The following is a 144,179-nucleotide window of genomic DNA, read 5'->3' as shown; positions in this document are numbered from 1 at the left end:
AATTTTATTTTTACAATATTTACTTCTGGATACTATCTTATGATCATAAACAAGCTTCTGTCCAAGTTTGGTAGAAATCCAGGATAGTTTAAGAAAGTTATTAAAATTTCAAAAACTTTAACCACAGAGTGAATATTTGTGGACGCCGCCGACGACAACGACGACGACGACGCCGACGGAATGTAGGATCGCTATGTCTCGCTTTTTCGACTAAAGTCGAAGGCTCGACAAAAATGTCAAATCAATGATCAGCTATAATGATGACATACAATCCCACATAAACCAAATATATAAGCTTTCAAACAGTCGCAAAGAAGTAACCTTTACAAAGTGTTATTCACGCTACAATAGGCCAAAAAAATTGTCAAAATCCAATACGTTCAGGAAATTTTGTATTAAATTTTTTTTAAAAAGGAAAAGAAATTATCATTCATCAATAAATGAACAATGAGAAAAGCTATTCTGTTAGCGATATTCAATGTTTCTTGTTAAAAAGATATATAAATTAACAAATTTTAGCGACTTAAATCAATAAATTAAAATAATGCATTTGCATTGAAGAATATACATTTAACTAAGGGGGTCTGAGCAAATGTCTGTTAATGCATGTGGAATACATATTTTTTACTTTTGGGATCATTATTTTTATGTCAGCTGTGCAATTTGTTGGTCTGTAGTTATTATTTTAAGAATAAAGATTTTGTTCATAGTTGGTCCACATCCCATCTGTGATTTGTATAAAAACTTCAATGGCAGACGAGTCCATAGAAAAAATTACAAAAACAAACAATGTTTGACAAGAGATTTGGAATGGAATAAAACATTTTTAAAACAATAAATGGATGAAACATTAACAAAAGACAATTTTTATCATGTTCTAATGTAGTAACAAATCATTTTGCCGAAAATTAGAATGTGTTGATGTACATTCTCGAGTAGCCAGAAATGAAAGAAAATATTTCATAAAAAGTTGTTTCTTTGAAATCAAATACAACCAATCTACAAGTCAATGCTTTCACCATATTTTCTATAGAAATAAATAAACTGTTATCACAGAGATATGTCTCGCCTTATTGTAATTTTGATAATGCAAATGTTGAAATAAAAATAGCAATACTTTAACATGTAAGTTATGCAAATATTCAAATCAATGAACCATGACTGAAGGTACATGGCTAAACAATCTCCATGGAATGAGATGTAACAATGCTAATACAACTGCATACCAAATACCATTGACTTATTATAAGTCGTTCCCTTTAAACACACCTAAACACAAACATTAACTTGTAAACTATGTAAAAGTTTCAAAGTCAATGAACCATGATCAGGGGTGGGGCTATATAATCTCCATGGAAATGATACTTGCAAATGCCAATAAATTTGCATACCAAATATCATTGACTTAACATTAGCAGTTCATCTTAAACTGATCTAATCACAAACTAATACATGTAAACTAAGCAAAATGTTCAAAGTAAATAGACCATGACTGAGGGGGCTGGGCCAAATAATCTCCATGGAAATGAGATGTGCTAATGCTTATACAACTGAACACCAATTAACATTGGCCTACCACTAATGGTTCTCCTTGAACTGACCTAATCACAAACTAATACATGTGAACTTAGCAAAATTTTCAAAGTCTAAAGACCATGACTAAGGGGGCGGAGCCAAATAATCTCCATGGAATGAGATATGCCAATGCTTATACAACTGCATACCAAATATCATTGACCTTCCACTAGTGGTTCCCAATAAATTGACCTAATCACAAACTAATACATGTAAACTATGAAAAGTTTCAAAGCCAATAGACCTTGACTGAGAGGGCGGAGCCAAATAATCTCCATGGTAATGAGATGTGCCAATGCTAATACAACTGCATACCAAATATCATTGACCCACCACTAGTGGTTCACCATGAACTAGACCTAATCACAAACTATTACATTGTTGCCGCCGCCGCCCACGCCAGAAACAGCACACCTATGTCTCGTTTTTTGACTCAGTCAAGGCGAGACAAAAATTGTCTTTGAATTCCTTTACTACTATTGTGAACACCTGCATGGGTCACTAAATAAAATTTTTGACAGTCAGGAAAAGCAGCAATGGATGGGAAACTGACTTCTTTGCCCCTAGTAGCACAGTAGCATGTCAGTCCTGAACATATAGGAACCTGATGTTCAGTGGTTGTCGTTTGTTGATGTAGTTTATTAGTGTTTCTCTTTTCTCATTTTTTATATAGATTAGACCGTTGGTTTTCCTGTTTGAATGGTTTTACACGTCATTTTTGGGCCCTTTATAGCTTTCTGTTCGGTGTGAGCCAAGGCTCGGTGTTAAAGACGTACTTTGACCTATAATGGTTTACTTTTACAAATTGTGACTTTGAGAGTTGTCTCATTGGCACTCATACCACATCTTCTTATATCTATATAAAGACAAAACATGTTGAAAATGAGAGACATCACATATTTATATGACTTTACAATTATGATTTGTCAATGAAAATATCAACTGAATTAAAGACCCCATAAGGCAACAAAGTCTTAATCAAAGGCATAAAAAAATCTGAAATCCACTTTTAAAAGAACTAAGGATTTTTTAAATTGAAAGTAAACAAGGAATATGGAATTTATTTGAATCAGAAATTATCCAATACACTTTGGCTTTCCTAAATTTGCTGTGCAAAACACACAGTATTGTATTATGGTAATGAACAAATATTGAGCAAAAACTACCAGTTTTAGGAACCTGTTATCCTTTGTACATTTAATGTTTTATTTATAATAATCTGTGCATGCTCAAAATCAATCCTAAGAAAGCATTATTAAAAACATCAATGATACTATTAAGGAAAAAATTACTGGAAAGTAAATACTGAACTGGAAGTAATTATTGAAAGTTATAAAATAATCATTAGTAATATAGGAAGAGAAGTGGGTTCACACCTTATCTTTCAATTGTTGTAAATGTCACTTATTGTTATTCTTACTTACCATATACGGTCTATTGTAAGAAGGCACTACTATAAATTCTATAAACGTAATATATTTAACTTTGGACTTTATATGAGAAATGTATACATACTAGTTTAAAAATAAACATCATGGAAAATTTTCAACCATTAAAAATTGTAAATGATGCTTATTGTCTCAATATGTTGAAATCTGAATCAGATATATTAATTTCTTGTCCAACTATAAATGGAAAATGTACACAAATCTCGTTGATGTTGAAGAGATGTAACTCCCAAGTAGCTGTAATGTGTCAAATGTGTGAAATATCACAAAAACTAAAATGGCGTTGCATGGATTGTGATTTGACAATTTGTGAAAGATGCAAAGAAATTCATTCCAATATTTCATCAATCTCTGGACATACAATAGTCAATTTTACAGACATTCCTGTACCTAGAATGGAACAAAGAGTAGAAGCAGAAATTATGAGAAACCGGTGCACCAGACATAACAAAAAACTTACAATTTCTTCTGTCGGACATGCAACTTTTTGGTATGTTCTGACTGTATAACTGAAGTCCATTCAAATCATAATCTTGCTGAGCTTTCACAATTCAAAAAGGAAAAATGTTTGAATAAAGCAGACACTTCAGCAGATATGGAGAGACAAGACAAAGCTTCAAGAGATTCATTGTGTTTGTTAATGACAGAATTTGAACTTGTTCATACTGTTAGAACTAAGTTACCGTGCATAAATAACATGACAATATTAAATGATGATGAAGCTTTTATTTGGAGTCTTGACAAAAATAGTATTGTCCATCTAAAACTTAACACTACAGGAATGAGTAGCAGGATGCTCAAACTATCAGATTCAAAAGAAATTGATGAAACTGTAGGATTTCAATTTCAGCCAATTGATATTACTATCAACTTAAAAGGAGATCTTCTTTTCATATCAAGGAATGATAACTTTCTTAGATCAGCAATTAAAAATGCTCAAGGGCAAACAGAAATTTCTGATATTAGGGATTTTAATCCCCTGGAGCCAAACTGTGTTCATTATGACAAAGAAAGGGACATAATATTGGTAGGACTTACTGTAGTCCGAGATTACTCTGACGTCCAACGGCTGTTTTGCCAGACAAGCTGGGGCCGTGGGACGTCAGAGCTCGTCCCATATCAAAAAGTGGATATTTGCCCGTCCAAAATAGATGCGCTGCTTCGTCGCTTCTGGTGCCAACGGACGGCCTTGGAATTATATAAATCGGGTATCAATTTGTTCATTTTTCATTTATCTCTTCATTTATGTAAGTTTCATCTACCTGCCACCCTTTATTTTCTCATATTTAGACAGTTTTCACAGTGACCCACCGATTCTGGCATTTTGACTTTCATTTTTAAAGATTGTCATGTGATCACGAGAAAAAAGTAAGGCACAATGGTTTATGGGAAATGATGTATGCATATGACCCTAGGTCAATATGAATATATAATCTAACACCTCGCTCATTTACGATGCAAGCAATGTAAATATCCGAGAGCTTCCGAATGTTATCGTGGTCGGCACTAAATGCTAAATGCTTAATACCGATCTCCTGTAAAGGAGGTGAAAAAATCGTGGATGGCTACTAAATGTTAAATATCGATCTCCTATTGAGGAGGTGAAAAAAGTATAAATATTTGCATATTTGAGTCTCGAGGTCGCAAAATCTCTCGTAACTTGACGTCCATTTGAAAATAAAAGTAAAAATGTCTGAATCGATGGGTCACTGTGAAAACTGTCTAAATATGAGAAAATAAAGGGTGGCAGGTAGGTGAAACTTACATAAATGATGAGATAAATGAAAAATGAACAAATTGATACCCGATTTATATAATTCCAAGGCCGTCCGTTGGCACCAGAGGCGACAAAGCAGCGCATCTATTTTGGACGGGCAAATATCAACTTTTTGATATGGGACATCAGAGTAATCTCAGACTAGACTTACTGAAGATGACTCTGAATTCGAACTTTCAGAAAGTAGTCTTCGTCAAGTTGTTGCAATAAATCAAAGAAGAAAACTGTGTAAAAGGTTTGAATATACAACAGAAAATAAAAGGCTATTTACCTTACCAGTAAGAATTTTCAGCATTAAAGATGAAGGAATATGTGTGATTGATCGAGTCAGCCAAACTACTGGAAGAGTTCTCTCCCTTAATTGGGAAGGAAACTTGATGTGGACATACCGAGATCCTCCTCCAAGTTTATGCCCCAATCAATTCTATCCAACAGATTTGACAACCACAAACACTCAGAAAATTATTGTGGTAGACAGTAATAACAGAGCATTTCACATTCTCAACACTAAGGGATCTTTAATCTTACATCAGTCTTCAATTCATTTAGGAATTGAGAGGCCTTTTTGTTTGGACACTGACAATTCAGGGTATTTATGGGTAGGGTGTCTACGTGGCACTACTTCAAGAGAGACTGGTGCAAATTTGTATAAAATTAAAATCAAAGGATTATAATCATTATATTACAGGAATTTGTTTTCCTCAATCACATGTTACACATTATTCAAAAGAAAATTCAGAATTTATTGTGTGCCTTGGTTTATCTACAAAGTTTGACAGGAGATTAAGTAATATAATTTTTGTACTTAATGTAATACAATGTAATGAACAAGAATCTAAGTCAGAGTTTATTTATTGTGATGTTCATATTTTACCCCCTGTACGATAAAACTAAAAAATTCAAACAAACATATTGCTTGCATGATTTATTTCTTGAATAACTTCTAGAAAAAATGTGTTTAATTCTTATAATTTTCAACTCATACATTTGCAACTTTTAATTTACAAGTTTAAAAAAAATGCAACTATCTAACATGAAATAACCAGTTGACATGTCAGGGTACTTTATAACAGCCAGAAATATGTACATATGTGAGTCTACAAATTCTATCACTCTGTTGTTTACAAAGCAAAAGCAGCATGACATATTAGAATCTTTTATATGGTATACTTCTGCAAAAATTCCATTTATCAACAGTAATGTCAAAATGTTCTGCTTCATGGTAAAAAATGTCAAAGTCCATTTATGAGGGTCTGGATGGGGTTTATATAATAGAAAATTATGGCCCAAAATATTAATAAGTAGAGAAAAATGAGCAAATAAAATAAAGAATAGAGAATATTGGGGTGCAAAAATTTAAAGTATAACTGCAGAAAACTAGATATCATTGAGATGGGAGCCATCTCTGTGGGCCCCGCTGTGAATAATGTGTGGTAAAAAATTTGTATCTTTATCATTGGACATGGGGTTGTCAACTGAAACCAAAGTTTTTGACCTTGACCTTTGACCTAGGAAGTTGTACATAAATTATGACACACCCTCTGGTGTTGGTTTATATATATATCAAGCATAAACTTTGAAATCATAAAGTTCTCAAGATATAGAGTGGACACGATCTTTACCATAGGACTTTGGGTTGTCAACTAAAACCAAAGTTTTTGACCTTGACCTTTGACCTAGGAAGTTGTACATACATTATGACACACCCTCTGGTGTTGTTTAATATACATATCAAGTATAAACTTTGAAATCATAACGGTTCTCAAGATATAGAGCGGACACGATCTTTACCATAGGACATGGGGTTGTCAACTAAAACCAAAGTTTTTGACCTTGACCTTTGACCTAGAAAGTTGTACATACATTATGACACACCCTCTCGTGTTGGTTAATATACATGTCAAGTATAAACTTTGAAATCATAACGGTTCTCTAGATATAGAGCTGACACAATTGATTACAGACGGACGGACAGACAGACAGACAGACGGACAGATTGATCACAATATGGGCGTCCGCCATTCGGCGGGGCCCTAATAAAAGAATTAGGTAATACATTACAGATTACAGAAATGAACGATGTAAAGTGAGAATAAAAAAATCATTTAATTACAGATAAATTTAATGTAAAATATCTTTTTGAGAATTTCACAGAATGAGCGTTATTTTTAAAGATACAGAAAAATGCCTTTAAACATTAAATAATACAGAAATGAAATTTTAAGTTATTTCATAGAGGCCTTAACACTATCATGACTAAAAAATAATAATGCCTAATTTCTAATTTTCTAATCAATCAAGGATTATAACTCCTGAATGGCAAAAATGAAAATCTTCAATATCCAACTTGCCAACCATTTTGTCATTGGTGACTGCATATTAAAATTCTAAGAGAAATAGCTGAACGGTTCTTAAGAAAGTGCACATAAACTTCATGAAGAGCTAATTTCAATCTATAAAGGACCACAACTCCCAACCAGCAAAAATGAAAATTGTCAAAATAAAATTTGACCTCCATTTTGTAATCAGTAACATCATATAAAAATTCTAAGAGCATTGGTTGAACGGTTCATAATAATAGCATCGAAATAACAAAGTGCCATTTTCCAATCTATCAAGAACCATAACTCATGGACAGCAAAAATTAAAATCGTCAATATCCAACTTGACCTCCATTTTGTCATCAGTAACAACCTATTAAAATCTTAAAAGCAATTTGTGATTTTACTTTTGGTTGAGTGGTTCATAAGTGATTTCATTGAAACAACATAAAATGCCATTTTCCAAAAGATCAAGGACCATAACTCCTGAACGGTAAAAGTGAAAATGGTCAATATTGAAAGTGATCTCCATTTTGTCATCAGTATCAACATATTAGAATTTGAAAAGCATTGGTTGAACAGTTTATAAGTTATTGCACACAAACTGTTGGCAGCTGCCCTCCATACTTCACCAAATTGAAAACCAGATTTTTCCTTTGGAAAACCAAGTTAAAAATAGAAATTTGAGTACCAAGTGTGTACTAATAGAAATATAAAACAAGAAATGAGCTGTAAATATTTACAGCAACGCGTTCTCTGTATTTTGGAGGTACCATTATAGAAAGTGCCAGAAATGAAAGAAAATACTTCATAAAAAGTTTTTTCTTTGAAATAAAGCACAACTGATCTACAAGTCAATGCTTTCACCACTTTTCCTAAGAAATAAAAAGTTATATTCTTTGAATTCCTTTACTCATAAATGAAAAAACTGCTGTTTCATCAACTTAGTAAAAATGGAAAATTGCCAATGACGAAAGCTATTATTGTGAACACCTGGGCAAATAAATAGAACTTTAGATAGTCAGGAAAAGCAGTGGCCGAAGGGAAACTCACTTCTTTGCCCCAGTGGCCCAGTAGTTTGAGCCCTGAACATATAAAGACAAAATATGCTGAAAATAAGATTTAACATAAGGCATAAAAAAAAAACTGAAATCCACTTTTCAATTTACTAAGTAGTTTTTAAATTGAATGCACAGAGAACACGGAATTGATTTGAATCAGAACTTATCCTACAAGCTTTGGCTTTCCTAAATTTGCTGTGTGAAACACACTGAATTGTAATGCAGTAATGAAGAAATAATGAGCTTAAACTGCCAGTTTGAGTGACTTGTTAACCTTTGTACAAAATAAGTTTTATAAATCTATGCATGCTCAAAATCAATCCTAAGAAAGCATTATGAAAAATACCAATGATACTATCAAGGACAAATTTACTGGAAAGTAAATACTGTACTGGAAATAATTATTGAAACTTACAAAATTGTCATTAGTAATATAAGAAGATACATGGGTTCATACCTTATCTTTTAATTGTTGTAAATGTCACTCATTGTTATTCTTACTTCACACATGATATTGTCTATTGTTAGAAGGCACTACAGTAATTCATCAAACATGTATTATATTTAACTTTGGACATTACATGAGAAATGCAAACTAGTATAAATATAAACATTGTGAAAAATTTTCAACCTTAAGAAATTGTTAATTGTAAAAGACGCTTTTAGTCTCATTATGTCGAAATCTGAAACAAACATGTTGAATTCTTGTCCCCCTATAAATGGAAAATGTACACAATTCTCCTTGATGTTGACTAGATGTAACTCCCAAGTAGCTGCTATTACATGTCAAATTTGTAAAGAATCACGAAATGTAAAATGGCGCTGCATGGACTGTGATTTTAAAACAATTTGTGAAAGATGCAAGGAAAATCATTCCAAGGATCCATCAATCTCTGAACATACAATAGTCAACTTTACAGACATTCCTGTAACTCCTGTATCTAAAGATAGAATGGAACAAAGACTAGAGGCAGAAATTAGGAGAAATCAGTGCACCAGACATAACAAAAAAACATACAATTTCTTTTGTAGAACTTGCAACTTTTTGGTATGCTCAGACTGCATTACTGAAGTCCATTCAAATCACAATTGTGCTGAGATTTCTCATTTGGTAAAGGAAAAAAAATTGAATGAAGCAGACACTTCAGCAAATAAGAGTCAGTTTTAAGAGATTCATTTTGTTTGTTAATGACAGAATTTGAACTTGTTCATACTGTTAGAACTAATTTACCGTGCATAAATGACATGACATTGTTAAATGATGATGAAGCTTATATTTGGAGTCTTGACAGAAATATTATTATCCATCTTAAACTTAACACCATAGGATTTTTTAACAAAATGCACAAACTATCAGATTCAAAAGAAGTTGGTGAAATTGTAGGATTTCAATTTCAGCCAATTAATATTACTATCAACTTAAAAGGTGATCTTCTTTTCATATCAGATTACTGTCTTAAATCAGTGACAAAAAATGTTCAAGGGCAAACTGAAATTTTGGATATTTTTGATTTTTATCTGCTGATTCCAAAATGTGTTCATTATGACAAAGAAAGGGACATAACCTTGGTAGGACTTACAGAAGATGACTCCAACTTTCAACTTACAAAAAGAAGCGTTCGTAAAGTTGTTGCTGTAAATCAAAGAACACCGTATAAAGAGTTCCAATATGCAGAAGAAAATAAAAGGCTATTCACCTTACCAGTAAGAATTATCAGCATTAAAGATGGAGGAATCTGTGTGATTGATCAAGTCAGTCAAACTACTGGAAGAGTTCTGTCCCTTAATTAGGATGGAAACTTGATGTGGATATACAAAGATCCAAGTGTATGCTCACATCCATTCTATCCAACAGATATGACAATCACAAACACTCAGATCACCATTGTAGTAGACAGTTGTAACAGAGCATTTCACATTCTCAATACCAAGGGTACTCTAATATTACATCAGCAATCAATTGATTTAGGAACTGAGAGGCCATTTTGTTTGGACACTGACAAATCAGGGTATTTATGGGTAGGGTGTCTACGTGGTACTACTTCAAGAGAGACTGGTGCAAAAATGTATAATCTTAAAATCAAAGGATCATAAAATGCATATTACTGGAATTTGTTTTTCTCGAACACTTATAACATACATTTGTATTATTCAAAAGAATGTTCAAAATTATTTGTGTGATTTGGTTCAATTGCACATTTTTGACTGCAGATTAAGAAAAGTAATTTCTATACTGAATGTAAAATGTAATGCACAAATAACTAAATCTGAATTTATTTACTGTGATGTTTATTTTGTGGCATTCTTTGCATTCATAAAATTGACAATAAAAAAAACCTCAGTCCATTTAAAACTACTGTCATAATATTAGGTTTACCTAACCAAACATTTTCAGAGCATAATTTTATTCTTTCATATTGCAAAAACTGCATTTAATTCCATCCAACTACCAACAGTTAATAACACAATAAAAATAATTTCCTTGAGGTAACCAGAATGTTCTTCGTCTTTTTATAATAGAAAAACAAAGGATATGGGGTGTCCATCCATGACACATAATCAGTACATGCACAGCAAAATATATAGTTTATTTTATTAGTTGTGTCAAAAAGCCCTGCTTCATGGTAAACAAGATCAACACAAGGTATGGACCTGCATCGCTGCATACAGTTGATTCAGATAATATGTATGCTGGAGAAGAACTTTTCATTCCCTTTCACTGAAACCAAAAAACTTTGACACTAAATTTTCCTTGTACAAATTAATGAGTGTTGTAAATTTTCAAATTATCTACAAACAGGAAGTGGTGCACAGCAGATATAGAAATTGCTACATCTGTACAACACAACATTATAAAGCAGCAGACCAAAAATCATTCCCTTCAATACTAGCCAAAAGAAATTTAATGAAGATATTCCTTTCAATGAGTGTTGTATTTCGAACAATTGTGTCTAAATTTTGCTGAAAAATGACTAAGTTTCACTGTCTTGAAAAATGAGAAAAAAATCCTTAAAACAGTTCCATAATAGCAGGTGCACAACTTCAAAATTTGTGCAATCTCCCTGTGAAGTTTCAGGATCGAAAACTGTAGGAGGAATTGATTATATAAAACTTGTACCTTCTTTCATAAATGTTGCTGAAAATTGACCAAGTTCCCAAGTCCGGAAAAATGGGAAAAAAATTTCTCAAATAATTTCATAATAGCAGTTCCACAACTTCAAAATATTTGCAATCTTCCTGTGAAGTTTCAGGGATCTGGATTGAAATCTGTAGGAATTTATTAAGCAAAACTTGTACCCTCTTTCATAAATTTTGATTAACAAGCATTCCGAGAGTATATTGCATGGCAATACATAGTACCCTACCGGTTAAGAATTCATTGTACTGGAACAAAATGCTAACGTGATCTATCACTTTGCATGGTGTAAACTATAAAACAAATATCAAGTCAATATCTTCAAGTATGACCAAACTAGAGGCTTTCCAGAGCCTGTGTCGCTCACCTGTATTTACTGATGCTTTGGAAATCATGTAAAATAAGGTTAAAATCATAATTAATAGTATTAGATATTAGATATTATAATGATATCTAAGATAATAACAAAAAACTGTAAAATTTCTGTAAAATTACTAACTCAGGGGCAGCAACCCAACAACGGGTTGTTGGATTCGTCTGAAAATTTCAGGGCAGATAAATCTAAATACGATGAACATTTTTGCCACTTGTCAGATTTGCTCTAAATGCTTTAGTTTCAGAGATATAAACCAAAAACTGCATTTCACCCCTATGTTCTATTTTTAACCAAGTCGGCCATGATGGTTGGAAGGCGGGGTCATTAGAAATTTTTTAAACTAGATACCCTAATAATGATTATGGCCAAGTATGGTTAAATTTGTCTCAGTAGTTTCAGAGAAGAAGATTTTTGTAAAAGATTACAAAAATTTACATAAAATTGACTATAAAGGGCAATAACTCCTAAAGGGGTCGACTGACAATTTTGGTCATGGCGACTAGTTTGTAGATCTTACTTTGCTGAACATTATTGCTGTTTACAGTTTATCTCTATCTATAATAATATTCAAGATAATAACCAAAAATTGCAAAATTTCCTTAAAATTACCAATTCAGGGGCAGCAACCCAACAACAGGTTGTCAGATTTGTCTGAAAATTTCAGGGCAGATAGATCTTGACCTGAAAATCAGTTTTACCCTATATCAGATTTACTCTAAATGCTTTGGTTTCAGAGATATAAGCCAAAATCTACATTTTACCCCTATGTTCTATTTTTAGCCATGGCGGCCATCTTGGTTGGTTGGCGGGGTCATTGGACACATTTTTGAAACTAGATACCCTAATGATGATTGTGGCCAAGTTTGGTTAAATTTGGCCCAGTGGTTTCAGAGGAGAAGATTTTTGTAAAAAGCTAACGACGACGGACGACGATGACGACGGACGACAGACGCTAAGTGATGAGAAAAGCTCACTTGGCTGTTGGGCCAGGTGAGCTAAAAAAATGAGTTGAAAACTGATTATTTGAGTGAATTTTCTAAGTCCAAGGACCAATACTCCGCACAAAATCATCGAACCTGAACAAAATTCAAACTTGATCTGTAACTTGTCATGATAAAACTATATACCAATTATTAAAACAATATCTTCAATCATGACAAAAAAAGTGCGGAAAACTGATTATTTGAGTGAATTTTCGAAGTCCAAGGACCATAACTCTGCACAAAATTATCAGACTGGAACATAATTTGAACTTGATCTGTAACCATGGCTTCCAAAACGGTCATATATTCCGGACTTGACCGAAATTTATATAAAAAGTCCGGCTGCTCTCAGCCTCAAACGGTCAAATATCATAGGTTTGCCACTTTTTGTTATTCAAGGCATTTTCATAAAACGGTCATTTCACTTTTTTTTTACCAACTATCGATCGGTAAAAATGTCCGTTTGGGCATTATAGTTTATAATTGTGGCAATCTATTTCACAAAGATATTTCGGTCATATTTGGGTTTAATTAAACAGATGCAGCATATTTCATACTTTGAAGTGTCTCAGTTAGTCTAATCCTCTGGGTACACAAATGCACGGCTTGGTACATCAATAAAAAGTAGAAGAAAATTTGATCTTTTATTTAAAAAACAACAAGCTGTCAAACAATTATCCCTTCAATAAGTAATATTGAAGCCATAAATCATTCACTGATTACAGGTCATTATCTTTGATGAGAGACCTTAGCTTGTCTTAATCAATAGAATTGATGATGCATAACAATGAACATAAAGGTGATCAGGTAAACCAGGTCAAACATGTAAGCGTGTATGGAACAACATCCTATTTAATTACGCTGTGTAGATATTATTGTAAATGACCATTCAGTTTTAAAAAAAAATCCTTAGATTTTAAAATAATTCTTCAAATAAGAATATTTATAAATGAATTCGAATATGTATGATATTCATTATTATATTATTATATTTAAAAACACTGCACATCGTGTTAAATACTGGGGTACGCTAAAGGGTATTCAAAGTTATTTTCTTACATTTCAGCGGGTTACATCTAATTAATTTAGTCTAAAAGATTGAAATTATAAGAAATACGTTAATAAATATGATTTGATGAAAAATTTGAAAAGGTTTTAAACGAATAATCGTCAGAACCACGTTGTTTGAACTAGTACACGTATGCGCATGTGTCTATTGTCCGCTGGTGGGAAATTTAATTATGCATCCTAATTCTTCAATAATGCTAAAATTATCATTGATTCCTTTATCTAACGTTCATTTCGAGTATTTTCTTGAAGAAATAACTTGAAAGGCTACTTAACCCAATCGTAAACTTACACGGATATTACGTATCCGTCTCTGATCCGTGATTTACCATTGTCAAGTCAACATCCGGCATTAGGAAAATGTGATTTTAAAAACAAAAGTAAAGCTTTTGACAGCGTTATTTTTGCACAAATAAAGAGTCTAAAGCGGAATTAGTACGCTGATATTGCACACTTCGAATGCTGCACTTTCAATTTAACACTTTACGTCAGAACATCGAATTTATATCAAAGTAAAGTTTAACATCGTTTTAGTGTCAATCATTGGTTATATCATATATGATGGCCAACTGATTATCATAGTTGCCTAATTTACTAAGTCTAAAGGAATTTAAAATCGGGATAAGATATGAAATGTCCGGCTGGCTCAACAAAATTTTGGAAGCCCTGTCTGTAACTTGTCATGATAAAAGTATATACCAAATTTCAAATCAATATCTTCAAGCACGAAGAAAAAAAGTGTGGAAAACTGATTTGCCGGACTGACAGATGGACAGACAGACAGACAGACGGACAGAGTGCAAACCTAAAGTCCCCTTCGACTTTGTCGGTAGGGGACTAAAACTGACTAAGTTTTCAAGTCTGGAAAAATTGGGGGAAAAAAATCCTCAAATAATTCTATAATAGCAGGTACACAACATCAAAATATGTGCAATCTGCCTGTGAAGATTCGGGGATCAGCTGCTCTTTTCACAAAAAGTCTTAAGAGTAAAAATACTCGTAAGTCATACACATTTCAGTATAACTTACGATAAATTGTAATCGTAAGAGTTTTTGTGAAAAGAGTCGCTGGGTTGAAACTGTAGGAGGAGTTTATTGCACAAATTAGGTACCCACTTTTTCCTGCTTCCAAGTTAGATCATCCGAACAATCAACATCACTATACTATAAGCTTGTTTTGGACTTTGTCCAACGTAGCCAAAAACCCAAAGTTCTGTTATTTATCACTTTATCAAGGGGCATAATTCTGGAAAGAAAACATGGAAATCAGTCAAAATTCAAACTGGATTTGGGTTTAGAGGTATCTAATAACATTTAAAAATTTTAAATGATTAAATGGAGGTAAATGTTTAGTCAAGTTAGCATCCAGACCCCAATTTAAGGATGTATGTATTTACATACGTACTAAAGGTTGACTACAAGAGTAAAACTAGAGGCTCTCAAGAGCCTGTGTCGCTCACCTGTATTTACTGATGCTTTGGAAATTATGTAAAATAAGGTTAAAATCATAATTAATAGTATTAGATATTAGATATTATAATGATATCTAAGATAATAACAAAAAACTGTAAAATTTCTGTAAAATTACTAACTCAGGGGCAGCAACCCAACAACCGGTTGTCAGATTTGTCTGAAAATATCAGAGCAGATAAATCTAAATCTGATGAACATTTTTGCCACTTGTCAGATTTGCTCTAAATGCTTTAGTTTCAGAGAAATAAACCAAAAACTGCATTTTACCCCTATGTTCTATTTTTAACCAAGTCGGCCATGATGGTTGGAAGGCGGGGTCATCGGACAAATTTTTTAAACTAGATACCCTAATAATGATTATGGCCAAGTATGGTTAAATTTGTCTCAGTAGTTTCAGAGAAGAAGATTTTTGTAAAAGATTACAAAAATTTACAAAAAATTGTTAAAAATTGACTATAAAGGGCAATAACTCCTAAAGGGGTCGACTGACAATTTTGGTCATGACGACTTATTTGTAGATCTTACTTTGCTGAACATTATTGCTGTTTACAGTTTATCTCTATCTATAATAATATTCAAGATAATAACCAAAAACTGCAAAATTTCCTTAAAATTACCAATTCAGGGGCAGCAACCCAACAGCAGGTTGTCAGATTTGTCTGAAAATTTCAGGGCAGATAGATCTTGACCTGATAATCAGTTTTATCCCATGTCAGATTTACTCTAAATGCTTTAGTTTCAGAGATATAAGCCAAAATCTACATTTTACCCCTATGTTCTATTTTTAGACATGGTCGCCATCTTGGTTGGTTGGCGGGGTGATCGGACACATTTTTAAACTAGATACCCTAATGATGATTGTGGCCAAATTTGGTTAAATTTGGCCAAGTGGTTTCAGAGGAGAAGATTTTTGTAAAAAGCTAACGACGACGGACAACGGACGACGGACGCCAAGTGATGAGAAAAGCTAACTTGGCCCTTTGGGCCAGGTGAGCTAACTATATGCCCCTTATTGCCTCTCAGCTTGGACATACAAATGACAATTCATGTCAAGGTTTCAGAAAGGTCATAGTGTCTGAAAAAAATCCATTTTTTTCTTTATATTTGTCTAGGAAGATTAACGTTGAATCTAACCTGCAGAATATTTCATATGATCAACAAAAACTTCCAGGTTTAAGTGAATTTTTTGGCTGGACACTTATTCCTTACTCAAGCACACTTTCCTGTCATAAAAGTGACAGGAAGAGTAATTTGTATAAAAACTAGAAAACAAGGGTCAATTGGTTGTAAAACAGCTGCTATTTACCTGACAATTATACAAGTAGCATGGATTTTTTCTAAAGATGTTTGTCTGATTTGCAACTATATATTTTTGCAGGAAAATAGAACTGTTAGTGAACTCACAAATAAATACCCTTCCTCCACATAACTATATCCATATAACATTAAGGAGATTTGGTATGATAGCAAATGAGACCAGAGTTCAAATGATGTGGATGTAAGCAATTATAGATCACCGTACAGCTTTCAACAAGTACAACATTGAAGTAAATAAGTTCAATAGACGTATTTACACTTGTATGCAAATTTGTCCGCCATTATGTAAAATCACACAGGTTCCCGTAAACTTTGACATCATAATTCAAAATATTTGACGTCACAATTAAAAAGTGATTGTTGCCTGACGTCAAAAGGTGATTCGGAGTAGATCTAAGGTCATTCGGAGGCAAAATATAGCTAAATACCAAAAGTGTAAATACGTTTATTATCTCCTTTATAGCATTTAGGACCAAAATAATAATCCTTTATGCACATCCCCAGGTAGTGCTCTGCACCTGTGTACAATTTCTGTGTAAAAGTAAGTCCTGTACAAGTTTCCAGGCCTCTATATGCGTTTACAAGGCACATGACCGACAGGAAAAGGCATGATCCCCTGATGGTTACATTGATTGGCTATGTCTTTAGTTACAAAAGCAAAAATTAAAATGGGATGAATATAAATATTCAGCTGACTCAAACTTTTGTTGTTGAAAACCCTGATTCAAGAATTACTCATAAAATTGTATAACAATTCTGCAAAGTTTAATTGACCTAGGGAGATTTTTATTTTTGGCAGAGAAATCATATTATATTCTTGATTCTCTAATTATATTAATAGCAGATGGTAATAAATTCCTTTGTACCTACACTGAAATTTTTCAAATTGAAAATAAGCAATAATCAATAATGTAATTCTTACCAAAACATAGTCATACTGGCAATCATAATGATGTTCTAAATCCATGGCAGCAAAAGTCAAGGTTATCTGGTCACCTTCATGAACTGAAATGACCCACACACAGCTGGCGTCATGGTTATACGGACTTGGATAGTTAGGCGACATTACTGAACCACTGGCATCTGTTAGGGTTCCTCCACACTGAGGTCCAGCTAAAATTATCACAAATTAAAGTATTTATGTTTTAAATTGCCTCCAAAACAAAAGTTACACCAAGATAACATAAATAACAAAACAATGTTCAGTAAAAGATTCTCACATAAGTCTGTATCAATCACCCACCTGGTTTCAAGACCTGATTTTGATCATTTTTTTCTGTTCCATCAAAATGATATTGAAATACAGATTCAGTATCCAAGCTTTGCTGAAAAGGATGTGAAAACACTCCATTCTTCTATCTGTACTGGTATTCATTACACCAGCCAACAACATTTCAGCCTTCAAATTTTTTACCTTTTAACACTTTCCTATAAGGGACATTATTAACCAAAATGTGTATGATATCTGACTAATGACTGAAAAGTAATGTATAGGAACCTATCTATTGATGCTCGCAGGGATACAAGTCATCACCTTATTCAAAATTTTCAGTAAGTATTAAATCAACGAAAAAATGAAACTGACTGGTCTCTTACATAACCATTCATGGAAAAATACAGAACAAGGCAATATTTAACTCATACACATATTAACCTGAAACTCCTGCATAAGTAAGCTGGAATCCCCTTCTTGTAAAACTGTGATCAGTATGGAATAATACATAGCCATGAGGACTAGTAGTGGTCAGAGGTGCTGGTAAAATGCTGCTATTACAGTAGGTACCCATCAACCTGGAATCATCAGTGGAGCCATCCCTTATCTGAAATTATATACAGTACATTACATAAATTTCAACTTCAGAAAACTTAACTTAAACATAGAATTTTGATAGGAAATTAAAAACTGCAGTAGAAGTGTAAGATATGTCAATCACAATGTCTAACCATTGAATTATTTCAGCATGAGGTCACCTTCAGTTTTAAAAACTTACAATTTTTTTTAAATTGAATTAATAAATCCACATTTGTTTAAGGGAAACCAATTTAAAATGAAGCTGGTCCTTTTGGCCAAAAGAAAATTTATTCAAGGAAAATTAGAATGACTGACAGACAGTTACAAGTACTTATTAGATTGAAAATACTGCAATACCTGTAAGTAGTCATGACTACAATTGACATGGCTTTCCAAATTTAGAGAAGCAAAGGCAAATACTATATTATTTCCTGGATCAACAGAAATTCTCCACACACAGTTCCTGTTGTTAGGGTAGTTGCCAGGGTAACCAGGACTACTAATCATACCATGGTTGTTTCCAGTAACTTCACCTCCACATACTAACAAAATATAAAAGAACATTTAGAACTTTCCATTAATGGAGTCAAATTTTCAAAGTTTACAATAAAACAAATTTCACATTGATGTTTGAACTTTATCTTTTTAAAAGTTTTGCAATTAAATTAATAATGCAAAAACATCTAAACATCAAACTTGTAACATTATCAAATTTTGCTTTTGACACAAAACACATGTTTCCCACTTTTATTCTTGTTTCAGTAAGTTCTAAATAGTTGCATGGAACAAAGTTAAATCTTAAATAACGACTAACCTCCTTGCCCAATATTTAATTTCTTCTCATTCAAATCACTGATGACGGTTAGAATCACCTAATTTTAGTGTGAAACTTCTAACAAAACATAATGTATCAAGAGACAAAAGAAATTTTGAATGATTTGTAGATATTGAAAATTGGACTTATATACATAACATACCTAAAAAAAATTTAGTTTCAGTTTAAGCACAAAATGTTAATAAATGACATGTGTTTCATTAATTTCTAATTGCTATGGACTTATAATACTGTGTATTCTTTTATTTTTGTGAGTACCAATTTTCAACGTTCCAGGAAGAATTATATTTTTGTGGGCATTTGACTTCATGCTATGCAAGTCTGCATACAAGCATATAGAAAACGCTTCCTTCAACATCTGAATTTGTGGTTCATCTGTACCCACTAAATCCCCCAAAAATTAGTGTACCAAGGATAATAATGGATCAGTAAGCACTTAATCAAAATCCCTACAAAAAAACCATGACAATAAGGACACTCTGACAGCGACAATAAACATTTTTTTAGTTCAAATATAGTATAAAATAAATTTCACTGCAATAAAAAAAAAAATAAATAACCTGGTATAACAGATCTCCAGGTGACTGTGAAGCCATTGCGTGCAACACTTTCATCGCTATGGAACCACAGGTATACTTCATGTGTTGTCGTATTTACTGTTCCACCATTAGGTAGTGTTGTCCCACAGTATTTTCCGATTCTGTGCTGGGAGGCTGTAGGTCCATCATGTATTTGTAGGTAATCAAAATTACAGTTGGAATGCTGCTCTATGTTGAACTGTGTAAAGGTTAACATCAATATCTGCCAAAGAATTCAAGCAGGATATTTATTTTGAGAAAAACTTCAATTTTAGCGCAAAAAAGAGTCTAAGGCAGATATTAGTAAGCTGATGTTGCACACTTCCAATGGTGCACTGTCAATTTAACAGTTTACGTCAGAACATCGAAATTTATATTAAAAAATCAAGTCAAATACCGTTTTTGTTTCAATCATAATTCATATGATGCCGAACTGATTACTATGGTTTCCTTTTGTTACTAAGTCTCAAGGGATAAAAATCGGGATGAGACAAAAAAAAAAATGTCCAGCTGGCTTGAATATTTTTTGGAAGCCCTGCTTCAGACACATGAAATTTATAACGTGTTGTTTTCATTTTTTTTTAATCCATGAATGCCAATATCAAATGAATTCTACTAGATCAAATCTATCTCCTTAAATCAACACATTTTTAGATAAACTACACTAACGTTAATTATTTTTAAACTGTTGTGAGCTATTACACAAAGCGATTGGACAAATATATAGGCAGAAAGCAATATTTGTCAAATTGGGAAGAAAAATAGAAATAAACATATATTGGAAAATTATAGCTTGCATTTTAAATTTTACAACAAAATTTAATTGTTTCAAAACAGACAAATTACGTTCCCTTAGGTTTCTTTTAAACATAAAATAAAGGGCATCTATTATTTTCTGATTGGTAATAACACTAAAACGGCAGTAAAATTCTTGTGTCTGTGCATTCTTTAACTAGAGGCTCTAAAGAGCCTGTGTCGCTCACCTTGGTATATGTGCATATTAAACAAAGGACAAGATGGATTCATGACAAAATTGTGTTTTGGTGATGGTGATGTGTTTGTAGATCTTACTTTACTGAACTTTCTTGCTGCTTACAATTATCTCTATCTATAATGAACTTGGCCCAGTAGTTACAGTGGAAAATATTTTGTAAAAAATTTACAAAAATTTACAAAATTTATGAAAAAATTGTAAAAAATTGACTATAAAGGGCAATAACTCCTTAAGGGGTCAATTGACAATTTTGGTCATGTTGACTTATTTGTAGATCTTACTTTGCTGAACATTATTGCTGTTTACAGTTTATCTCTATCTATAATAATATTCAAGATAATAACCAAAAACGGCAAAATTTCCTTAAAATTACCAATTCAGGGGCAGCAACCCAACAACAGGTTGTCCAATTCTTCTGAAAATTTCAGGGCAGATAGATCTTGACCTGATAAACAATTTTACCCTCTGTCAGATTTGCTCTAAATGCTTTGGTTTCAGAGATATGAGCCAAAAACTGCATTTTACCCTATGTACTATTTTTTAGCCATGTCGGCCATCTTGGTTCGCGGGCGGGGTCATCGGACACATTTTAAACTAGATACCCTAATGATGATTGTGGACAAGTTTGGTTAAATTTGTCTTAGTAGTTTCAGGAGAAGATTTTTGTAAAAGATTACAAAAATTTACGAAAAATGGTTAAAAATTGACTATAAAGGGCAATAACTCCTTAAGGGGTCAACTGACCATTTTGGTCAAGTCGACTTAATTGTAGATCTTACTTTGCTGAACATTATTGCTGTATACAGTTTATCTCTATCTATAATAATATTCAAGATAATAACCAAAAACGGCAAAATTTCCTTAAAATTACCAATTCAGGGGCAGCAACCCAACAACGGGTTGTCAGATTCATCTGAAAATTTCAGGGCAGATAGATCTTGACCTGATAAACAATTTTACCCTGTGTCAGATTTGCTCTAAATGCTTTGGTTTCAGAGATATAAGCCAAAATCTACATTTTACCCCTATGTTCTATTTTTAGCCATGGCGGCCATCTTGGTTGGTTCGCCGGGTCACCGGACACATTTTTTAAACTAGATACTTGAATGATGATTGTGTTTAAGTTTGGGTGCATTTGGCCCAGTAGTTTCAGAGGAGAAGATTTTTGTAAAAGTTTACGGACGATGGACGACGGACGACAGACGCAGGACGACGGACGACGGACGCAAAGTGATGAGAAAAGCTCACTTGACCTTTCAGGTCAGGTGAGCTAAAAAAACCAATTGTTGTTACTTTGAGAAATGGAGATGCTCACCTTCCCTACTGTCCCTCTGATCTCCCATGCACAATCTACACCATGTGGATATGATGTACCAGGTGTTGCAGGATATGTGAGGGTACCAGATTCTTCAGTCAGTGTTCCTCCACATGCTGTATACAAATGATATATTTTAGGTACAAACTGTTGTCAATTTATTTGATGAAGAATTCAATTAATGAGCTTCATAGGTCATAAATAGAAGAAAAAATTGTCTCATTGCTTCAATTTATTTTCTTTGATGCAATGCAGCACTCACACAGAATAGTTTCATGTCAGTATTGATCAAAATGAGCCAGATAGCTGAAATAATTTTCTTATGTACTTTATTCTTTAACTTTTTAAGATTTAAAAATTTACAATTATATACAAAATATAAGAAAAAAGTCCCTGGCTGAAATCTGAATAGAAAAATAATATTTTCATGAAATTTTATTAGTCCTATGACCATCAAAAAAACTTATTTGTGATCTGTGAACATATACATATCATTTAACAGTAATAAATCCAAAAGGAGCTCAATATCTGAGCAGATGGCTGAAACTATTAAGAAAAAAGCTGGCCTTGTTAACAAAATTTTTGTAAGTCTAAGAATAGTCATAAGGTCAAAAATATGTCAACTAGAACCAAATTTATTAGTTGTCTGTGAACATGTATCTATAAATTCTACCACTGCATCTAGTGTGATACAATATTTATTCACTCGAAACGGTTGAATTTTCAAATTCAAATATCTAAATCTTAACTGTCAAGAGTGGATAAATATCATATTGCACAAGATTTGGTGGTGGAATCTGTTTCTCTAATGATTTTAGACGATATGCAGACAATCTTAATCCTTCTTTTCTAATGATCTGCAAAAAGATGTCTTCTTTCTATATGATGTCTCCAGGCATAGTCGCCTTTTTTCATGACGTCACAATAAGAAATTTAGAGGGAAGCAAGAAAATTTGACGTCATAATCGAATTTTGACCAATGAAGAACTGAGATCAAAAGAACCACACATTGATTAAATAAAAATAATCAACAGGTCAGGAAAAGGATAAATCAGGTAAGAATTATAGAATACCATTATACAATTGTAAACATAACATCAGCTGAATATATGCAAAAAATGGTGAAAACAGAGAAGAAGACTGCTTTTTCAAAGAAATTTACAATATCAACAATGTCATATATGATCTGTAGTCAATTATAGACTTAAAATCTGTTTGATCTTGGTAAGACTGCTGAAAACTGTTAGCCATAATCAGGTAAATAAACTGTTGACAGAGATATGTCTCGCCTGTCGGCAGAAAATTAAAAAAAAGACAATCAGATGGACAGCAACATGGCTTATTAATTCAAGGTCACTGAACCATGACCTAGGGGGAAGGGCCTCGAAATGGTCGTCAAACTGATATATACTTATAGTAATGCAACTTTATATATAATATCATTGATCTATCACAAACAGTTACTATTAATTATAAACTGACTTAAGCAGAAAACTTAACAATTGTTGAAGCTGTCGCTGTCATCACCAGAAAAGCAACACATGTCATAGGCGAGACATAAATGAGTCAACCAAAAAAAAGTATAATTTGTGATCTGTGACTATACAATAAAAAAAAATTAAATATCAGCTCCATATCTGTAATGATGGCTAAAAACTGCTATTCTAAGAAGGGTCATAATTCTGTATAAACAAGTGAATCTGTGAGCTACTGCTCACTAATGATACCCCCGCCCTGCTAAAAGTATAAGGTAAACAGGAAGTTGTTGAGTGATGAATCTGAAAACGCATCACAGGGTATAGCTGACTCATATAAACCCTGAAACCAAATTTCAGAAATCCTTGTAATGTAGTTCGGATCCTGAGAAAGATGGGACGAAATATATTCATGGGACGGACTGACGGATGGACAGATGGACTGACAGATGGATGGACGGACAGACAGAGGTAAAACAGTCTACCCCCACTTTTTTAATGCAAAATGGCCTTGTTACTGAAAATAAAAGATTTGAGGAAGACACAAAAAGGGAAAATGGTAAATCTCTTTGTAAATAGTTATCTTATTTTGAGTTGAGTTGTTTATTAATAAGCAGTATACCCCAACCTTTTCAAAGCAGGGGTATAAATATGCCAGGTGGAAAAGTATTCACATTTTTTTTTGTAACTAATTAATAAACAACTCACCTCAAAATAAGATAATTATTTACAAAGAGAACTACCATTTTTCCTTTTTATGTCTTCCTCAAATCTTTTATTTTCAGTAACAAGGCCATTTTGGTAAATTGGCCGAAATATTGGGAATCATTTGATAATTTGAAACTAGACATCCTAAGGATGACAGTGGTCAAGTTTGGATCAACTAGCCCAATGATTTGAAAGACGATTTTTTAAACGGTTTACAGACAGACCACTATTACAGACAACAAATCACAGACACAATGAGATGACCTTAACTTACACTGGAATATAGGGCCAGGTGACTCGAATAGGGATTTATGACTTCACATTTTCTAGTCAAATTATATAGCACGAAAAAACAAAAGCTAGAATAAGGTACATACTATCATTTGTTAATCCAAAATTTGCAAGATGTTGACCCTTCTAGAATTTCAACAGTGAACTAATAAGCTATAAAACTACATATAAGCAAGTATTGGTTATATTCATTATCAAGTTGGTGTCTCTTTCATTTATCCAATATCTACTCTTTAAAATACAGAATTGATCATTATTACTTTTGAGTTGCTCTCTCATGTGCATAAACTTGTAAACATATGTCTGCAGTTTAAATAGCAAATAAAGTAAGTAAGACGAGAAGTGAATTGATATATACAAAACTAAGTACTTAATTATTATTTATTAAAGAATATAAAAAATGCAAATTAATTTCCAACGTGGCAACTGGGGACTTATACAACTGCATAGTAAAAACCAATGATGTATAATGTTCTATCTCCATATGCAAAGGGAGATAACTCTAGCTAAATCTTGAAACTTGGAATGGAGATGAATTTTTGTGGAGATAAACTAAACATTTTGTATTGAAATAGCCAAATACAGATGCTTGCAGCTGTAGTCCCAAGTTGAAGTTATATTTTATTCCTAGCTTTTTAATGGTGAATAAACAACTTAGGTTTTTAATATACTATTACTGTTTCTGACAGCCAGACCCTGATAACGTTATGACACGTCAGACATCAATACCTGAGAATATTCTAGTGCACCATTGACTTTAGGGAATTTACACTTCTGTTACTCTTGACTGTTAGAATCAGAGAATGACCAAATACAATGACATTTCTGTACATTCTATATAGGTTTAAAAAAAAACACATCATCATATATTGACAGCTGACAAATGTGCTTTAACATTCTCTTCTACACTGACAGTTGGAATGTGTTCTTGGTCATTCTCTGCTACATTGACAGTAGGAACCTGAAACTGTTCCAATACATTAACTGTTAAACATTAAAAAAATTAATGGGGAATGTGATGCCCCCTCTTGCATATAACGTTATAAAGTGACACAACTAGAGAACTGCAAAAGTGACGCCACCCAAATTCAAACTTGATTTGTGTTTTATGGTAATAAGCATTATGTACAAGTTTCATAACATTTGTTTGAGACAAACTAAAGTTTTGGGACGTACATACTTACTTGCCCCCTTCGCCTAGCAGTATTGATTATTAGTACCTGAGAATTTAAGCACACTGAGAATTGAGAATTTATTTGTAATCTTTCAATACTTACACTGTTGTTGTTCCTGACAGTTGGTACCAGAGAAGGTACCAGTACATTGACAGTTATAACCATTGACACCATCGACACATGTGCCACCATTTTGACATGGATTACTGGCACACTCATTAACATTTGTATCACATCTCACACCAGCAAATCCTGGATTACAAACACAACTGAATGATGATCCAGAATTCTGCAAAAGATAAAAACTTTTATTCATTAATGGCTTGTATGCTGGAGATTTTATATCATGGAAACAAATTTTCATTCAGGAAAAATCTCAATATTGCGGAAACTTGATTTAAGTGGTTTTGCAAAATTCTGCATTTCTGATGCATCCCTTATGAAAATATAAACTTCACTATACACTTAAATAATTGGTTCACTCATTCCAATGAAATCCAGGAATAGTGGTACTGCACAAAAATTAATGAATCCATAGTATAGCAAAATGTATAAAAACTCTACGGTCATATCTGCTTTCCCAGGTAAGTTGTTCTGTTTCTGTTGCATGTTATCAGTTCTCTCCCTTCATTCTAAATTTCTTCATGTGATACAGTGTCAATGTTGGGCTTTCATGAGGTGGTGGGAATTGGGAGTGAGGGGCGGCAAATGGGGAAGAGGGGGATTAAAAATTGGAATTTTTTTTTTGGACCAATTTTTGTCTGGGAGTAAGGGCGAGGGAAGTGGGAGTTAAGGGGAGGGAAATGGGAATCAGGGACACCCCCTGTCCACCCCTCTTTTAAATGTTGGTCCAACACTAAATCAAATATCCCAAAAAGGGATGAACATAATGGTTTAAATTAACCTGGCAAAGGCCTCCATTTCTACATGGGTTACTAGCACATGCTCCGGTAGTGGGTCCCTGCTGTACACATCCACTAGCTCCAATACCATTCCCAACATAGCCTTGATGACAAGTACACAATCTTCCACCAAACCCTATAAATATATGTTGAACAAATGTATGATGTTTCTAGGAGGATAAAAACATTATTTTATGTTAACCTCTAAATGTCTTTTGGTTATTCATGTCATTGGGTTGTGGTCTAATTTTTTACAACTTGTATTCCAAGGTTTTCTACAGCCAAAATCAGAAGAAAATGTTTATTTCTCAATTTGCCTAGAAGAAATTGAAATAAAGTAATACCATAAAGTTCTCATAGAAAAATATATCTGATTGAAATATATATATAGAAAATAAGACAGATATTTTACAAAAGATTTTTTCTGCAGTAACTAAAAGCTAGACATTTCTAAATATTTGAATTATTTAGTAACTTTTTTGTTCCAGTATATAGACATTTTATAAAAAAATCAATTTATCCACTCCAAATAATTTAAATGTTATAAAACATGTTTTCCAATTTTTCTGATAATTAACGATACCTGGATTTTCAGAACAAACAGCCATGGGATGACATCCTCCATTATTTGTCCCACACAGACCAACCCATGAACAGCTGACACCATTTCCTTGGTAACCTATATTGGAAACAGCACTTCTGTCATAATTGCTTTGACTCACTTAATTTTTGAGAATTTGTACTTTTAATCATTGCAAGAATTTGAATCTTGTTTTCTTAAATAAAAATATAAGTTTTTAATTATTTACTGTTAGAATTTGTTGTAATCATTCACATGTAACGACATAGTTATCAGAATTATGCGCTTCTAATAGTTTTGATATCTTAAAGGTGACTGTTGTGTAGAAATATGGTCACCTGAACCGGATCTACCCTTACCTTGAAGTACTACTAGATAAGGAAAGGACTGTCATCTATTACTTGTGATAGAAGTAATAAGCTACATCCTGTTTTAATAGGAACTTGGTACTTTTCTATTATTTATATTTAGCTTTGTGTCTATTTGATGATTCAAGCCATTTTCCGTTGATTTTTACAGTTTGTTCTTATGTTGTACTGTTACACCATTGTCCCAGGTTAGAGGAGGGTTGGTTATGAGCTTACAAACATGTTTAACAACCTACATTCTGTATGTGCCTGTCCCCAAGTAAGGAGACTGTAATTCAGTGATGGTCGTTGGTTACAGTGTGTTTTATTCATTTTTCCTTTATTGTTTTGTCAAAATCAGACCATTTTTTTTTTTTATTTGAATTGTTTCACTTTTGGTCAGGGCCTTTTATAGCTGACTATAAATGGAATAGGTTTTGCTTATTGTGAAAGCTGTACAGTGACCTATATTTGCTGTAGGACAAGTGTCACATTCCTTGCAAATCTAAGAATCTTTGCAAAAACTTTCAGCATGAAGAGCAAGTTCTGATTAGCTTCTATCACTGAAATCATGCTAGTACTATATCATGTTAAAGCTTGAAACCCAAAGAAATTATCACATACCTGAAGGGCAAGGTCCACAAGATCTTGATCCACGAGTGTTGATACAATCTACACGGGGAACCAAAGAACATCCGCCATTGTTAATGGCACATTCATTGATATCAGCACAAGAGAAGCCATTACCGACATAGCCTGCTGGACACTGACCACATTGAAAAGTTCCGGGAAGATTTATGCAAGGAACTTGCGGGTCAACAGAACATGCATTGGATCTCTCTGTGCATTCATTCACATCCACAGTACATGAAGGATCAGATCCAGACTTAGTCCACCCATCATCACAAATACAGTTATACTTAGGCTAAAATAAACATGTCATTCTTAATTAAATGTAATAACTTCAATCATTAAGCTCAAATACACCATGCCTGATCATTAAAGAAAGATAGACACCCCAAAACCAAATAGGTCATCTTATTTGTAATTATTCTAATTATCAAACTCATCCAAAGCATCCTTTCAAATCTTAAATTTAGTCAAGATTCATGCATTATCAATTAAAAAGAACTAATCATTTGATAAAAGTTCAACATTTAAAGCTATCAGATGATTTATCGATTTAAAGGATTTGTATCAAGAAACTAACCGACTCAAAGTCTAGGTGACATAAGAAACTAACAGACTCAAAGTCTAGGTGACATGAGAAACTAACAGACTCAAAGTATAGGTGACATATGAAACTAACAGACTCAAAGTCTAGGTGACATGAGAAACTAACAGACTCAAAGTCTAGGTGACATAAGAAACTAACAGACTCAAAGTCTAGGTGACATGAGAAACTAACAGACTCAAAGTATAGGTGACATATGAAACTAACAGACTCAAAGTCTAGGTGACATGAGAAACTAACAGACTCAAAGTCTAGGTGACATGAGAAACTAACAGACTGAAAGTCTAGGTGACATGAGAAACTAACAGACTCAAAGTCTAGGTGATATGAGGAAACTAACAGACTCAAAGTATAGGTGACATAAGAAACTAACAGACTGAAAGTCTAGGTGACATGAGAAACTAACAGACTCAAAGTCTAGGTGATATGAGGAAACTAACAGACTCAAAGTATAGGTGACATAAGAAACAAACAGACTCAAAGTATAGGTGACATGAGAAACTAACAGACTCAAAGTCTAGGTGACATGAGAAACTAACAGACTCAAAGTATAGGTGACATAAGAAACTAACAGACTCAAAGTCTAGGTGACATGAGAAACTAACAGACTCAAAGAATAGGTGATATGAGAAACTAACAGACTCAAAGTCTAGGTGACATGAGACACTAACAGACTCAAAGGTCAAAATAATTGCAGCTTGGGTAAAACTATTATATATTGTAGATCTAAATCCTATCAAACAAGATTTGACAACAATTTTAAGGTTGTCAATCTAATTAATTCCACAAGTTGCCTCACTGACTTACACTTAAAGTACACTATACATTTGTTAGAATTTTAAAAAATACTTGCCATATTTGGTTGTATACGCTGTACATTAACACATGTACCATGTCCACACATCTGTTCATTTGAAGCTCCAGTACAATCATCATGTCTTTCTGTACATAGGACACCATGGTAATCAGCTGTACATCGACATCTGCAAAATAAATGTTCAAATAGAACTTTTTTCAATCAAAAACTGAATATAATCCTCATAATATAAATTTAGGTAAAATGCTGGGACATCCATCAGTTGGTTTCTAAATTCCTTTTGATCTAAATATTTTAGTGAATTAACTTTAGAGATATTTCTTCTTAAAGGGACATAATCCCCAACATGCAACATTAACAAAACTGATTGCATCATCAGAAAGTCCGAAATTTTGAAATTAAATTTTTCTCAAATTAACCTCTTTAAAGCAAAATAAATGACAATAAAACAAGACAAGAACTTTCTCGGAAAATGATGCAAAAAAGGGCACTTATAATCCCCAGTCCTTCACAAAGACATACTTTTCCACTAAATTTTCTTAAAGAATAATAATAGTATATTACGTAAATCCTCCTTGAGAATTGACACATGTGGCACCATTCTGACAGCCTAAATCTGTACCTGCATAAATACCACACTCATTGACATCCAGCTCACAAGTTACTCCCTGAAAAAATAACATTAAATGCATTAGGATCAGCATACTCATCTTTTATACTTGGTATATAATATTAATGGAGTTACAAAAAGTGTTGAAGGTCAACTTGAATCTCAATTAAAGGGTAAACACTTAAAAGGGTTTCAAACTACTTTAAACTGCACATTTTGGAAGTGTTTCTTTAAGACATTTTCCTCATTTCAACTTTTACAATTTTCCTGTTTTCTTAATAAATAATAAGTGTTATTTATCAAATTTTGCAAAGAATACTTAATCTTAAAATACATATTTATTATCCAATTCTAATGTAATGATTTTTTGTTATATTGTAAGTCAGCAAGCAGACCCCCCTCTTCATTTTCTTGTAAGAATGTAAATAGATACACCACGTAACAGTTTAACAAGCTTTCTTCATGTTATTGCTCATAGAATAAAACTTCATTCAAAATCAACAACAAATTCAACATCATTTTGACCGTGTCATGCATAGCCAATCAAGTTTGTACAAAGGTAAACTAAGTTTCCTTTACATTTATAAACAACTGTTATCAAGGTGTATATAGTTTACTATCAAAAACTTTTTTTCATTTCAATCTTTAATTATACCAATCTACTTTCTATTGTGGTGTACTTACTTGTTCCAATAACACAAGAATATCTAAGTATAAATGTTTCATTCTATAAAGACAATTTCATCAACTGAATAAATATTTAACGACAGAAGAGTTGTGTTATAATATAAGAAATTCAGAACCCCCTACCACAGAAAATAAATTGCTTCGCCGAGCACAGCTGGATACAACCACAGAGGTCCAATCCTGAACAGTAGGGGCAAAAATGGACACAATATTCGCCCTTGATACAGGTCTGAATTTGGATTGTAATTCAATATTTGACACATAATAGGTTTCTGACACAGAATAATGTACTGTAGTCAAAGAACTTAGAATTGGTTATATTGTTATGATATTGTAACTATCATTTTTATTTAGTTGGCCTAATTTGTTTTGTGTGGCCTATTATATATTTTTACATTGTGTACAAAATAATACACATTGTGTTACAACTATGCAGTTTAGAAATCACTGGAACAATCATTGATACTCATGGAATGATTAGAACTTTCTATTTCACTTACATAACGTTTCCAGAATGATCATAACAAAAGATGCGTAATTTAAACATCTACCGTTATCTAGAAGTTCCGTTATAAGTATATATATAAGTATGCAGACCCTAAAGTTAGATAGACATAGACATCGATAGACATCAACATTCTCAAATGTTGGATTGACACTTTTTATTTACAAACTACATCATACTAGATTGTGACCTATTGGACGTAATATTCTCTGTGGATTCTGAGAAGATTTCCGGATAAAGAAAAGATAAAAGATTGGACTCATATATTTTGACAGTTAAGTTGACATTACTATTTGTGTAATACTTCTTGTAAACTTGTGTATAATAAATCTTGTTAAATTTTATTATTGATTTGTGTCTTTTGTTGGCTACAATAAAAGTCGATTTTTCTGGTCGTAACAATTTGATTTGAATTTATATTCAATTTTTTGCTTTTGTGCAATACACTATGCTGTTTCGAATTGACCGCCCCCCCCAAAAAAAAATTTTACCCCCCCCCCCCCCACCCTTTTTCAAAAAAAAAAAAAAAAAAAATCAACACCTCCCCCCCCCCCCCCCCCCCACCCCTTTTTTTTCAAAAAAAAAAAATATTTGAAAAAATTTTCTTTTTGATTTCTGAAATCATGAGGAGAAAAAATTGTCACCCCACCCCCTATCTTTTTTAACCTCCTCCTTTTCCAAAAAAAAATTCTTTCCCTCAAGATATGGTCATAATCTCAATTCAAATTTCCCAATGGAGTTTGCAACCATAATAACCCATTTATATTCATCATAAAAGTCTTAAAATAGAAAATGACATATATAATCTTGGCAAAAATTAGTATACCTTAATCAGCATTTTTAAAATTATAAAAATAGTAACTTCTAAAAATAAATTGACAGCTAATCACCTCAAGACAATACAACATTTCTTTATACATAAATTAAAAGCCGTGTAAGGTAGGTAATTCAAACACAACATTGTACTTAAGTAATTGTCCATTAACCAGGACACCCTTGTTTTTTCTCACTTTTTTTACCCTAATTCCTAAATGGTTTGAGCCATAACACCCCAAAGCCAATCCTAACCATCCCTTTGTGGTATGGAAACTTGTGGTACGTATAATTTCAGAGAGATCCATGCACTGTTCCACAAATTATTGTCTGGAAACTAGAAAAATGCTTATTTGGGCCCTTTTTTGGCCCCTAATTCCTAAACTTTGGGACCATAATCCCCAAAATCAATCCCAACCTTCCTTTTGTGGTTACAAACCTTGTGTTTGAATTTCATATATTTCTATTTACTAATACTAAAGTTATTGTCCGGAAACCAAATGTCTTAGGAAAATGCAGACAACGACGACGACGACCTGATACCAATATACAACCACAAACCTTAATTTCCAAAAAAAATTAAATTCTTCAATCCATTCAAAATTGTGTTAGTTCTAATAAAAATTCATAAGGACGCGGAACCCTGTGTCTCGCCTGCGATTGCTGCTGTCAGTGTAGAAGTGTAATGTTGACTTAAAAAGTGAGTCCATATCAGTAAAATACAGAATTTAAAAACAAATTCAAACTTTTTCGTTAGATGCTATAAATGTTAACTGTAAAAAATGAAGTCCATCCATCTATCAGAAAAATACTAAAAATGAAAAAAATATATCTTCAAAGATATTTCAGACATTATCTCTTAATCCTTAAAAAGCTTATGCCAAAGTTTCGTAAAACTCTATGAAGGTTTGACAAATTGATTGATGAGTAACAAGCTTTAACCCCAGATTGTATCTACTTGTTAACTGTAAAAAAAAAATTAAGTCCATTTATCAGTAAAATATAGAAAAATGAAAATAAATATTTTCAAAATTTTGCTCTGGATACTGTTTTTTGGTCATAAACAAGCTTCTGACAAAATTTCACAAAATTCCATGAAGGTTTGACAAAGTTATTGATGACTGAAAAACTTTTAACCTTAGACTACATCTGAATGTTAACTAAGTCCATTTATTAGAAAAAATACGGAAAAATGAAAATAATTTTTTTCAAAATTTGATCTGGATACTGTATTTTGGTCATTAACAAGCTTCTGTCCAAATTTCATAAAATTCCATGTAGGTTTGACAAAGTTATTGATGTCTAAAAAAAACTTTAACCATAGACTGAACCTAAATATTGACACCGACAACACCAATGCCGCCGACAGAATCTAGGATCGCTATGTCTCGCTTTCGCAAAATGAATTTTGCAGGTTCGACAATAAATGAATTATTAATAATATGTATACCCTAGAACAGAAATGTCAGTTGTCCCTATGCCATTAACATTCTGAAATTGGCATATTTGACCTATAATGGTAGTTTTTGGCAAAATTAGAAATGAACCAAGGTCTTAATTTCATTAATATCTCTGTGAACAAAATATTGTAACAGATGAAGGGCCTTATATATATATATATGTCTTAAGATTTGCACAACAATACCAATATAAGATTGTTATATATGAAGAGGATGTTATTAAATCGTGTTGAAGGGTAACACTTAATGCCTCCTCCGATAACGGACGTACAGACAGATGGATGGACAATCAGACAAGGGTAACACTTATTGTCCCCTCCAGTAATGGCGAGAGCATAAAAATGTTTTAAAATTAGCTTGATATATGGTAAAAAATTTGTAAGGGTTCCACTGAACCCAGTGTCTCGCCTACTTTTGCTGTTAATCGCAGGCTCAACAAAAATGAGGAAAAAAATTAATAAAAATATTCCTCTCTATACTATCTTTTGATTGTAAGTAGCTTCTGTCCAAGTTTGGTAAACATTCAGGATAGTTTATGAATCTAATAAATGTTTTAAAAACTTAAACTGCAGACTGTATGTAATGTTAACTGTAAGAAAAACAAAGTCCATTTATAAGTAAACTATGGAAAAAATGGAACACAATTTTAACCAAATTTCATTCTAGATACTAGCTTTTAATCATAAACAAGCTTCTGTCCAAGTTTGGTACAAATCCAGGATAGTTTAAGAAAGTTATTAAAATTTGAAAAACTTTAACCACAGAGTGAATGTAATGTTAACTGGCAGAAAAACTAAGTCCATTTATAAGTAAAATACAGAAAAAATGGAATTTTTTTTTTACAAAATTTACTTTTGAATATTATCTTATGAGCATAAACAAGCTTCTGTCCAAGTTTGGTAGAAATCCAGGATAGTTTAAGAAAGTAATTAAAATTTCAAAAACTTTAACCACAGAGTGAATATTTGTGGACGCTGCCAAAACTACCAAAACTACCCAAATATTTCACCTACTGACAAAGATACAGCTATGTGTAGGAACTATTTTGTTTAAAATATGTACTACTTTCTTGTATGTTCTTTCTGACCGGGCCTGAATTAGTGGTTCTATACCATTTTGAAACACTACCACTTCTCATTTGCATACCTGCCATGCATTCGGACATTTGCACATAAATCCATTATATCTATCCATACAAATTCCACCATTCCTACATGGATTACTGCTGCACTCATCTGCTGTCAGTAACTGAAATAAACATCATAAAAATAGCATTCAGTCTGCAGTTATTGTTGTTCTACAATACTAAAAGAAAGTACCGGTAGAAAGTTAAAGGAGCTTTTACTGGTCACATGGTACCAATGATTTTATAGATTCAATAAACAATATTGTCATAATTGTTATTTGATTTTGTATTCAGAAACCACTTATTTGCACAAATTAAGCTCTACGTTTAGTAGCTATGACCTTGATAGTTTGCAAAATTGTTGACCTCAAAACCAATTTGGATATTTTTTATTTCTGTGACCATATATCAAATTTTGAATGCAATCCCACATGTCATATTTGATTTAAGCATTAGGAAACTACTTATCTGTTCAAATTTAGGTCTATTTTTAGTAACTTTGACGTCGACAGTTGGCAAAATTGTTGGCTAAAACTTTCATTTGAGACACCAGTAGAATGAAATTGTACAATTTTAATTAAAAGCAGCATGGGGTTTCAAGAAAATTAGAATATCTAACCTCAATTTAAAAAGACTACAAAAGGACCAAAGCACAAACATCTGGTAGCAATAGTTTCTGTATTGCATAAAGGTAAATATCTATGTCTTGTATTGCATACAGGTAAATATCTATGTTTAATCGTTATTTCATTATATCACAGCTACTTACATTTCTAAGCTGATTTACTCGTCTTTCCAGTCTTCTGATCTGAAATTAAAACAATCATAAAGATGTAATTTGTGGTACATATGTTAATTTGTTTACAGTGAATTATGCATTACTGGGGATTCATTATTATTTGTGGGAGACCAGTTTTCATGGATTTCTTGGGTAAAAGTGAACAACTAATTTAAATGTTCAAGGAAGTATAAATGTTCTATAGGTTTGTGTGAAGACATATATGCAAAACCACAAATTAAATCAAATGTCCAATTTTTTTTCTCAATCCACAAAATTTGGTACCAACAAAAATAAACGAATCCACAGTAAAATCCACCACCTTTGACATATAATTTTGTTGCACTGGTACTAAATTTCAAAAACAAATCAGAATTTTTGGGTCATTTTACATAAACAATTGAAATCATGTCATTAATAGTATCGAACAAAATCAGATTTTTCCATAACTTAAACTTATTCTCATCAGTAAGTTTTGGAACATGAGAAATAAATTCCAGAAAGACAGTCTTAATTATGGTATGCCCTTTTACATACAAGTAAAATATATCTCTCTCTATATATACACTTTAACCTCAATAAGTTGAATTCAAAGGGACCTAACAAAACTATTCGACTTATCTGAGGTTGGAGTCATTGGAGGTTGACAGTTACATCCTATTTCAAGATTGTACCTTGTATGGTCAGCTTAGTATGTTTTAAAAGGTGAAAGACTTATTTTATATTTTATTTTATATTCCAATAAATCTCTATCAATAGTACATATAGCATGTAAGGTAGTATTAAGAAATAACTGTTTCACAAAAAATGACATAGAACATTAACTTCATATCTGATATTTACAAAGATAAGAAAATTCCTTCATCTCCCGTTTTAAAATCGATCGTTTCCCCTTTGTGTAACACTGATAGTTATTATTCTCAACCTTTGACATCAGCTTGACCTTTAATCTTTAACCTTTGGAAGCAGATCATATTGGAATTAATGGTGTACAGTTTGATGATGACCATATATCAAACATGTATATTGACAGAACTTACTGATCTTAAAAAGTACATAGAGAATATCATATGGCTTTTTCAATATCACATCTGTATCAACCCGAGACACCAATATAATCCCAAGAGCTCTGCTCGAGGGATTATATTGGTTGAGGGTTGATACGGTGTGTGATATTGAAAAAGCCATATCATATACACTTTATTATATACATATACCTCACGTATACTTAGATGTTTTTTATGTGACATGATGTCATACACGCAAGGAGGTTTGAAATGACGTCATACAGATTATAGGTTTGACATGACGTCATACAGATTAGGGGTTTGATAAAGCCTTTGAAACAGTGACTGCAATCGATGACGTGACATCATACAGATTAAAGGTGTGATAAAGCCTTTGCAACCGTGCTGATATCGATATCATCACGGGTGGCTGATACAGCACGCTTGCCAATGATTGTATTACACATTCAATTTATCTGTATTTACTACTAAGTATATAATAAAAAATGATATACCAATGAAACTGAAGATAACATAATAATTACCCTTCTACTGATGCCTCTTGTATTATTTCGTCCTCTATGGTATCTTCTTACCTATCATAACCAATCATAAAATAGTTAACAGAAAACAATGAAATCATTGTTGTGTGACCATGCATGACATGCATTCAATTATAGTTAGCAAACACATGTCTTTTGTAAAGAAAAGCAATGAGTGGCTTTTTTAAACATGATAAAAGACATATACATATGCATTCATTCAGGTCTTCCAGTGAAAACACACATTTCTAATGTCCATCCCACAAAACTGGTTTTAACTTACTGATTCATTCTGACTGGTATCCTGCGTTACAATGCCACCAACCTGTGTCAATATAAATTAACATGCACAATATAAATCAACATGCAGGTTATATTGCAGTGCAGTATATTGAGTGACTATATATTTTTTTATATTTCTTAACTCATTCATAATGTCGTATCAATTTTCAAGTTTTCTATTGGTATAATAGCTGTGTTATGTTAAAGCATCTTCATAACACAGAATAAAAGTTTTAAAGTAGACAAAATGCCATATTTAAACCATTGAATATTTTTTTGTGTGAATGTAGTGGGCTTAATAGAATTATTTAAATTAAAATGGCGATCTCGAATGAAAATGAGGAACACTAAATGATGAGAATATTGCTTAACCAACAAACTGCTGGATACCCCTGAATTCCCCTGTGGTAAAAAATCTAAGTCAGAGTATATTTCAAATTCATGTCTGGCAATTGCAATGACCAATATTTAGTCTATTAAAAGTGGTAATTTGCAGGTGCAGATCCAGTCATTTTTAAAAGGGGGGGTTCCAACCATATGTCCCAGACACTGGTAAAAGTCTGGTAAGTTTGATGTTGGACCAGTAATTTTTCCAGTTGGACCAATTGCCTCTAGTGAAATTTGATTTGACCAACATATCAGTTGCAACCACTAACTTTTTTTAATCAAAATAATAGATAGAATAGATCATAAACTGTTAACACTAAGATATGTCTCGCATTTTTGTAATTTTGATAATGCAAATGTTGAAATTAAAATAGCAATACTTTAACATGTAAGTTATGCAAATATTCAAAGTCAATGAACCATGACTTAAGGTACAGGGCTAAACAATCTCCATGGAAATGAGATGTGCCAATGCTAATACAACTGCATACCAAATACCATTGACTTATCATAAGTTGTTCCCTTTAAACACACCTAAACAACACAAACATTAACTTGTAAACTATGTAAATATTCAAAGTCAATGAACCATGATGAGGGGGTGGGGCTATAAAATCTCAATGGAAACGAGATTTGCAAATGCCAATAAATTTGCATACCAAATATCATTGACTTAACATTAGCGGTTCATCTGAAACTGATTTAATCACAAACTAATACATGTAAACTAAGCATAAGTTTCAAGTCAATAGACCATGACTGAAGGGGATGGGGCCAAATATTCTCCATGGAAATGAGATGTGCTAATGCTTATACAACTGCATACCAATTAACATTGGCCTACCACTAATGGTTCCCCTTGAACTGACCTAATCACAAACTAATACATGTAAACTATGCAAAAGTTTCAAGGTCAATAGACCATGACTGAGGGGGCCGAGCCAAATAATCACCATGGAAATGGGATATGCCAATGCTTATGCAACTGCATACCCAATATCATTGACCTACCACTAGTGGTTTCCTATAGCTATAAACTGACCTAATCACAAACTAATACATGAAAACTAAGATAAAGTTTCAAAGTCAATAGACCATGACTGAGGGGGTGGGGCCAAATAATATCCATGGAAATGAGTTCAAATTTTGTGGATATAAGCAGTTAGAGGTCACTGTACAGCCTTCATCAATGAGAAAAACCCATACAGTATAGTCCGTTTAAAATGTTCACAGATTGATTGCAAATGGCTAACTGTCAGAAGTAAGCTGGAAAGTACAATACAGGAACTGGATTTGAAGAAGACACAAAATCATCTGGTTAACCAGTTTTTAAAATTGATCATTTTTGCAATTCAAAGTTTCTCCCTATTTATTATAGCTACAGTTTTCAAGATAATAGGCAAATATGAAAAAAATGGCAAAATTTGTCATTTAAGGGCAATAACTCCTACAAGAAGTCATCTTGACAGTTTTGACATATGTGAACAATTGGTAGAGCTCAACATTCTGATCATTTTTGCCCTTGTCAGATTTTCTCTATAACGGTTTTCAAAATAATAGACAAAACTTGCATTTTACCCCTATGTTCTATTTCTAGCCATGTAGGCCATCTTGGTTGGCAGATGGGGGTCATCGGACACATTTTTTAAACTAAATACCCTAATGATGATTGTGGCCAAGTTTGGATAAATTTGGCCCAGTAGTTTCCGAGGCGAATATTTTTGTAAAAGTTAACAATGAAGGATAATGAATGCCAAGTGATGAGAAAAGCTCACTTGGCCCTTCGGGCCAGGTCAGCTAAAATTACATTACGGATAGGAAAATCCCTAAACTATAATTATAAATTTCCTGTTCATTTGCTGTAGAGGGGCTAATTACAATTTACTAAGGAATTCATGACCATTTTGTTTGAGAAACTATTTTCACAGCCTCTGGCAACAAAATACTGATGTGAGGCTATTTATCTCAGGTTTAAAAATGTTGAAACTTTTTTGGTACAGTAAAATTCATTCTGTCAGGTAAACACTCCAAATGTCCAGCGAAACTCAGAAATCTTTAAGTATCATTGTTTAAGTTGTTTGTATCATCTAACATGCTTAGTAAATACAAAATATCTTATCTAAATATAACTTTTAACTTTTACATTCACATCAAGACTTCCAAAACCGTCATATTTGCCGGACAAATATAAATTTATCGGACATTGTTCGACTGGGCCAAGCATGAAACAGACGTCCTACGTGGGTTTGCCATTTCAACGTTCATGTGATTCAGAAAAGTTAACAATTTTGACTTGACCTTGTGCCTTAAACAGCCATACTTTTCCGGTCATAAAAGAGACAGTACTCTATAAACAAGCCCTACTTTAATCCCCTCTCATTAGAATCAAGGTTAATTGTCTTAACAGGTGAGATTTACCTGTGATCACCTGTGTCAGGTAAACTATTTGTACCGGACATCAATCGATCTTTTTGGAAGTTATTTTTTTATTTAAAGCAAAAACATTCCTGGATTAAATCTAACTACTTTTCAGCAAAACAGATATAGACTATCAGAAAAACGTATTTAAAACAATAAGATTATAATTTACAAGCAACAGGTAAACTATATTGCACCGGACATTGATCATTCTATTTATTTAAAAGTTTCAGAGGTTTGCATCTAATCAATTTAGTCAAAAAGGTTTAGATTATCAGAAATACATATATGAAGATAATTTGATGAAAAATTTAAAAAGGCAGTAATAAAGGTTGTAAGTGAAAAATCGTCAGAACCACGTTGTTTCAACTAGTACAATTGTACGTAGGTATGTGGTTTAATTAAGCATCTGAATTTTTCAAAAATGCTAAAATTATCATTGATACCTTTTTCTAAGTTCATTTCGAGTATTTTCTTGAAAACTCGATCGTGCTTTGAAAACGTACACAGATTTAACGTATCTGTCTCTGGTCCATGATTTACCATTGTCAAGTCAACATCCGGTATTAGAAAAATATGTTTTTTAAAATCAAAAGGAAAGTTGTTGACAGCGTAATTTTCCATAAATTAAGAGTCTAAGGCTGATATTAGTACGCTGATGTTGCACACTTCGAATGATGCACCATCAATTGAAGAGTTTACTCAAAACATTGAATTTATATCAAAAGTCAAAATTAAAATCGTTTTTGTGTCAATCATTGTTTATATGATGGCCAACTGATTAAAATCTTCCCTTTTGTTACTAAATCTTAAGGGATTGAAATCGGGATAAGACAGAAAATGTCTGGCTGTCTCAAATATTTTTTTGAAGCCCTTATTCACATATGTATGCATGCATTGCAGACCTTGTACATTCATTATGAAAATGCTTTTTATATTTTACATTACATGCAATATTTTTTTGAGCTATAACAATAAAGATGAATAAAAATTTGAGGGATATTTAAGTGCTGTAGTGCATGTCATATTACAAAAGACTTTCTTTACAATACTGTTGTGTAAATCATTAACTTGTTTGTTGAGTTTATATAGTGAAAGTGCATGGAAGTTTAAAATAAAATGTAGACCTAGCAATCAATACAGGATTAGGCAAAAAAAATATGTGCGTTTACAATCACCTTCTCAAAAAAATAGGGTCTGTATGTCAGCAAAACTTTTATTTTCTTTTTATCAGCAAATCCAGAAATAAGCCTTATCTGGTTTCGATCCGGCACTGCATTTATCAATATTTCTGTTTAGAAGCCATTTGTCCAAATGTTTTTACTCTGATTAAACAATACTTGTTGATTTTCTGCATTAAGCTAGCTAAGTTAAGCAAAAAGAACATTGCTATCAAGAACAATACCATTGAAAAAATAATTTGCCCAATTATCATGAGAAAAAGTTATGGTCAGCTCTCAAAAATTAGGGTCAGTCGGTGTACAATAAACACACACATTTTTGTTTGCCTTACCAAGATAGTAGCAATTCCTATGTTGGGGTTGAAAAGAGGCATGACAGGATTTTTGTCTGGGTAATTGCTTGTCTTTTGCACAGATAAATAAAGCAAACCAATTGATTATTACAGATTTCAACTTTAAACATTTGATCATGTTCAAGTTTTTAAATTGAAAATTTAACTGGAGCCCAGTAAACTGATTGTAATTTCACATTTCATAGCTTAGGATTGATTCTCCAATAATTGACCAATAAAAGATCATTGTAAATTTTTTATTGATTTCTCACTACATAATTGTCATAACATACCGTATTACGTAAGCTAGTAAACCTTGAATTAAGCCTCGATATACTTGTCTGTATCTGTCCAGAACTACCCAAACTCTGTTCTACTTGGTTTAATCTGATGTTCAAAGCTTGTTGCTGTAAAAAATAAAAAAAACTTGCATGTTGATTATCTAATATTAGAACTGACTATTTTTCATCACATAATGTAATAATTGGATTGTTAATTCATCTTTTTCTAATGACATTGAACTTGGTAGCCTAATGCAAGTTAAGTGCATCTGTGTCTCCACAAAAACTCAATGAAAGGGGTTTGACTTGATTTATTAGAAAATGACCAATAGCAGCAAACTCCAGAGGAGTTCACATCTCAGTGAAACAATTATCAAGTTTAAATTTTCCAGTAGTAAAACAAGTTTATTTCATGGTTAAATTCGTTTTTTTTCTGAAAAAATCTAACAATCACTCGTTGAGTCAAGGCAACACAAATCATTACCATACATTATCTTTTTGTCAGTTTGTGATTCAGGTAGGTCTAGGTCATTGCTCCTGATGTAAGTATCCATTCTTGCATTATTAAAGAGATCTGGTTCATCAGATGACAAACAACATAGGGTTTTGATTTTAAATATGTGCATTACCGCCCTGAAAATGACACAAAATATAACTTTCATTGATATCTATAAATTTACTGCATGTTTTCACCTCAAACATGACTTTAGTAGATACTGCCTCTTTAACATAAATTTCTTATGTATATCAGGTGTAAAATAATGAATTTAACCCATAACAACTCACCACAGATTCTATATTGGTGATCCTGTTGGTTAAATCAGTCAATTGAGATAAAACTTGTCCAGTAGGTTGTAGGCTGTTCAGTCTTTGCTCTACCTCAGCTAATCTTGAGGCCAAATTAGAAGGTGTCTAGTAAGTAAATATAATGTTACAATTATTTTGTAAAAAATTAAATAAGATTTAATATAAATACAATAGTCTTAAAATTTCCTGTTCAATAATTTTTGTCTAGCTGATTTTCCGATCAACAGATCACTAGTTGAAATGAAGATGATCGTAAATTAAATACGAAAGGCATGCATAGTATCTCAAATAGTCAAGTGGTAAGTTCATCAGTATACAAAATATTTTGACTTAATTATCAGAAACATGTACATGAATAGCATGAATTAATTTTACAATTACTGTTTTTATTCTAGTCTCTATAATAAATGCATCATCTATTATCAATGATTGTACGTTGACCTTAAGATCTTTTAACTTCTGATTAGGGTAACCTTGGGTTGCTGTCTCATTGATGTATACCAATGATTTCAATTTCTTTATTTAAACACATAAAATTCTTTAATTCGATCCTCATACCTTTTCTTTGTTGGTTTAATATAAACAAACAAAAAATTTCAAATTTTACAATACGTCTATCATTGATTAATAAAATGGTATTTTGGAATTTTAATCCAAACTAATGGAACCTTAACAATATTTACAATGGACAGAGACAAAATAAATATACTTACTGCAGTAGTCGTTACTGTCCTTAACTGTTCAATTCTTTGTCTATTATCTTTAACCTGAAATACAGAAAAACAGTTATTTTGTACATAAATCAGGCCATTGGTTTTCTCATTTAAATTGGTTTATTTTTTGTTAAGTTAGGGTCTTTTATAGCTTGCTATGAGGTATGGGTTTTGCTCATTGTTTAAAGCCATATTGTGACCTATAGTTGCTAGCATCTATCTCGTTTGGTCTCTGGTGGATTGATGTTTCATTAGCATGATTAGTAATCATCCCACATCTACTTATTTTTCATCATTATTATTTTCTGATAAAGAAATCTTATTTCTGCATGACTGATACTGTATAAAAACATAACAATGCTCTTAACAAGACAAGGCTGTGGTAACCAATATAAACCATAGAAATTCAATCAGAGGTACTCATCATTCACCCCAGATGGCACATGCACACATCCAGTAAAAGAACCAGCGTCTTTCAGTGTCATATGGAGTACACAGTGTTATCGTCTGAACTATATTGCTTTAGGTCTGTTCTGTCTGCTGATGGTGATGGATGCATGGCTGCTTAACGTCCAGCGGTAAATTAATATGCATATTCTGGACGAGAACGTGTTTAATGTAATATGAACATTAACCCTGCTTAAATTTGTACCAGACCGACATGCTGTGCTGGAGAAGCAGCAAATAACAATTTTAAAGTCTTTGATTTGAACTGGCCGGGGTTCGAACCCTTGACTTCCCGCACTCGAGGCGAACACGCTATCACTAGGCCACTGAGGAGGTTCCTCTGTCTGCTGACATCAGAGACATATAATACAATATATAATTTGTATGTTTCTGCTGACATATACTGTGCATGGCACTTAACACTGAGGGCACATACAACTTCATATAAAATGTTATTTCAAAGGGATGTAATTTAGGTTGCTGTCTATTCCTATCACTATTCATTAAAATAATACAAAGAATTTTATTTGGAGGTCCGTTCAAACTTCAGGCACTTTTCTCCTTTATACCTTAAGGGAGCTACCATTTGATTTTTATGGGGGGGGGGGGGGGGAGGGGGGGCTAGGATGAAAAATTTTGTCCTGCATTTTTTTTTTAGTTGTAATATCTGTCCTGCCTTTTTATTTCTTAGTTTATCCTGACTTTTTTTACATAATTTGTCATCCTGCCTTTTTTTTTGCCAAGTTGCTCGTTGCTCATCCTGTTTATTATTTTATTTGGGTACCCTCACGTTAGTTAAAAGTCTCTTTACCCCAACCCCTTAGCTCCATCTCACTGTCTCGTTCTCGATCGATGAGTATTGCAAGGTTTTATCTTTTTGTTGCTTAAAATTTGGCGGGAACTTTTTACTGGTACCTTTGAAAGCAGTTTTTGCAAGTTTAACATATAACCGTCGTAAACCGATTCAAACTTTAAAAAAAGAGCTTCACCACGAACTCGAAAAGAAATAATTTATGATATTGTGGCATGAATTGATACACAAAAATATTCCTTGTTTCCAACATCGGCAAAAAAATCCTTTTTCGTTAAATAAACATCATATCTTGGTGTTATATGTGTATTCTGAGATTACTATAATTAGTACAATCAGCTATAACACTGAAGCTTATGACCACACTTTTTATTGCGGCAGTTTGCCAGTCATTATAAAAATCACCACAAAATATACTAATGGTTGTCTTTTATTGAAAACATCTGTATAATTTTTATTTTTTGATATGTATCCTTTTTTGTTCATGGACATTAGTAGTTGTTTACTTTAATTGTCCGGCAATACACTCCGCATGATTTGTAGTCTTCCGGCTTTTCGACGTGTGAATACCACTGTCACTCTAATTTAATTTAATTATTGTCAGTTTATTGTTTTAATTGTTCTACACTGTATGCTATAACCATTTAATGTAAATGTGTTTGTGCAAATAAATATTGTCTATTGTCTATTCTTTGTCCATCAACACAAAAACAGGTAGAAAGCATAGGTTCCTTTATTAAAAAGTCATTGGCACTAAGGATAGGGGACTCATAATTGAATTTTGAACTATTTTCATTAGTTTGTTTAATATGATTATACATGCTTTTTTCTTGTCATTAAGTTAATGTTGTTTTTGTCACAAATCGTATAAGTTGGTTTATATGGCAATAAAAGTTTGATTTGATTTGATTATAATAATAGTAATCTCAGGTGATAGTGCAAAGAGACGAAATTTAGAAAATAGCAGGCTACCATTTCAGGGCCTTTTGAATACAGCTTGCTATACGGTTTGAGTTTTTGTTTTCTATAGCGTCATTTGGTCTGTGGTTGAGAGTTGTCTCAGTGGCAATCATAGTACCACATCTTCTGTTTTTTATATATCAAACAAGACCAGAGAAAAACTTAAAAACTTTGATTTGAGAAAGATAAAATTTATTAGTGAAAACTGTGACAAGATACGGATTTGATTAGCTACATTTGAATCAGAAAGATATAAAATTAAATAACCCATAATGGAATTTAATTTCACCAATTAAAGCCCAGATATCACGGTTGACTCACAAATGTCGGCGTTACAGGTAACCCAGACTGTAAAGCACTGGAAACAAGCCAGGTAACATTTATATTTAAAATCACAAAATGTAAAAAGCTTCGAACTATGTATATAATATTCCATTGGAAATATACCCCCAAAAAGTCCCACTCTGACAAGAAATTGCAATGAATAGAGGCGGCATCTCACCGAAGTTAGAAAATGCCGGTCAATTTCACACCAGTAGTGTGCAAACACAAATTAAAGGATCCGGCAGTATGGTACGCATTAGAAAATATGAAAAGAAGTATTTTTCGAACAGACCATGAAGCTTTATATCTGGAAGATTCACATCACTGAAATTACTTGATGTATATACAGATGGGAAGGTAATTTGGTCTCTTGTCAACATTAGTATTTTTAAACTCGGTGTATAAGTAGGAACATGAACGCAAACGTAGACGATGAGATTATACTAGAGTCAGTCTAGTGCATGGGCCGTCTACGCTTAAATTTCAAAAGTATCAAATTTAGAAATCATCGATCTAACTCGGTCATTACAGAAGGATAGTATTAAAATATTGAACTAAATTAAAATTGTTTCAGTTATGGCTGTTCAAAACCTTTTTACTAAGATGAACAAATATGGAAAAATTATAGTGTACACACGAGGAAAGCTTTACAATTATACCTGCACAGTCTCAAGAATTCGATTTAGCCCACGAAAAACTATGTTTAACTATACTATCCTGTAGAATCCTTTGAATAAACTTATCCTTACTGGTTATCTATTTAGTAATATATCTAAATATTGTTTTAATCGGTGCTAACACTGATTTTGTTTTCGATAAATTGAAACATAACTAAATACATATTGCTACATATGCACAGTTATGAGTACTCATGATCCTACATCCTGCTGATACTGTTTACTTATATTTTAGCATTGCACTAGGTCGTGCGTTTCTCCGACTGTTTATGACGTCTTTACACTAAATCAGTAGGATGTGTACTAATTGATACTTTAGTCTGGGACAACATGATTCGTTTATTAGGTGTAATTAGCCTTGGACTAGCTTTCAGTAACTGCGAGTACTCTTATATCTGTGCTTTGCGTCTATTGTTTTTATTTTAGTCGTTTTGTGCTTCGTACCGATCTGCTGAGTTATTGCAACTGATTTTTACAGTTTGTTTTTATATCCTGTGCTGTACAAGACAGTGTCCTGACTTGGGACAGGTACATAAAGAATGTGGCGGGGTTAAAATTGAGAATGAGAACGGGGAATGTGTCAAAGAAAGAGACAACAACCCGACCAAAGAGCAGAAAACAGCCCAAGGCCACCAATGGGTCTTCAACACAGCGAGAAAATCCAGCAACCGGAAGCGGGCTTCAGCTGGCCCCTCAACAAAATGTGTACTAGTTCAGCGAAAATGGACATCACACTTAACTCCGAAACATATAGATGAACCAAAATTTAAAAAAAAAAACAAAAACAAAAACAAACAAGTCTTACAAAGGCCAGACCCTCCAGACTTAGGACAGGCACAAAAATGCGGCGGGGATAAACATGTTTGGTGAGATCTCAACCCCCCTCTTTTCCCCCATACATCTAGCCAATGTAGAATAAACAAGCACACAGCAATACGCACATTGAAACTCAGTTTAAAAGAAGTCCGAGTCCGATGTCAGAATAGGTAACAGAAGAAACTAAGCAAAATGACAATGATACATAAATTAACAAAGGACTATTAGCAGTTACTGACATGCCAGCTCCAAAACTCAATTAAACTGATTGAAAGATTATGTCTCCATCATATGAAAATCAAGCACAATCCCTCCCGTTTGGGATTTAGTATCATACCATCATAAAATATACGAGAAAAACATAACTCGCGTCATACCAACAACAGGTTATAGAATAAATGTGGTTATTTCCGATGCAATATTAATTCCGAAATGCCATCTTTAATGACCTGACAACAATTTCGTAATATATCCTTTCTGAATAAGTCTGTTAAACATGTTTGTGAGCGATCAACACTTTCCATATCATGGGACAGTGGTGTACAGCACAGCATACCGATGTGGCGATGTTAAACATGTTTGTCAGCGCGCAACCAACCCTCCCTCCAATCTTGGACAGTGGTGTAATTTTTCACAAACAAAATCAATATTAGTACCAATTAAAACAATACTTAAAGATTTAACTACTTTGTTGAATTGATAACCTTTAAGAATATAAGTTTATTTAGATGATCAATGAGTGTGCATGAATAGTATCTTAATTTACGGGATCTGTAAACAACATGACCGTTAACATTAGGATGTGATATCCCGTTTTTAATACGAATTCTACTAATACAGCCAAACTCTTTAACCAAATCTTTGTATTTTATCTATGTCATATTTGTTTTTCGTAAATTGTATTATTATGAATGAGGCGGTTAATTTTCTTGTTTGAATTGTTTCACATTTTTGACGTCGCCTCGGGTCTTTTATAGCTGACTATACGGTATAGGTTTTGATAGATTGTTGTCCGATTGGCAATCATACCTAATCTCTTATTTTGATATAGATATAATTCTAAATTGATAACAGCTAGTATGTAAAAGACACAAGCCCTCTCTTAGGATTTGGATTTCATACATTGTGTTTAATACAAGAACCAACAGTTATACAGTGTTACATAAGTAATGTACAAAACCGTGGTTAGAAAACACTTATAATACCGGTATATCTCTGCTATGTGATTTACCTTCCACGAAGAAAATAGGCCTATAGAAGATAGAAGTGTACAAAAGCGGTAGATCATTTATCCCAGGATATCAAAGAAACTAGGACGAATAAAAGTTAATGTGGGTAACGTGAAGGTACCCAAATTGCACCTGTTTTGACAATTTTTTCACCTGCGTTTCTTTAAGATCAGACAAAAGTTTCAATCAGTCTGTGTTTATTTTGAGACGTATCCGTATTGACAATAAAGTTTCATAAAGTTAAACTTTGAATTCATATTGAATCATAGAAAATGTTTTTGAATCGATCTCTAAACGACACAAGATTCTGTAATGAAGAGTACCTAAATTGCATCCATGCTTAAATTCACAACCATTAAAATAGAATAATTCATGTTTTGTTTTATTTCTCCACATTTTTAAAACAATTTGACAATAGTCCATGCTTACTATTCATTTTGTAAGAAATTAATTTAGAAATTTACTTTTTGTGGACGTCGCATGGTTTTCGGAGATTTTATTTTTTAACTGAATACTTCATCTGTTGATATATAATGTGACCGTTTTGTGCGTATCTAAAGATATTAAGCTATGTTAAAAGACGTGCATAATTGCAAATTGTAAAATATTCAAAGATTTCCGCTGCTTTTTTTGGCAAAATGGGTGCAAACTGGGTATTCGGTGCAATTTGGGTACTGTGACGTTATAGTCAACAAAATAACAACCCAACGAAGCCACACGCAAGAAAAAAATACTTGATAGATTATCTATGCATCATGTTGAAGAACAACAGTTTAATAGCACTTCCACATTGAAAATCAAATCAGATGTAAACATAGTGAGAAAGAACCAACGGAACACCATCAAGGAAAGACAAGTTAATAATAGGTAATAGGCTCCTTTTGCCAGAAATTCTAGTATAAAATTTTAGATGCGTGTTTCATTCATATTAATTCAATGACGTTATCGATACCATTTCACATTTTTCTAAGAACTTGTTCTTTTAAAACACATAGTATTATATAAATGTAAAATTGGTTTTATACATTATGATAAAAACAACGGACAAGTCTAAAATAGATCGTGATCACGAATGAAATGTTCAATACAAACCATTTTACCGGTAGAATAATTTGATAATAAATGAATTATTTATGTAACCCGCAAACATTGAAACAAGCTTCTGTGTTGTCGGTTAATGATTTACCGGTATCTCATTTGAAGGTATTTTTTTTTTTTCATCATGAGTTTTGTCGTTGATAATTTTGACGAAAACATTAGATACAACTAAAGACAACCACTGATGAGGTCCCCGACAAGGGACAAGCATATGAACTGGGTTTTTTTTTTTTTTTTTGGGGGGGGGAGTCCTTTTCCCTTCCTTTAAATCTCAAATAGTCATATCTAATTTACTCTTTATATCTGTACCCGAACATTTCATCGTAAAAATAACTAAGTAGGATCTTCAGCCATCTCTACCGATCTGTTCCCACACCTAGGCCTTTGATCATTGTTGATATATTTACCCAAACATATGGGGTAGCACTACATTTTCAGATTTCCAGAGCCTGTTCGATTCGATGGCATTATAATTTGTTATGATTAATACTTACTGACTGAACTATCACACTTAGATCTTCATTGCCAACATTAATAAATCCTCCCGAAACTGCTTGGAACGATATGTTATGGTTGACTCCCGATTTGAATACTAGGTGACCATTCTGTGTCATGATGCGTGGGCTGAAGAAAATTGAATCAAAGATAAAATGCACGAAGAATGCACCTAAGCTTATAGTGGAAGCGAAATATACTGACGGACTTTAAAAACGCAACACTAGATTATTCTTTTTAAGTCCCATTTTCAAATATGCGATTTTTGTCGAATAAACATATAAACATAATTTTCATTCATTACTTCATCGTCTTAAAAAAGTTTGCAGTTCGAAAGATGAATTGAATACGTCATTTTTAATGTTTAAATCATGTGGTATGCACTGACACCCTGGTTTCCCCCTTATCAATGGATGTATCATCGTCGAAGACAATGAATGCCTGTATATATCCAACGAAAAATGATTGTCAGAAAGGTCAACCAATTCTGTTGGGCATATTTTGAGTTCTGTTTGTGCCATCTTTGTTGTAAGGACAGCAAGACGAATTTCTGACGTGAAATTGTCTGGCAACAGCACGTTCACGTATTCCTACCTGCAATATTCTTATGGCTTGATTTTCATTGCTCAGTCTCGGCAATATGGAGATGCAACATTTTTTTACTGAATTATGTGAGGGTATGGATTGAAAAAGCTATTTCACGAAGAAAACAACCTTTAACAAATCAGTAATAGGTTTATAATTTCGTTTTAAGAAATTCGTGACTCTTCAATAATCCGGTATGTTCAATAACATCAGGTAAGTCAGGTATTGAATTTTTCTAATCAGAAAGAAGTATGGTTAGCATGACTAGTAGTTATATGAGGAACAATCATGATTTGGTAAAAAAAAATCACCAAAATGCATGTTGCGTTTTTAAAGTCCGTCTGTATATTATATTTTAAAGCTTACTAGTATTCCAGTGTTAGTTTTCATAAAAATAAAGCCGTTTTAGTCATTAGGGAGCGAAATAGGTAGAAGTTTGACTTAGATAATCTCAACCGTTTGTACATTCTCGAAGATGCTGATTCTATATTTGCCAATTATGTTTCATTTTCAATCTCACAGGTTTAATGATGTAAGGACATTTCGCCTTTCATATTCTATAGGGCGTAAACGCGAAAGCGCGAAATGGTTTCAAATCTCAATTCTGCGTTTTCGACTTCGCTATTTTGCGATTTCGCATTTTCGCGTTTTCGCGATTTCGCGTTTTCGTGTTTGTCAATTACTGCCTACTTCTGTCAATCATTTTGTATCTTTTATCTGATTGGATAATGAATAATAATTTGAAGATAACCTGACTGGATTATATCATTTTCAAGTACTATTAATTTTTAAAACGAGTACTTATGTATGTAATAATAATAATAATATCGTTATCTAAATAAAGTTACTCGTTTTGAATAAACCAATTTTCAGTAGGCTCTCTAAATACAATATTAGTTACATGAATAAAACATAATTAATCTACCAATATGCAAAGATAAACAATATGTATTCATATACCAGAAAAATAAAACTATGGTATATATATATATATATATATACATTGTTCTCAAACTTACAAAATAACACTTTGTTGAAAATATGATGACTTGTAAGAGTTTTAAGATGCAGATACAGTTTTTGATTTTTTAATTTTGATAGTAAATTTCACACTTTTGGACCACTAAAAAAAGTTTTCTCTTAGTAACGGGAATAATTTCATATTCCTTAAATAGTTTAATAGATCATGGAAGTATTATATTGAATATAATTCTTCCATGAATAAATGAATAAAATTCTTGTATCATGATTATATAAGTTTTATATTACAATGCTTATATTCTTTCACATTTGGATTACTATTGTTTTATTATGGAGAAATTATTATTATTAATATTACATACATAAGTACTCAATGTAACAAATAATAATACTTGAAAATAATACTGTCCAGGTAATCTTCAAAATGTTAATCATTATCCATGCAATCAGATCAAAGATACGAGATGATCGACAGAAGTGGGCAGTTGTCGTTTGTTGGTGTGGTTCATAAGTGTTTCTCGTTTCTCGTTTTTTATATAGATTAGACCGTTGGTTTTCCCGTTTGAATGGTTTTACACTAGTAATTTTTGGGGCCCTTTATAGCTTGCTGTGCGGTGTGAGCCAAGGCTCCGTGTTGAAGACCCTACATTGACCTATAATGGTTTACTTTTATAAATTGTGACTTGGATGGAGAGTTGTCTCATTGGCACTCATACCACATTTTCTTATATCTAGTAATTGACAAACGCGAAATCGGGAAAAAAGAGAAAACGCGAAATCGCGTTTGTCAATTATTACTGGCCATGTCTGTCAATCAAATTTTAGTAAACTGTCAATTAAAAACTTGTTACAGTTTCCCCATACTGAACAAGAGTAATCCAAATGTGGAAGAATGTAAGAATTATAAAATAAAGTGTGAATCATAATCCACGAAATTTATTCATGGAAAAATTATATTCAATTTACTACTTCCGTGATCTATTGAACTTTTTAATGAATCTAAAATTATTCCCGTATCTAAGAAAAAAGTGCTAAATTTACTATCCAGTAAAATTGAAAAATCAAAAACTGTATCTGCATTTAAATGCTCTTACAAGTCATTATATTTTAACAAAGTGTTGAATTGTAAGTTTAACAACAATGTGTATACCATAGTTGCTTTATCATTCTGTATACAGTCATATTGTTTATCTTTGCACATTGGTAGATTAATTATGTTTTATTCATGTAACTAATATTGTATGTAGAGAGCATGACTGAATATTGGTTTATTCCAAACGAGTAACTCTCTTTAAATAAAGATATTATATTGACAGAAGTGGGCAGTAATTGAAAAACACGAAAACGCGAAGTCGAAAATGCGAAATCGAGAAGTGAAACCATCATACCTCTTTCTGATGTGTTTGGGATTATTTCATTCGTTAATAGGTTAAAGGTCACAGATATTGCAAAGTTAGGTAAAAATGGGAAGTTTTTGGTAAAGTTGCATAGTCAATTATAGCGCAATCTCTGACCATTCCATTTCTGTAACAGTATGTAGCTTCTACCGAAATACACATTCTCTTGGAACATCTTGACTCTTTTTCGATTTAAATTAAATAATACTAATGGTCAGTGCGAGCTTTTCCCATCACTTAGCGTCCGTCGTCTTTAGTCGTCCGTTGATTTTTACAAATATCTTCTACTCTGAAGCTTATCGGCCAATTAAAACCAAACTTGACCATAATGATAATTAGGGTATCTGGTTTTAAAATGTGTCCCGTTTGCCAACCAACATGGCTGACATGACTAAAAATAGAACATAGAGGTAAATTGCATTTTTAGTCTATTATGTTGAAAACCGCTAAAGATAGAAAAAATCTGACAGCGGTAGAACCGTTCAGAATGTTGAGATCTACCCAATAGATATAAGAGGATGTGGTATGAGTGCCAATGAGACAACTCTCCATCCAATGTCTATTTACTACATACTACATCAAAACTATCAGACGACTTCTTATTGGAGCTATCGCCCTTAAATGATGAATTTTACCATTTGTTTAACCTATTTTCTTGAAAACTACAACAGATAGAGAAAAGCTTTGTAAGCAAAAATGACCAAGAAGACAAAATCTATAAATAATTTTACATGGTCGAAACCATCAGTCAGCTCCTTATAGGTGCTCTTGTCCTTAATTGAAAGTTTCTCCCATTTTTTTTTTTTATGTTTTATCCATTAATGGCATTATCTTGAAAACTATAATAGATAGACAGAAATTTAAATAGCAAAAATTATCAACAAGATAAGATATAGAAATGTAACAACAGTCAACATTTCTAAAATTGTTAGTAAACTCCTTATAGAAGTTATTGCCGTTTAATGACGATTTTCATCTTTTTTGTTTTGAGCGTTTTTTTGCCTATTTTTTGAAAACCGTTATAGAAATATAATATCATTAAAAAGGCAAAAATGATCAGCAAGACAAGATCTACAGATGAAATTGTCAGTTGTCTTCTAATAACAGTTATTGTCCTTATATGACGATTTGTACCCGTGTTTTTAGGGCAAAAACTATAGAAGATAAAATCAACTGTACTCAGAAAAGCATGATCAGCAATACAAAGTCAACAAAAAATATATATAAGTCATGAATTATATTCTAGTCTACAGAGTTGAGAGTGTCCGTTGTTGAAGAAGCACATAGACCTTGTAAGCGACATAGGCTCTTTAGAGCTTCTAGTTTGCTGATCAAAGAGATTTGAAGGTAACATAATTCGTACGTAACGTATAATGTAAATGGGTTTTGTTTTGGAAAGACCATTTATTATGCTTGCAAAATGATATTTATATCTTAATGATATATGTATAAAAATAGATTTGAATATTGTGGGTTTTTTTTTTAAATCAGTAAACGCAGTTTTTAAAATAATGAAATCATAGATTTTTTAATGGGTAACTGGATAATATGAAATATACTTACAGATCGGGTGAAATATTTCTTTTATGTCTGGTATTTTGTTCTGTCAGCTTTAAAATTTGGAGAAATATCCCCAATAATAAAAGGGGTGTAAAATTACGAAACATATTCACTTCACACTAAACTATGCATAACAGTGTCCAGAGGATTGTGACTTTGAAACTTAACACCGTTTTGTATAATGTACATGTATGTGTATATATATAACAAAATGTATGCTAATGAAGTGAGATCTTTGCTTTATCTTGAAACATATTAATTTATCTATTGTTGTTTATCGCCTTAATTATGGAAAAATTATAGATAAATTTTACGTAAAGTATCACTCTGGGTTTGTTTGTAACAAGCAGTGTTTATCTCATTAATTTGAATAACTTTATGAAATTTAGACAATTTTGCATTTATGTGACGCTGTTAAAACAGTGCACTGTAATGTAACGGGTACCTAGCCAAAAATTTGTATCCACCTTTTACCAAATTACTGAATGTGACAAGCAACAAAAAAAAAACGCAACAAATGTATTATAGTCTAATATTCTAGAAATTAGTCAGTGTCCTCTTTCATTTCAATTGTTTTTATTTGTCTAAGAGTGGGGTTGCAAAACTTTTTTATTATTGATTAGTAGAATTTTGGTATAATGTGCATGCTTACTTTTCCCCGACCAATTTTTGTACATTGTAAGGTTATTTTCCTTGAGGGACTGTTGAAAACACGTGAAAGATATAAGAAAAACGAATAAACAGAATCGTTTTCGTTAAAACCGAGTAGTTTATAATTAATCTGTTACGGTCGATAAACGTTAGATTGACCAATTTTGAATATTACTTTCATTTCATGTCTTTTAAATTTATTGAACAAAAGTATACAAAAATAGAACATGTACAAATATTATTATGATTTGATCTCCGTTCAGACTTGTTCTAAACCATTTGTTGTTAAATGGACGTTATTGATCGAAAACAGTGTATATATGTATGTAGTATGATGTTTTACTTCAACATATACGTCAGATAAAACAAGTTTCGTTTGTAGTAAGGTAGGTTATTTCTGGAGTTGTCAGTTGCATAAACAATAAGAAATCACAATGGTATACACATGTCCGTGTTCGTTATATCTTTGTTAAGTGACGAGAGGTTTATAGTGATGATTGTGTGTCTTTTTGTTTATTCGATATTTTCACTCTGCATTCACAACGACTCCCAAACAAACTATTGACTTCAGTATAACTTTCATCGAATTCAAAGTGACTTTGTCGCCTCTTTATATATGCAAGTGATTTATCTATACAGGTGAGGAGTTCGCATTATAATTCACAAATGTGATGATGAAACCTCAACCGACTTGATTTCAATGAAACCTTCAGAGAATCTGTAGAACCTAACAGCGTTTTGTATCTCTATTTTTATTTTGGACTCCAATGATTTTGGGAGTTTTTACATAGGAAACATGGACTTTGTAATATAGACACCGTTGGTTTTCCTGTTTGAATTGTTTTACACTAGTCATTTTGGGGCCCTTTATAACTTCTTGTTCGGTGTGAGCCTAGGCTCCGTGTTGAAGGCCGTACTTTGACCTATAATTGTTTACTTTTAATACATTGTGACTTGGATGGAGAGATATCTCATTGGCACTCATACCACATCTTATTTATACATACATTACAGTCGCCTTATATATACATGTATGTAGAAAAAAACTTAGTACTTTAACATTTACAGCATATATACAGTAACTTTTTATCGCATTTCTTTCAGATGACAGTTATACCAGTATGCAACGGTGAAGCATTGTAGAAATAGCTGGACACAGAAACATGTGGACCGAGATACTTCACAGATATTAACAACAAAAGTGATACTTAGGGTTTTTTTAAATCTTACTAACGCATGCATATCATTAATCTATTATATACAGTTAATCTGTATGCTGACAATTTTTGTCTATTTGATATCAAAACTGCAAGTAAAAAGAACATTTTTTGTATATTTTACAAAAATATGAAATATAGATATAATTTGGTAAGATGATGGAAGATAGAGTTTTCTGTAAACATCACCCTGGAAAACATGTAGAATATTTCTGCAATATACACGAAAAACCTTTATGTCATGAGTGTAAGAAGGATGGACACAATTCGTGCAAAGAAATATCAAATATTCCTGCAGTCATATCTGATGTGAAAAATAGGAATATCTACGAAGATACCTCACATCTACTACAAAATCATCTAAATCAGGTGAACTTTTTACCAGCAAGGATTGCCAGCAACCTCTTAAAACTCGAAAGAGAGAAAGTCGTTTTCAAGAATACATTAACACACTATAGAAGGAAGGTCGATAAACATCTAGATGATTTGGAGACCAGTATACTAAAAGAATATCAGAACATTTATGACGAGCAATGCTCAAACCTGAAGAAACTACAGACTTTTTATTTAGAACAAATAAAACAGCTTGAACATTATTTATGGGAGCTTGAAAATGTATCTGGACTATCAGAAATTGAATCTTTCTTGACAATTAAACGTATTTCTGGTGACAGTGAAGCGGTGTTGAATCAAGACGACGTTAGTGAAATTTCTATTGACTTTACTATGACGAAGGAAATGTTAACATTTCAAAATATCTCTGCACTTGGGACTATACATATACACAAAAAACTACCGATAGAGATAAAAGGACCACCACTTTTAGCTGAAGACACCATAGTTTCTCTTGAAATAAAACCACGTTTTGAATTTTTGAAGAAACTAGATATACAAACAGAAAAAGACGAATTAGAAGTAATTGATATCAAAGAGTTAGATGAAGGCGTTTTAATCTTATCAAATCGATTGTCTGAAAATATTCTTGTACATGATATGAACAAAAACACTACTAGAGAACTGTCAATAGGAGAATATCCCGATAGCATCGCTGTTATCGACAAAATGGTGATAGCAGTAACACAGGGACGAAGAAATGTGATGATTGTCGGTGTTGTAACAGGCAGAGTTCTCAACCGTTTTGACATGGACGATGACGTAGAAGGTTTGACAACTGTTCAAGCTAAACTAATCGTCAATTGCAAAACCAAAGGACTTCAGATACTTAATATAGATGGAAATTTTATCGGTTCTATTCCGCATATAACTGGGCGACTATATTTGTGTGCTGTTAGTTCAGGTGAGATCGTGTGTGCAGACCAAGTCAACAACAGATTAACTTGTGTGAGGTTAGACGGAGAGATTGTTTTTTCTTTATCAGACCGAAATCTTATAGCCCCATATGGCATAACTGTTGACAAACATGGCGATATATTTGTGGTAGGAATAGATTCCAGTAATATATACAGAGTGAGTTCTGATGGAAAAGAAACATGTAAAATAATGACGTCAAATAACAGATTACAACGTCCATTTGTTTTACTCATTTTGAAGGATGGTAGATTGCTTGTTTCTAACAAAAGTGGTCGAGATGTTGAACTATATCAACAGAGAAATGTACACGTGCAATAATCTTGCTGAAATCAAAACGTTCATTTAGCAAGGACTATAGCAAGACTGGAATACACCACAGAGGAGTCTCATTTTACCCTTACAAGTTACAAACGTTTGCAGGCACTACTTCGTTACACAGTTTAATGTATGTATATTTTGTGTACGGGATACATGGACACAGATTATTCGAGAAAGAGATATGCAAGTTACAAGTAGACGTAGTGTTATTTCGAGACAATAAATAAGTAGACAATGACTGATAGTGTCTTGAATAAATTCAAAAGAATCAAGAAAAGTTAACACACATGGATGCAATGTTATTCCTATACATAAACGAAAACACATTGAAACTACTCCTTTCTCTCTATATTTATGGGAAAGAATTGATATGGTGTAGCAATTATCGACACAAATTAAGTCCTTACATGCAACTGTCAAAACCTGATAAGAAAAGGAACATGTTCATCTCTTCACCTTAACGTCACATATACTGAGTGAGACCTTTAACAAAGAGTATCAGCTCGCAACTCACTGCAAAGTCAATTTATTCTATACAAAAAGAACAAGAGCTAATATAGTCTCAATTCTATTTTAAGTATCTTTGAAAATTTTTTTTTTGTACAAACTATATTATATAGGATAAAAGCACTACAAATGAACAAAAGAAGACATAATGCTAATATTGCTATATTTTTAAGGATGTACTTAGGTCAGGTTTAGGAATTTTTGTCAGATGTTCGGACTCCTTGGTTTTTTTCCAACGATACAGGGTAAAACATTTTGCCCCTTAACACCCATTTTTCTTTTGAAATAAGACTTTAATAGCTCATAAAAGGTCATTTACCAAATTTAAGCAGATCCTAGATTTCTTTTCTTTCGATTTGAGACCGAAATAATACCAAAGCAAATATAAGGGAAAAGTCCGAGTCAGCCTTCTAACGCCATTTTTTAAATACAAAAATATCTCGAAAAGGAGCTCCATAACCTATCAATATTTTTAGCATATTTTGTTCCTTTAATAACTAATGCTCTTCTGACTTATATTATTAATTTTAAATTCTTTTTAATTTACACATAAGTACATCCTTAAAAAAGGATTAAAGAAACTTCAGTAACCAAACAGACACAAGTGGAAACAATCATTTTGTTGTTGCTTTTAACGATTTACAGAAAATTGAGGATAAAAACATATTTTTTTAAAAGAGAAAATATTTTTTTTTACAAAATTTCGAAAAACATAAGCATTATATTTCATTTAGATAAACCGCATCGGTGATCTTGTGGGAGCGTTCTCGCATTTAGCAAGGTTTATATTCATACCACATTTACATGTCCTGGTCCTTATAAGTTTGTTTTTGTGTTGATGACTTATATATATGTCTAACCAGTATCTCCTAATTGCATCGATCGATGATCTAGTAGTCACACAACTGCATTGAACGGTGGGATAAAAACAAAGCTGTAATAATACTAGTAGGATACTAATTTTGATGATCGTTAGTATATAAGGTTTACAGATGAGTTAACATTACTGAAATTGTCAATCAACTCCTTAAAAGTATAATCGCACAAACTACGGACTCATATGAGATGAATTATTGACTTGCAAGCCAATAATACATTTGCGATATTTTTGAGATTTAATATTTTAACAAATTTGAACCAAGCTGAAAGCTAATACCGAAATTTTTGTGGTTTTTTTTTAGTTTGTTGTGTTTCTGTCTTTGTTTATTTATTCCAATTTTTTTAGTAGGGGCAATTTAAAAACTTGACAGTGTTGCGAAGTCAATTAAGTTAACTAATACTTGTCAATTAGAATTTATTGCTTAATTTACAAGTATTCAAAGAGCGATTAAAAGTTCAAATAAATGTTTTTTCACTGAGACACTGGCCGAGATCTGACGAATTCTGGTGTGATCGAATTGTGTCTTGAAGTCCAAAATGAGAGATCTTATATAGTCTAGTGGTCCATACAAACGGTCCATAGCTGTAGGCCGGTTACGTAGTAGTCTGGTTGTGGAGTAATACTAGTCTGTGGTTAATTGTCAAACTATGCAATTAACCCCTGACGGATACATGTTATTTCACAGTAGACATGGTCATTTAGTGGCTGCAGGGTATATGTCAATAATATTCGTACAGATTGTTATTAAGTGTCTAAAGGTTACATGTAATCGTCTCGGTTTTGCTGTATGTAGTTACTTCCTGATGATTATCGTATGGAACACAATTGTGTTACATAATGCCTTCCCTCCAAAATAGAACGAAAGTTCAATAAAATACGGTATTTTTCTTCCTGTAGGTTATTCTAATAGTTTATTGTAAGGTTTCCGGTAACCATCACCACATATCTAAAGTTTATAAAGTTCTACGAGTCCAATATCATGATATAATAAGTTCATCACATTCATCAAGTCTAATAGCTGGATATATTTACACATAGTTCATTCGAATCATAAGTTCCATATTTCGGTATACATAGTTCATGTTTTATTTCCATCACCATCATAGTAAGTTGTTCCTCAATACTGGGTAGGAACGCAAATGTTTATACAATTCTATTTACACAGTTCATAGGGTCACTTTAAAATTATTTACACGGTTCGTCTTCTGCTAGTGGATTCGGTCGTCTACGTTGTATGGTTTACAATCCAGTCCTTTTACGAAGTAGTCGACGTATCTAGCTCTGGGTACATCTTTCTCAAGAGACTGGTAGCATCGGTCTTCGGTCTTGCATCGTCTTTGAGTAATGGTGCAGAGGGAATCTTCTCTCTGGAATCAGGTACTTCTGTCCCAACCATTTGCGTTGTCACCATTTGGTACCCATCGTTCGTGGCATTAGAACCCGAACTCACACCTTTCTTTTTGGCTAACCAAGATTTGTTTCTAAAAAACTTACAGTACAAAAATATAGCTATTCCAATGAATATCGCACCCAAACCCAGGGATAAACCTACTCCCCAATTTGGAAATTCAAAATCGTTTTCAATTCCCCTTAAATTTCTAAGTTTTTCAATCAAAGCGTTCATAGGAATTTGTTTAATCGCCTTTAGTTCTCTTGGTAGTTCAAGCTTTGTAAAATTTGGCAAAGCAGCATGAAAGGGTTCCCATAAACTTGTATTCAGTACTTGAAAGGTATTTAAGAATCTTTCGAACGTTTTTTCTGTTAAAAATGTACTTTCCATTTGATAAGTAGGTAATAAGGTCAAATGATCACTCGTAGCGGTACAAGTTCGCTTTAAATTAATTATAGTGGTAGGAGGATTAATTATCTGATCCGTCAACATGTTTGTATTGTCATCACATCTAATAGTGATTCTAAATTCATTAATGGTTGTAACTGCCCACATACTATCGGTCAAATAAGTTGCCATAGGCAAAATTGTGTTTGGTCGTACTTTCACTGTACATCTTGTTTTCCAATTTTCTTTATTGGCAAATAAGGCTATGATACATAATTTACTTAAATTAACTGGATAAACTGGACTTTTAATTTCACAAAAATTAACTAAAGGATTGGAACACTTGTCAATTTCATTGGTATTTAGCAGCATATATTTAGTTTTTTCTTGGTTTGCAGCAATAACTTCTGCTTCTAATTCATACTGAGCAACCATATTGCTCGAGTCAGATTGTTTATCAGTTATCGTAGTAGGAACAGGCAAGTTGTGAATCTTATAAATTTCATAAGTGTCTCTTATATCTAGTAATGGTAACGTAATGATAATGATTATTTTGTTTTCGTCCAAAACTGTACTACAGGTCAAAAATTTATAAAAATTCCAAATATCTTTAACTTCGTCACCAGGTATCTTTAATGTCGCCGGTAGTCGTCGTTTTATGTCAGTCAATAATACTCGTAAATTACCGGGTGATATAAGACTGGGTGACATGTGTCCTAAGGACAACATGTTTAGTTGTAATTGCAAATGGTTTAAATAATCCCCGGCTATATTCATAAGGTCCTTTATTTCACCTATTATCATGTCCATATGCAAATAAGCTTGTAAATAACTTCCCATAACTTCAATTTGTTTTTCTAAATCCGTAGCAAAAGTTTGAAGTCTATTTCCAAGATCTTGAACACTTTCAATCAACTCATTAACCTTGTGTCTATTTTCAGAAACATGTGTTTGTGTAGTGTTTAAGATAGTTAACCCATCTTGAACAATATGACGAATTGCATCTTGATTTTGTGCCAAAGTTTTGATATTTCTTCGAATTTTTGACAGGTCGCTGTCTGATACAGTACCAAATAAAAAACTTAATGCCTTGCCTATAATAGGAAATAAGCTACGTTTAGTTTTAAACTTTGCCGTTTCGTCGTAATATAAAGATTGGTAATCATTGAATTGTGATTGTAAATAATCTTTAGTCCGATTTAATCCTTCAACCTCCCTTTGTAGACTTAAGATAGTAGCCAAAATGTGTTTTTTTTCTGGGGTGTAAAACATAGAAATTGTGTGAACTTTTTGTGTAGCGAGAAAAGCCTTGCCCAAGTCTTGTTCTATTTTATTAAGAAATAATTCAAAAGGATCCAAGTCTACGACAAAAGTAATGAGCCAATTTGACCTTGTGGTTGATATTTCCTTAATTTTTTGAAACATGACATTTTCCTTGACAATGAATTGGCTGGTTAAGCCAAAAAGAACAAGTGAGAACCACCACCACTTCATCACTGGTTCTCCCTAAAAATAATGATACATATATAAATTATCATAATATATTTTATTTATCTGGCCTTTATCAATTTTGGAATTCATATGATAGTCCTGAATAAAATGTTTGGTTGTTTTCCTTCACAGTCTCAAATTTAATTATCAGATCGAAAATGCGTATCCGGTGCATTTTCCTTGCCTTGTTTAGAATCACTTCTTGGTGGTAAACCCCAAAGCGATTGGATCGTTTTAACCATCCAATGGCTTTGAAGTTCTCCACCGTCCACTTCCTAAGATGCTCCTGATAGGATAAGTTATGTATTTCGGCAAATTGTTTCCGGCGTCCAATTATTTCTGCGAATTTTGTGGGTAAACCACAATAATTGTCAATTATAATTGGATCCGACAGGTTAATAAGCTTCTGTATAGCGTGGAATTCCTTAAATAGAGGTTCCCTTCTCTTTCTATCTAGTATTTCCCGGAAATAATTGATCTTAAATTGTACATATATGTCCCACCATAAATTATCAGGTAATAGTTTCCACAAATAGAGGGATTCTAGCTGGGCAAAGCTTTCTTCATTGTCTGCCATTCTGTAAAATGAGAATAAATACTAGTTTTATTACATAGTTTATAAGTTTTAGAAATTTTTAAATGATTTGCATCCTTCTTACGACCTATAAAGCCAATTGATACCTACATAATACCTATTAAAGCCCTTACTAAATTTTGTACATGTTCCTTGGTTACCAATTTTGTTTCGTTAGCCCCATTATCAGTTGGTTTCCGATTATTTTTTATTTTAACCCGGTTTACAGACATGTTATCTTCCATGTCGGAAATTTCAGATTCAACAGGCGAAGCGTGACTGCTGGACATTTTATCATCAATGTCAGAAACTTCAGAATTAGTAGACGAATTTTCTACTTCTTCTTTTATGATTTGATCATCACTTTCTATTTCACTATTATTGACATTATTTTGTTCTGAGAAAATTTTCTTCCCCCTTAATTTTTTAGATAACTCCATTAATGGTATATCATCTTCTTCATCAGAATTTTCCCTTTCTTTTTTATATCTTTTTGCAATTTGATTTAACGGAGTGTCTGAATCTATGCTTTCATCATCAGAGGAGTCTTCTGATTGTGACTCAATGGGAACTACATATGCAGCTTTACGTAATGTCCTACCTTGATTGTTGTTAGGAATTTCCCAATCTAACTTAGCCAAACGAATTTGTTCAGCATGAGCCTTTGTGGTTGTCCCATCTAACTGATTTTTTAAAATAAAACTAACAGGTGAAGTTTGTTCTATAATCCTATAGTACGGAGTCCATTTTTTTGAAAGTTTGCTTGCCCTTCTATGATTTTTATAAAAAACTGGGTTTCCTACCCCAAACCTTATATCTTTGCTATGTTTGTTTGCGTACTTAGCTTGTTTCTGCTTAGATTTTTTCATGGTTTTATGAACCAACATAAATGATTTATGTTGTTGTTGCAAGGCAATTTTATGATATTCTTCCCCATTGTATTTTCTCCTAGGCTGTAAAATGTTATCTAAAGGTAAAACTGGATCCCTGTTATATAATGCATAAAAAGGTGAAAGTTGGGTGGACTCATTGATATTGAATCTAATTGCTGCTAAAGCTTGGTTCAAGTATAAATCCCAAGTTGTGGAATGATCTTCTATTAATTTTGACAAAACATCATGTAATGTTCTATGAAATCTTTCTATTTTAGCATTACCCTGAGGGTGATAGAATGAAGTTTTAATATGCTTTATATTAAGTTCCTTACAAACTTCCTCCATAGCCTTAGAACAGTTTTCCCCTCCGTTATCACTTGTTAGAATTTGAATCCCAGAATGCCTTGAAGTAATTTCTTCAATCAAAAGATGTGCAACATTGTCAGTGCTTTTTGTTGCGACACTAAAAGCTTCTGGCCACCCTGAGTATAAATCGATAAATCCTATAATGTACCTGTTACCTGACATGGTAGTTGGATACGGTCCACTCAAATCTACCCCTACATGACAAAAAGGATAAGGCGGAATTTTTGTTTCCTGAATTGGCGCTCTAACCTTTTGTAAATTGCGTGATTGACAAGGTACACAAGTAGTGACATAATTATACAATTCCTTAAACATGTTTGGCCAAAAATATTTTTGACGAATGGAATCAAATGTTTTGTCAATGCCCATGTGCCCATTCTTATCATGATATTGTTCTACAACTGCTTGTTTTATATGAGAAGGTATGTACAACCTTATAATAGGATCATTATCTACATTTGAAATGTAATAAAGTATGTCATCTATTATGATGTACTTGTTTTGCACTGCCTCGGGTACCTTATCGCTTACAAGTTGTTCCTTTAACTCACGTAATGTTTTGTCTTTCATTTGTTCGATTGACATATCAAATTCTTCAAACTGAAAATTTTCTTTTTCTGGAATATCTTCAACTAATTTATCATTATTTGCATAATCAGAAAAATGAAATCTATTTGAATTAATCACATTAATTTCGTAAGTATTGTCACTAATATCCGGATACGGATCTGGATTTTCGTTTCGTTTTTCATCTGAAGGTAATCTAGACATAAAATCTGCACACACGTTTTGGGGCCCTGGAATATACTGAATAGTACAGTTATAACCCGTTATGTTCAATGCCCACAGTTGAATTTTCTTATTTTGCATTGGTGATTCCAGAATGTATTTCAAAGGTTTGTGATCTGTTTTTATCACAAATTCAGCATTATACAAATAATGGTTCAATTTTTGTAAGGCATAATGAATCGCAAAGGCTTCTTTTTCAATGGTTGACCAACGTGTTTGCGTATCACTCAATTTATGAGATAGGAAGTAAATTGGTCTTTCAACTTCATTTTCACCCTCTATTGGGCTGGCTTGTAATTGCGTTAAACAAGCGCCTACACAATTATCACTAGCGTCCGTGTAAAGCACATATGGTTTATTCAAATCTGGATATGCCAATAAGGGAACTTTCACTAATTCACCCCTTAATTTTTCAAAAGCAACTTGACAAGTGTTGGTCCAATCAAAAACCTTGTTTTTCCTAGTTAAGGCAACTATAGGCTCCGCAATTTTTGAAAATGAAGGTACAAATCTGCGATAATAACTCAAACAACCTATTAATCCTCTAACTTCCCTGACATTCGAGGGAGCTTTCATGCCTTGAATGGCCTTAACCTTTTCAGGATCTGGTTTTAGTCCATCTTTACTTATTATAAAGCCTAAGTAATTAGTTTCATCTTGCAAAAAATTACATTTTTTCAATTTTAATTTTAGTTTGTGTTGTCTTAATCTATCAAAAACTTGTTGTATGTGGCCTAAATGTTCTTCCACTGTTTCGGAAAATATCAAAATGTCATCTATGTAAGCAGTTGAAAAATGTTCTAACCCTTGTAGTACCTCTGTAACTAATTCACTAAATAAACTGGGCCCTGAGGCGAGACCAAATGGCAATACATTGAACTCAAATAATCCCTTGTGACATACAAAAGCAGTCTTTTCCTTATCCGACTCTTTGACCTTTACCTGATAATATCCTGACTTTAAATCAAGCGATGTCATTACTTTGGCTTTACCTACTGAAGCAAGCAAGTCATCAATCAGGGGCAACGGAAAGGAATAAATTTTACTGGCTGCGTTCAGGCTGCGATAGTCCACGCACATCCTTGATGTTTTATCCTTTTTAGAAACGATAATAATAGGCGCAGCCCAAGCCGACCTAGATTTCCTAATAATATTAGCCTCTAATAATTCCTCAATAGCCTTATCTATTATTTTTCTCTGATTGAGAGGGGCCCTATAGGGTTTTAATCTGATAGGTGGATGATCCCCGGTATCAATAGTCATTTGCACTGTATCAGTGCACCCCAAATCTTTGTCTGAAGTTGCAAAAATATCTTCATTATCCCTTAACATTCTAAGTATATCCTTTTTAAATTCTTGTGGTACACTTATTTCAGACTCATCTAACTTTTTGAGTTCCGAAGTTCCTTGTGATTGATTAACATTGACTAAATTTATTTCTTCTAAATGAGAAGCCTTACCTACTACACAACCTCTTCTTAACCTAATTGATTTGTTTGTGTTATTTACAATCATCAAAGGAAACTTCCTATTTTTATTAAAATTAACCACCGTATTACTTATCATTAAGCCTGGTTCTGTACTAACATACCCTGAAGCTACAGGTGAGATTTCTAACAATTTAGTACTTCCAAAACTTGGATTGTTCTTAAGGCCTACGGGACAAACATTAATTGTTTGTGGTTTTAATACGGCATTTACGGTTAATCTTACAATTGAAGCCACATTAATATCTTCTTCTAATGGAACATAATTTTTTTGAATTCTTAAACATCCTAAATCAAAATATAACCTAACTCCATTTTGTACTAACCAATCTTTTCCTAAAATAACATTTCTGTTCATGTCTCTAACAACATAAAATAATTGAGTAACTTTTGTACTACCTATTTTAAATGTAAGGTTTGCACAACCTTCTACATGTAAAGACCCCCCATTTACGGACTGTAAGTTAGCCGTTTTCTTTAGTAATTTTGGTTTATCCCTCAAAGTTTCAAAAATTCTTTTGTGTATCAAAGAAACACTAGCGCCTGAATCTACGAGAGCTCTATATCTTTGATTTTGAATTTTGATTAAAGTTGAATTTGGAGCTCCTGCAACATTTATAGAATAAGTAGGTAATTTCTTTTCAATTTTACTCTCATCACCGGCTTCAACGTGACAAGAGCGCTTTAGTTTTCCTGATATACACCCCAGTTTTCTACCATGTTAACAGTCCTAGGTTTTCTATTTGGGCAATTTGGCCTAATATGTCCCCGTTGATTACACTGATAACAAATTATCTCATTATTTCTTCCCGAATTCCCTTGATATTGTTGCGTTTCAACTGCATTTACTTGTCTATATGTTCCCCTAGAACGACAATCTCGTGCTATATGTCCTACCTTACCACAAGAATAACAATTAATTTCCCTGTTTCTACCCGAATTTCCGTGATATGTTTGCATTTCTACGGCATTAATTTGTCTCAAATTTCCCCCAGAACGACAATCACGTGATACATGACCTACTTTACCACAAGAATAACAACGTTTTGCATCACGATAATGATCAATTTCCATTGGTTCATGAGAGTTCAAAGGTTCAGTCCGTCGTGGTCTAGTTAATGTCATTGGTCTTATTGTTTTATACCTTGGTTCGTCTACCCTTTCCGTTCTTAAAGTAAATCTTTTTCTCAAATTTTGTTCAGTCATTGCACTTTTAACTGCCAAAGAAAAAGTAGCTGGGTTTTCTCTCATTAATTTCATTTTTAAATAAGAATGAGCCAAACCATCTATAAAAATGCCTACGAGTTCCCTTTCTATAGCTTCATTATTTCCATCTAAATCTGAATATGCCTCATTTGCCAAATTCAATAAATTTTCTGCATAAATTTGAACAGACTCGTCCCCTTTTTGTTTTAATTGTCTCAAAAGAGTTGACGCATGTTGAGGGTCCGTAATTTCTCCAAACCTTGAAGTTAATTCTTTTTTTAATTGTTCCCAAGTGGTATCCCGATGGTCTCTTAAATACCTTTGTATGTAATCTGAACAAGCCCCTTTACATGTTTGAAAAGCTATTTCCTTAATTCGATCCCTATCATTAAAAAGTAAAGCATATTTTTCAATTGACTTAATCCAGGCTTTAAAATCTTTCGTATTACCTTCAAAAGGCGTTATTCCTTGAACTACGTTTTGAGAACAAATGGCTGATTTTAACCCTTTTAGTTCGGCGGCTACATCGCCTTGAATAGTAACTACTTCCCTTAACCCATGAAGTTCGTTCGCGACACCATTGAAAGCTAATTCTACTTTTTGTGCTGACATAGAAGTATCTTGGTTATCCATTAAAAAAGAATGAAAGCTATGGTAATTGCAACTTACGTGGTTCCTTTCTATCGTATAGTGGTTAGAAGTCCTGGTTGATCCTTGGTCTGAACGGCACCAATTTGACTTATGTTGCGAAGTCAATTAAGTTAACTAATACTTGTCAATTAGAATTTATTGCTTAATTTACAAGTATTCAAAGAGCGATTAAAAGTTCAAATAAATGTTTTTTCACTGAGACACTGGCCGAGATCTGACGAATTCTGGTGTGATCGAATTGTGTCTTGAAGTCCAAAATGAGAGATCTTATATAGTCTAGTGGTCCATACAAACGGTCCATAGCTGTAGGCCGGTTACGTAGTAGTCTGGTTGTGGAGTAATACTAGTCTGTGGTTAATTGTCAAACTATGCAATTAACCCCTGACGGATACATGTTATTTCACAGTAGACATGGTCATTTAGTGGCTGCAGGGTATATGTCAATAATATTCGTACAGATTGTTATTAAGTGTCTAAAGGTTACATGTAATCGTCTCGGTTTTGCTGTATGTAGTTACTTCCTGATGATTATCGTATGGAACACAATTGTGTTACAACAGATTGTATAGGTACCTATTCATTGCTGAAGACTGTATGTTGAACTTAAGATGCGTTTTTTTTTGTATTGCTCTCGTTACTAAATACCCCACATCTACTTTCATTTAGATAAATGTCTACTCACAGATATTATAGTGGCATGTTGTTCTGACAACATAACTATGTTATTGGAACGAGAAAAACACAGTTATAAAAATAAGGAGATGTGATATGATTGCCAATAAGACAACTATCCACCAAAGTTCAAATGAAGTGGGTGTAAGCAATTATAGGCAAGCGTACGGCCTTCAACAATAAGAAAACCCATACCGTATAGTCGGCCATAAAAGGACCATACATGAAAAATATGAAACATTTCACTTGAGAAAACTAACGGCCTAATTTATAACAAAATAATTTACGAAAAACAAATATGACAGACATGAATCAACGACAACCACTGGACTACAGAATCCTACTTTGGGACAGGCACATAAAGAATGTGGCGGGGTTAAACATGTTTGTGAGCGCTCAACCCTCCCCTAACCTGGGACAGTGTTGTTACAGTTCAACATAAGAACAAACTATAAATATCAGTTGAAAAAGGCTTAGCTCATCAGATCGATACAAAGCAGAAAAAACTAACAAAAAGACAGACAGGACGTGGCAGGGTATTTATACATCCCTCACAATAGAAAATACACAAAATACAGATCTGAGAGTACTCTCTGTTACGTTATATTTATAGCATAGTATTCCGAGTTAGACAAATAAACTTTCGAACGCAAAGCGTAAGAAGTTTATTTTGGCTAACGAGGAAGGCGTTGCTATAAATGATTTGTGACGTGAATGCCCCATTAAGTTATAGATTGAAAAGACGACAGTCCGTGCAGAAAAAAAAATCATCGTTTAGCGGGAAAATATAATAAACCGCAGTGTCTACATATTTAAGGAAGCACGGCAGACGTATTACCCTTTCCTGATTGGCGAGACATCGAAGGCGATGATTTAGTTCTCTCTCAGGTGTGTATTTTTTTTATAAACTTAGATTGATTTGCGATTATCGTCTTTTTTTGTTTGTTTTGCTTATAATCGGAAATCCGTAAATATTTACTGAGATATTTTATTTTAGTACACATTTCAATTTTGTCGATCATCTGATTTATATGCCCTTTATGGGCCCTGTAGTTTTGGAAATAAACATATTTTATTCTATTCATATGTCGAGGAAGAGCGTGTTGGCCATTCCAGTGATAAAACGTCAAAGGACCAGACCGTTACAAATACTAAAGGGGTAGTTCAATTTTCAAATTACAGCTTCAACTTAATTCACTTTTATATTAGCTCTGCATGTGAGAAACATTTCATTTTGGTATATTATGTCGGTTTTTTTGGCAAAAATGTTCTGTTTCAGAAGTGACAGAAGTTATATTTATTTTTTTCGGCCACTTCTTGAAATTTAGGAGTGGGCATTATAGTTTTTGTTCTCTTGTCTAACGGAAAAAACCTGCAGAGATTTCCTTTAATTTGTATTTTTTATTTGAAATCTATTAAAATGACATTTATACGTGTGCTTTCTTGTAGGCGTAATCTTTTCCTGAGGAGGCGGAGCTTACCCATGCAATATTGGTTTTAGTGTTGTTGGTTATTGCATGGCTGTTTTCTTATTGAGTCATATAGCCCCATGTGACTTTTCGTGCAATATTATTTGGTTGCTTCATTTTAAAGCATACATTATGGTATATGCTTGTCGTTTCTATTTTATTCCATAAAAAGATCAAAGGAAAAAAGAAGATTCATGTTAGAATGATTTTTCTTGCATGTTCTCATTCGGCCCCGTCGTTACCAGATTGCAATCTGTCGATATATTTTGATTTAAATTATTCAGCGTTTAATTTCTTTCAAAGAAGTGACTGTCAAATATGGAAAAAGAATCTTCAGCCTCATTTTGGTCAATTTTTACGTTTTATAAAAAAAATCCCAAAGAGAGGGGCATCCCCTTCATCCTTAATGCCTTTCCCCATCTCTATATTTGAATATTTGTTAACTCAGTTTACAAACTATTTATTAATGAACATTATTATCGAGCATGTCAATTTTATTCACTTGATTTGGACAAGAAAAAATTTCTGATTCCTTTAACTAATCATCAATTGTGAATGGCGGAGGCGGTGGAACAGGAGGAGCATTCGGAGCAGGCGGTATATATATCCCCTGGTCGAACTTTGATGAAAGTCGTCTGATTAAAGATGATCCATATTTCCTGTCAATACCGGAATCTCTCGGAATTTGCAGTGGAGGTGGTGGAGGTGGTGGAGGTGGTGGAATTGGCATAAATTGGCGGTTAGAAGATGATGAACTTCTTCTGTTTGGAGATTGCCTCCTGCTAAGACGTCGATATTCGCTTTCCATTTGTTCTAAACTTTGGCCAAACTGTTGTGGTCTATATTCGCTTGCTACATTTCCTAAATATTGGTTATTTTGCGATGGAATTTCGTGTCTACTGTGCGAAATCCTGTCGTACAAATCTGCTATTTCATCATGTGTGGCGCTTGAGGTTTCGTGAGGTGAATGGTGACGCAGTGATTTCCGCCTTGATCGAATCACATCTGAATCGAAATCATAACCCCATGGTCTTTCAATAGACGACCTTTTTTTAAAGGACCTGTTTGACCTTGGTGACATTTCAGACTGTAAATTTCTTAACCTTGGTGACATTTGAGACTGTATTTGCGGTAATACACGGGATGATTGTCTGCTCAAGAGACTCTCTTGTGATTGCACATGTTCAATGTTGACAATTTCATCTGGTTGTTCGTAATTTAGGGGGTGCAACGAGTATTGTTGTTCTATTTGGCTCATATGCATTGGAAGTGAAGAATAACTTTTTGGTCTTGTTGAACTATATTGCTTTGGAAAAACTAATGACTGCGGTCTGTCTCTCGTTGATCGGTATTTAGGTTTCTGCTCTTCAAATGAACCTCTCCATACACTGTCCAGAGATTTTTTCATGCTAGGTAAATTCTGTCTATTCATCAATGGTTCCTCTTCCATTTTACTGGAAGCTAAAACGTAAATATTGCTAAATTATAAAAATGTCACGTTCAAGACATTATTTAGTTCAAAGTTAATCAGTAATGAAAAATGAAATTCAGTGATATATATTTATTTAGGAGTCGAGCGTACCTGAAATATGTATTTCGTAGGTAAATAAATATGTGCCAAAATCATTTCATTCAATTTTAACAACGATCCGAAGCTATCACAAAAAGTATCTAGTCTTCATTATCTATGTGGTTTTATGCTAAGAAAAAAATATAAAATAACATGTAGGTATGTATACGGCAATGAACAACCTAGAATCATGTGCAAAACAGTGTAGCCGAGACCATTGATTGGCGCGCTAAAATATCCCATTGACTGGGTCAGATTAGGTGAACGTTCGTCTGTAACGCCCACAACTCACGACGTATTTATTATAGACATTTAAACTGTGTGGTCACCAAAGGGTCTCAACGCCTAAATAAAATAATTCGAAAACTAATCAGGAGTAACCTTTGTGTTTTGATTTATATTGAATACTTAAACGTTCTTTACTTGTGTTTTTGTTATGTTTTGATAATGAATTTTTATGATATCGGACGTTCTTTCAGCAAAAAAGGATTTAACTGGCTTTAAAAGTTACAATGGATGTATTATTTTTTTTTCGGACGTCAAAGCGATTTAACAATTGCGGTTGTCCAATTATGTCATCTTTTAACTTTTATCTGGTCAAAATTTTATTTTAGAACGAATGCATGATCAACTTTAAAAAGTGTGCAAACACAAAACATATAGCAGAATACAATGTATAGTTTGATGATCTTTTCTGCTAACTACTATACTTGTGAAAAACCCTTGGCACCAGAAACATATTCAGCTTTTTTTTTAATCGACCCAATTTACATAGTAATGGACGACTTCGTACATTTTATGATCGCAAATAAAATATGTATATAATATACTGTGCACTGTAGTTCGTATATATACTGAGACCCTTTGGCAACCCCACAGTTTAAATGTTTATAATGAATACGTCGTGAGTTGTGGGCGTTACAGACGAACGTTCACCTAATCTGACACAGTCAATGGGATATTTTAGCGCGCCAATCAATGGTCTCGGCTACACTGTTTTGCACATGATTCTAAGTTTTCTGTCTATTGGTACTAAAGGATTTTCCTGTCATACTAAACCTAATTTTAATTCTGGTAATATGAAGCATTATCAGAGTAAACGTCATTAATTCGTCAAATAAATTTTCGTAGAAAAGCTACAAGATACACGAAGCAAGGAATTAGCACCTATAGTACTTTGGTTCGAAATGTAGAAGGATATGTCGTGCTAACTAAAGAAAATTTCTAACTGAAGGAAATTGCTGACTAAAGAAAATTGCTAACTAAAGAAAATTCACCATATGTATTGTGTAACGACTTGATATCTGCTTTTCTACCCTCCGAAGTTCCCATTGTTGTACACATGTATCTCACAATTTTTACATTAGCTGAAGTATACAATTCTTTTACAATTTTGCTTGTTTTAGATACTATTAAGATGCTATAATATACTTCTCTGTGTGAACATTTCGTTCAAACTGCATGTAATGGCTAACCACGTTATTTCTAACATTTAAAAGTTTCTGTAGTAAATTACCTTTCTGTAAAACTTCTTTCGAGGCGTATTTTGTGAGTGATTCTGACCATTTAGGACAGGCAAAACAGAAAAATTCATAGCATAATAAATTACTGACTTCAAAGATTCCAGGAGGTAAAGGTGGATGTGTTTCTTCCACTGATAACAGATGTTGGTACTGGGCTACCATATTTTCTCTGAAATCAAATAGAACATTTTACCTATGCTGTGTTAAAACAGTTCTGCACCTTAAAACACTTACACAGTAAATTACTACTACTAGTATATAATTATCGTCCTATTCATTTATTAATCCCCTCTGTCAAGTCGTAAAAATTAGAAATGATCTGGAAAAGATGGAATGATAAAATGAAAAGGACGTAAAGTCCATGAACCCAATTAATAACAGAGCTATATATCTGTCTAAAATAACTACAACCTTACTTTTACACCAGAGTAAGTCGGTAACTTTACTTATGAAGTTTTAGGTCTGATTTACCCCCCCCCCCTTTTTCCACAAAGCTAGTGTCCCTCAGATGACTGAATTGATTGATTTATTGCTGTTTGCTTAACCATAACCTATCAACCCTCAGCAAATATAATCCATAGAGCAGAGATCTTTCTATTTTATTGGTGTGTCGGGTTGATACAGTTATATGTTATTGGGAAAAAACATATCAGTGGCGGATCCAGAAATTTTCATAAGTGGGGCCAACTGACTGCCTAAGAGGGAGCCCGCTCCAGTCATGTTTCAGTGATTCCCTACATAATCAACCAAATTTTTCCCACAAAAGGGAGGGGGGCATTCTCAAGCCCCCTAAATCCGCCTCTCCATATAATATTCTCTACATAAAGTTTTGGGAAATTGGTTTTGAGATAATAAAAACTAACAGCTATCTATTTAAACCAAGAGACAAAAAACATATTTTAGTTTCTATTTCACTTTTTGCATGATAGAGGGTCTGGATGGGGTTTACAAAATAGAGAATAATGGACAAGAAAAAAAAGAAAGGAAAAAATAGGGAATCGAGAAAAACGGAGTGCTAAAGTTAAACGAATATGAAAAAAATGACTCAAATAAACGAATAGAAGAATAAACAATTTAAATGGCATAAGAAATGAAGACCTGCCCCCGTATCTAGACCTTTGTTATAATACTGGACCTGATGAAAAATGTCAGTCATGATTGATTAATTCATCACAAAGAAAACTGAATAAAGCTCAAGTTTAGTAATGTATACCTTCTTTTGTTGACACGTATAAAATGTATGACTAGAATTATAATGATCACCACAACAAGTCCACCGAAGACACCAAGGCCTGTTTCAGCCTCGTAAACTTCTTCTGGAGTAAAAATAACTGAAATAAAATCAAGACAATGATGTTTACTTTATAAGAATTTGGCTCAAAAGTTTTATTTATTCAAAGTCATTCTACAAATTAGAGGAATATTCAACCCCTTTATAGTGTATCTAGTTTTGACTGTGCCAATCTGATTGAATTACAGATCCTGTGTTCACGCTTTGCTAGCTAGTTAGTAAGCGAAGCGCGAACACAGTACTTCGCTAGCCAGAAAAATAGCAAAGCGTGAACACAGGACTACGCTAGCCAGAAAGTAAGCAAAGCGTGAACACAGGACTACGCTAACCAATTAGTAAGCGAAGCGTGAACACAGGACTTCGCTAGCCAGCAAGTAAGCGAAGCGTGAACACAGGACTTCGCTAGCCAGAAAAAAGCAAAGCGTGAACACAGGACTTCGCTAGCCAGTAAGTAAGCGAACCGTGAATGCAGGACTTCGTTAGCCAGTAAGTAAGCAAAGCAGGAACACAGGACTTCGCTAGCCAGCAAGTAATCAAAGCGTGAACACAGGACTTCGCTAGCCAGTAAGTTTACAAAGCGTGAACACAGGACTTCGCTAGCCAGTAAGTAAGCGTAGCATGAACACAGGATTTCACAGACACTAGCCAGTAAGTAAGCGAAGCGTGAACACAGGATCTGTATCTCAATCAGATTGAAAATGCCCATTCAGGTATTTTAATTTTCATTAGTATAACTTTTTCATTTCAGCTCTCTAATTTCAGCTATAGCCTGAGAAATTAAATTTGCTTTTGTATGATAAGCTTGGACACAGGATCTGTATTTCACAGATCAGATTTCTTTGTGTTTATGTAAATTAACCTAGTAAAACGTAGTCTTAATTTCGGCGTTGACCTAAGATATATTTTTATTATCCTGAGTGTTGAAGAAATGCTATACTAGGTTGTCCTATTTGAAACATGGATCGATTCAGACCTACAACTATCCGTAGAAATTCTGTTTATCATTTTGAAAATTTGATGTTTCAAAATCAAATTGCTATAAGCTGCTAAAATTTCTAGATACACATCATAATTCTAACTCGGTTGTCATGATTTAATATATACTTCTCTTGTATTTCTACAGATAGTTAATTTGTAGATCTGATTCCATGTTGACTCATTGTTGTTCCAGCAAGCATTCGGTTTTTTAATGAGTACTCGATATATCCCTACTACATGACTTTTTTTTACCAATATGATGCAGACTTTATAGAACTTCTTTTGAAGACAAGAGAAGGAAAACAAATGTCTAGTATTTCACAACAGAATACATATGATTTAAAAAAAGTTTTATTGCCGTTCATTCATATACATGTATGTATGAGTATGTACACATACTTTATCCTTCATACGTTTATCTTATAAATGATATAGTTTTTTTCTAACTTGTATAATTTGCTGTGTTTCAGCAATAAAGCATATTAAACAAGAATAAATAATAAATTTGACTTGTATAGATGAAATGTTTTCCCACTGAATTACCTGTTTTGTTTTTCATTGTCTTGTCTTCACAATAAATTCCATGAGAGTCATCTGTACACATGCATATAAATCCTTTAGGAGTTGACACACAAGAGCCTTTCTCTCGGCATGGCTGCGAATCGCATTCAGGGACAGCTAGTGTTAAACAATTAAAATAATGTTAGACTATTTGTAAGAATCTTTTATAAGATTCTTTTGGAATGTACGCCAATTAATTTACGTACTCCTTTTTGAAGTAATGGATGACCCACTGACTCTTAAAGATTACGTTAGTTACATGTTTTTATATTCATTGTATGAAAAAACAAAACAAAAAACAAACAACGAGTTTGTAAAGTAAGAAAAAAAAATGAAGGGAGTATGTACCTCAGCTTTTCCAATGTCTACTTACATTCCTGACAAAACTTTCCTTTGTAACCGAGTGCGCATTTACAAGTAAAATCCGGACTTTTCCCTCGTTTCCATGTACACATGCCACCATTTGCACAAGGCTTGGTTATACAGGGATCACCAATAGCGCCTGCAAAAGTTACAGCTGCTTTAGTAATTTATCACACTTAAAGGCTGGGACTATTAAAATAGTCAGGTGATAGTAAATCAGATGAAAATATTTTAAAGGAACTACTTTTAATTTTTATTAAAGGAAACTTCAAAGAAATGCAATCAGGGTGATTAATGTAAAAATAAGTTGTTTTTTCAAGTTTAAGACTAATATAAAAATAAGGAGATGAATTATGATTGCCAATGAGACAACTATCCACCAAAGTTCAAATAAAGTGGTTGTAAGCAATTATAGGCAACCGTATGGCCTTCAACAATGAGAAAAACCCATAACGCATAGTCGGCTATAAAAGGCACCGACATAAAAAATATGAAACAATTCAATTGAGAAAACTAACGGCCTAATTTATAGCTAGTTCAAAGCCAATAAAATATAATAAAAAAATCATGTATCTAAGACTAAAATATCAATTTGTATACATCCAACATCAAATGGATGGAGTGTAAAGACGTCATTAACAGTCAGAGAAAAACATGACCTTGTGCAATGCCAACATAAAGGTATCGACAGATTGTAGTACCGTTAAAGTGCATATTTGATAACAAAACTATTTAGTATGATTTTAATTACTGATAACAAAATCAATATTTATACCAAAAAAACAATATTCAAAGATCTAATTACAAAATTGAATTGGTAAACTTTTAGAATAAGTTCATTTAAAGGAATGAAAAGTCTACCCGGATCGTATATAATTTCCGGGCTCTGTAAACAACATCACAGTAAAATGTAGGATGTGCTATTCCGTCTGAAATAAGTTTTTTACAGGTACAGCCAAATTTGCAAACTAAATCTTTGTATTTATGGAAGAATTTAGAAAAAAGTTTTAAGTAATTTCTGGTAACGAAATCCCTGACTTAAAACTTTACCAGCAATACACAGATTACGCTCATTGCAACCCAAAACGTCACTACAGACACGGGCATAACGAACGAGTTGGGAAATATAAACATCGCAAGATGGTGCCAGCGGAACATCACCGTCCAAAAAAGGGAAAATTAACAATAGGGAAAGAAAAATCATCCCTTTTCTTGTTAATTTTTGTGTAGAGTTTCTGGTGTAAAACTGAAATGTATAAATCTAAGAAAGGACACTTATTGCTGTTAACATTTGATTTATTTGATGCTGCGTTCACACGTAATTCGAATTCGATTCGCATTAACTAATTCGAATTAGTTTAGTTCGCATTCGAAACGTTTGACGTCCAAACGTAAATTCTAATTCGAATTGCAATGCGCGTCAAATTCGCTTTACTGTCCTAACGACGTTAACTTTTAATTCGTATTAACAAAAACGCATTTCTAATGCGAATTGGATAATGCGATTTAGCCAATTCGAATCAATTCGAATTAAAAAAGAAGAGTGTGTGAACGCGATTAGCGAATTCGATTCGCATTCGATTCGAATTCAATTCGAATTAAATGTACGTGTGAACGAGGCATAAGTTGAGTTCCTGTGGGTAAATTTCGGCAGTATATTTAAAAAATTCTTGATTATTTAACGAAAAAATATCATCAAGATAACAATAAGTCATGTTGAATTTATCAATTGAATGGAATTTAGACGGGTCTTTACTGAGTTTGTCCATAAACTGATTCATAACTGTACAGGAATAAATCTGCGATTAAAGGGGCACAATTGGTGACTATAGGGATACCTACAATCTGTCGATAAACTTTATTGCCGAAACGTACATCAATGTTATCAAGGAGAAAATTATGGTTTTAATCATCTGATCACACCTCCAGTAAGTATATCTAGCATATTTACCTTTCTCGTTTGAGAAAAGGGCTTTGTATGAGTTGCAGCAAATAAACTTGCAACCAGATTTATCGAACGATCATTTTATTAAATAGGAAAACTTTTGTTTGATAAAAATGTGTGGCAGTGTTGTGTAAAGAGTGGAAAAGTCAAAACTGTCAACCGAATCAAAAGGACCATCAAAAGCACTTAATTTATCTAAAACATCCAAAGAATTTTTTACACTCCAAAAATGGTTAATTCCACTATTTTCATATGTTTTATTAAGAAATTAATGATCAGTTCTTTGATAGTAGTTAAGGAACTCGTTAAAAGTGCTGAAAGTAACCAATACATAGTGGGGACCTTCAAATGTTCAGAAGAGGCCTTAAGCTGAGTTGTGGTTGTGACACGATTATTTACTATATGACTCTCTGTAACATTTTTTTAAATGCTGTAAAGCAACTAATGCAGGCAGCTTCTGAAAAAAAATCAGACATAAATATATGTACACACACAAATTTAATATATGGCAAGTATGGTTTGTGAGTCATTGTTAAATATAAGATTATTACTTATTATTTATAGGATGGGTTTCCTCAAACCTTAGGCATAGCATGAACTTAATGGTTCGTTCGAAATTAAGATAACTGTTCCAAATGCTCTTTCTGTGAACAACTTCTTTACTGTCCTGAGTTTTTACCCGACGAAACGAAAGCAGACGAATTCCATACAAATTTGCCCTGAGAATTGTACTAAAACATGTTTTCCGGAACTTTTTGTACATTGAAGCACGGTGTATATTCAGAACGCTTGCTCTCCGATCAAATCGACGATTACTTTACGATAAGTGTAATGCATGTTTTCGAATCTTTGTTGGCGAAGAAACGAGAGCCATGAGATGAGAATGGACGATGCATCAATCGTGTGGTATTTGACGTTCTCTGTTGTCTCTCGCGGAACACGGGAGCTATTTTACTTGCTACAAATAAAAGAATGTCATGATGCATGAAATTGTTTAATCACCTCGTTACGTAAACATTACCACACACGCACCTTCATGAACGATTAAACACAATTAATGTAAAATAATAGTAACTGAAAGTTAGTTCAAGCCAACAACAAAAAGGAGGCAGACGATACCAAGGGGACATTCAAAACTTATAAGTCAACGACATCGCAATGGCAATAAAATGAAAAACGACAATAAGACGAACAAATCCACAAAACGCTACAAAGAAAACCAAAGATTGAGCAACACGAACCCCTACAAAAACCGGGTGTGAACTAAGGTGCTCCGAAAGGGAGTTGGCACCGGTCGTGTTGCTCATGCAAGTACAAGTCCAGTAAACAAGCACTTATCAATAAATCTTTGTTCTCCCAATCTTAAGAGTAAGAATGTATTCCAGCTAAATGAAGAAACATTTGAATTATGTCAGTAATTAAATCATTTATTTACTTTCCTTTTCACAATTACTGTTTTGCCTCGCCAACTTTTATCAAACAATAAAAGTCAGATGAAAAAAAATCAAAAGAAACACTATCTCTCAGTTTCAGCGTTGGTTGTTTTTTTGGTTTGAATGCTTTCCGATATTCAGGAAATGATATCTTTCAGATAGAACAATATACTTATCATCGGACCACAGGTATACTATAAAAAAGATTTATGTTTTTTATGTTGTTTTATAACAGCCCTTGACACGGCGGAAGTAAGAAGTCTTATTGACACTGGGTCAGACCAACGGATGGGCAAATCGTCACCCGTCATTGTTTATTTCGGTACCAAGTTGTGTCACCGAGTGAACCACTCCGTGACAAAAATCATGTTGTGTAAATTCTAAATAAAAATAATTAAGTTTACAAATTTTGTTTTGATTACTGGAATCTTGAAAATAGCAAGTAATGTATGAAATCTATCTACGTATTTCGAAGTACAAACAACGAATTTCAAAGAAACAAAGTACATCGACAAGTTATAGTGTTTTGAACTTGCTCTCAGAAACTGTGAGCATTCTTTACCATTGCACTGACTAGAATTATTATTCTTGTCCTAGTTCTTGTGATTTTGTTATTCCTAAATAAGTATCATAGAGTTATGTGTTTTTTGTACTCATTTTTACCTTTTGTTAAGTTACTCTGATCAAGATTAAAGAGGGGAAGTTGGGGATCTGAAAAACGGGTTTTAACCTTGCCACATGAGTCATGTGTCTGTCCTAAGTAATGAACATAATCAGCGGTTGTTTTTGGTCATGTCTTTAACTATTTTTATGTTTAATGTCATTAAGGGGGTTGGTATATTAAATGTCATTAAGGGGGTTGGTATATTAAATGTCAGATCTTTGGCAGACTGTTAAGTTTCATCAATACTGTTTTGTAGAACTTTGTTGACTTCTATATGACTGATTTTATTGGGATGCTGTCTCACTGATGTCTACCCAACATTTATTTTATCAATGTAAGGTACACAGTTTATTCCTCATAATGACCTATCAAAATAATCAAAAAACCTGTGCAAAATTTAAATTACTTTTGTGTTTTAACTTCCCATGTTTATCATGTATATATATGCATATGTAAAATGTCCAACTGATGCTTATTTTACATTTAATTTTCTGGGAGGGGCCATTTTGTTGGGCAGAATATTTAATTCGTCTAATGTTGGGCAAGATTATGTATCAGTTCATTCCAGGCCAGAATATCCATTCCCAAGATCCTCCTGCCCACCCCCCTCTTTCCTGAATACTAGTATCTAATGTGTAATGTCTCTAAAATACAAACAAATCTCCTAATACAATGTATTCTCCACAACAACAAACTTTCAAATAACATTGCAGTGAGATAGAAAAGGACTCTAGTTCCGATTATGTTGTTGATGGTTCTAATATGTATCACAACTTACTTTCTGCTGGCTTTATGGTCTTTGGTGCAGGTTGTTCTTCTAAGGGTTTGTTTCTTAGACCTAAAAATATTTTACAACAATTATCATTTTCATTTTTGATATCTTTCTCATATTTAAATGTTCCGCCCCGAATAAATAGTTTTGATTGCCAAAACACTATTTATAATATCCAAATCCGGCTGCTAGAATAAGAATAACTCAAAGTAAATTTTGCTTTAGCTGAGTATAGTGCACTCTGAGCTTCGGACTAGACTTAAATCAATTTACAGGCGCCCAACTGTTGTACCATAGTTACAAAATTAATGACGCCAATGCTGTAACTGTTGTCTTCCTAATTTTCGATGAACAGTATATCTTTACTTCAAACGTTTGCTTTGAGTTTACTGTTTTTATTTGTGCATTACAGTGGCTAACGAAAATAGAACTACATGAAGAATATTCATAATTCATGGTAATTTAATTTCCAATATTATGCATTTTCTTTTTTTGGCCGTCTGATCAATTGAAATATCTAAATGATATAGTGCAATCACAGTTACAGGTATTACATATGATTTCCGCTTTGTTCACATGATACTTGATTGGTTTTCTTGGTGTCAGATCATTGGTCGTCATTGTTGACTCGCGGCGATATCTGCTTTAACAATGTTATACGGAATCTGGACTGTCTCCATAGGAACCTGTTATCATTTTCGTATACGTTATATGTTTTTAAAGCTGTTGTCTTATCAAAAAGCTGCAAAATCGAGACAACTTGTGCCAACAGGCCTTAAGATTTTGAAAGTTTAAAGACACTGCTTATAATTTTCATTCAAGTATATCTTCAAAGAAATGCAATCAGGGTGATGAATGATATCTTTCAGATTGAACAATTTACTTATCATCGGACCACAGGTATACTATAAAAAAGATTTATGTTTTTTATGTTGTTTTATAACAGTCATTGACACGGCGGAGGTAAGAAGTCTTATTGACACTAGGTCAGACCGACGGATGGGCAAATCGTCACCCGTCATTGTTTATTTCGGTACCAAGTTGTGTCACCGAGTGAACCACTCCGTGACAAAAATCATGTATAAATTCTAAATAAAAATAATTAAGTTTACAAGTTTTGTTTTGATTACTGGCATCTTGAAAATAGCAAGTAATGTATGAAATCTATCTACGTATTTCGAAGTACAAACAACGAATTTCAAAGAAACAAAGTACATCGACAAGTTATAGTGTTTTGAACTTGCTCTCAGAAACTGTGAGCATTCTTTACCATTGCACTGACTAGAATTATTATTCTTGTCCTAGTTCTTGTGATTTTGTTATTCCTAAATCAGTATCATAGAGTTATGTGTTTTTTGTACTCATTTTTACCTTTTGTTAAGTTACTCTGATCAAGATTAAAGAGGGGAAGTTGGGGATCTGAAAAACGGGTTTTAACCTTGCCACATGAGTCATGTGTCTGTCCTAAGTAATGAACATAATCAGCGGTTGTTTTTGGTCATGTCTTTAACTATTTTTATGTTTAATGTCATTAAGGGGGTTGGTATATTAAATGTCATTAAGGGGGTTGGTATATTAAATGTCAGATCTTTGGCAGACTGTTAAGTTTCATCAATACTGTTTTGTAGAACTTTGTTGACTTCTATATGACTGATTTTATTGGGATGCTGTCTCACTGATGTCTACCCAACATTTATTTTATCAATGTAAGGTACACAGTTTATTCCTCATAATGACCTATCAAAATAATCAAAAAACCTGTGCAAAATTAAAATTACTTTTGTGTTTTAACTTCCCATGTTTTTCATGTATATATATGCATATGTAAAATGTCCTACTGATGCTTATTTTACATTTGATTTTCTGGGAGGGGCCATTTTGTTGGTCAGAATATTCAATTCATCTAATGTTGGGCAAGATTATGTATCAGTTCGTTCCAGGCCAGAATATCCATTCCCAAGATCCTCCTGCCCACCCCCCTCTTTCCTGAATACTAGTATCTAATGTGTAATGTCTCTAAAATACAAACAAATCTCCTAATACAATGTATTCTCCACAACAACAAACTTTCAAATAACATTGCAGTGAGATAGAAAAGGACTCTAGTTCCGATTATGTTGTTGATGGTTCTAATATGTATCACAACTTACTTTCTGCTGGCTTTATGGTCTTTGGTGCAGGTTGTTCTTCTAAGGGTTTGTTTCTTAGACCTAAAAATAATTTACAACAATTATCATTTTCATTTTTGATATCTTTCTCATATTTAAATGTTCCGTCCCGAATAAATAGTTTTGATTGCCAAAACACTATTTATAATATCCAAATCCGGCTGCTAGAATTAGAATAACTCAAAGTAAATTTTGCTTTAGCTGAGTATAGTGCACTATGAGCTTCGGACTAGACTTAAATCAATTTACAGGCGCCCAACTGTTGTACCATAGTTACAAAATTAATGACGCCAATGCTGTAACTGTTGTCTTCCTAATTTTCGATGAACAGTATATCTTTACTTCGAACGTTTGCTTTGAGTTTAATGTTTTTATTTGTGCATTACAGTGGCTAACGAAAATAGAACTACATGAAGAATATTCATAATTCATGGTAATTTAATTTCCAATATTATGCATTTTCTTTTTTTGGCCGTCTGATCAATTGAAATATCTAAATGATATAGTGCAATCACAGTTACAGGTATTACATATGATTTCCGCTTTGTTCACATGATACTTGATTGGTTTTCTTGGTGTCAGATCATTGGTCGTCATTGTTGACTCGCGGCGATATCTGCTTTAACAATGTTATACGGAATCTGGACTGTCTCCATAGGAACCTGTTATCATTTTCGTATACGTTATATGTTTTTAAAGCTGTTGTCTTATCAAAAAGCTGCAAATTCGAGACAACTTGTGCCAACAGGCCTTAAGACTTTGAAAGTTTTAAAGACACTGCTTATAATTTTCATTTAAGTATATCTTCAAAGAAATGCAATCAGGGTGATGAATGATATCTTTCAGATTGAACAATATACTTATCATCGGACCACAGGTATACTATAAAAAAGATTTATGTTTTTTATGTTGTTTTATAACAGTCATTGACACGGCGGAGGTAAGAAGTCTTATTGACACTAGGTCAGACCGACGGATGGGCAAATCGTCACCCGTCATTGTTTATTTCGGTACCAAGTTGTGTCACCGAGTGAACCACTCCGTGACAAAAATCATGTTGTGTAAATTCTAAATAAAAATAATTAAGTTTACAAGTTTTGTTTTGATTACTGGCTTCTGGAAAATAGCAAGTAATGTTTGAAATCTATCTACGTATTTCGAAGTACAAACAACGAATTTCAAAGAAACAAAGTACATCGACAAGTTATAGTGTTTTGAACTTGCTCTCAGAAACTGTGAGCATTCTTTACCATTGCACTGACTAAAATTATTATTCTTGTCCTAGTTCTTGTGATTTTGTTATTCCTAAATCAGTATCATAGAGTTATGTGTTTTTTGTACTCATTTTTACCTTTTGTTAAGTTACTCTGATCAAGATTAAAGAGGGGAAGTTGGGGATCTAACAAACGGGTTTTAACCTTGCCACATGAGTCATGTGTCTGTCCAAAGTAATAAACATAATCAGCGGTTGTTTTTGGTCTTGTCTTTATTTTTTTTTATGTTGAATGTCATTAAGGGGGTTGGTATATTAAATGTCATTAAAGGGGTTGGTATATTAAATGTCAGATCTTTGGCAGACTGTTAAGTTTCATCAATACTGTTTAAGACTCGAAGCGTTTTAGAACTAGTTATATTCATTTTTTAGAACTTTGTTGACTTATATATGACTGATTTTATTGGGATGCTGTCTCACTGATGTCTACCCAACATTTATTTTATCAATGTAAGGTACACAGTTTATTCCTCATAATGACCTTTCAAAATAATCAAAAAACCTGTGCAAAATTTAAATTACTTTTGCGTTTTAACTTCCCATGTTTATTATGTATATATATGCATATGTAAAATGTCCAACTGATACTTACTTTACATTTGATTTTCTGGCAGGGGCCATTTTGTTGGGCAGAATATTCAATTCATCTAATGTTGGGCAAGATTATGTATCAGTTCGTATCAGGCCAGAATATCCATTCCCAAGATCCTCCTGCCCACCCCCCTCTTTCCTGAATACTAGTATCTAATGGGTAATGTCTCTAAAATACAAACAAATCTCCTAATACAATGTATTTTCCACAACAACAAACTTTCAAGTACTATTGCAGTGAGATAGAAAAGGACTCTAGTTCCGATTATGTTGTTGATGGTTCTTATATGTATCACAACTTACTTTCTGCTGGCTTTATGGTCTTTGGTGCAGGTTGTTCTTCTAAGGGTTTGTTTCTTCGACCTAAAAATAATTTGCAACAATTATCATTTTCATTTTTGATATCTTTATCATATTTAAATATTCCGTCCCGAATATATAGTTTTGATTGCCAAAACACTATTTATTATATATAAATCCGGCTGCTAGAATTAGAATAACTAATAGTATCTTTTGCTTTAGTTGAGTATAGTGCACTATGAGCTTCGGACTAGGCTTAAATCAATTTACAGGCGCCCAACCATAGTTACAAAGTTAATGACGCCAATGCTGTAACTGTTGTCTCCCTAATTTTCGATGAACAGTATATCTTTACTTCAAAAGTTTGCTTTGAGTTTACTGCTTTATTTGTGCATTGCAGTGGCTAACGAAAATAGAACTACATGAAGAATATTCATAATTCATTGTAATTTAATTTCCAATATGCATTTTCTTTTTTTGGCCGTCTGATCAATTGAAATATTTAAATGATATAGTGCAATCACAGTTACAGGTATTACATATGATTTCCGCTTTGTTCACATGATACTTGATTGGTTTTCTTGGTGTCAGATCATTGGTCGTCATTGTTGACTGCTTTAACAATGTTATACGGAATCTGGACTGTCACCATAGGAACCTGTTATCATTTTCGTATACGTTATATGTTTTTAAAGCTGCTGTTAAATCAAAAAGCTGCACATTTGAGACAACTTGTGGCAACAGGCCTTAGGATTTTGAAAGTTTTAAAGACACTGCTTTTAATTTTCATTTAAGTATATCTTCAAAGAAATGCAATCAGGGTGATTAATGTAAAAACGAGTTGTTTTTTCAAGTTTTAAGACTTAACATTTTTGTTAAATGCTGTAAAGCAACTTATGCAGACAGTTTCTGAAAAAAGTTCAGACATAAAAATATGTACACACATATTGTATATGCCAAGTATGGTTTGTGAGTCATTGTTAAAGATAAGATTATTACTGTTTTGAGCTATAAGGAAAGCTAGGTTAAGTTCTAAGGGCGTTCCTCAAACCTTAAGCATAGCACACAGGCACTTGTCTATGAAAAATTCTTTTCGCTATATCCCTTAATATAAAGTATATAGGTATTTTTTTCGGAGACAAGTGCCTGTGGCATAGCATGAACTTAATGGTTCGTTCGAAATTAAGATAACTGTTCTAAGTGCCCTTTCTGTGAGCCAGTACTTTACTGTCCTGAGACTTTACCCGACGTAACAAAAGCAGACGAATTCCGTACAAATTTGCCCTGAGCATTGCACTAAAACGTGTTTTCCGGAACTTTTTATACACTGAAGCACAGTGTATATCCAAAACGCTTGCTTTCCTATAAAATCGACGATGGCTTACTTTACGATAAGTGTAATGCATGTTTTCGAATCTTTGTTTGCGAAGAAGCAGAAGCCATGAGATGAGAATGGACGATGCATCAATCGCGCAACACGGGGGCTATTTTACCCGATACAAATGAAAGGATGCCATAATGCATGGAATTGTTTTATCAGGTCATTACGTAAACGTTACCACACACGCAGCATTGTGAACGATTGAACACAATTAATGTAAAACAATGCGAGGTGATGTGATTGCCAATGAGAATAATTTACAACATAGTAAAAAAAAAAACGGATTTAAGCAACCACAGGTCACCGTAAACTGCCTTAAACAATGGAAACAACACCATGCCGTATAATTAGCTATTAAAGGCCCCGACATGCCTAAATGAGAAACAATTGAAACGTAAAAAACAACAGCCTAATCTATGATAAAGCAATCAACGAAAATCAAATATGACAGACATCATCAAACAACAACCACTAATTACAGACTTCTGACTTGGGACAGGCGCATATAGAATGTGGCGGGTCAAACATATGTGTGAGCGCTCAACCTGAGACGGTAGTTTAATCGCAAAATATAAAACTAAACTTTAAAAATCAGTTGAAATGGGCTCGACTCGCCAGACCAACACAACTAACATTAAAACAAAAGACACAAAATACCGATTGAACTGTAAGAGAACAATCAGTAGCTGAAAACTAGTTCAAAGCCAACAATAAAAAGGAGGCAGACGATACCAAGGGGACATTCAAAATTTATAAGTCCAAGGAAAACTGACATCGCCATGGCAATAAAACGACAATAAGACGAACAAATCCAGAAAACGCTACATATAAAACTAAAGATTGAGCAAAACGAACCGTACACAAAAACCGGGTGTGAACTTAGGTGCTCCAAAGGGTAAGCAGTTGGCACCCGTCGTGTTGCTCATGCAAGTACAAATCCGGTCAAAAACTACTAATAAATGAATCTTTTTTTTTCAAAACTTAAAGAGTAAGAATGTTTTTCAACTAAATTTAAAAACATTTGAATTATGTCAGTAATCAAATCATTTATTGACTTCCTTTTCACAATTACTGTTTTGCCTAGCCGACTTTTATAAAACTTTAAAAAAAAACACTATCTCTCAGTTTCAGCGTTGTTTTTTGGTTTGAATGCTTTCCGACTTTCCGATATTCAGGAAGTTATATCTTTCAGATGGAACAATATGCTAATGCTCCGACCACAGGCATACTATGAAATAGATTTCTGTTTTTATGTTGTTTTATAACAGCCCTTGACACGGCGAAGGTAAGAATTCTAATCAACACTAGGTCAGATCGACAGATTGGCAAATCGTCACCCGTCATTGTTTATTTCGGTACCAAGTTGTGTCACCGAGTGAACCACTCAGTGATAAAAATCATGCTGTGTAAATTCTAAATAAAGTTTACAAGTTTTGATTTGATTACTGGCTTCTGGAAAATAGCTAGTTATGTATGAAATCAACGTATTTCGAAGCACAAGCAACGAATTTCAAAGAAACCAAAGTACATCGAGAAGTTAAAGTGTTTTGAACTTGCTCTCAGAAACTGTAGGCATTCTTTTCCATTGCACTGAGTATTATTATTATTGTTGTCCTAGTTCTTGTGATTTTGTTAATTTTTTTTTTCACAAATCAGTATCATAGAGTTAAGTGCTTTTTTGTAAACATTTTTACATATTCCTAGTCTGCCTTATATTCAGTTTCACTTTGCTTACAATTAATTCCTGCATTTTGTTGAGCAGAATATTCAATTCATCTAATATTGGGCAAGATTATGTTTTCAGTTCGTACCAGGCCAGAATATTCATTCTAAAGATCCTCCTGCTCACCCCCCCCCCCTTCCTCTTTCCTGAATTCAAGTATATAATGGATAATGTCTCTTAAATACAAACAAATCGTCTAATACAATGTATTCTCTTGATGAGACTGTCGTACAAGTGAGAGGTTTAGCGCTATAAAACCAGGTTCAATCCACCATTATCTACATTTGAAAATGCCTGTACCAAGTCAGGAATATGACAGTTGTTGTCCATTCGTTTGATGTGTTTTGTCATTTGATTTTGCGATGTGATTAGGGAATTTCCGATTGAATTTTCATCGGAGTTCAGTATTTTTGTGATTTTACTTTTTTCTTTCCACAACAACAAACTTTCAAATAGCATTGCAGTGAGATGGAAAAAGACTAGTTCAGATAATGTTGTTGGTGGTTCAAATATGTATCACAACTTACTTTCTTGTGGCTTTATGTTCTTTGGTGCCAGTTGTTCTCTTAAGGGTTCGTTTCTTCGACCTAAAATAATTTGCAACAATTAGCATTTTCATTTTTGATACCTTTCTCATATTTAAATATTATTCCGTCCCGAAAATATGGTTTTGATTGCCAAAACACTTAAGAAATAATTCATGGGGGCTTGAATATATCGTATTTTACCACGGGTTGGCCCTTTATTACAAATATTTTACCCTGAGCGATAGCGAGGGGTAAAATATCGGCATAAAGGGACAACCCGTGGTAAAATCACGATATATTCAAGCCCCCATGAATTATTACGATTCTAATAGGACAAATACGGCAATTGTTTTGGATCGAAGCGCTCTAGATGAAGGCATTATTTGTCGTTCCCATAAATAAACGCACTATTAAATTGACGTAAACGACCGGAGCAAACTGAATAAATGACATGCTTAAACTATTTACAATAACATATTTAGATAGGTTTGGATGAATCTAAATGATAATTGTACTTATATGTCTTATATGTATACAAAAAATGGCTTATATAACACATTTTAGCATCGTTTGTTTATGTTTCCTTGTTGTGATGATTTTCTGTTTCACAAGCGTGTATTTTCCCGTAAAATGCTTATATTCTTACGTCATCGTTCTATGACGTCGGGTAGCTCATTCATAAAAAAGCATATGACGCGGGAGTACGATCGGAACAGCCCAAACAATATATTCATATTTTACCACGGGTGTGTACTCAAAGCGTTTGAAGAACGTCATGTTAGAATATTTATTATATATACATATCCGGCTGGTTAGGTAGAGTTGTATCTTTAATTGTTTTTAATTTTAACATAACTTAAAGTATCTTTTGCGTCAGCTGAGTATTGTGCACTCTGAGCTTTGGAGTAGACTGAAATCAATTTCCAGGCGCCCAACTGTTATAGCATAGTTACAAAATTAATGACGTCAATGCTGTAACTGTTGTCTTCCTAATTTTTCGATGAACAGTATATCTTTACTTCAGACGTTTGCTTTGAGTTTATTGTTTTTATTTGTGCATTACAGTGGCTAACAAAAAATACTCCTAAATGAAGAATATTCATAGTTTATGGTAATCTAATTTCCAATATGCTTTTTCTATTTTGGCCGTCTGATAAATTGAAATATTCAAATGATATAGTGCAACCACAGTTCTTCTGACAGGTATTAATGATTTCTGCTTTGTTCATATGATACTTTATAGGTGTTTTTGGTGTTGTCAGATCATTGGTCGTCGTTGTTGACTCGTGGCGATATCTGCTTAACAATGTAATTCGGAATCTGGATAATCACTTTAGGAAGTTGCTATCTTTTTCGTATACGATATATATTTTTAAGCTGTTGTCCTATCAAAACCTGCACATTCGAGAAAACTTGTGTCAACAGGCCTTAAGATTTTTAAAGTTTTAAAGGAACTTCTTTTAATTTTCATTTAAGTACATCTTCAAAGACATGCAATCAGGGTGATTGATGTAAAAATGAGTTGTTTTTTTCAAGTTTTAAGACTAATCGTTTTTTAAATGATGTAAAACAACTTATGCAGACATGTCTTTAAAAAAGTTCAGACATAAATATATGTACACACATATTTCATATATATGCCAAGTATGGTTTGTGAGTCATTGTTAAAGATAAGATTATTACTGTCTTGAGCTATAAGGAAAGCTAGGATAGGTTCTGAGGGCGTTCCTGAAACCATAGGCATAGCACAACGGCACTTCTGTTTGACATTTTTCGGATCCCCTTATATACCTTAATTTTAATGTATACTAGAACACACCCGCGACATCGCGGGTCCGTGGCTGAATTAAAGTACATCAGCCTAGCTTTTAGCACGGATTTTTAGTATTCGTATTGTCATCTAATAAAGTGATACTTATTATAAGGTGCACAGCTTTCTCTGCTTTCAAAATCTTTTTTGTTTGAACCCGTCCTGGTTTACTCACTTGTTTTTATATTTTGCATTTTTTATATTTTGAGGATGAGTGAATCAGGTGAGTGTATATTCGTATGTTTTATTGCATTGTACTTATTCTTTTAGGGGGGAGGTTTAACTTTCTGGTAGTAAGATCCCTCAAGGTCAGGCTGGGAAACTGGGTAGGCAAATGCTCACATTAAATCTGTACTGATACAGTGTGTTAAATAGGTATAAAAAGATGTGGTATGAGTGCCAATGAGACAATTCTCCATCCAAGTCACAATTTGTAAAAGTAAACCATTATAAGTCAAAGTACGGCCTTCAACACGGAGCCTTGGCTCACACCGAACAGCAAGCTATAAAGGGCCCCAAAAATGACTAGTGTAAAACCATTCAAACAGGAAAACCAACGGTCTAATCTATATAAAAAACGAGAAACGAGAAACACTTATGAACCACATCAACAAACGACAACCACTGAACATCAGGTTCCTCTTTAACACCACAACCAACGGTGATGCTCCTATTAAAGGAAGAAGATACATAACATACATACATACTACAACCGGAAACTCCATGTGACAAACACTATTGATATCGGTATCGGATTCGACCTGGAACTTGTGAACTATTGGTAATTAATTATGTGGAAAACAACAGGCCTGAAATGGTGTAATTTTTAATCTATACCATTGTCATATCTTAGTCATATCAAGTTAAATTATTTCATACGTCGTTTTTACGTCATTATAAAAATAAGGAGATGTGGTATGGTTGCCAATGAGACAACTATCCACCAAAGTTCAAATGACAAACCGTATGGTCGCCTATAAAAGGCCCCGACATGAAAAATATGAAACAATTCAATTGAGAAAACTAACGGCCTAATTTATAACAAGAAAAACAAATATGACAGACATGAACCAACGACAACCACGGAACTACGGGCTCCTGACTTGGTACAGGCACATAAAGTATGTGGCGGGGTTAAACATGTTTGTGAGTGCTCAACCCTCCCCTAACCTGGGACAGTGGTGTAACAGTACAACATATGAACAAACTATAAAATTCAGTTGAAAAAGGCTTAACTCATTAGATGGACACAAATAGAAATACATCTAACAAAAACACATAGTAGACGTGGACGGGTACTTATAAATCCCCAAAACAAAAAGACACTAAGTACAGATCTGAGAGTACTCCCAGTTACTGACAGTTAGTTCAAAGCCAATAACAACTAATAAAAAAATCATGTATCTAAGACTAGAATATCAATCAGTATACATCCAACATCCAATGGATTTAGTGTAAAGACGTCATTAACAGTCAGAGAAAAACATGACCTTGTGCAATGTCAAACTATAGGTATCGACAGATTGTAGTACCGTTAAGTACATGTGTGTAATATTTAGTATGGTTTTAATTTACTGATAACAAAATCAATATTAAGACCAATAACAACAATATTCAAAGATTTAAGGTAGCACAATACATAGATTTTTTTCGCCCAAAATCAGAAGACTTAAAACTGATGTGATTTCTTTCATCCAGCCCTAAAACTTATAAATGAGGAACCAAAAGAAAGAAGAAAGATTAATCTTTCAAATGGTGATAATTTCATTATTACATAGTAATTACATAATTGATTATTATGTTATTAGTTGTTAGATTGTGATGTCCACATTTGAATGAAATTAGCTTCTTTGTTATTCATAGCATCCCAAAATTTCTGATAGATTCTTCAGCAACTCAGTTTGACCTCATAACAGTGTCTCAGATTTTTCCTATTGTATTTCATTCTCTCATAAACCTTCAATTAAGTTTGCAACCTTAATTCATAAGCTCTAAATTTAATTGGGTATAAAATTTGTTCTATTAATGTTTTTGGAAATCTGAGACATGGTTTAGAAGATAACAGGTCAAGGAACAACATGTGCTAAAATCATGCATATAGGGGCATCCATCTAGGAGCTAATGTCATTTAAAACTACATTTTCATGGCAAAAATGGATGTGTCACAATTTAATAAAAATTGAAAACAACACGTTTAATAATTTCATGCGTCCGAAGCGCTTTTCTGGATTTACCTTCATCAGGAACGCTCAAAGCCAAACATTTGAAATCCGAGGGATGTATAAGTACCGAAACAGTTAAAGAGCTATATGACAAAAATACCTAAAACAAATAGCCAAATCAATAAGGATTTTCATACTTGAACCTTAATAACTTCAATATAATTCACAAATGTACCATGTGGATACTTCAGGATTTGCCTTTAATCATAAATCAATTAGGTTTTGACCAGTAATAAAGCAATCCATTTCAGCAATTCTAAATATATAAAGAAAATGCACACACTGTGCATCAAAATTCAGGTCTGGCGGGAGAAGTTATATCATTAGTGACCTTAATGTAAGTCAGCTGCTACTGATATGGTCAAAACTCCGCCCACCTGGATAAAGATCTCATTAGATGTTGTACAATTATATTTGTTTAATATTTGTACATTTATATTTTGATTCCCTCTATAGCTCCAAATAGTTTTTTGTTTTTTCCTCCTGACAGCTCCAATATAGAAATGTATTTTTATTTGCAATTCATTATCATCTTTTTTTCTATAAACCCCTAGTCCACCTCTTTTTCATAACTGTTATTTTTATAGTTGGTCAGTGGTCATAAAGCTATCAAATAATTCTATTGATTAACCACAAGGTACTGCCCGCATGTTCTTATCTTGCATCAGTCAGACACGTGCATTTTTTTTTTATAAAACTGATTATCATCAAAACTCATTAACAGTGCCATTTATGGAAACATATTTTTCTTCTGTGGTTTGGGAATATTAAAAAGAAACAAAAACAGCTGAAAATGAAATTTCGATAAAATTTAGTTGCTTTTGTATAGTGATACATTATTTACAGTCTTCAATAGGTAACCTTTTAGACGCATGAAATTATTTAACATGTTGTTTTCATTTTTTTTTAGAATAAGTTTAGTTAAAGGATTCCCGGCTAACAAATTAGACCTCGTTAATTTAGTAGTATAGATAGGTATTTTTTTCAGAGACAAGTGCCTGTGGCATAGCATGAACTTAATGGTTTGTTCGAAATTAAGATAACTGTTCTAAGTGCTCTTTCTGTGAACCACTACTTTACTGTCCAGAGATTTTTTCCGACGTAACAAAAGCAGACGATTACCGTACAAATTTGCCCTAAGCATTGTACTAAAACGTGTTTTCGGGAACTTTTTTTACTTTTAAGCACGGTGTAAATTCAGAACGCTTGCTTTCCAATCAAATCGACGTTGGCTTACTTTACGATAAGTGTAATGCATGTTTTCGAATCTTTGTTGGCAAGGAAGCGGGAGCCATGAGATGAAAATGGACGATGCATTATTCGTGTGGTATTTGAGGTTCTCTGTTGCCTCTCGCGGAACACGGAAGCTATTTTATTTGCTACAAATAAAAGCCATCATGCATGAAATTGTTTTATCAGGTCGTTACGAAAACGTTACCACACACGCAGCTTTGTGAACGAATGAACACATTAAATGTAAAATATTGCGATTTGATTTGATTGCCAATGAACAATATTTAGCATAGTCCAAAAGAAGCGTATTAAACCAACCACATCATGTGACATGACATGTCACCGTAAACTGCCTTAAACAATGGAAAAAAACCATACCGTATAGACAGCTATAAAATGCACCGACATGGCTAAATGAGAAACAATTCAAACGTAAAAAACAACAGCCTAATCTATAATAAAGCAATCAACGAAAATCAAATGTGACAGACAGCATCGAATAACAACCACTAATTACAGACTTCTGACCTCGGACAGGCGCATATAGAATGTGGTGGGTCAATCTTTTTTGTGAGCGCTCAACCTGAGACGGTAGTTTAATCGCGAAATATAAAACTAAACTTTAAAAATCAGTTGAAAAGGCTCAACTAATCAGATCGGCATGATGAACAAAACACAACTAACATTAAAACAAAAGACACAAAATACTGATCTAGCTCTAAGAGAACTATAAGTAGCTGAAAACTAGTTCAAAGCCAACAACAAAAAGGAGGCAAACGTAAACCAAGGGGACATTCAAAACTTATAAGTCCAAGAAAAACTGATATCGCCATGGCAATAAAGCGACAATAAGACGAACAAATCCAAAAAACGGTACAAATAAAACTAAAGATTGAGCAATACGAACCTCACACAAAAACCGGGTCTGAAATTAGGTGCTCCGAAAGGGTAAGCAGATGGCACCCGTAGTGTTGCTAATGCAAGTACAAATCCGGTAAACAACTACTAATAAATCAATCTTGTTCTCCCAAAATTAAGAGTGAGAATGTATTTCAGCTAAATTTAAAAACATTTTAATTATGTCAGTAATCAAATCAATCATTGACTTTCCTTTCACAATTTCTGTTTTGCATCGCCAACTTATATCAATCAATAAAAGTCGTTTGAAAAAAAAATTAAAAGAAACATTATCCGCCAGTTTCAGCGTTGTTTTTGGTTTGAATGCTTTCCGATATTCAGGAAGTTACATTCAGGTGGAACAATATGCTAATCATCCGACCGCAGGTAAACTATAAACAGATTTCTGTTTTTATGTTGTTTTATAACAGCCCTTGACACGGAGAGTTCAGAAGTCTAATCGACACTAGGTCATGCAGATCGACAGATGGGCAAATCGTCACCAGTCATTGTTTATTTCAGTACCAAGTTGTGTCACCGAGTAAACCACTCAGTGAAAAAAAATCATTCTGTGTTAATTTTAAATAAAAATCACAATAATAAAGTTCACAAGTTTTGATTTGATTACTGGCTTCTGGAAAATAGCTAGTTATGTATGAAATCTAAGTATTTCTAAGTAAAAGCAATGAATTTCAAAGAAACAAAGTACATCGACAAGTTAAAGTGTTTTGAACTTGCTCTCAGAAACTGTGAGCATTCTTTACCATTGAACGGACTATAATTATTATTCTTGTTCTAGTTCTTGTGATTTTGTTATTCTTAAATCGGTATCATAAAGTTAAGTGCTTTTTTGTACTCATTTTTACCTTTTGTCAAGTTCCTCGGAGGGAAAGAAGGGAAAGGTGGGGATCTCAAAAACGGGTTTTAACCTGACCACATGGTCATGTGTCTGTCCTATTAAGGAACCTTATCAGCGGTTGTCTTTGTCATGTCTTTAACCTTTTTTGTATTAATGTCATTAAGGGGGTTGGTATATATTAAATGTGAGATCTTTGGTAGACTGTTAAGTTTCATCACTACTGTTTTAAGACTCGAAGCAATTTAGAACTAGTTATATTTATTGTGTAGACACTTTGTTGACTTCTTATGACTGTTTTCGTAGGGTTGTTGTCTCATTGATGTCTACCCAACAATGAAAGGCACAAAGTTTATTCCCCATAATGATCTATCAAAATAATAAAAAAACCTGACCAAAATTTAAATTACTTATGCGTTTTAACATCCCATGTTTATCATGTATATATATATATACATATGTAAAATGTCCAGATGATACATATTTCACATTAAAAACATCGCCATAGCAATATAAAGAATACCAAAGATTGAGCAATACGAACCCCACACAAAAAACCGGGTGTGAACTTGGGTGCTCCGAAAGGGTAAGCAGATGGCACCCGTCGTGTTGCTCCTGCAAGAACAAATCCGGTAAAAAACTACTTATTAATAAGTCTTGTCTTGATTTTCTGGGAAGGGCAGAATGATTTTTTATGCGGAATTTTTTGGAAGGAATATCCATTTTTACATATTCTTAGTCTGGCTTATATTCAGTTTCACTTTACACAATTAGTTCCTGCATTGTGTTGGGCAGAGGATTCAATTCATCCAATATTGGGCGAGATTATGTTTTAAATTCGTACCAGGCCAGAATATTCATTCCCAAAATCCTCCTGCTCACACCCCCCTCCCAACCCCCTCTTTCCTGAATACTAGTATATAATGGGTAATCTCTCTAAAATACAAACAAATCTTCTAATACAATGTATTATCCACAACAACAAACTTTCGAATATCATTGCAGTGAGATAGAAAAGGACTCTGGTTCAGATTATGTTGTTGATGGTTCTAATATGTATCACAACTTACTTTCTGGTTGATTTTTATAATAAATGTTCCTTGGTGCCAGTTTTTCTTCTAAGGGTTGGTCTCTTCGACCTGAAAAATTATTTGCAACAGTTATCATTTTCATTTTTGATACCTTTATTATATTTAAGGTGGTACCCAACACCTTGACTAAAATTAATTTGGCTCGTTTAATTTTCATAAAATTTTGACAAAATATTAACTTAGACCCTTTGAAAAAAATACAAAAATTTCAAAAAACTTGAACCAATCACTTTCTCGGAAAAAATTGGTTGGATATATAGCAGTTTGACAAACACTAATTTTGATCATTAAGAAGCTTAATATTTATGTAACAATACAATGTGATTAAAACGTTTAGCTGATTTCACAGAGTTATCTCCCTGTAGTGTTAGGTACCACCTTAAATATTTTTCCGTCCCGATTATATGGTTTTGATTGCCAAAACACTATTTATTATATAAACAAATCTGGCTGCTAGAAGTAGAATATTATCTTTAATTGTTTTTGATTTTAATATAACTTAAGATATCTTAAGCTTTAGCTGAATATAGTGCACTCTAAGCTTTGGACTAGACTGAAATCATTTTACAGGCGCCCAACTGTTATAGCAGAATTACAAAATTAATGAAGTCAATGCTGTAACTGTTGTCTCCCTAAATTTTCGATGAACAGTATATCTTTTTATTTCAAACGTTTGCTTTGAGTCTTTTATTTTGATTTTTTGCATTACAGTGGCTAACGAAAATAAAACTACATGATGAATATTCATAATTCATGGTAATTTAATTTCCAATATGCATTTTCTTTGTTTGGCCGTCTGAAAAATTAAAATATGTAAATGATATAGTGCAATCACAGTTATTCTGACAAGTATCACTGATTTCCGCTTTGTTCACATATACTTTATTGGTGTTCTTGGTGTCAGTTCATTGGTCGTCATTGTTGACACGCGGCTATATCTGCTTAACAATGTTATACGGAATCTGGACTGTCACGAAAGAAAGTTACTATCTTTTTCGTATACGTTATGTTTTTAATCTGTTGTTTTATTAAAAACCTACACATTCGAGAAAGCTTGTGCCAACAGGCCTTAAGATTTTTAAAGTTTTAAAGGAACTGCTATTAATTTTCATTTAAGTACATCTTCAAAGAAATGCAATCAGGGTGAATAATGTAAAAATTAGTTGTTTTTTCAAGTTTTAAGACTCAACATTTTTTTAAATGCTGTAAAGCAAATTATGCAGACAGGTAATGAAAAAAGTTCAGACATAAATACATGTACATACATATTATATATATATGTCAAGTATAGTTTGTGAGTTATTGTAAAAGATAAGATTATTACTTCATACAAGCTTCTGAGGAAAAAGTAGTATCCTTTAACTTTACTTTCCGCTATAAAGATGATGTTTCTCTAATTTTTGCCCTATTTTCACATTTCCCAACCGATTGTGAAAAAATTGTTCCCCTCGCTAGTGAAATAACGGTTCTCGGCAAATGATTGGTCGAAATTTAATTATGACGTCAAATTTTCTTGGTTTCTTCTGAATTTCCTATTGAGACATCATGAAAAAAGGCGACCATATAAAGAACACAGCTTTCTGCAAATCTTTGAAAAGGAAGGATAAAAATCATTAGAGATACTGATTCCACTACTATAAGTTATTACTATAACTTGTGTAATACGATATTTCTCCACTCTCAACAGTTATGTTTAAATTATTTAAAAAGCTCGGCAAGCCTCGTGCTTTAAATATTAAAATTCAACTGTCTCGAGTGGAGAAATATCGTAACACACTTGTTGCAGTGGTGGAATCTATATCTCTCACTAAATAATTCATAATTTGGTGACTATGTTGAACGCATCTATCCCATCGAACTTGAGATACAGGATACAACATATACAGTTAAGTCTGCCTCATATCTTGACTTACATCTAGAAATTGACAATGAGGGTCGGTTGAAAACAAAACTGTACGACAAAAGAGATGATTTCAGCTTCCCCATTTTGAGCTTTCCATTTCTATGTAGCAACATTCCAGCAGCGCATGTCTGCATAAGGAGTATATATCTCTCAGTTGATACGATATTCAGGGCTTGTTTTTTCTTGTCATGATTTCCTTAATAGAGGGTTGCTGTTCACAAGGAAGCTATTAAACCAAGAGTTCCAAGTGGAGAAATTGAAATCATCCCTTCGTAAATTTTACGGACGCCATCACGAGTTGGTTGACCGTTATTGAATATCCGTTTCACAGATGATAGCGGATATGTTCCAACTGTCGTAACTACAACCCCGTCCCCTTTCTCCCGAATGTGACCTACCGAATTAGAAATATAACAGGGTTTGTAGTTTGTACTAAAATGAGCAACACGACGGGTGCCACATGTGGAGCAGGATCTGCTTACCCTTCCGGAGCACCTAAGATCACCCCCAGTTTTTGGTGGGGTTCGTGTTAATCAGTCTTTAGTTTTCTATGTTGTGTTTTGTGTACTATCGTTTGTCTCTTTGTCTTTTTTCTTTTTTAAGCCATGGCGTTGTCAGTATAATTTCGACTTATGAGTTTGGATGTCCCTTTGGTATCTTTCGCCTCTCTTTTACTGTTTTTAGCTATAATGAAAGCTATAATAGGTTCTAATGGCGTTCCTCAAACTTTAGGCATAGCACACAGGCACTTGTCTCTGAAATATTTGTTTCCCTATATACCTTAATATAAAAGTATAGACAAGTGCCTGTGGCATAGCATGAACTTTATGGTTTGTTCGAAATTAAGATAACTGTTCTAAGTGCTCGTTCTGTGAACCACTACTTTACTGTCCAGAGATTTTTTCCGACGTAACAAAAGCAGACGATTTCCGTACAAATTTGGCCTTAGCATTGTACTAAAACGTGTTTTCGGGAACTTTTTTTACTTTTAAGCACGGTGTAAATTCAGAACGCTTACTTTCCGATCAAATCGACGTTGGCTTACTCTACGATAAGTGTAATGCTTGTTTTCAAATCTTTGTTTGCAAAGAAGCGGGAGCCATGAGATGAGAATGGACGATGCATCAATCGTGTGGTATTTGACGTTCTCTGTTGCCTCTCGCGGAACACTTGAGCTATTTTACTTGCTACAAATAAAAGGATGCCATCATGCATGAAATTGTTTTATCAGGTCGTTACGTAAATGTTACCACACACGCAGCTTTGTGAACGATTGAACACAATTAATGAAAAATAATGCGATGTGGTTTGATTGCCAATGAGAATAATATCCAACATAGTACAAATGAAGCGGATTAAGGCACCATAGGTTACCGTAAACTGCCTTTAACAATGGAAAAAAAAAGCCAAACCGTTTAGTCAACTATAAAAGGCATTGACATGACATGTTAAAAATAACAGCCTGATCTATGATAAAGCAATAAACGAAAATCAAATATGACAGGTCTACAGCATTAAACGACCACCACTAATTACAGACTCCTGACTTGGGAAAGGCGCACATAGAATGTGGCGGTGTCAAACATATATATGAGCGCTCAACCCTAACATAAGACAGTGGTTTAATAGTGCAAAAGAAGACCAAACTTTAAAAATCAGTTGGAAATCGGCTATTACGGCTCGACTCATCAAATCGGCACGATGAACAAAACACAACTAACATTAAATTAAAAGAAACAAAATATCGATCTAATCATGATTGGCAGTTAATGAAAGCTAGTTCAAAGCCAATAACAAAACGGAGGCAGAAGAAATCAAGGTAACATTCAAAACCTAATGTCGGGTAAATCGAAGACAGTCAAACTGACAGCGCTATGACGAAAAATAACAAATCTACAAAACACTGCATAGAAAACTGAAGACTGAGCTACAGAAACCCCAGCAAAACCGGGGAGGAATTTAGGTTATCCGGAAGGTTAAACAGTTCCCGCTCCACACGTGGCACCCGTCGTGTAGATCCTAGGAAGTACAAATCCTGTGAACAACTACTTATAAATAAATCATGTTCTCGCAGACTAAGGAGTAAGAATGTATTGCTGCTGTATTTTAAGAACATTTGCAAACATTTGAATAATGCCAGTAATCGAATTATTTATTGACTTTCCTCTTACAATTACTAATATAAAGTCAAGTTTTGTATAAAAAAAAAAAAAAAAAAAACGCTATCTTTCAGTTTCAGCGTTCTTTTGGGATTCGGGAAATAATGCCTTTCAGATGGAACAATTTGCTAATCATCGGAACACAGTTAGACTATAAAATAGACTTTGTTTTATAACAGCCCTTGACTCGCCGGAGGTAAGAAGTCTTATCGACAGCTGGGCAAATCGTCACCGGCCATTATTTTGGTACCGAATTTTGTCACCGAGTGAGATCTGTGTCAAATATCATACTATGTTTTGAAAAAAATGTATTTAAGTTGGATCATCGGTATATATTTCCTCAGATAGAATGTTCTTATACTTTGACAAAATGAAGATTTTACTATGCTTTTTTTCAAAATTATAATAAAAAAAGTATGGGTCACAGTACTATTTTACAAGCTACAAGTCGTGCAAAATTACCCAAATTTGCATAGATTGTTTATGAAAAAACTATTTTTTGTGAATAAAAAGAAATCTATGAGATAGAATTTTGAAATAATATATGAGAAGATAGGTTTTATAATATGCTAGAAAATAAGAAGAAAAAATGGTGTCACCGAACTTGTTTTCTTGCTACAAGTAAAATATGAAAATTTCACTATCATCCAGTAAAACATTTTTACTATAAAAGTTATCTCCCCTTAAATTGCAAAGTTGAAAAATTTATTCTAAAAAACACAAATATTTGGTATTTGTTTAAACATTTTGGATAATACAATGAATCACTTATTTTTCTTTATACAAATAAATAGTTATCAAAGGTACCAGGCTTATAATTTACAGTCTTACACATAAATTGCTAATCTGTCTCAAAATTTGCAGATTTAGACAAAGAACTAGACCGATTGTGAACTGCTATTGTACAATCCAAGATGGTGGTATACCGTGAATCTAACTTAATGTACAAGTTTTAACTTTCTTAAAAGCTGTGGACTGCTTCGCTCTATCCTAATTTAAGGTAATATGTGTGCATGTGGTTATTGATTTAGTATTGGAAATGTGTTGTTTTTAGATATTGAGTGATATAAAATAGATGTCTTAGACTTAGAATATCAATTTTTGTATATATATATTAAGATGAACTTTTCTGAAATTTTAAACTGGGTGTTCAGTGTTTAGTTGTCAATGTGTTTTTGTGAAATGTGGTTTTCTAGTTCTTTCTGCTGGTCATTGACTTGCGATTTTAATTGCTAGTTCTGTTTATGATTTATTTAGATATATATGAATGTTTAGGTATGATAATAACATATAATTGTAAACAGCAATAAATATTTAGTTTAAATGAAAATGATGTTGTTCTATTTTAAAAGCGTGTGCGTTACACACTCACGCTTTTAAAAGTTTGTCCACTTTACTTGTTGAAAATTAAAACATTTACAAATAGACACGACTCTGGAGGTGTGCCTCTCTGGATGTGTGCCTAGATTGGCAGAAGTTATAAAATACAGATAATGCATTTTTGTAAACATTGTTTAGCAAAACAAATCGTGCATATTGCAGATTAACAAAGCAATAAACACGTATTAATAATTGATTTTTCAATATTGAATTTCAGTGTGCAATATATGCATAATAAAACGAACATGAATTAATGACAGTTGATCGGAACTGAAATACACATAGTTAATTTTCCGGCATTTGATGTCTTATCCTGAGACGAGAAAAGTCTGTAATTCTTTATCTCATTTAAACCAATAGCTGTCGCTGTATCTCAGCCGCATCATAAAGCAACCAATCAGAATCTATATGTGATAAGTATTTATTTCAAGATGCCGTGTATATCGACTGAAACTAATAGCTTCGTACCGTGATGCGAAGCAATAAGTTTTGTTTTGATAAGTGGCTTCTGGAAAATACTCATTATAGCTAGTAATGTATAAAATCTTAAGTATTCCGGGAATCCGCAGAACAAGCAACGAATTTCGAAGAATCAAAGTACATCGACAAGTTAAACTGCGTTGAGCTTGCTCTCAGAAACTGTGAGCATTCTTTAATACTGCATTGACTATCATTATTACTGTTGTCCTAGTTCCAAGATTAAAGAGGGGAAGTCGGGGATCTTAAAACAAGTCCATGTGTCTGTCCTATAAGAGGTTATCTTTAGTTATATTTTATTATTATACTTCACGTTAAAATGCCAGGTTTTGATCGGCTGATACGAGGAAGATAATTCATTTTATTTCTTATACAGTAAGAATCCTGTAATCTGATGGTTAATTACCCGGACGGAATATCCATTTTCACCTATTCCTAGTCTGGCTTATATTCAGTTTCACTTTGCACACAATTGATTCCTGCATTTCTTCTAAGAGGAGCCTGATGGGTTATTTTCGTTCTTCGTGATCGGCGCATTTTCGCTATCGTGATCCGTTTTTCTACAGATTTTTTTTTTTATATTTTCGTGATCCGTGATCATGGAATTTTTTTTTCTGTGAATCGTAATTAACAAAAAAGTCAACTCGTGAATCGTGATGAGACCCCCCATCAGGCCCCTCTTCTAATACAATGTATTCTCCACAACAACAAACTTTCAAATAGCATTGCAGTGAGATAGAAAAGGACTTTAGTTTAGATGATGTTGTTGATGGTTCTAATATGTATCACAACTTACTTTCTGGTTGATTTTTATAATAAATTTGCTTCGGTGCCAGTTGATCTTCTAAGGGTACGTTTCTTCGACCTAAAATAATTTGCAACAATTATCATTTTCATTTCTCATACCTTTCTCATATTTTAAGATATTATTCCGTCCCAAATATATGGTTTTGATTGCCAAACACTATTTATTATATATACAAATCCGACAGCTAGAAGTAAAATTTTATGTTTAATAGTTTTTGCCTGCGACTTCTTTAGCAGAAAGCTCGACATTGGGATAGTGATCCGGCGGAGGCGATGGTGTTTACTAACTTATTTAAAGCTTGATATTTCAGAAGGTAGAATACCTAGATTCTTCATACTTTGTATATAGATGCCTTATGATATAAAGTTTTCGTCTGTCATATGTCCATTGTCCTTGACCTCTTTTTAATAGTTCAGTGACTACTTGAAAAAAAGTTCAGATATTTTGTAATGTTAATTTCTCTCTTATTATGAGTAATAGGATAACTGTATTTGGTATGTGCGTACCTTGCAAGGTCCTCATGCCTGTCAGACAGTTTTCACTTGACCTCGACCTCATTTCATGGATCATTGAACAAAGTTAAGTTTTCGTGGTCAAGTTCATATCTCAGATACTATAAGCAATAGGTCTACTATATTTGGTGAATGTTACGATTGTAAGGTGTACATGTCCAACTGGCAGGTGTCATCTGACCTTGACCTCATTTTCATGGTTCAGTGGCGAAAGTTAAGTTTTTGTGTATTGGTCTGTTTTTTAATACTGTATGCAATAGGTCAACTATATTTGGTGTATGGAAATATTTTACGATGTACATGTCATTCTGGAAGGTTTTATTTGATCTTGACCTCATTTTCACGGTCGTTGCTCAATGTTAAGTTTTTGTGTTTTGGTCTGTTTTTCTTAAACTTTAAGCAATAGGTCAACTATATTTAGTGTACGGAATGATTGTAAGATGTATATGTCTGTCGTTCCTTTTACAATTACTAATTTGCCTCGCCAACTAATTTTCATCAATAATATAAAGTAAAGTTTTGCATAAAAAAACTAAAGAAACGCTATCTTTCAGTTTCAGCGTTCTTTTTGGATTTGGGAAATAATGCCTTTCAGATTGAACAACTTGCTAATCATTGGAACACAGTTAGACTATAAAATAGACTTTTGTTTTATAACAGCCCTTGACTCGGCGGAGGTAAGAAGTCTTATCGACTCCGGGTCAACTCGACAGCTGGGCAAATCGTCACCGGCCATTATTTTGGTACCGAATTTTGTCACCGAGTGAGCTCTGTGTCAAATATCATACTATGTTTTGAAAAAAAAAAATGTATTTTAGTTGGATCATCGGTATATATTTCCTCAGATAGAATTTTCTTATACTTGGACAAAATGAAGATTTTACTATGCTTTTTTCAAAATTATAATAAAAAGTATGGGTCACAGTGCTATTTTGCAAGCTACAAGTAGTGCAAATTGCCCAAATTTGCATAGATTGTTCATGAAAAAACTATTTTTTTGTGAATAAAAAGAAATCTATGAGATAGAATTTTGAAATAATATATGAGAAGATAGGTTTTATAATATGCTAGAAAATAAGAAGAAAAAATGGTGTCACCGAACTTGTTTTCTTGCTACAAGTAAAATATGAAAATTTCACTATCATCCAGTATAAAATTTTTACTATAAAAGTTATCTCCCCTTAAATTGCAAAGTTAAAAAATTTATTCTAAAAAACACAAACATTTGGTATTTGTTTAAACATTTTGGATAATGCAATGAATCACTTATTTTTCTTTATACAAATAAATAGTTATCAAAGGTACCAGGCTTATAATTTACAGTCTTACACATAAATTGCTAATCTGTCTCAAAATTTGCAGATTTAGACGAAGAACTAGACCGATTGTGAACTGCTATTGTACAATCCAAGATGCCGGTATACCGTGAATCTAACTTAATGTACAAGTTTTAGCTTTCTTAAAAGCTGTGGACTGCTTCGCTCTATCCTAATTTAAGGTAATATGTGTGCATGTGGTTATTGATTTAGTATTGGAAATGTGTTGTTTTTAGATATTGATTGATATAAAATAGATGTCTTAGACTTAGAATATCAATTTTTGTATATATATTAAGATGAACTTTTCTGAAATTTTAAACTGGGTGTTCAGTGTTTAGTTGTCAATGTGTTTTTGTGAAATGTGGTTTTCTAGTTCTTTCTGCTGGTCATTGACTTGCGATTTTAATTGCTAGTTCTGTTTATGATTTATTTAGATATATATGAATGTTTAGGTATGATAATAACATATAATTGTAAACAGCAATAAATATTTAGTTTCATTGAAAATGATGTTGTTCTACTTTAAAAGCGTGTGCGTTACACACTCACGCTTTTAATAGTTTGTCCACTTTACTTGTTGAAAATTAAAACATTTACAAATAGACACGACTCTGGAGGTGTGCCTCGCTGGATGTGTGCCTAGATTGGCAGAAGTTATAAATACGGATAATGCATTTTTGTAAACATTGTTTAGCAAAACAAATCGTGCATATTGCAGATTAACAAAGCAATAAACACGTATTAATAATTGATTTTTCAATATTGAATTTCAGTGTGCAATATATGCATAATAAAACGAACATGAATTAATGACAGTTGATCGGAACTGAAATACACATAGTTAATTTTCCGGCATTTGATGTCTTATCCTGAGACGAGAAAAGTCTGTAATTCTTTATCTCATTTAAACCAATAGCTGTCGCTGTATCTCAGCCGCATCATAAAGCAACCAATCAGAATCTATATGTGATAAGTATTTATTTCAAGATGCCGTGTATATCGACTGAAACTAATAGCTTCGTACCGTGATGCGAAGCAATAAGTTTTGTTTTGATAAGTGGCTTCTGGAAAATACTCATTATAGCTAGTAATGTATAAAATCTTAAGTATTCCGGGAATCCGCAGAACAAGCAACGAATTTCGAAGAATCAAAGTACATCGACAAGTTAAACTGCGTTGAGCTTGCTCTCAGAAACTGTGAGCATTCTTTTATACTGCATTGACTATCATTATTACTGTTGTCCTAGTTCCAAGATTAAAGAGGGGAAGTCGGGGATCTTAAAACAAGTCCATGTGTCTGTCCTATAAGAGGTTATCTTTAGTTATATTTTATTATTATACTTCACGTTAAAATGCCAGGTTTTGATCGGCTGATACGAGGAAGATAATTCATTTTATTTCTTATACAGTAAGAATCCTGTAATCTGATTGGTTAATTACCCGGACGGAATATCCATTTTTACCTATTCCTAGTCTGGCTTATATTCAGTTTCACTTTGCACACAATTAATTCCTGCATTTCTTTTAAGAGGGGCCTGATGGGTTATTTTCGTTCTTCGTGATCGGCGGATTTTCGCTATCGTGATCCGTTTTTCTACAGATTTTTTTTTTTTTATATTTTCGTGATCCGTGATCATGGAATTTTTTTTTCTGTGAATCGTAATTAACAAAAAAGTCAACTCGTGAATCGTGATGAGACCCCCCATCAGGCCCCTCTTCTAATACAATATATTCTCCACAACAACAAACTTTCAAATAGCATTGCAGTGAGATAGAAAAGGACTTTAGTTTAGATGATGTTGTTGATGGTTCTAATATGTTTCACAACTTACTTTCTGGTTGATTTTTATAATAAATTTGCTTCGGTGCCAGTTGATCTTCTAAGGGTACGTTTCTTCGACCTAAAATAATTTGCGACAATTATCATTTTCATTTCTCATACCTTTCTCATATTTTAAGATATTATTCCGTCCCAAATATATGGTTTTGATTGCCAAACACTATTTATTATATATACAAATCCGACAGCTAGAAGTAAAATTTTATGTTTAATAGTTTTTGTCGAGCCTGCGACTTCTTTAGCAGAAAGCTCGACATTGGGATAGTGATCGATCCGGCGGAGGCGATGGTGTTTACTAACTTATTTAAAGCTTGATATTTCAGAAGGTAGAATACCTAGATTCTTCATACTTTGTATATAGATGCCTTATGATATAAAGTTTTCGTCTGTCATATGTCCATTGTCTTTGACCTCTTTTTAATAGTTCAGTGACTACTTGAAAAAAAGTTCAGATATTTTGTAATGTTAATTTCTCTCTTATTATGAGTAATAGGATAACTGTATTTGGTATGCGCGTACCTTGCAAGGTCCTCATGCCTGTCAGACAGTTTTCACTTGACCTCGACCTCATTTCATGGATCATTGAACAAAGTTAAGTTTTCGTGGTCAAGTTCATATCTCAGATACTATAAGCAATAGGTCTACTATATTTGGTGAATGTTACGATTGTAAGGTGTACATGTCCAACTGACAGGTGTCATCTGACCTTGACCTCATTTTCATGGTTTAGTGGCGAAAGTTAAGTTTTTGTGTTTTGGTCTGTTTTTTAATACTGTATGCAATAGGTCAACTATATTTGGTGTATGGAAATATTTTACGATGTACATGTCATTCTGGAAGGTTTTATTTGATCTTGACCTCATTTTTACGGTTCATTGCTCAATGTTAAGTTTTTGTGTTTTGGTCTGTTTTTCTTAAACTTTAAGCAATAGGTCAACTATATTTGGTGTACGGAATGATTGTAAGATGTATATGTCTGTCGTTCCTTTTACAATTACTAATTTGCCTCGCCAACTAATTTTCATCAATAATATAAAGTAAAGTTTTGCATAAAAAACTAAAGAAACGCTATCTTTCAGTTTCAGCGTTCTTTTTGGATTTGGGAAATAATGCCTTTCAGATTGAACAACTTGCTAATCATTGGAACACAGTTAGACTATAAAATAGACTTTTGTTTTATAACAGCCCTTGACACGGCGGAGGTAAGAAGTCTTATCGACTCCGGGTCAACTCGACAGCTGGGCAAATCGTCACCGAGTGAGCTCTGTGTCAAATATCATACTATGTTTTGAAAAAAAAAATGTATTTTAGTTGGATCATCGGTATGTATTTCCTCAGATAGAACTTTCTTATACTTGGACAAAATGAAGATTTTACTATGCTTTTTTCAAAATTATAATAAAAAGTATGGGTCACAGTGCTATTTTGCAAGCTACAAGTAGTGCAAATTGCCCAAATTTGCATAGATTGTTCATGAAAAAACTATTTTTTTGTGAATAAAAAGAAATCTATGAGATAGAATTTTGAAATAATATATGAGAAGATAGGTTTTATAATATGCTAGAAAATAAGAAGACAAAGAACTAGACCGATTGTGAACTGCTATTGTACAATCCAAGATGGTGGTATACCGTGAATCTAACTTAATGTACAAGTTTTAGCTTTCTTAAAAGCTGTGGACTGCTTCGCTCTATCCTAATTTAAGGTAATATGTGTGCATGTGGTTATTGATTTAGTATTGGAAATGTGTTGTTTTTAGATATTGAGTGATATAAAATAGATGTCTTAGACTTAAAATATCAATTTTTGTATATATATTAAGATGAACTTTTCTGAAATTTTAAACTGGGTGTTCAGTGTTTAGTTGTCAATGTGTTTTTGTGAAATGTGGTTTTCTAGTTCTTTCTGCTGGTCATTGACTACGATTTTAATTGCTAGTTCTGTTTATGATTTATTTAGATATATATGAATGTTTAGGTATGATAATAACATATAATTGTAAACAGCAATAAATATTTAGTTTAAATGAAAATGATGTTGTTCTACTTTAAAAGCGTGTGCGTTACACACCCACGCTTTTAAAAGTTTGTCCACTTTACTTGTTGAAAATTAAAACATTTACAAATAGACACGACTCTGGAGGTGTGCCTCTCTGGATGTGTGCCTAGATTGGCAGAAGTTATAAAATACGGATAATGCATTTTTGTAAACATTGTTTAGCAAAACAAATCGTGCATATTGCAGATTAACAAAGCAATAAACACGTATTAATAATTGATTTTTCAATATTGAATTTCAGTGTGCAATATATGCATAATAAAACGAACATGAATTAATGACAGTTGATCGGAACTGAAATACACATAGTTAATTTTCCGGCATTTGATGTCTTATCCTGAGACGAGAAAAGTCTGTAATTCTTTATCTCATTTAAACCAATAGCTGTCGCTGTATCTCAGCCGCATCATAAAGCAACCAATCAGAATCTATATGTGATAAGTATTTATTTCAAGATGCCGTGTATATCGACTGAAACTAATAGCTTCGTACCGTGATGCGAAGCAATAAGTTTTGTTTTGATAAGCGGCTTCTGGAAAATACTCATTATAGCTAGTAATGTATAAAATCTTAAGTATTCCGGGAATCCGCAGAACAAGCAACGAATTTCGAAGAATCAAAGTACATCGACAAGTTAAACTGCGTTGAGCTTGCTCTCAGAAACTGTGAGCATTCTTTTATACTGCATTGACTATCATTATTACTGTTGTCCTAGTTCCAAGATTAAAGAGGGGAAGTCGGGGATCTTAAAACAAGTCCATGTGTCTGTCCTATAAGAGGTTATCTTTAGTTATATTTTATTATTATACTTCACGTTAAAATGCCAGGTTTTGATCGGCTGATACGAGGAAGATAATTCATTTTATTTCTTATACAGTAAGAATCCTGTAATCTGATTGGTTAATTACCCGGACGGAATATCCATTTTTACCTATTCCTAGTCTGGCTTATATTCAGTTTCACTTTGCACACAATTAATTCCTGCATTTCTTTTAAGAGGGGCCTGATGGGTTATTTTCGTTCTTCGTGATCGGCGCATTTTCGCTATCGTGATCCGTTTTTCTACAGATTTTTTTTTTTATATATTTTCGTGATCCGTGATCATGGAAATTTTTTTTCTGTGAATCGTAATTAACAAAAAAGTCAACTCGTGAATCGTGATGAGACCCCCCATCAGACCCCTCTTCTAATACAATGTATTCTCCACAACAACAAACTTTCAAATAGCATTGCAGTGAGATAGAAAAGGACTTTAGTTTAGATGATGTTGTTGATGGTTCTAATATGTATCACAACTTACTTTCTGGTTGATTTTTATAATAAATTTGCTTCGGTGCCAGTTGATCTTCTAAGGGTACGTTTCTTCGACCTAAAATAATTTGCAACAATTATCATTTTCATTTCTCATACCTTTCTCATATTTTAAGATATTATTCCGTCCCAAATATATGGTTTTGATTGCCAAACACTATTTATTATATATACAAATCCGACAGCTAGAAGTAAAATTTTATGTTTAATAGTTTTTGTCGAGCCTGCGACTTCTTTAGCAGAAAGCTCGACATTGGGATAGTGATCGATCCGGCGGAGGCGATGGTGTTTACTAACTTATTTAAAGCTTGATATTTCAGAAGGTAGAATACCTAGATTCTTCATACTTTGTATATAGATGCCTTATGATATAAAGTTTTCGTCTGTCATATGTCCATTGTCTTTGACCTCTTTTTAATAGTTCAGTGACTACTTGAAAAAAAGTTCAGATATTTTGTAATGTTAATTTCTCTCTTATTATGAGTAATAGGATAACTGTATTTGGTATGCGCGTACCTTGCAAGGTCCTCATGCCTGTCAGACAGTTTTCACTTGACCTCGACCTCATTTCATGGATCATTGAACAAAGTTAAGTTTTCGTGGTCAAGTTCATATCTCAGATACTATAAGCAATAGGTCTACTATATTTGGTGAATGTTACGATTGTAAGGTGTACATGTCCAACTGACAGGTGTCATCTGACCTTGACCTCATTTTCATGGTTTAGTGGCGAAAGTTAAGTTTTTGTGTTTTGGTCTGTTTTTTAATACTGTATGCAATAGGTCAACTATATTTGGTGTATGGAAATATTTTACGATGTACATGTCATTCTGGAAGGTTTTATTTGATCTTGACCTCATTTTTACGGTTCATTGCTCAATGTTAAGTTTTTGTGTTTTGGTCTGTTTTTCTTAAACTTTAAGCAATAGGTCAACTATATTTGGTGTACGGAATGATTGTAAGATGTATATGTCTGTCGTTCCTTTTACAATTACTAATTTGCCTCGCCAACTAATTTTCATCAATAATATAAAGTAAAGTTTTGCATAAATAACTAAAGAAACGCTATCTTTCAGTTTCAGCGTTCTTTTTGGTTTTGGGAAATAATGCCTTTCAGATTGAACAACTTGCTAATCATTGGAACACAGTTAGACTATAAAATAGACTTTTGTTTTATAACAGCCCTTGACACGGCGGAGGTAAGAAGTCTTATCGACTCCGGGTCAACTCGACAGCTGGGCAAATCGTCACCGGCCATTATTTTGTGACCGAATTTTGTCACCGAGTGAGCTCTATGTCAAATATCATACTATGTTTTGAAAAAAAAAAATGTATTTTAGTTGGATCATCGGTATATATTTCCTCAGATAGAATTTTCTTATACTTGGACAAAATGAAGATTTTACTATGCTTTTTTCAAAATTATAATAAAAAGTATGGGTCACAGTGCTATTTTGCAAGCTACAAGTAGTGCAAATTGCCCAAATTTGCATAGATTGTTCATGAAAAAACTATTTTTTTGTGAATAAAAAGAAATCTATGAGATAGAATTTTGAAATAATATATGAGAAGATAGGTTTTATAATATGCTAGAAAATAAGAAGAAAAAATGGTGTCACCGAACTTGTTTTCTTGCTACAAGTAAAATATGAAAATTTCACTATCATCCAGTATAAAATTTTTACTATAAAAGTTATCTCCCCTTAAATTGCAAAGTTAAAAAATTTATTCTAAAAAACACAAACATTTGGTATTTGTTTAAACATTTTGGATAATGCAATGAATCACTTATTTTTCTTTATACAAATAAATAGTTATCAAAGGTACCAGGCTTATAATTTACAGTCTTACACATAAATTGCTAATCTGTCTCAAAATTTGCAGATTTAGACGAAGAACTAGACCGATTGTGAACTGCTATTGTACAATCCAAGATGCCGGTATACCGTGAATCTAACTTAATGTACAAGTTTTAGCTTTCTTAAAAGCTGTGGACTGCTTCGCTCTATCCTAATTTAAGGTAATATGTGTGCATGTGGTTATTGATTTAGTATTGGAAATGTGTTGTTTTTAGATATTGATTGATATAAAATAGATGTCTTAGACTTAGAATATCAATTTTTGTATATATATTAAGATGAACTTTTCTGAAATTTTAAACTGGGTGTTCAGTGTTTAGTTGTCAATGTGTTTTTGTGAAATGTGGTTTTCTAGTTCTTTCTGCTGGTCATTGACTTGCGATTTTAATTGCTAGTTCTGTTTATGATTTATTTAGATATATATGAATGTTTAGGTATGATAATAACATATAATTGTAAACAGCAATAAATATTTAGTTTCATTGAAAATGATGTTGTTCTACTTTAAAAGCGTGTGCGTTACACACTCACGCTTTTAATAGTTTGTCCACTTTACTTGTTGAAAATTAAAACATTTACAAATAGACACGACTCTGGAGGTGTGCCTCGCTGGATGTGTGCCTAGATTGGCAGAAGTTATAAATACGGATAATGCATTTTTGTAAACATTGTTTAGCAAAACAAATCGTGCATATTGCAGATTAACAAAGCAATAAACACGTATTAATAATTGATTTTTCAATACTGAATTTCAGTGTGCAATATATGCATAATAAAACGAACATGAATTAATGACAGTTGATCGGAACTGAAATACACATAGTTAATTTTCCGGCATTTGATGTCTTATCCTGAGACGAGAAAAGTCTGTAATTCTTTATCTCATTTAAACCAATAGCTGTCGCTGTATCTCAGCCGCATCATAAAGCAACCAATCAGAATCTATATGTGATAAGTATTTATTTCAAGATGCCGTGTATATCGACTGAAACTAATAGCTTCGTACCGTGATGCGAAGCAATAAGTTTTGTTTTGATAAGTGGCTTCTGGAAAATACTCATTATAGCTAGTAATGTATAAAATCTTAAGTATTCCGGGAATCCGCAGAACAAGCAACGAATTTCGAAGAATCAAAGTACATCGACAAGTTAAACTGCGTTGAGCTTGCTCTCAGAAACTGTGAGCATTCTTTTATACTGCATTGACTATCATTATTACTGTTGTCCTAGTTCCAAGATTAAAGAGGGGAAGTCGGGGATCTTAAAACAAGTCCATGTGTCTGTCCTATAAGAGGTTATCTTTAGTTATATTTTATTATTATACTTCACGTTAAAATGCCAGGTTTTGATCGGCTGATACGAGGAAGATAATTCATTTTATTTCTTATACAGTAAGAATCCTGTAATCTGATTGGTTAATTACCCGGACGGAATATCCATTTTTACCTATTCCTAGTCTGGCTTATATTCAGTTTCACTTTGCACACAATTAATTCCTGCATTTCTTTTAAGAGGGGCCTGATGGGTTATTTTCGTTCTTCGTGATCGGCGCATTTTCGCTATCGTGATCCGTTTTTCTACAGATTTTTTTTTTTTATATTTTCGTGATCCGTGATCATGGAAATTTTTTTTCTGTGAATCGTAATTAACAAAAAAGTCAACTCGTGAATCGTGATGAGACCCCCCATCAGGCCCCTCTTCTAATACAATGTATTCTCCACAACAACAAACTTTCAAATAGCATTGCAGTGAGATAGAAAAGGACTTTAGTTTAGATGATGTTGTTGATGGTTCTAATATGTATCACAACTTACTTTCTGGTTGATTTTTATAATAAATTTGCTTCGGTGCCAGTTGATCTTCTAAGGGTACGTTTCTTCGACCTAAAATAATTTGCAACAATTATCATTTTCATTTCTCATACCTTTCTCATATTTTAAGATATTATTCCGTCCCAAATATATGGTTTTGATTGCCAAACACTATTTATTATATATACAAATCCGACAGCTAGAAGTAAAATTTTATGTTTAATAGTTTTTGTCGAGCCTGCGACTTCTTTAGCAGAAAGCTCGACATTGGGATAGTGATCGATCCGGCGGAGGCGATGGTGTTTACTAACTTATTTAAAGCTTGATATTTCAGAAGGTAGAATACCTAGATTCTTCATACTTTGTATATAGATGCCTTATGATATAAAGTTTTCGTCTGTCATATGTCCATTGTCTTTGACCTCTTTTTAATAGTTCAGTGACTACTTGAAAAAAAGTTCAGATATTTTGTAATGTTAATTTCTCTCTTATTATGAGTAATAGGATAACTGTATTTGGTATGCGCGTACCTTGCAAGGTCCTCATGCCTGTCAGACAGTTTTCACTTGACCTCGACCTCATTTCATGGATCATTGAACAAAGTTAAGTTTTCGTGGTCAAGTTCATATCTCAGATACTATAAGCAATAGGTCTACTATATTTGGTGAATGTTACGATTGTAAGGTGTACATGTCCAACTGGCAGGTGTCATCTGACCTTGACCTCATTTTCATGGTTCAGTGGCGAAAGTTAAGTTTTTGTGTTTTGGTCTGTTTTTTAATACTGTATGCAATAGGTCAACTATATTTGGTGTATGGAAATATTTTACGATGTACATGTCATTCTGGAAGGTTTTATTTGATCTTGACCTCATTTTTACGGTTCATTGCTCAATGTTAAGTTTTTGTGTTTTGGTCTGTTTTTCTTAAACTTTAAGCAATAGGTCAACTATATTTGGTGTACGGAATGATTGTAAGATGTATATGTCTGTCGTTCCTTTTACAATTACTAATTTGCCTCGCCAACTAATTTTCATCAATAATATAAAGTAAAGTTTTGCATAAAAAACTAAAGAAACGCTATCTTTCAGTTTCAGCGTTCTTTTTGGATTTGGGAAATAATGCCTTTCAGATTGAACAACTTGCTAATCATTGGAACACAGTTAGACTATAAAATAGACTTTTGTTTTATAACAGCCCTTGACACGGCGGAGGTAAGAAGTCTTATCGACTCCGGGTCAACTCGACAGCTGGGCAAATCGTCACCGAGTGAGCTCTGTGTCAAATATCATACTATGTTTTGAAAAAAAAAATGTATTTTAGTTGGATCATCGGTATGTATTTCCTCAGATAGAACTTTCTTATACTTGGACAAAATGAAGATTTTACTATGCTTTTTTCAAAATTATAATAAAAAGTATGGGTCACAGTGCTATTTTGCAAGCTACAAGTAGTGCAAATTGCCCAAATTTGCATAGATTGTTCATGAAAAAACTATTTTTTTGTGAATAAAAAGAAATCTATGAGATAGAATTTTGAAATAATATATGAAAAGATAGGTTTTATAATATGCTAGAAAATAAGAAGAAAAAATGGTGTCACCGAACTTGTTTTCTTGCTACAAGTAAAATATGAAAATTTCACTATCATTCCAGTATATAATTTTTACTATACGAGTTAACACCCCTTAAATTGCAAAGTTGAAAAATTTATTCTAAAAAACACAAACATTTGGTATTTGTTTAAACATTTTGGATAATGCAATGAATCACTTATTTTTCTTTATACAAATAAATAGTTATCAAAGGTACCAGGCTTATAATTTACAGTCTTACACATAAATTGCTAATCTGTCTCAAAATTTGCAGATTTAGACAAAGAACTAGACCGATTGTGAACTGCTATTGTACAATCCAAGATGGCGGTATACCGTGAATCTAACTTAATGTACAAGTTTTAGCTTTCTTAAAAGCTGTGGACTGCTTCGCTCTATCCTAATTTAAGGTAATATGTGTGCATGTGGTTATTGATTTAGTATTGGAAATGTGTTGTTTTTAGATATTGAGTGATATAAAATAGATGTCTTAGACTTAAAATATCAATTTTTGTATATATATTAAGATGAACTTTTCTGAAATTTTAAACTGGGTGTTCAGTGTTTAGTTGTCAATGTGTTTTTGTGAAATGTGGTTTTCTAGTTCTTTCTGCTGGTCATTGACTTGCGATTTTAATTGCTAGTTCTGTTTATGATTTATTTAGATATATATGAATGTTTAGGTATGATAATAACATATAATTGTAAACAGCAATAAATATTTAGTTTAAATGAAAATGATGTTGTTCTACATTAAAAGCGTGTGCGTTACACACCCACGCTTTTAAAAGTTTGTCCACTTGACTTGTTGAAAATTAAAACATTTACAAATAGACACGACTCTGGAGGTGTGCCTCTCTGGATGTGTGCCTAGATTGGCAGAAGTTATAAAATACGGATAATGCATTTTTGTAAACATTGTTTAGCAAAACAAATCGTGCATATTGCAGATTAACAAAGCAATAAACACGTATTAATAATTGATTTTTCAATACTGAATTTCAGTGTGCAATATATGCATAATAAAACGAACATGAATTAATGACAGTTGATCGGAACTGAAATACACATAGTTAATTTTCCGGCATTTGATGTCTTATCCTGAGACGAGAAAAGTCTGTAATTCTTTATCTCATTTAAACCAATAGCTGTCGCTGTATCTCAGCCGCATCATAAAGCAACCAATCAGAATCTATATGTGATAAGTATTTATTTCAAGATGCCGTGTATATCGACTGAAACTAATAGCTTCGTACCGTGATGCGAAGCAATAAGTTTTGTTTTGATAAGTGGCTTCTGGAAAATACTCATTATAGCTAGCTTAAGTATTCCGGGAATCCGCAGAATAAGCAACGAATTTCGAAGAATCAAAGTACATCGACAAGTTAAACTGCGTTGAGCTTGCTCTCAGAAACTGTGAGCATTCTTTTATACTGCATTGACTATCATTATTACTGTTGTCCTAGTTCCAAGATTAAAGAGGGGAAGTCGGGGATCTTAAAACAAGTCCATGTGTCTGTCCTATAAGAGGTTATCTTTAGTTATATTTTATTATTATACTTCACGTTAAAATGCCAGGTTTTGATCGGCTGATACGAGGAAGATAATTCATTTTATTTCTTATACAGTAAGAATCCTGTAATCTGATTGGTTAATTACCCGGACGGAATATCCATTTTTACCTATTCTTAGTCTGGCTTATATTCAGTTTCACTTTGCACACAATTAATTCCTGCATTTCTTCTAAGAGGGGCCTGATGGGTTATTTTCGTTCTTCGTGATCGGCGCATTTTCGCTATCGTGATCCGTTTTTCTACAGATTTTTTTTTTTTTTATATTTTCGTGATCCGTGATCATGGAAATTTTTTTTCTGTGAATCGTAATTAACAAAAAGTCAACTCGTGAATCGTGATGAGACCCCCCATCAGGCCCCTCTTCTAATACAATGTATTCTCCACAACAACAAACTTTCAAATAACATTGCAGTGAGATAGAAAAGGACTTTAGTTTAGATGATGTTGTTGATGGTTCTAATATGTATCACAACTTACTTTCTGGTTGATTTTTATAATAAATTTGCTTCGGTGCCAGTTGATCTTCTAAGGGTACGTTTCTTCGACCTAAAATAATTTGCAACAATTATCATTTTCATTTCTCATACCTTTCTCATATTTTAAGATATTATTCCGTCCCAAATATATGGTTTTGATTGCCAAACACTATTTATTATATATACAAATCCGACAGCTAGAAGTAAAATTTTATGTTTAATAGTTTTTGTCGAGCCTGCGACTTCTTTAGCAGAAAGCTCGACATTGGGATAGTGATCGATCCGGCGGAGGCGATGGTGTTTACTAACTTATTTAAAGCTTGATATTTCAGAAGGTAGAATACCTAGATTCTTCATACTTTGTATATAGATGCCTTATGATATAAAGTTTTCGTCTGTCATATGTCCATTGTCTTTGACCTCTTTTTAATAGTTCAGTGACAACTTGAAAAAAAGTTCAGATATTTTGTAATGTTAATTTCTCTCTTATTATGAGTAATAGGATAACTGTATTTGGTATGCGCGTACCTTGCAAGGTCCTCATGCCTGTCAGACAGTTTTCACTTGACCTCGACCTCATTTCATGGATCATTGAACAAAGTTAAGTTTTCGTGGTCAAGTTCATATCTCAGATACTATAAGCAATAGGTCTACTATATTTGGTGAATGTTACGATTGTAAGGTGTACATGTCCAACTGGCAGGTGTCATCTGACCTTGACCTCATTTTCATGGTTCAGTGGCGAAAGTTAAGTTTTTGTGTTTTGGTCTGTTTTTTAATACTGTATGCAATAGGTCAACTATATTTGGTGTATGGAAATATTTTACGATGTACATGTCATTCTGGAAGGTTTTATTTGATCTTGACCCCATTTTTACGGTTCATTGCTCAATGTTAAGTTTTTGTGTTTTGGTCTGTTTTTCTTAAACTTTAAGCAATAGGTCAACTATATTTGGTGTACGGAATGATTGTAAGATGTATATGTCTGTCGTTCCTTTTACAATTACTAATTTGCCTCGCCAACTAATTTTCATCAATAATATAAAGTAAAGTTTTGCATAAAAAAACTAAAGAAACGCTATCTTTCAGTTTCAGCGTTCTTTTTGGATTCGGGAAATAATGCCTTTCAGATTGAACAACTTGCTCTGTGTCAAATATCATACTATGTTTTGAAAAAAAAAATGTATTTTAGTTGGATCATCGGTATGTATTTCCTCAGATAGAACTTTCTTATACTTGGACAAAATGAAGATTTTACTATGCTTTTTTCAAAATTATAATAAAAAGTATGGGTCACAGTGCTATTTTGCAAGCTACAAGTAGTGCAAATTGCCCAAATTTGCATAGATTGTTCATGAAAAAACTATTTTTTTGTGAATAAAAAGAAATCTATGAGATAGAATTTTGAAATAATATATGAGAAGATAGGTTTTATAATATGCTAGAAAATAAGAAGAAAAAATGGTGTCACCGAACTTGTTTTCTTGCTACAAGTAAAATATGAAAATTTCACTATCATTCCAGTATATAATTTTTACTATACGAGTTAACACCCCTTAAATTGCAAAGTTGAAAAATTTATTCTAAAAAACACAAACATTTGGTATTTGTTTAAACATTTTGGATAATGCAATGAATCACTTATTTTTCTTTATACAAATAAATAGTTATCAAAGGTACCAGGCTTATAATTTACAGTCTTACACATAAATTGCTAATCTGTCTCAAAATTTGCAGATTTAGACAAAGAACTAGACCGATTGTGAACTGCTATTGTACAATCCAAGATGGCGGTATACCGTGAATCTAACTTAATGTACAAGTTTTAGCTTTCTTAAAAGCTGTGGACTGCTTCGCTCTATCCTAATTTAAGGTAATATGTGTGCATGTGGTTATTGATTTAGTATTGGAAATGTGTTGTTTTTAGATATTGAGTGATATAAAATAGATGTCTTAGACTTAAAATATCAATTTTTGTATATATATTAAGATGAACTTTTCTGAAATTTTAAACTGGGTGTTCAGTGTTTAGTTGTCAATGTGTTTTTGTGAAATGTGGTTTTCTAGTTCTTTCTGCTGGTCATTGACTTGCGATTTTAATTGCTAGTTCTGTTTATGATTTATTTAGATATATATGAATGTTTAGGTATGATAATAACATATAATTGTAAACAGCAATAAATATTTAGTTTAAATGAAAATGATGTTGTTCTACATTAAAAGCGTGTGCGTTACACACCCACGCTTTTAAAAGTTTGTCCACTTGACTTGTTGAAAATTAAAACATTTACAAATAGACACGACTCTGGAGGTGTGCCTCTCTGGATGTGTGCCTAGATTGGCAGAAGTTATAAAATACGGATAATGCATTTTTGTAAACATTGTTTAGCAAAACAAATCGTGCATATTGCAGATTAACAAAGCAATAAACACGTATTAATAATTGATTTTTCAATACTGAATTTCAGTGTGCAATATATGCATAATAAAACGAACATGAATTAATGACAGTTGATCGGAACTGAAATACACATAGTTAATTTTCCGGCATTTGATGTCTTATCCTGAGACGAGAAAAGTCTGTAATTCTTTATCTCATTTAAACCAATAGCTGTCGCTGTATCTCAGCCGCATCATAAAGCAACCAATCAGAATCTATATGTGATAAGTATTTATTTCAAGATGCCGTGTATATCGACTGAAACTAATAGCTTCGTACCGTGATGCGAAGCAATAAGTTTTGTTTTGATAAGTGGCTTCTGGAAAATACTCATTATAGCTAGCTTAAGTATTCCGGGAATCCGCAGAATAAGCAACGAATTTCGAAGAATCAAAGTACATCGACAAGTTAAACTGCGTTGAGCTTGCTCTCAGAAACTGTGAGCATTCTTTTATACTGCATTGACTATCATTATTACTGTTGTCCTAGTTCCAAGATTAAAGAGGGGAAGTCGGGGATCTTAAAACAAGTCCATGTGTCTGTCCTATAAGAGGTTATCTTTAGTTATATTTTATTATTATACTTCACGTTAAAATGCCAGGTTTTGATCGGCTGATACGAGGAAGATAATTCATTTTATTTCTTATACAGTAAGAATCCTGTAATCTGATTGGTTAATTACCCGGACGGAATATCCATTTTTACCTATTCCTAGTCTGGCTTATATTCAGTTTCACTTTGCACACAATTAATTCCTGCATTTCTTCTAAGAGGGGCCTGATGGGTTATTTTCGTTCTTCGTGATCGGCGCATTTTCGCTATCGTGATCCGTTTTTCTACAGATTTTTTTTTTTTTTATATTTTCGTGATCCGTGATCATGGAAATTTTTTTTCTGTGAATCGTAATTAACAAAAAGTCAACTCGTGAATCGTGATGAGACCCCCCATCAGGCCCCTCTTCTAATACAATGTATTCTCCACAACAACAAACTTTCAAATAACATTGCAGTGAGATAGAAAAGGACTTTAGTTTAGATGATGTTGTTGATGGTTCTAATATGTATCACAACTTACTTTCTGGTTGATTTTTATAATAAATTTGCTTCGGTGCCAGTTGATCTTCTAAGGGTACGTTTCTTCGACCTAAAATAATTTGCAACAATTATCATTTTCATTTCTCATACCTTTCTCATATTTTAAGATATTATTCCGTCCCAAATATATGGTTTTGATTGCCAAACACTATTTATTATATATACAAATCCGACAGCTAGAAGTAAAATTTTATGTTTAATAGTTTTTGTCGAGCCTGCGACTTCTTTAGCAGAAAGCTCGACATTGGGATAGTGATCGATCCGGCGGAGGCGATGGTGTTTACTAACTTATTTAAAGCTTGATATTTCAGAAGGTAGAATACCTAGATTCTTCATACTTTGTATATAGATGCCTTATGATATAAAGTTTTCGTCTGTCATATGTCCATTGTCTTTGACCTCTTTTTAATAGTTCAGTGACTACTTGAAAAAAAGTTCAGATATTTTGTAATGTTAATTTCTCTCTTATTATGAGTAATAGGATAACTGTATTTGGTATGCGCGTACCTTGCAAGGTCCTCATGCCTGTCAGACAGTTTTCACTTGACCTCGACCTCATTTCATGGATCATTGAACAAAGTTAAGTTTTCGTGGTCAAGTTCATATCTCAGATACTATAAGCAATAGGTCTACTATATTTGGTGAATGTTACGATTGTAAGGTGTACATGTCCAACTGGCAGGTGCCATCTGACCTTGACCTCATTTTCATGGTTCAGTGGCGAAAGTTAAGTTTTTGTGTTTTGGTCTGTTTTTTAATACTGTATGCAATAGGTCAACTATATTTGGTGTATGGAAATATTTTACGATGTACATGTCATTCTGGAAGGTTTTATTTGATCTTGACCCCATTTTTACGGTTCATTGCTCAATGTTAAGTTTTTGTGTTTTGGTCTGTTTTTCTTAAACTTTAAGCAATAGGTCAACTATATTTGGTGTACGGAATGATTGTAAGATGTATATGTCTGTCGTTCCTTTTACAATTACTAATTTGCCTCGCCAACTAATTTTCATCAATAATATAAAGTAAAGTTTTGCATAAAAAAACTAAAGAAACGCTATCTTTCAGTTTCAGCGTTCTTTTTGGATTCGGGAAATAATGCCTTTCAGATTGAACAACTTGCTCTGTGTCAAATATCATACTATGTTTTGAAAAAAAAAATGTATTTTAGTTGGATCATCGGTATGTATTTCCTCAGATAGAACTTTCTTATACTTGGACAAAATGAAGATTTTACTATGCTTTTTTCAAAATTATAATAAAAAGTATGGGTCACAGTGCTATTTTGCAAGCTACAAGTAGTGCAAATTGCCCAAATTTGCATAGATTGTTCATGAAAAAACTATTTTTTGTGAATAAAAAGAAATCTATGAGATAGAATTTTGAAATAATATATGAGAAGATAGGTTTTATAATATGCTAGAAAATAAGAAGAAAAAATGGTGTCACCGAACTTGTTTTCTTGATACAAGTAAAATATGAAAATTTCACTATCATTCCAGTATACAATTTTTACTATACGAGTTAACACCCCTTAAATTGCAAAGTTGAAAAATTTATTCTAAAAAACACAAACATTTGGTATTTGTTTAAACATTTTGGATAATGCAATGAATCACTTATTTTTCTTTATACAAATAAATAGTTATCAAAGGTACCAGGCTTATAATTTACAGTCTTACACATAAATTGCTAATCTGTCTCAAAATTTGCAGATTTAGACAAAGAACTAGACCGATTGTGAACTGCTATTGTACAATCCAAGATGGCGGTATACCGTGAATCTAACTTAATGTACAAGTTTTAGCTTTCTTAAAAGCTGTGGACTGCTTCGCTCTATCCTAATTTAAGGTAATATGTGTGCATGTGGTAATTGATTTAGTATTGGAAATGTGTTGTTTTTAGATATTGATTGATATAAAATAGATGTCTTAGACTTAGAATATCAATTTTTGTATATATATTAAGATGAACTTTTCTGAAATTTTAAACTGGGTGTTCAGTGTTTAGTTGTCAATGTGTTTTTGTGAAATGTGGTTTTCTAGTTCTTTCTGCTGGTCATTGACTTGCGATTTTAATTGCTAGTTCTGTTTATGATTTATTTAGATATATATGAATGTTTAGGTATGATAATAACATATAATTGTAAACAGCAATAAATATTTAGTTTCATTGAAAATGATGTTGTTCTACTTTAAAAGCGTGTGCGTTACACACTCACGCTTTTAATAGTTTGTCCACTTTACTTGTTGAAAATTAAAACATTTACAAATAGACACGAGTCTGGAAGTGTGCCTCTCTGGATGTGTGCCTAAATTGGCAGAAGTTATAAAATACAGATAATGCATTTTTGTAAACATTGTTTAGCAAAACAAATCGTGCATATTGCAGAATAACAAAGCAATAAACACGTATTAATAATTGATTTTTCAATATTGAATTTCAGTGTGCAATATATGCATAATAAAACGAACATGAATTAATGACAGTTGATCGGAACTGAAATACACATAGTTAATTTTCCGGCATTTGATGTCTTATCCTGAGACGAGAAAAGTCTGTAATTCTTTATCTCATTTAAACCAATAGCTGTCGCTGTATCTCAGCCGCATCATAAAGCAACCAATCAGAATCTATATGTGATAAGTATTTATTTCAAGATGCCGTGTATATCGACTGAAACTAATAGCTTCGTACCGTGATGCGAAGCAATAAGTTTTGTTTTGATAAGTGGCTTCTGGAAAATACTCATTATAGCTAGTAATGTATAAAATCTTAAGTATTCCGGGAATCCGCAGAACAAGCAACGAATTTCGAAGAATCAAAGTACATCGACAAGTTAAACTGCGTTGAGCTTGCTCTCAGAAACTGTGAGCATTCTTTTTATACTGCATTGACTATCATTATTACTGTTGTCCTAGTTCCAAGATTGAAGAGGGGAAGTCGGGGATCTTAAAACAAGTCCATGTGTCTGTCCTATAAGAGGTTATCTTTAGTTATATTTTATTATTATACTTCACGTTAAAATGCCAGATTTTGATCGGCTGATACGAGGAAGATAATTCATTTTATTTCTTATATAGTAAGAATCCTGTAATCTGATTGGTTAATTACCCGGACGGAATATCCATTTTTACCTATTCCTAGTCTGGCTTATATTCAGTTTCACTTTGCGCACAATCAATTCCTGCATTTCTTCTAAGAGGGGCCTGATGGGTTATTTTCGTTCTTCGTGATCGGCGCATTTTCGCTATCGTGATCCGTTTTTCTACAGATTTTTTTTTTTTTTATATTTTCGTGATCCGTGATCATGGAAATTTTTTTTCTGTGAATCGTAATTAACAAAAAAGTCAACTCGTGAATCGTGATGAGACCCCCCATCAGGCCCCTCTTCTGATACAATGTATTCTCCACAACAACAAACTTTCAAATAGCATTGCAGTGAGATAGAAAAGGACTTTAGTTTAGATGATGTTGTTGATGGTTCTAATATGTATCACAACTTACTTTCTGGTTGATTTTTATAATAAATTTGCTTCGGTGCCAGTTGATCTTCTAAGGGTACGTTTCTTCGACCTAAAATAATTTGCAACAATTATCATTTTCATTTCTCATACCTTTCTCATATTTTAAGATATTATTCCGTCCCAAATATATGATATAAAGTTTTCGTCTGTCATATGTCCATTGTCTTTGACCTCTTTTTAATAGTTCTTAAACTTTAAGCAATAGGTCAACTATATTTGGTGTATGGAATTATTGTAAGATGTATATGTCTGTCGTTCCTTTTACAATTACTAACTTGCCTCGCCAACTAATTTTCATAAATTATATAAAGTAAAGTTTTGCATAAAAAAACAAAAGAACGCTTTCTTTCAGTTTCAGCGTTCTTTTTGGATTCGGGAAATAACGCCTTTCAGATTGAACAACTTGCTAATCATCGGAACACAGTTAGACTATAAACTAGACTATTGTTTTATAACAGCCCTTGACACGGCGGAGGTAAGAAGTCTTATCGACTCCGGGTTAACTCGACAGCTGGGCAAATCGTCACCGGCCATTATTTTGGTACCGAATTTTTTCACCGAGTGAGCTCTGTGTCAAATATCATACTATGTTTTGAAAAAAAAATGTATTTAAGGTGGATCATCGGTATATATTTCCTCAGATAGAACTTTCTTATACTTTGCCAAAATGAAGATTTTACTATGCTTTTTTCAAAATTATAATAAAAAGAATGGGTCACAGTGCTATTTTGCAAGCTACAAGTAGTGCAAAATTGCCAAAATTTGCATAGATTGTTCATGAAATACTATTTTTGTGAATAAAAAAAAATCTATGAGATAAAATTTTGAATTAAAATATGAGAAGGTAGGTTTTATAATATGCTAGAAAATAAGAAGAAAATGGTGTCACCGAACTTGTTTTCTTGCTACAAGTAAAAAATGAAAATTACACTATCATTCCAGTATAAAATTTTTACTATAAGAGTTATCTCCCCTTAAATTGCAAAGTTGAAAAATTTATTCTAAAATCACAAATATTTGGTATTTGTTTAAACATTTTGGATAATGCAATGAATCACTTATTTTTCTTTATACAAATAAACAGTCTTACACATAAATTGCAAATCTGTCACAAAATTTGCAGATTTAGGCAAAGAACTAGACCGATTATGAACTGCTATTGTACAATCCAAGGTGGCGGTATACCGTGAATCTACCTTTATGTATAAGTTTTGTTTTGATAAGTGGCTTCTGGAAAATAGCTAGTAATGTATAAATATTAAGCATTCCGGGAATCCGCAGAACAAGCAACGAATTTCGAAGAATCAAAGTACATCGACAAGTTAAAGTGCGTTGAGCTTGCTCTCAGAAACTGTGAGCATTCTTTTATACTGCATTGACTATCGTTATCACTGCTGTCCTAGTTCCAAGATTAAAGAGGGGAAGGTGGGGATTTCAAAAACGAGTTTCAACCTGGCAACATGTCCATGTGTCTGTCCTATAAGTGGTTATCTTTTGTTATATTTTATTATTATACTTCATACTAAAAGAGGGACGAAAGATACCAGAGGGACAGTCAAACTCATAGATCGAAAACAAACTGACAACACCATGGCCAAAAATAAAAAGACAAACAGACAAATAATAGTGCAGATGACACACATAGAAAACTAAAGACTAAGCAACACGAACCCCACCAAAAACTGGGGGTGATCTCAGGTGCTCTGGAAGGGTAAGCAGATCCTGCTCCACATGTGGCACCCGTCGTGTTGCTTATGTTATTACAAATCCGGTAAATAGTCTAATTCGGTAGGTCACATTCGTGAAAAGGGAAGGGTATTGTAGTTACGACATAAGGAACATATCCGATATCATCTGTGAAACGGTTATTCCATAACGGTCAACCAACTCGTGATGGCGTCCGTCAAATTTACGAAGGGATGATTTCAACTTCACCATTTGGAACTCTTGGTTCAATAGCTTCCTTGTGAGCAGCAATCCTCTATAAAGGAAATCATGATAGGAAATACAAGCCCGGGAATATCGTATCAATTGGGAGATATATACTCAGTATGGAGGCGCTGTTGGAATGTTGCTACATAGAAATGGAAAGTTCACAACTGGGAAGCTGACATAATCTCTTTTGTCGTAAAGTTTTGTTGAAATGCCAGGTTTTGATTGGCTGATACGAGGAAGATAATTTATTTTATTTCTTATGCAGCAAGAATCCTGTACTCTGATTGGTTAATTACCCGGATGGAATATCCATTTTTACCAATTCCTAGTCTGGCTAATATTCAGTTTCACTTTGCACACAATTATTTCCTGCATTTTGCTCGGAAGAATATTCTATTCATCTAATATTGGGCAAGATTATGTTTTCAGTTCGTTCTAGGCCAGAATATTCATTCCCAAGATCCTCCTGCTTAGCCTCCTCTTTCATGAATACCAGTATTTAATGGATATTTTCTCTAAAATGCAAACAAATCTTCTAATACAATATATTCTCCACAACAACAAACTTTCAAATAGCATTGCAGTGAGATAGAAAAGGACTTTAGTTTAGATGATGTTGTTGATGGTTCTAATATGTATCACAACTTACTTTCTGGTGGATTGTTATAATAAATGTTCTTTGGTGTCAGTTGTTCTTCTAAGGGTACGTTTCTTCGACCTAAAATAATAATTTGCAACAATTATCATTTTCATTTTTGATACCTTTCTCATATTTAAATATTATTCCGTCCCAAATATATGGTTTTGATTGCCAAAACACAATTTATTATATATACAAATCCGGCTGCTAGAAGTAACATTTTATCTTTAATTGTTTTTGTCGAGCCTGCGACCTCCTAAGCAGAAAGTTCGACATATGGATAGTGATCCGGCCGAGGCGGTGGCGTTTACTAACTTCTTTAAAGCTTATTATTTCAGAAGGTAGAAGACCTGGATGCTTCATACTTTGTATATAGACGCCTTATGATATGAAGTTTTCGTCTGTCATATGTCCATTGTCCTTGACCTCATTTTCATAGTTCAGTGACTACTTGAAAAAAAGTTCAGATTTTTTGTAATGTTAATTTCTCTCTGATTATGAGTAATAGGATAACTGTATTTAGTATGTGCGTACCTTGCAAGGTCTTCATGCCTGTCAGGTAGTTTTCACTTGACCTCGACCTCATTTCATGGATCATTGAACAAGGTTAAGTTTTCGTGGTCAAGTTCATTTCTCAGATACTATAAGCAATAGGTCTACTGTATTTGGTGAATGTTACGATTGTAATGTGTACATGTCCAACTGGCAGGTTTTATTTGACCTTGACCTCATTTTCACGGTTCATTGCTCAATGTTAAGTTTTTTGTGTTTTGGTCTGTTTTTCTTAAACTTTAAGCAATAGGTCAACTATATTTGGTGTATGGAATGATTTTAAGATGTTTATGTCTGTCTGGCAGGTATCATCTGACCTTCACCTCATTTTCATGGTTCATTGGTCAATGTTCAGTTTTCCTGGTTAACTTTGTTTCTTAGATACTATAAGCAATAGGTCAAGTATATTTGATGCATGGAACGATTTTAAGGTGTTCATGTCTGTCTGAAAGGGTTCATCTGACCTTGACCTCATGTTCATGGTTCATTGGTCAATCTATAATTTTCATGGTTCATTGGTCAATATATAATTTCCATGGTTTGGTCTGTTTCTTTTATACTATAATTAGCTATAGGTCATCAATATTCGGTGTATTGAATGATTGTATTAAAGGTGTACATGTATTTCCGGCTTGGTTTATCTGACCATGACCTCATTATTTTGGATCATATATGTTAATGTGATACTTGTAGTAAAACTTCATATTTAGGACTATCAACATGATAAAATCAATTGTCAGTAGTCGAGACAATTCAGCGTGTGCACTCTTGTTAATTTTAATATAACTTAAAATATCTTTTGCTTTAGCTGAGTATAGTGCACTCTGAGCTTTGGACTAGACTGAAATCAATTTACAGGCGCCCAACTGTTATAGCATACTTGTAGTTACAAAATTAATGACGTCAATGCTGTAACTGTTGTCTCCCTAAATTTTCGATGAACAGTATATCTTTACTTCAAAAGTTTGCTTGGAGTTTACTGTTTTTATTTGTGAATTATGATTAACGAAAATACAAATACATTATCTAATTTCCAATATTATGCATTTTCTTTGTTTGGCCGTCTGATAAATTGAAATATCTAAATGATATAGTGCAATCACAGTTATTCTGACAGGTATTACTGATATCCGCTTTGTTCACATGATACTTTATTGGTGTTCTTGGTGTCAGATCATTGGTCGTAATTGTTGACTCGCGGCGATATCTGCTTAAACAATGTTAAAAGAACTGTCATTAAAGGAAGATGTTATCTTTTGATGTTATATGTTTTTAAGCTGTTGTCTTATTAAAAACCTGCACATTCGAGACAACTTGGGCCGACAGGCCTTAAGATTGATGACTGAGGATTCCTACCCCCTCTTTTATCTTACGCCCTTCTTTTACACAAAGTACAGACCAAGGAGTACTCGCAGTTATTGAAAACTAGTTTAAAGCCACAAACACAACTAATAAATAAATCATGTTCTACAAGACAAAAGAAGTTCATTACGATTTATCACTGTCAAGCTGCTGAATAAATTTTCAGTAGTATATTAAAACATATCGGTGGGATAAAATAAAAGAATATATTGATGTTTTAAATTCCCAGACAGAATTCGTTCTGTAATTGCTGTGGTATGGTTTAAACCTTTGCACAACATACTTGAAGTGTGTGTTTTTAGGAGATTGTAGTCGTTATACAAAATATGAAGATTTCTGCAAATCCCACTTGCTTTTACCAGTAGGCAGTACGTTAACTTGTCGCACAACAACTGTTTGTGCGTATTTAACAAAGCAATGCTGTTGTTAAGTTCCGAGTTGACAATGTACTCGTTTATAATTTTAAACTGTATTTTTACACGACTATTACTTATCACCTTGTAGACCACTGTACTGTGGCGTTTGATGGGGAGAATAGAGTGGAAAAGGGAGGGGTAATACTAATAGATCAATTTTATTGCATACGTCGTGTTTTGTGGATTGCTGTCTGTTTTGAACTTCACTTCATGTCTTGTGGGGGCAGTTATATTTTTACATTACAGCTTCAAGTAGTTCAGATTATACAGATAATTATGACGTTTTGAAAGGCTATTTTAATTTTTTTTTCCTGTGACGTCTTCCTAAGTTGAAGGCGTCACAGCAAAAAATTAGAATAGCCTATCGAGACCATGAAGACGTCATGTAACTACTAATTATTTGGAATAATCCGCACGTAGCGGCTGAAAGTGTTATATCAATTAAATGCATATACCCGAAATATTGTCGTGTGTAGCTCCTGTTAATGTTGCTAACCACAGCACATATTATTATTATTATTATTATTAAATAAAACTTTCAGTCTTGTATTCTAGTCTATAGGGAAAGGGATGTCGTACTTTTTCCTATCTTGAATTTAGAATATCCAGATGATCGCTTATAACGGCTTTTTATATCAATTATGCCAATGTCTTGCAGGCTTTCGCCATTTCCACTTCCCACATCAGTTTTCACACATTCAAGAAGTATTACGCTAAAAACTATCATAAATTTTAAAACCCATGGCCCCATTTTATGAGGCGGCCATGTTGTTTACATATGACGTCATAACGTCAAAATAAGAGTTATCTTCCTTCTTCATTACAACTCCCGAAGCAAGATAGTAAGCTATCCGGAACGTTCCCGTTGATTGCTGAGTAAAGCAAGATCAAGCAAGGTTGCGTCAAAACAAGAAGGCGCCGGAATAAAGTTAATCGCAACTACTAGACAATTCTTGAAAAGGGGGTGTCCATCTCCCTCCTCCACTTATGGAGCAATAAATGGCTCAGTACTAAAATTTCATTCGGAAAAATGTAAGCAAATGAAAATGTGCAGGAAAAAAAAAAATGATGACGACCTAACTTAACTGTTGTGCATTACTGAACCAAACAGTCAAACAGTTACAAATGCAAATGAGGAAAAGGATATCGGAGTCTTACTTAGATCTTACATTTGAAAATCACATAGTTTGCGGTTCTCGAGAGAACATTTATTTAATTTGAGTATCGAGATATTCTTGCCATTATATAAAACATTCGTCAGAACACACCTGGGCTTAGTTGCGGAACCGTTGCTCTTATGGTCCTTCTGACATATTTTGACAATTTTTCTATGGTCTGCAAATTGTTAAAAAAATATCTTATTCATAAGGAACATAAAAGCTACGGTTTCACAAATAGCCCGGACTATGCAAGTTCATTTTGATCAGTTTGATCACTTATATAAAGAAAAAAGAAGTGTAGCTAAACAATTACCAGCGGACTCAAAGATCTGAGTTATCTAGAGATAATAAAAAAAACTAGACTTACCCATGTTATCATAGGGCTGTAAAAACATTCGAAAAATGGCTACATCAAGTCAGGATTAGTTGGTTTCCATGCGTTCTGTTGGTTGAACTGAATGGGCGAGCGTTCGATTTTGTCAGGATTTGTGGACTTTTGTAAAATCATAGAAGATAAAAACCACATTCTGCTCTACTGTCAATAATAATAAAATATTACGTATACAACTTTTTAATGACATCGCAATAGATAATCCTATATTTCCAAATCTTTCTGATACTGATACAAATATAAATCAAGTAAAAAGGTTCCTTTATAAAACATTGAAGCTGAGGACAATGACTTATAAAATTAGCTATTTTTGCTTGTATATACATATAAATAAGTCTTGTATATATATATATATGTTTATTTGGCAATCGCCAATGGCAGTCAGCAGGGTTTAAGAACATTTGTTGTTTGTGTGCATGCAAAACAAGTTTCTTGGTAGAGGGGTCTAAATACAGCACAAACAACATTTTCCAAAAGACAATAAAAGTGAAAGGGTATATTTAAACAAAACGCATTTGACTAACAGGTCGAACAACGGATGTTCTTAAACCCTGCTGACTGCCATTGGCGATTGCCAAATAAACGGATCACAAGATGTAACAAAATGGATCTTTATTATTAATTTAATACCAAACAGAAAACAATAAACTTGCGGAAAAGATGGTATACCGCAAACGTGAGGTGCAAAAATTTGTACACCATATTATATATATATATATAATTCGTCTAAATAACAGTCCAACAATGTTAGATCTTTAAATTTGCGGAAGCAAATTTCTGTTCTTCCCTGGTCGGAATTCGAACTCATGCTACTGAGATATCGTGGCAACAAATCGCCTTGCACTTTGCCCGACGCGCTAGACCACTCGACCACCTAGGCTCGACAAAAATCAAGCTTTCGGTGGCCGGGTGTTATCTTTCTTAATGTTGTTAACCACTGCACATATTATTATTATTATTATTATTATTATTATTATTATTATTATTATTATTATTATTATTATACATGTATGTATATATAATTATTCAAATCAATTTTTGTTGCTGTTTATTATTTGTATTTGTCACAAGTATCTTGTTTTAATATATGTGACAATAAAGAATTACTTAATTTACCTTAATGGACTTTGTTTTTTTTTTTTGTAATTATACTTATCTTTATAGACGAATCAGGGGAGATATGATTGAAACTTTTATAATCTGATAAACGGTTATTATGACAACAAAGCAAGCTCCTTCTTACAATTCACACTGATTTCACAACAAAGAGTTAGTAGTAGAACAAAATAGCAACAAGGTGCTGTATCATAGGTTTCAATCGAATTTCAGAAAACACCTTTCGATGTAAAGATAGCAAAAACATGGAATGAACTACCAAATAAATTATTTAACCATTAATGCTTTCGAAAAAATCGACTTGATAAATATTAGAAAAATGAAGCAATCTATTTCAATGATTAAAGCAAAATTATCTGGAAGTCACGATAAAAAGTTCGCTATGGAATTAAACTAACGGATCCTTAACTCGAAATCAACTTTATGTATAACACTTAAGTAAGCTAGTAGTCTCCTTAGCTTATAATAAGGAGAACTAACGGATTCTGTCTGGCTTAGTTTGTCGATTGCAACAAATACAATAAAATATAATTGTTTTATTAACTATTCAAAGTGCATGGCCTTTTCATGGAATAGAAGTTCCTTCGTAATATATAAGTTCCCAGTGGAAGAAATATGGTGTTGTTCGTATTGCTAGCTTAGTCTTATGTTTAATTTTCGTACAGTCGAGTATTTGTGAAATCAATCAATGGCATATATAATATTAGACTGCATGATAAGTGTTAGTGTGTGTATGTTTGAAGGAAGGGGGGGGGGGGGGGGGGGTAATATTTCTGAAATTGAAAAGCAAAAAAAAAAATTTTTTCTATAGTCAAATAGTCTAGAAGTTGGTGAGTTTTACTCCGGCTCCTACGCCCCAGTAGCCCTTTTCACAAAAAATCTAAAGTGTAAAATTTATCGTAAGTCTAAAATATTCCTTAACAATTCAACTAAATATTTTTATCGTAAGATTAATTTTACACTTAAGATTTTTTGTGAAAAGGGCTACTGGATTTTAGAACTTTATTCCAATTTCTTAGTTCAAGCAAACCAAACAAAGACTTTGAATTTTCAATATCGCAAAAAGTCAATAGATGCACATGCATGTTAATCTTTTGTGTTATGTTGCTGACCCATTGATGTTTACTGATGATGATTGGTTTTAGGGTCCAGCTATCCTTTTGGATATTGCGGACTAATGTACGTAAGATTGCAAGATTGAAAGATTTGGATCTGCCTGTCTTTTTGCTTTCATCTTACTCCGACTGCGATGTTGTTGCTGGTACGGAGTGTTCGGCCGTTCTGACAGTATGGCAGCTTCTATAGCATCTTTGGATTGAAGGTTAAAGGGCGACGTATGCAGTGGTGTCGATGTGTAATAAATAAGGCGATGGTATGCCTTCTTGGGGTTGTAAGAACTGGTGACAATATCCTTGTTGATGACAACTCCCACTGGTTCACCTCTTTACTTAGTTGGTGTGAGTAGTTTACCAACTATTGTGTCCCTAGCGTCTGTCTGACTGTTGTGGTCTACGCTGGCCTCGGTATTTTGTTGTTGTGCAGCAGCGGGAACAACGGCTGTCTTTGTGTCCATTCACTGAGCGAAACGGTTAGCGTTGCGTCTCCTGGTAGATGGTGGCTTGTTCTTCTTTTTCATGGCCGGCTCAGGTTTCCTGGATGATGTGTCCGGTTCCTTAACCTTGATCAAAGTGAGCTGTACAGAGACCTGTTCAGAGCTGGCGGTGAATTTCCATTCCGGCTCTTTTCAATTTATTTGGTAGTTCCATAATGATTGTCCACGAAGTGATCGATTCTAAGTTCAACTGACGGTTACTGATTATCTCCTCATTCTTAAAAACAAGTATGATATAAGGTTTGGCTCCTTCCCCTCCCCGTATTAACATGTAATTACTTCCCCTTTTTAATAGTTCCTTGGTCCACTATATACATGTATACTGATAAAAGCGGCTTATTGCTTTTTATTGAAATTAGTATGTGTCTTATTTTATTATCCTTAATTTACAAAAAAAAATATGTAAATAATGTAAAATAAAATGACCTATACATTTATAAGACAGAACGCTACTTCAAAAAACATCATCTTAATGCTTTATAATTTGATATATGCATGGATATAAATAAACTGCGTCTTCTTGCACTATAAGGTATTTTAGATAACCGCGAGGTGTCTTAATGTTCGAAGAAAGATTTTTCTTAAACTTCTTTATTGATGAGTCAATAAATGATAGAATTGGTTAAAATTCAATGGGAGAATTGCTTTTGATAAATTCCCTACATCTGAAATGTCAAAAAAAAAGTTACCTACAGAATTAAAAAAAAATTGTTCTATCAAATTCAATATAGTTATCTGTCCTTGATTTTAAAAGAATTTTTTTCGTAAAATTTTAAATACCTTAACGAACACTTCATTTTTTGATAGTCTATTCTTTAAATTTCAAGTTTTATATGTTTTTGTTGAATATTAAATGATACTTGGTAAAATACTTTTAAAACAAAAAAGTATTTTTGCAACATACCCAGACGGGATGCTCAGAAAAAGACACCCGGCCGATCTACCGTAAGAGACCTTATTTGAGTTGCCATTCGCGTTATTAGATAACTAATATGAGGTCCATATACGCTTTCGTACTTACGAGCCAGACTTTAGATGTATCACTAAATGCCTTTAAATTTGGTACCCTCAATGTTTTAACATTATCTAAATATTCCTTGCGCTTTTCGTGGAATTTAGGACATTTAAGTAAAAAATGTCCTTTATCTTCAATGTCATTTTTGCAATTGTACTTCTTCCAACTTCCATTTATCTGTGTATATTGTTGCTATACTTGAAACTTTGAATGTGGATTTCAAACGTCCGTTTACCGATATTTGAGGGAAAACTTGTACTACGACGTCTAATTCAGTGTTCTAAAGAAAGACAACTTTTTTTTAAACAAATGAGAAAAAAACAAATTTGCTAATAAATTTTTGAATGTTCGGTGACATATATTTTTTGGGGCTTTATTTGAAAGAGTACACAAAACACTTAACTTCTTACAATTTTTATGAAGAAATCACTGGTAAATATGTTTTAATACTAGAAACGTTTTTCATTCTTATGTATCATTTTAAGCGGGAATGAAATAAATCATTCTTTTTAATATCAAAACACCGGCTCCCGTATTAATATTATACAATATCAAAATTATAAACAATACAGTATGTGTTCCTTACGGAATAAAGGGTATCGATTTTTTGTTCCAACAGAAACAGATAGTATGGCATTGTTTTTAACAAAGTTTCCATTAGCCGGTATCATGAAGCAATCTTAGTGCTTAAGATCATCTTAAGATCATTGCATCTGCTAAGATTGTATCTTGAAGTAATCTTAGAATGATTGACAGCCCTTAAAATTCATGTCTCACTCGCAACCCTAAGAGTACTCTTTATCCTTCTCGGAAAGCTCTCTTAGTTTTAATCTTATCGACTGGGTATCTCGAACGTCGATAATCAACTTAAGATCATCTTTGATTACTTTTAGCAAATGTTAAGTGTATCAGCATTCTTTTTTTACTAAAAACTTAACAGAAAATTCAAAGAGTGGGCAGTGGCACCCCTTTCTCTCTCTTAGTTGATAAAATAGCGCTTGCGATGTTCTTGCATGTGTGTTCAAGAGAACAAAATAGGATATCCAAAAGGGTCTTCAGAGATCGAACAAATCCATTGGTTTTCCTAGACGACCGTACGATTGTCCGTGATTACAGAATCGGGTCCCTAGTAACAGCATTTTGTTCTACTGAATAGCTGTTAGCATTGTTTCCAAATCATCTTTGTTAAAGTTGGCTTTTCTCATAAAAAATAAAGAGATGTGGTATGATTGCCAATGAGACAACTATCTTCCATTTAGTTCAAATGAAGTGGATGTAAGCAATTATAGACAACTTTCAACAATGAGACAAGAAAAATACTAAACAATTTAATTGAAAAAACCAACGGCCTAATTTATAACAAAACAATTACGAAAAAACAAATATGACAGACATGAACTAACGACAACCAGTCCACTAAACTACAGGCTCATCATGACTTGGGACAGGTACGTAACGAATGTGGCGGGGTTAAACATGTTTGTGAGCGCTCAGTCCTCCCCTAGTTGACAGTGGAGTAACAGCACAATATAAGAACAAACTATACAAATCAGTTGAAAAATGCTTAGCTCATCAGATCGATATAGAGCAGAAAAACTTCAAACAAAAATACAAACCGAACGTGGCCGGGTATTTATACATCCATAACAACAACAAAAACACAAAGTACTGATCTGAGAGAACTCGCAGTGACTGCGCGCGACAGCTATTTCAAAGCCAATAACAACTAATTAAAAAAATCATGTATCTAAGACTAAAATGTAAATCAATACACACATAACATCCAATGGATTTAGTATTAAGACGTCAATAATAGTCAGAGAAAAACATGAACAAAGTATAGGTATCGACAGATTATATAGTATCGTGAACGTGCATATGACATGTGTAAAACAATAACATTTAGTATGGTCTTAATTTACTGATAACAAAATCAAAATTTATACCAATACAAGAAAAAACAATATTCATAGATCTAATTACACTCAGTGTCTTATTGGTAACTTTTTAGAATAAGTTTATTTAAAGGATTGATAAGTTTACCCAGATCGTATCTAAATTTCCGGGCTCGGTAAACAACATCACCGTAAAAGTTTTGCTGTGTTATTACGTTTGAAATAAGTTTTCTACATGTACAACCAAACCTTTTAAATTCAAATCTTTGTATCTATAGAAGAATTTAGTAAAGGTTTTAGATAATTTGTGGTAAAGAAATTCATGACTTCATAATTTACCAGTGTTACATAGATTAGAAATCCAAAACGTTACTATACAGACACGGCCGGCATACTGAACGAGTTGGGATATATAAACACCGCAAGACGGTGCCAAAAGAACATCACCGTTCAAAAAAGAAAAATTAACAATAGGGAAAGACAAATTGTCACTTGTTTTCTTCGGACCGTTTGGAGCACCTCCTTCTGCCATTTTTGTTTCTTTTCAATGTTTGAAAATATTTCGTTAATATAAAAATAAGGAGATATGGTATGATTGCCAATGAGACACTATCTACCATATCTCCTTATTCAACGTTCAACTGAAGTGGATATAAGTAATTATAGGCAATCGTACGGCCTTTAACAATGAAAAAACAAATACCGTATTGTCGGTTATAAAAGGCCCCGACATGAAAAATATGAAACAATTCAATTGCGTAAACTTATAACAAAACAATTTACGAAAAAAATATATGACAGACATGAACCAACGACAACCATAAGAGTAAAAACGGCAACACATGCACTCAGTTACAGGCTAATTGGGACAGGCACATATAGAATGGGGCCGGGTTAAACATGTTTGAAGGCGCCAACCCTCCCCTCACCTTGGACAGTGGTGTAACAGTTCAACATATAGAATAAACTATAAAATTCAAGTTTTTAATTTAACATGGTATGTTTTTCGAGCGTTCTAGTATATTAAACGCACACATGAATTTTACTACCGATATTGCTGCGAATTCTTATATTCTCTTCAAGTCAAAAATCAAAGACGGTCACTTCGGAAAAGTCGATAAGAGAGCTATCTTAACTCACAGTCGTAAGTGTAAACTAAGACAGGCGTAAAATTGTTAAGAGTAACCCACGAGGGGATTGGAGATATGCTCTTAGCACCATCGTAAAGTTCTCGTAAATTAAGCGTTCGTAAGTCTTCTCTTAAATGAAACTTAAGATAGGTTTTCATGAATCGATACTGGGGCCAGATGAACTTCTGTTATGCGGAACAATTATAAATACGTTGACACCCTAATTAGAGCAGAATAATCACAAAAATTGTAATATTAATTGCATTTTTTTCTTTTAATGTTTTAAAGAAATAACTTGCTTTAAAAATGAGTTTGGAAAAAAAAACATGGTCTATTATCTGCAATTTGATGTTGTATCATACTTGGATAACTCAGCATGAACTCGTAAGAATCTAAGAGGAAGATAAACGGAGCTTAGCTGGTACATGTAGGCATGTTCATTTTGATGTCATTCAATGGCTATAGCTCCCACGAGATAGCTCCACCCACTTTTCTGAAAGATATCCGCCTCACAACTATTAAGGAAACTTAAAAAAGTAAGAGATCATGAACATTTATTTGTTTTCATTCTATATCAAAAGCAATAAAGCAATTGAAAATAAACACATCTCAGGAAGTGTCAAATTAACATTCTAAATATTTGTTGCCTGTGAAATAGCCAGATCGTCAAGGTAATCATCCCCAAAATATCTTAGGGAAACGACATCCAACTTGATATCATCTGTCAATATAATAGTTTAATTCATGCATGGTTTGACTCTGCAGGATGAATTGTGTCAACATCCTTGTCACATTCAGTGGTGTAGCTTCTATTCAGGCAATGAGGCAACTGACTCACTTTATTTTTTTATCAAGAAAAAATAAGTAAGATAAAATGTACAATGTGTATTCGTAGTATAGGATAGTTGTGAACATCGACATCACCGTTTACTCAAGTATTTTGCCTTCTATAAAACTCAGACAAATCGAAAGAATTAGCACAACTTTTTTAATAAAAGACTCAAGGTAGATACAAATATCCTTGTTAGCCAGGAACAGATACTTGGTAAATACCAATAAAAAAGTTCATAAAAATGCTGGTTTTTCATTGACATCTAATTTGTTCCGTTTCTATGACGTGTTGTATGACGCTGACTCCTATCAGAAGCTTATAAAAAAAAGAATGGAATTAATAAAACTAGTTGCATTATCCTTTAATCTCACTTTCCTCTATATTTATACTGTTTTCTTGCTGAATAAAGTTTGGTGACCATGTTGATTGCATCTACCACTTTGAACTTGAAATAAAGGATACCACATAAACAGTAAGGTCCGCTTCTTATCTGTACTTACATCTAGAAACTGACAGAACAGTTGAGAAGTAATTAAACTTTATTACAAATTAGATGAAATCAATTTATATATGGCAAACTTTCTCTAGGCACCTGCGACTTATTTCACAAAAAAAATTTTACGAGAAAAAGTACTAGTAAGTCATGAACATTTCAGTTTAACTTACGATAATTTTTAATTATAATTTGTTTTTGGTGAAAAGGAACCCCTGACTATGGAGTATATATCTCCCAATTGATACGATATTCCACAACTGGTTTTTCTTACTATAAATTTCGTGAAATTGCTTCTACTAATGGAGCTACTTAATCACGAGTTCTTTAAGGTAAAGTTGTAGTCATCACAATTTTTACAGATCCCATCATGATTTGATCAACCGTTATGGAATATTGTGTCAAATATGGCCGAGGATGTTTTAATTATCGTAGCCACAGTTTTTTTTTTTGTATTCTTTTCCAGGTAATGGCATTACTGAATGGTACTTATTACCGGGTTTTATTTAAAATGATGTGGGTCATTAGTGGAGCAGGAACTACCTACCATACTTAAACACCTGGGTAAGATCACTGTATCTAAACTACCCCGGCGAAAAATGTTTGGACTCAATAGTATCTAATGTCCGGTACGATGACGGACAATCAACAGACAGAGAAAGGTAGAAATTCTGTTTATTTATATGTTGTTTTAATGATATTGAAGAATATACATACACATATAACTATTTTCGATAGTGTGATGTAATATTTTCTACCACCGTTCTAGATTTATGGAGAAATAAGTAAAAAGGCACATCAAAATGGTGAATTGAGTGAACCCTGCCTCGAATTTGTTTAATTTCTCTTTAAACTGAGCACATTGTACGGATAGAAAGGTACGGAAAGAAAGATATTAACACGGAGATTTCAAGACTTTTCACTATGATCGCCTCAATAGTTGCATGTCTGTGCATGGAATGAAAGAAGTGGGTCATGTCAAAATTGAAGCACCCGGTTTTGTCAATGTGTACGACCCGGTTTTGTCCTTAAATTTCACAAAGCAGACCCGGTTTTGTCATAGAAAATAATGCATAATCGCATGACGAAAATTAAAATATGGCGTTCAACAGCAGTTTGAGGGATCGTTGAAAAACATTTTCTTTCAGAGGATAACTTATAACCTTTTTGAATCCGTAAACACTTGAATTACTGCTATATTAGAACAAAGCAAATTTCAATTTTGTTTTGTATAAAAAAAAAAAGGAAAAATTAAAAAGAAATGGAAGGTTTTGAAACGGAATTAGATTTTTTTATATCCTCTTTGTAAATTTAAGTGTTCAAACTTAATTAGTGTACGGCCTTGAAAATTTAAGGACGCACATTTGATATGTGATTTTCTGGGACAACAAGATGGTTATCTTAGTGTTCCGCTCTACTTAAAATGAAGACAGTATAATCGTTTGAAAATAAATATTCTGAAACTAAACGTTCATTATAAAGCAAGAGAATAAGACAAATGTATGTGCATGCAGAATCGCCCAAGAAAAGGAATTTCCATGCGGCGCAAAGGATCACAATTATAATGGTGCGTTAAAAATCTGTTTACCCCTCCTTGTTACAATAATACTAAGTATAAAATAGTATAAAAGTCTTAGGCCATCCGGAAATTGCAATAATGATTATTTGATTAGTAATTTTTATAAATAAACGATGTTTTATCTCTCTTTTTTTTTCTTTTTTTTTTTTTTTTAACATTAACAAATTCTTTAATGCACTAGTATCAAGTTGTTAACAACTGCCCTATATAGTACAACTATTATATATAGGTTTATCTCTTCATTGTATAATGATTATCGTACATTGACAAATGTTCTACAATTTAAGCAATTTGGTCAAGTTTAAAATTGTCAATATGCAAGGGCGGACCGAGGCCATGATTTTTGAAAGGGGCGTATTCATAAACGGATTTTATACCGCCGAGCGTAACAAGGGGAAACTTTTTTTAACGATTATATGCTAAATAAAAAATCATACATAAATCGTAAAAAACATGATAAAATAATTATTTCTAGCCACCAAAAAGGGGGGGGGGGGAGGGTCGGCGTACTCCCTCTACTCCCCTGGATCCGCCACTGATATAATGTAACTATATCGTATACCATCATAAAATTAATAAAAGACGAAAAAACAGAGACAGCCGCCAATCGCATATTTACTATAGGGTCTCTGTAATCAAATGAGTTAAGCCTTTTTCAACTCACTGAATTTTATAGTTTGTTCATATGTTGTGCTGTTATACCAGTTTTTTTCTTGTTTATTTTTTTTGGAGGGGGAGCGGGGGGGGGGGGGCTTACACGTCCAACCTCGCCATTCTGTATGTACCAATACCGAATTCAGGAGCCTGTAAATCGGTTGTTGTCTTTTGTTGCTATATATCATACATGTATTTGTTTTTCGTTTTTTATTTTGTAAATAAATCTAGGTCGTTAGTTTCCGCATTATTTTTTTTTACAGTTTTCATTTCGGGGCCTTTTTTAGCTTGCTATGCCGTATGGACGTTTCTCATTGTTGGATGCCATACGGTGTTCTATATTTGTTAACTTTTACGTCATTTGGTCTCTGATGGAAAGCTGTCTCATTGTCATTTTTCACGGGCTAAATGTGACAATTAGGTTGTTCTTCGAAGACGAAGACGAAGATATTGGACGTTATAATGTTGCAACCTTTTATTTATAAAAAGAAATAATTCTTTCATGCCATGCTCAATGCTCATTTTGACATAGGAAGGCATTATATTTGTTAAAATTTTTAAACCAAGCGTTAGCCAGGTATAAAATATTGACAAATATAATGCCTACCTATGTTAAAATGAGCGTAGAGCATGGCATGATAGAATTATTTTGTTTCTAATGGGGAAGTTTAGAACTTGTGTATTTCGAAGCGGACATAAAATACACGTTCGAAAGGCAACCATTTTGTTTTGAGATATTCAAAACGTTCTAATAGATATAAGAAGATGTGGTATGAGTGCCAATGAGACAACTCTCCATCCAAGTCACAATTTGTAAAAGTAAACCATTATAGGTCAAAGTACGGCCTTCAAAACGGAGCTTTTTCTCTCACTGTCCGTCAATGGATGAACGAATGAGTAAATATATTGTAAACATAGCGTATAGTAAAGCATACTATCCTTACTCTTTTGATAAAT

The 144,179-nt window shown here is 33.2% G+C and overlaps 3 protein-coding genes across 54 annotated transcripts; 1 reads left to right on the top strand and 2 right to left on the bottom strand.

The window, feature by feature from the left end:
* Positions 1 to 54,601: 54,601 nt before the first annotated feature.
* Positions 54,602 to 58,622, top strand: LOC127730146 (uncharacterized). Of its 2 annotated transcripts, none has more exons than XM_052238351.1 (2): positions 54,602 to 54,674; positions 56,643 to 58,622. In XM_052238351.1, the coding sequence occupies exon 2, from the start codon at positions 56,912 to 56,914 to the stop codon at positions 58,382 to 58,384; it is 1,473 nt and encodes a 490-aa protein (XP_052094311.1). In that variant the 5' UTR covers positions 54,602 to 54,674; positions 56,643 to 56,911; the 3' UTR covers positions 58,385 to 58,622. The 2 variants fall into 2 exon arrangements, with proteins under 2 accessions (XP_052094311.1, XP_052094310.1); XM_052238350.1 differs by lacking the exon at positions 54,602 to 54,674 and adding an exon at positions 55,808 to 55,924.
* Positions 58,623 to 60,171: 1,549 nt separating this feature from the next.
* On the bottom strand, positions 60,172 to 69,541 carry LOC127730144 (uncharacterized). 2 transcript variants are annotated; one of them, XM_052238346.1, is made up of 2 exons: positions 69,006 to 69,541; positions 60,172 to 63,054 (listed from the first exon to the last, which is right to left on the bottom strand). In XM_052238346.1, exon 2 carries the CDS (start codon positions 63,040 to 63,042, stop codon positions 61,027 to 61,029), a length of 2,016 nt encoding a protein of 671 aa, XP_052094306.1. In that variant the 5' UTR covers positions 63,043 to 63,054; positions 69,006 to 69,541; the 3' UTR covers positions 60,172 to 61,026. The 2 variants fall into 2 exon arrangements, with proteins under 2 accessions (XP_052094306.1, XP_052094307.1); XM_052238347.1 differs by lacking the exon at positions 69,006 to 69,541 and adding an exon at positions 68,033 to 68,985.
* A 2,073-nt stretch (positions 69,542 to 71,614) lies between these two features.
* Positions 71,615 to 132,122, bottom strand: LOC127730143 (uncharacterized). Of its 50 annotated transcripts, XM_052238291.1 has the most exons (19): positions 131,925 to 132,122; positions 129,025 to 129,093; positions 126,421 to 126,489; positions 122,894 to 122,962; positions 119,381 to 119,449; positions 115,740 to 115,808; positions 112,057 to 112,125; positions 108,691 to 108,759; positions 105,016 to 105,084; positions 98,280 to 98,348; positions 90,192 to 90,251; positions 86,564 to 86,623; positions 84,379 to 84,438; positions 82,235 to 82,294; positions 77,425 to 77,553; positions 77,034 to 77,168; positions 75,435 to 75,552; positions 74,215 to 74,390; positions 71,615 to 72,589 (listed from the first exon to the last, which is right to left on the bottom strand). In XM_052238291.1, exons 1-19 carry the CDS (start codon positions 132,094 to 132,096, stop codon positions 71,667 to 71,669), a joined length of 2,514 nt encoding a protein of 837 aa, XP_052094251.1. In that variant the 5' UTR covers positions 132,097 to 132,122; the 3' UTR covers positions 71,615 to 71,666. The 50 variants fall into 50 exon arrangements, with proteins under 50 accessions (XP_052094251.1, XP_052094253.1, XP_052094252.1 ...); XM_052238293.1 differs by lacking the exon at positions 82,235 to 82,294; XM_052238292.1 differs by lacking the exon at positions 84,379 to 84,438.
* Positions 132,123 to 144,179: the final 12,057 nt, after the last annotated feature.

The sequence above is a fragment of the Mytilus californianus genome, unplaced genomic scaffold (genome assembly GCF_021869535.1).
Source record: "Mytilus californianus isolate M0D057914Y unplaced genomic scaffold, xbMytCali1.0.p SCAF_2, whole genome shotgun sequence".
NCBI classification, from domain to species: Eukaryota; Metazoa; Mollusca; class Bivalvia; order Mytilida; family Mytilidae; genus Mytilus; species Mytilus californianus.
Note: the sequence above shows the minus strand (reverse complement) of the source record. Positions and strands in the feature narration are given on the sequence as shown.

Bases quoted from the DNA above. Each gene is read 5' to 3' on its own strand.
- LOC127730143 (XM_052238291.1), bottom strand. From the start codon at position 132,096: ATGGGGCCATGGGTTTTAAAATTTATGATAGTTTTTAGCGTAATACTT. The intron at 105,085-108,690 runs GTAAGTTGTGAA...AAATTATTTTAG, and splicing joins TTATAAAAATCAACCAGAAA to GTCGAAGAAACGTACCCTTA. The intron at 74,391-75,434 runs GTATACATTACT...ATTTGATTTCAG, and splicing joins ATACGTGTCAACAAAAGAAG to AGAAAATATGGTAGCCCAGT.
- LOC127730146 (XM_052238351.1), top strand. From the start codon at position 56,912: ATGATGGAAGATAGAGTTTTCTGTAAACATCACCCTGGAAAACATGTA.
- LOC127730144 (XM_052238346.1), bottom strand. From the start codon at position 63,042: ATGAAGTGGTGGTGGTTCTCACTTGTTCTTTTTGGCTTAACCAGCCAA.